This window comes from Pogona vitticeps, chromosome 2 (assembly GCF_051106095.1).
Source record: "Pogona vitticeps strain Pit_001003342236 chromosome 2, PviZW2.1, whole genome shotgun sequence".
Classification (NCBI taxonomy): domain Eukaryota; kingdom Metazoa; phylum Chordata; class Lepidosauria; order Squamata; family Agamidae; genus Pogona; species Pogona vitticeps.
The window spans coordinates 195,248,213-195,392,391 of record NC_135784.1 but is presented as its reverse complement, the minus strand read 5'-3'; the positions used below and the strand labels follow the sequence as shown (position 1 = coordinate 195,392,391).

Genomic DNA, 144,179 nt, shown 5'->3' with positions numbered 1-144,179 from the left:
TACTGTATGCCCAGCCTGAGAGAAACGGATGTCTACCCAGCTGTCTGCAGTACTTTTGCAGTAATGTGTTCAATGCTGAAAGGGAGACAGAAAGGAAGTACTTTTTATTTAAAGACATTTTAATTGAAATCCTATTGGCACTTACATGAGATTTGAGTAGCTTGCCCTGGCTACCTGCAGCTGGTTGATGAAGTGCTGGGGTACATTCTGGTTGAACGAATCAGGCACATAACCCGGCATGTGACCCAGACACTCCTTGACACCTTTCAATTAGCCAGGGCAAGTTACTCAAACCTTATGCAAACACCACCATGCAAGCACCAATAATAGTTAAATTTTATTGCTTGGAATCCATAATCTAATGCCACCTAAGGCCAATGATGGCATCAGCAATGGAGAACGTGACAGGAGCAACTCAGTTCTGAGGCTGGCAACAAGTCCGGCATGCAGGAAGTTGCAGTTTCAGTCCCTGACAGCCACACTTAAAAAGCTGCTGGAAAAAGGAGTTTGCAGGAACAAATACCCCACTAAAAACAGTAAACAAAATCAATACCAAAAACACATTCAAAGCAATAAGTCACATGCCCATTGGTCCATTCAAAATCCCAACCCAGGCAACCAATCAATAAGGGAAAGCTTGCCTGAAGGTCTTTGCCTGCTTATGAAAGGACAGCAAATCTGAGGCAAGTCTGGCTTCCAGTAGGAGGGAGTTCCAAAGGCCGGGGGCATTTTGAAACACAGCTGAATGTTTGATAGTGCAGGGATGGTGTTAAAATACTGGTATGTGTTTCAAACACTTAGGTATTTTTAATTGGCTCCTTATGCTATCTTTTTCATGGCAAGCACAAGAAAAAATGCCCAAAAAGAGGCAGAGAGAGAGAGAGAGACCCCCAAAAGGGTCAAAGGTTGCATTGTGTTACCGTGCCCATCCTTATTGGATTACAGTGGTGCCTCGCTTAACGATGTTAATTAGTTCCCAAAAAAAATCGCTATGGGAAAAAATTGCTAAGCGAAACACCATTTCCCATAGGATTGCATTGAAAACCGGTTAATCCGTTCCAATGGGAACGGATTACCGTCCTTAAGCGAAAATCCCCATAGGAAACATCGCTAAGCGAAACAATGTTTCCCCCATTGGAATGCATTGAAGCCTATTCAATGCATTCCAATGGTTTTGCGATGTCCGTTTTCGCTATTTTTAAAGTGTCTTAAAATGTTCAAAAACTGTTTTAAATGTCTGGGATCATTAGTGCACCTTGTAAAACCTTTGCAAACTTAATTTGGCTTTGTTCTGACTCTGCGTTAATTTTTGGTGAATTTCCCCCCCCATTGGAATGCATTGAACTGTAGGTTTGACAGCTGTAGCTACCTATCCTGAGCTATATAGGTTGAGTGTCTTCATGTGAATGTGTGACAGATGACTGACTCTTTTGTGTATGCTTTGATTGGATAGGTCGAAGCAACACTAAGAACCATCTTTCTCCAGTCTTCTCATTTTCTCATTTCTTCTATTTATTTATTTTAAATGTCTGATGCTGGCCTTCATTTGCAGAACTTTTTTTTTTCTTACAGTGGGCTCCTTAGTATGTTTCAGAGTTGGTGCCCATGCAGCACTCAAATTTGGGCTAGGCATCGGGCAAGCTAGACTACTGACTGCAGACATGATGAGAATATCTTTGAAATTCCAAAACCCTGTTTTCTCCCCTCCTTTTACTTACTACTCTTTTACTGTCTGCGGCACCGCAAGAGGACCACAGTCCTAGGAAAGGTGGGAAAAAGCCAGGTCTAGCCCACTGCTGCCTGGACCAATGTACAGTCATTTTAAACACAAAGACGCCATATTGGACTCTGTGTAATTATGTGAAACAGAAACACAAAGAGGGCATATGACATTATATTATAATCTCAATCATATTGAGAAAACATTCTGGATGTTCTTTAGGAATTCCATTCGGGATGTTCTCATCCATGTGTTGGTAAAATAAAAAAGTGAGAAGCTGAAGAATGGGGGTAGCAAAATTTCTTGGAGGAGGTATAATGATGGGTTGTTTCCTGCATGGTTGGTCAACCATGTTGAGGAGAAACCCTGCTTGCCTTCATCCTAGCTGGTTTCTTTTTTAGCCAGGGCACTTTTCCTGGTAGTTATCACTCTTGGCGTAGTGAATCTTTGTGTTGCTTGTGTTCCATCTCTGCTCAATAAAGCACTTTGTGTTGCAATTCAAAGCTTGCCTCCTGGAACATGCTGATCCTTAGCAACAGAAGAGGAAGATCCCCCTCCACCTGCCTGAGAACTGGCCCTTCCCTTCCAGGTGCAGTCAGGGGAAATTTACCTTTCTGGGGAGCCAGCCAAGCTTTGGGCAAGGTTATGTTTAGGCTATACCCACAGACTGAAGTGAAATACTGGTAGCAGCTTTGCATGCATGCTGAATGTCCCCCACATTCCCAAAAATGATGGTTAAACATAATGTTCCACACCACATGCCATAGATATTTTTCCAGTTTGCATTCTCCCCCTCCCTAAATCCAGAAACATACAAAGACATACGCAAACCTGAGAATCAATAGATTCAGGGCACCTCCAGACCAGGTCAGGGTGGGTTGTTGTCTATTTGTACAACAAATATTGAGATGCAGGTTGGTGGGATGGTACTCACAAAGCCCTAATCCACCAGTTGTAGAGCTGATCCCTCTCCTCCATCAACTTCCTTCTCATTTTTGCTGCTTGTTTCCTGTCAAGGCCTCTGGGAACCTTTTAGCAAGAATACCGTATTTTTCGCACCATAAGACGCACTTTCCCCCCAAAAAAAAACATTGGGGGAAAAGTGTATGCGTCTTATGGAGCGAAATTCCCAGATTATTTTTTCCTGTTTTCTTCGCCTAAAAATTTGGTGCGTCTTATGGAGAGGTGCGTCTTATGGAACGAAAAATACGGGTAAATCTAGAAGGCTGATATTGGGCAATTCAAACTTTATTCTTAGATTTCAAAGTCTTGCGAGATGAAATGCTGTTAAACTGAAAACAGAAGCGGAATGATTTCAGATTAGGACGTGAGACCTGCATGGGAAGTATCTTTCTGAAGCTGTATGAGACATTCTTCCATCTGATATTTTGCTGGGATTATCAGATAAATTCATTGGGAGAACACAGGCCTCAGTCCTGGGGTCTCTTCCCCTCATAATCTAATCTAAAAAAAGAAAGGAAGAAAAGGAAAGAAAAGGAAACACAGGATGATAAAAGTAAGGCTGTTTTCCTTCGAAACCTAATACCGTAGGTTTTCTTTTTTCCTTCTTGGGATGATGGCAGGGAAATACCGTTAGAATAGCTGAGCTCCAGAACCTTCAGAACGAAGAAGCCCTGGGACAGGTTTCCACTGGTGAAGCACAAACCAATGTCTTCTCACCTGACCTGCAAAATTAGCTGTAGTTGGCAAAGTCCATGGGAAAGGCCATTTTTGCTTCTCTGAGCCGCTAGCTATAGCTTTAGCCTGTGAGCAACTACAACATTAGTACATACTCCGATGGCCTATCTTTTCCACCTGTTTGTTCTTTGCTATCTCATCATTCTTTTCCTTTCTCTTCCTGCGTTTCTCGACATTTCCTCTTTGTGTTTGCTTTTTCTCCATTCTGAATAGATCAGATTTCACCCTGTCTGTTTGTCTGCCTGCCTATAGGCCGTGTTGTGTGTTTAGTCATTTAGTCGTGTCCGACTCTTCGTGACCCCATGGACCAGAGCACGCCAGGCCCTCCTGTCTTCTACTGCCTCCCGGAGTTGTGTCAGGTTCATGTTGGTTGCTTCGCAGACACTGTCCAGCCATCTCATCCTCGGTCGTCCCCTTCTCCTCTTGCCATCACACCTTCCTAACATCAAGGTTTTTTCCAAGGACTCTTTTCTTCTCATGAGATGGCCAAAGTACTGGAGCCTCAGCTTCAGGATCTGTCCTTCAAGTGAGCATTCAGGGTTGATTTCCTTTAGAACTGATAGGTTTGTTCTCCTTGCAGTCCAGGGGATTCTCAAGAGCCTCCTCCAGCACCACAATTCAAAGGCATCAATTCTTCGGCGGTCTGCTTTCTTTATGGTCCAGCTCTCACTTCCATACATCACGACAGGAAAAACCATAGCTTTGACTATTCGGACTTTTGTTGGCAAGGTGATGTCTCTGCTTTTCAAGATGCTGTCAAGATTAGTCATCGCTTTCCTCCCGAGAAGAAGGCGCCTTTTAATTTCAGGGCTGCTGTCTCCATCTGCAGTGATCATGGAGCCCAGGAAGATAAAATTTGACACTGCCTCCATATCTTCCCCTTCTATTTCCCAGGAGGTGAGGGGACCAGTGGCCATGATCTTAGTTTTTTTGATGTTGAGTTTCAGACCGTTTTTTGCACTCTCCTCTTTCACTCTCATTACAAGGTTCTTTAATTCCTCCTCACTTTCTGCCATCAGAGTGGTATCATCTGCATATCGGAGGTTGTTGATATTTCTTCCGGCAATCTTAATTCCGGCTTGGGTTTCTTCCAGTCCAGCCTTCCGCATGATGTATTCTGCATATAAGTTAAATAAGCTGGGGGACAATATACAGCCTTGCCGTACTCCTTTCCCAATTTTGAACCACTCAGTTGTTCCATGACCAGTTCTAACTGTTGCTTCCTGTCCCACATATAGGTTTCTCAGGAGACAGATAAAGTGATCAGGCACTCCCATTTCTTTAAGAACTTGCCATAGTTTGCTGTGGTCCACACAGTCAAAGGCTTTCGCATAGTCAATGAAGCAGAAGTAGATATTTTTCTGGAACTCTCTGGCTTTCTCCATAATCCAGCGCAAGTTAGCAATTTGGTCTCGAGTTCCTCTGCCTCTTCGGAATCCAGCTTGTACTTCTGGGAGTTCTCGGTCCACATACTGCTGAAGCCTACCTTGTAGGATTTTCAGCATAACCTTGCTAGCGTGCGAAATGAGTGCAATTGTACGGTAGTTGGAGCATTCTTTGGCACTGCCTTTCTTTGGGATTGGGATGTAGACTGATCTTTTCCAATCCTCTGGCCACTGTTGAGTTTTCCAAACTTGCTGGCATATTGAATGTAGCACCTTAACAGCATCATCTTTCAAGATTTTAAATAGTTCAACTGGAATGCCATCACCTCCACTGGCCTTGTTGTTAGCCAGGCTTTCTAAGGCCCACTTGACTTCGCTCTCCAGGATGTCTGGCTCAAGGTCAGCAACTACATTGTCTGGGTTGTCCGGGATATCCAAATCTTTCTGATATAATTCCTCTGTGTATTCTTGCCACCTCGTCTTGACGTCTTCTGCTTCTGTTAGGTCCTTCCCATTTTTGTCTTTTATCATGTTCATGGATTGCTGCCTTGTCGTGGCGAAGGGGCTTGAGTAACTCAGAGAAGCTATGGGCTATGCCGTGCAGGGACACCCAAGACGGACAGGACATAGTGGAGAGTTCCGACTAAACGCAATCCACCTGGAGTAGGAAATGGCAAGCCACTCCAGTATCTTTGCCAAGAACGCCCCATGATCAGAAACAAAAGGCCTATAGGCCAGTCCTCATTAATTTTGATATTTTCCCATTTGTTCTGTTTTCATGTGTTTTCCATGCCAATTTTGCTCAGACTCTCATGCAGCCCATTTGTATTCCTTACATCATCTCCGCTTTAAGAAACTATCTTCCCAGACATGTTATTTGTGGGAAGAGCCCTACAGTGTCAGAATTCTTCCAAAATATGGAAGGAGCAACGTTTCCATGAGCATTGGCAAAATACTGAAAATCTGTGATGTTCCTCATGCATGGCCAGATCTACCCTGTAGAATTAGGGGCATCTGATCATATTGGGCAGCAGCCTGGAAGCATCCACCTATTTTTACCTATTCTGTCATCTACCCTTCTTTGAAAGAGGATAGTGTCCTCTTTTGCTATTCCCGGTCCCCCCAACCCAACCATCCAGAAGTCATCAAAGGACTCTCACAAGCCTTTGCTTTTCCACATTCATGCTTTTGTTACCCAAGACTATGCTCTTCTGTATATTTGCATGCTGCTGGTTTTGCAAGGGCAAATTTCACTGATCTCATATTAGGCCTTTTTCTTTTCCTACTGCCACCCCTTTCTCAGTAATAGTGTCTCTTATGGTCAGTTCTGTCTTCTCATTATATATGCATGGTAGGGTAGCCTCAGTTTGCTTGCTTTTTGCTCCAGTGAGAGTTCAGGCTGGCCTTGACTGCACACCCACTTCTCTGCCTTTCTGGTGGTCTGTGGTTTTAAGCTCTCCAAAAAATACCATATTTCAAATTAGTTGATTCCCTCCCCCCTCCCTGTCTTTCTTCCCTATTTTTCTTTTATATAGTGCAGATGATTTTGATCATGGTTTCCAGTGATCATTTTTGCTAAAAAAAAAAAAAAAAAAAAAAAAAAAATCAGAAGGGGAAGGTGCATCTTTTGGAAAACATACACGCAAGATGTTTGTAAAACTTTGGTCCAATATAGCTTTTCTTTGTCAGGCTGCCTACCCCAAAGAAAGGGTTTTGGAAATTGGAAGACAGCTTTCTAGTCTATATTCTGTGGAGCAAGCATGGCAACATTGGTTTACGTGAGAGGTTAAAGTTGTGGGTGTTTCTCCGTTGTATGTGTTGCACTTACTCACACTTTTGCTTCACCTTTTCATTAAGTCCCAAAAGAGCCTTTCAAAATATTTTTGCTGAGAGGGACTGCAGCCACATTCCAGCTGTTCTTGCTTCTGTGCTCCTCCAGCAACCATAGTACAGAACATCTGTTGATTTTCTGGGATCCTATTGCACTGGATAATTCTATATGAAAGACATTGCTGTTGGAATTATGTGCAGTGTATGTATACGTACACTTCCATTTTTAAAAGCCAGGAAATGTAATTCTTCCAAAAACCTCCCATTTTTGAATGTGGGATATTGTGCTTCTGTATCCATGATCCAAAACACCAGGACGTAGATCCAGATTGCCAGCAGGAGAAAAGATGACAAGCTTTACATGGCAAAGGGCAGCCTGAATGTTGACAGCACCAATGGCAGCAGCCAAGATGGTCTACAGCAGTGGTCCCCAACCTTAGACCTCCTAATGTTTTTGGACTACAACTCCCAGAAGCCTTCGCTGCCACCTCTGCTGGCCAGGATTCCGGGCTGGGTGTCATGATTAGAAGCAAATTTACACAGCCTATTTTAATGGACTCAGACTGATAATTGAAAGCGAAGACCAACGTCTAGCTGAAATGCATTAACAAATACTTTCTTATCATATGGTTATTGAAGACTTTGTACTCTTTAGCTTTTTGATACCATATAAAAGCATGCCATCCTAGGTTAAGATCATAATTCCCCGCCAATTTAAGCAGTCTCTCATTATCCAGAATAATCCATTCCTTAATCCATACCAGTACACAAGCCCTATAATAAATTTTCCAGTCTGGAAGACCAAAGCTGGCCCTTTGTTTAGAGTCTTCATTTTGATCCTTGGTTTTTTCCCCTGCCAATCATTTTCATTATTTTTCTATTGAACTCCTGTAGAAGTGTTTGCTGTAACAACATTGGTATTAGTCATTTGCCTAATCTTCCGAATTGATAAAAGCAAACTTGCATTATGAAAATTGTTATGAAAAATCAGAAAAACAATCCTTCTGCAGTTTGCATCGTGATAGTGCAACTTGTCCCCACCTGGGTAATTAGCCAGGTAAAGTTTTCTCAGTGTTGTCAGTAACATTTAAAGCAGGTGGGGCAAGAAAATAAAACAGCCAGTGGAGTTCCATAGTGATTAGAGATGGGCACGAACTGCCATTTTGGTGGCTTGTATCAGTCCATTTATTGGCCAAAGAGGTGTTTGGCGCTTCAAAGCCCTGCCTCCACAGTGGGGTGGTCACTCAGAGGCAGCAGCCTGGTTTCCCTGAGCTGCCTCCTCTGGTCGCACTTCCACTCAGTATATAGCATGAGACATGCTGCCCTTTCCCATGTTTACACATCTCCCAACTTCTCTCCTGTGATGATATGGGGAAAATAATGCACCAAGGGAATTCAGGGCGGGGCAGGCCATTCAGCATGGTTAGCTTCAAGAAGCCATCAGCAGTTCCATCGTATTGTATTTCTGATTCAGGAAGAAGCGTGACAATGCAGATACAGGAGTGAAACTTGCATGCATTTCCCCCTTATCACTCCTACCGAGAAGTCTATTCCCATGAAAAAGTTGCAGACACGAAGCGTGATCCACAGAGTTCAGTTCTACAATCTCAGCAACCAGGAATAGAGACGGGGTGGCATTCATCCACAGGTGGGCATAATGAGGGTCTCACCCTTCCGCTGCTGCTGCGGGTTCTGTGCTCCCTTCCTATTGCTCCGAAGCTTACAGTCGATTAGCCACTCCTGGCAGGAGGTAGGATGACGAGCCTTCCTGCCAGGTCAAAGAGTGGCTTGCTGACTGCAAGCTCCGGAGCAATAGGAAGGGAGTCCAGCAGAAGGACACTTCTGCCCCGTGAAGAGATTTCTGCCAGCATAGGAGGATTCTGCCAATTCCTAACCCTGTCCCACAGCCTGCGTATCTTTGAGTTAGGATCATAATGTACAGATGCAGTCCCAAATCCATGCAGATCTTCTCAACACCAGGGAAACCATTTTGTGTTCTCTGGGCCTTTTTTAAATTATTTTTTTTATTTATTTGATTTATATCCCGCCCATCTGGTCTGGTCGACCACTCTGGGCGGCTTCCAATAAGGTTCCAATACCTTACTGCCAGGTACATTAAAATATAAGAGTGCAGGGTGAAGGATTGCATTACATTATCTGTGTGGCATGCACTTCTCGTGTGTCACTTAGAAAAACAGTAACCAGAGCATTCAGCTCATTTGCATCGATCAAATCCTGCCTTTCAGTCAATAAATGATTCATTTCTGACCACTGTCAGAGTGGGCCAGATGATAACCATATTCCGTAAATCTTCTGTTGGCAGAATTACCGTTGTTTCAAGATTCGTCCACCATGTCTGGTGTTCAGGGAAATATTTTGCTTTTCCCCAAAATCTTGTACATCACTGTCTCAGGAATTCTTTATTTCTTGGTCATCATCGCTAATGGGTTTATTGCTGCTGTGAATCTTGCCAGCTGGATGAAAGGCAGACGCCTGATGCCCAATGATGAAATTGTTACCAGTCTGGGGATATCCAATTTTTGCTTCTCTACCACAGTAATGATGGATTATTTCATCTCGTTTGTCTGGAGTGAATTCTACAGGAATGCCTACAGTGTGCAAAATTTAACACTTACCTTTGACATTGCCACAGGTTTCTTAAGCTCCTGGCTGACTGCCTGGCTCTGTGTATTCTACTGCATGAAGATCGTCAACTTCAAGCAGCCACTTTTACTTAAAGTGAAACTGAACTTTCCAAAACTCGTACGTTGGTTTCTTCTTGCCTCCATGATTGCTTCTGTGGTGACTACTTTCTTTGCCTTCCGGACTTTTAAGAGAGTTCCACTAAGTATTCAGGCCAATGATTGGAACAATCAAACTATTAGCTTTCACACTAATGTCAACCTTACAAGCAACTATCAGAAGCCCTCAAAGGTACTGGTACTAATGAGATTGCCTTTCAAACTTCTCATAATGATTTTGGGTTGTGCAGTTCCTCTGGTGCTGTCCATGTCCTCGTTGGTTCTAGTTCTCAACTCTCTTTTCAGGCATGCTCAAAATCTGGAAAAGCATTCATCTGTTTTCTATAATCCTCACCTGGAGGCTCATCTAAAGGCAGCCAGAGCAGTGCTTTCCCTTCTTCTAAGTAATGTTTGCTTTTTTGCTGTTGTGGTAATAGTTAGAACTCAAGTATTTCCCAACTGGACTTACCAACATTTTTTGTGTCTGATATTTCAGTTTGTCGCCATTGCAGCACATGCTTCTGTCCTGATTCTAAGTAGTCCAAAACTGAAGTCAGCAGCCTTACAATTTCTGCCCTGTGTGCAACAGTATTCTGAAACAGAAATTATTCTACAATGATCTGCGTGGGGCAGAGATTAACACTTTGATTATTCCTTGGAAATTAATTTCCTGGTCAAAGGCTCTTCATCAGTAATGACCCTTAACCGTTCCATTTTTCACACAAAGACACAGACACAAAAAAACAGCTCTACAAGAGAAGCTACTGCAAATGTAGATTTCTTAAAGGATCTTCTGAAAGGAAGTAGCTTTTTAAAGGAATTCTGTAAAGCTTGAGTCTCCTTCACAACCAACCAGGATCAACAGGAAGAAATCATACCTTATCTGTTCCAGGCCATAGACTGGGAATCACCTGAGATTGCCCAAATGACTTTACATTGCTTTTAAATACATCTTTTCTTTTTCAATAATCTGAGAAGAATATATGTGAATGAGAAATATATACAGTGGTGCCTCATTTAACAAGCGCCTCGGTTAACGACGAATCCGCATAGCGATGGATTTTTTGCGGAACGGATTATCGTCGCTATGTGGGGCACCACTGTACAAGCTATTTTGGGAAATAAAAACTGATGGGGTGCAATACTGACAGTCAATTTGTCACGAAAAATGATCTGTTGTGTAAAGTGTTAATCTGGACAGAAGATACAGTAAAATCAAAGATATACAGTGACTCTAAATATAAAGAAGAGATCTAGCTATGCTGAGAAAAAACTGTTGAAAGCAATGGGGTATAAGTTAATAGTGAGCAAAGTTTTCTCTAACTCAAGTCCCATTGTTTTCAGTGGTTCTGATCTAAGTATGGGTAACTCCCGGTCCACCAGTGTCTGTCTGGACTTTCAAAAGGTTTCCATTTAATGGAATGATGATTCACAAATGCTAAAGGAAATTTTTATAAGGATACTGTGGTGACCTACTCCATCTGCACCTGTCCTTTCTGTCAGACCAGATCTTCTGAGTTAGCCTCTTTTGTCCTATAAATCCTGAGTAGAAACCTTAGGTAAAGGTAAAGGTTCCCCTTGACAATTTTTGTCCAGTCATGTTCGACTCTAGGGGGCGGTGCTCATCCCCGTTTCCAAGCCACAGAGCCAGCGTTTTGTCCGAAGACAATCTTATGTGGTCACATGGCCAGTGCGACTTAGACACGGAATGCCCACCAAGGTGGTCCCTATTTATCTACTCGCATTTACATGCTTTCGAACCACTAGGTTTGCGGGAGCTGGGACAAGCGACGGGAGCTCAGGCCTTCACGAGGTTCTCACTCTTCTTCCTTCTTTGCTGCCACCAGGTATTGCTGTCTCAATACCATTCATTCAAGGAGACATGTGTGCTTTGGAAACTTAACTCACTTATTTGATCAGGGAGGTTAACATCTGATTAATATACAGTAGGTAAATCACAGGTTGCTAATCACTTGAATCTGAATCAGTTTTACTTTAACTTTAAAGCTCTACCAACTCTCTATTCCATTCAGCGTCCTCACAGATCTCTAGCTCACTCTTAGTTCACTCTTAAGTTTCACACAGTCTCTCACTACCAGAATCTCTCTCACTAACAGAATCTCTCTTCATACTCCATATACCCATCTTTATATCCAAACCCCTCCCCCCTTGGCACCGCCTTCCGTCCACTCATTGGCTCCTTCTCCACTGCTCAGGTGTAATGGACAGGTGAGGGCAGGGCTGTTCGCTACATACCTCCCCCCTTAAAAAGTTGTTTCATAGGGTAAAAGCTATAGTGCTTTACTCTCATTAACAACGAGGAGCTTTATAGTAGTAAATCATCCATTACAGAACACTGCAATCAAAACTTACCACCTTTGAACATAAGTAATAATTCAACAACTTTTTTTTGCATGCTATACATTACCTTTGTAATTCCGTTACTAGATCAACTACATTACTCACCACTTCAATCACCTATACATGTGCTTACTTAACAACATGACATAACACTTAAAATACTTACATACTTTTTTTATATAACACACAGCATACAACATTTAACGAGGTGCAATTAAACATTCCATAGCATTTGCCATTTTACCAAAGTCCTTTTATTTCTTATTCAGTCTTCAGGTCATCTTGAAAGGGCATCTGTAGCACCATTATGAGTCCTTTTAATTACACGTACCTCGAAATCAAAGTCCTGAAGAATCAAGGCCCATCTCATCAATTTGCTGTTGTTTGCTTTTATGGTTCTCAACCATAATAATGGGGAATGGTCAGTACACAGAACGAAATGTCTACCCCATATATATGGCTTGAGTTTCTGAAGAGAATACACAATTGCAAGACACTCTTTTTCAATGGTACAAAGATGTCTTTCGCCCCCCCCTGTAGCTTTTTGCTCAGGTACGCCACGGGATGAAGTTCTCAATCGTTGTCCTTCTGGCTCAGCACGGCTCCTAACGTTATGTTGGATGCATCGGTGAAGATGGTGAACTCGCGCTGGAAATCTGGAGTTCTTAAGACTGGTCTGATCTTTTTCTTGCTGGTGGGTTTAGGCCAGTTGCTAATAGCTTCAATTTTGGCTTCTAGGGGTTTAATTCTCCCTCCCCCTACTATATGGCCTAAATATTTCAATTCGGGGCTACCCAGCTGGCATTTGCTAGCTTTCACTGTTAGCCCTGCTGCTTTCACTCTCTGCAGCACTGTTTCCAGGTGATACAGGTGATCTTTCCATGTATGACTAAAGATCCCTATATCATTGATGTAAGCCACTGTGAAGTTGCTAAGCCCTTGCAGCATTTGGTCCATGAGTCTCTGAAATGTCGCTGGTGAGTTTCTCAGTCCAAAACTCAGGACACAGAACTCATATAATCCAAAAGGGCTACAGAATGCTGTCTTTTCCTGATCGTTGGGGTCTAGCCCCACTTGCCAAAACCCTTTCGTTAGATCTAGGCAGGATATGAATTGACATCTCCCTATGGTCTCTATTAGGTTGTCTAATCTGGGCATCGGATATGCATCCGGCTTGGTTACATGATTCAGCTTCCTATAGTCTACGCAAAATCGGATGCTGCCATCCGGCTTGTCTACAAGCACTATAGGAGCAGCCCATGGACTGGATGAAGGAACAATGATGTTCTCCTTCAGCATTTTGTCCAGCTCCTTGCAAACCTTAGTGACATATGGCCCAGTAACTCTACAGTATAAGGAGTAACCGCTTGTGAGGGTGCATCCCCAGTATCAATTTTGTGCACCACTCCCTTGGATAACCCTGGTTTGCTGGAGAAGACCTGTTGGTATTTCATTACCAAGGCCCTCACTTCGTTTTGTTGCTCAGGGGAAAGTAAAGGACTAACTCTGACATCTTCAGGGTTAAATTTGGCTTTCTCCCTCCCTTCCCAATATGGTAAATTATGTTTTTCATTGTCTGCTTCTTTCATTGCAAACCGAACAGTGTTTTCCTTCCTATAGTAAGGCTTGATCATGTTTATATGGACCACTCTCCTGCCTGGTTCTCCATCCTCCTTGATGACATAATTAATTTCATTCATTTTGGAAATTACCCTGAATGGTCCTGCCCAATTTAGTTGTAATTTATTCCCTTTGAGAGGTCTCAGCATTAGCATCTCATCTCCGGGATTTAAAGTTCTTTCACTGGCTTTATCATACCAGACTTTTTGTTTCTTTTGCTGCCCCTGTAAATTTATAGCAGCCAGCTCTAAATTTTTCTTTAGAGTGTTCATTAGGTGGTCTAAATATAAAATCACATTTTTAGGATCAGATCCTTCTATTTTCTCCCAACTTTGTTTGAGCAAGTCAAGGGGTCCCCTTACTTTTCTCCCAAACAATAACTCAAAAGGACTGAACCCAGTGCTTTCTTGGGGTACAGACCTATAAGCATATAGTATAAGTTGTAATTTCTGATCCCAATTGTAGGGATTCTCTGCAGAGTATGCCCTAATCATACGCATGAGGGTTCCATTGAATTTCTCCGCAAGGCCATTAGTTTGCGGGTAATAGGGTGTGGAAGTTACATGCTTAATTCCACAAAATTGCCACAATCTTTGCATGAGCTTAGATGTAAAAGATGATCCCAAGTCTGTAACTATTTCAGTCGCGAACCCCATATGGCTCATATAACTAAGCAAGGCATCAGCCACAGTATGAGTTTCAATATTTCTCAGAGGGACGGCCTCAGGGTACCGTGTGACATAATCAATAATTGTTAAAATAAATCGGTTCCCCCTCTGGGTAACTCTGGGCAATGGTCCTACGATGTCCAGACCAACGCGTTGGAACGGGGTAGAAATAATTGGTAAAGGGCATAGCTTTGCTTTAGTCTTATCGTTGCTATTCCCTTGCCTTTGAAACACATCACACTTCTGACAAAATTCTTTTATCTGCGTCCCCATTTCAGGCCAGTGAAAATTCTGGGATATTCTTTGTTTAGTTCTGGTAATGCCTTAATGAGCAGAAAAGATGTCTGAGTGCCTCCTTTCCATTATTTTCTGTCGATATTTTAAAGGAACCACTAATTGCTTCTGAAGATTTTCCCCTCCCTTCCTGGGATTCACTAAGATCTTCTTGCATAATAGGTCCTTCTCTATAAGGTACCTTTCAGGTCTTTCAGGGGCTAATGGTTCTTCAGTAACTTTTTCAAAGCAGCGTTGCAGCGTGGAATCTGCTTTTTGTTCCTGTGTAAATGTATTGTTTTGGGGATTTCTAATTTGTATTAACTCAGCTGGGTCATCATTGTCTCTCATTATCTCCACAGGAATTTCATCTTTTTCCTCAGCTGTCCTTTCATTTTCCTTCTGGGACCGAGTTGGCACTAAAACTCTCTTCACATGCTCAGCGAGGTCAATCCCAATTAAAACCGCCGCTGGCAATTGCACAGCTATTCTTGATCTCCATTTCCCTTCCCAACCTTGATATCTGATGGGTATTTCAGCTACTGGCAGAATAACAGCTGCTTCTCCAATCCCCTTAACTGTCATGCTTTCCCCTTTCAAAATGCATTCCTGAGGGACTATGTCAGGATGGTATAAGGTTACTTGAGAGCATGAGTCCTTCAGAGCCATAAATTTAATGTTATTAACAAAAATATTATCATCAGAAGTTTTAAAGAGTTCTTGGTTCGTTTTAATCAAATAACAATGCAGAATTTCAGCCTCTGGAAGTTGATCTGGTTCTCTGTTCTCAGCTTTTGTAGGGAGATTAGCCTGGGTTGTCATGGCTCCCAGTTCCTTCCTCTTGGTGGTAACTTGGTCCTGCTGTAAACAGTATACAGCCTTAGGGTTAGGCAAATTTCCCTTTTGTGGCCCAACTTCTCTGTTCTTACTACACTGGGCTGAGAAGTGGCCCTTCTCCCCACAATGAAGGCAAGTTAGAAAGTTCATTTGATCATTACTAGAGCCTTTAACTCCCTTTCCTTCCCAATCCTTGTTTCTGATCTGGTTATGATCTGAGGGCTTGCCTACAAAATGGCCCCCAACCGTCTGTTGGGTCTTAAACTGCCCTCTGGGATTTCTTTTCGTGTCCTCCCAAGATTTCGTTCCAACTTTCACCTCAGAAAAGTTTGGATTTCGAATGTGTGAAATAAAATCAGCGGCTTCTCCCGACTCTCGAAGATTTCTGGGTTTTTTATCCCTCACTAGGTACCTCAGTTCTCCAGGTAGAAGTGAATAGAACTGCTCAAGTCCTAAGATGTTTTTAATATCCTGTACAATCTCAACTCCCTCCTGTTGAAGCCATTTGTCAAGATATCTGGTCAAGTTTGCCCCCAACTGAGAGTAGGAATCTTCAGGTTTCTTTGTCAGAGCCCTGAACTTCTGTCTCAAATGCTCAGCATTGATGCCATATCGAGCGAAAACTAACTTTTTATATTCATCAAAATCTTTTATTAATTCCACTGGCATTTCTGCATAAATGTCAGATAAGCCGCCACTAATTTGAGACCTCATCACCATCATGTGTTCAGATCCCCTTACTTCAAATCCTCACACGCGTGCTCAAACATAATCATAAAAGACTCAGGGTCATCACCCTTCCTAAATACTGGGAATCTTCTAAGGTCTGCCTTGGACAGATGTCTCTCATCTGAATTAGGCCGGCCATTGTTGTTGTTATTATTATTAGCTTGAGCTGCCAGCTCCAACCTCTTAATTTCAAATGACATTCTCTCCTTCTCTAAGGCAATCATTTCTTTTTCCTTTTCTAAGGCAATTTTTTCTTTTTCTAGTTCTAAATTCCTATCCATTTCTCTCTGTCTAATTTCTAGCTGTCTTTCTTCAGATCTGGCCTTATTTTCTAGCTCCATTTGTTTCAACCTGAGTTCCTGTACTTGCTCCAATTTCCAGTTTCTGAATTCTATAGAGTCCTCCCCCCTTGAGGTCTCCATTTCTTTCTCTGAGGTAATTTCTTCCTCAGTTTTTTCCCTTTCTTGATCTGAGCCAACTGCCATCTCAGCAGGCACTTCTGCTGCCTTTTTACCCCGTGTGGAAGGCATGTTTAGTTATTTAGGCTTCCTCTCCAATTTACAAGCCCCAAATTTAAAACATACACTTTTTTTCCTTTCAGTGAGAGAGTCTGTGCTATAAAGTTGCTTCCCCAGCAATCATCCACTGGTAAGATACTGTGTTTAGGCCTCTGACTCCCAGCCAGGCCTTTCACAAGGGACAAAGTTTCTCTCCCTGCCTCAGGCACCAAATAACCAGAAATATCAGCTTTAACTCTTCCCAGTTTTTTGCTGATTTGAGTCAACTCAGCTTGTCTGCCCTTGGTCTCCACTTTGTCCCCTCAGAACTCTATCCTTTGAGCTCAGGACAAGCTAGCCAACTGGTCCCAGTTTCTGCTTGAGGTAAACTCCCTCCAGAAATGGTTTCCTCAGAGCCTGTCCCTATCTTAGTCCCCCAATCTGAGTTTAGAAGCCTTCCCACTAAACTTTTTCCCCTTGAAAAAGTCCTAGGAAGTTTACCCACTCCTTTCACTCAGATTCCCTGGCTAAAATATATTTTCATGCTCTAGGAACCTTTCTGTTCTAAGGCATTACTGGATCAAATAGTATCCCGCCGCTGGTCACCACTTAATGTGGCGATCTCCTCTGAAGCCCCTATTCCCCCAGGCCTTCATGAGGTTCTCGCTCTTCTTCCTTCTTCGCTGTAACCAGATATTGCTGTCCCAATACCATTCACTCAAGAAGACATGTGTACTTTTGAAACTTAACTCATTTATTTGATCAGGGAGGTTAACATCTGATTAATATACAGTAGGTAAATCACAGGTTGCTAATCACTTGAATCTGAATCAGTTTTACTTTAACTTTAAAGCTCTATCAACTCTCAGTTCCATTCAGCGTCCTCACAGATCTCTAGCTCTCTCTTAGTTCACTCTTAAGTTTCACACAGTCTCTCACTACCAGAATCTCTCTCACTAACAGAATCTCTCTTCATACTCCATACACCCGTGTTTATATCCAAACCCCTCCTCCCTTGGCACCGCCTTCCGTCCACTCATTGGCTCCTTCTCCACTGCTCAGCTGTAACGGACAGGTGAGGGCAGGGCTGTTCGCTACAGTATGGACTTTCAAAAAGGTTTCCATTTAATGGAATAATGACTCACAATTTTTGTCCAGTCGTGTTTGACTCTAGGGGGTGGTGCTCATCCCCGTTTCCAAGCCATAGAGCCAGCATTTTGTCTGAAGACAATCTTCCATGGTATCTACTCGCATTTACATGCTTTCAAACTGCTAGGTTGGGGGGAGCTGGGACAAGCGATGGGAGCTCACTCCGTCACGTGGATTCGATATTACGACTGCTGATCTTCTGACCCTGCAGCACAGGCTTCTGCGGTTTAGCACACAGCACCACCACGTCCCTAGTAGAGAATTGTTTTGTATCTGGAGGCAAGAAGATTGTCTCGGACCAAGAAATATAATGGCCTGTGTGGTGCCAGATAAAGTATAACCATCATTAGCTGCCGAGTGAGAGCTACATAGTACCCCAGAAAAATACTGGAAAAAGAAAACAGCAGTAAAAGTGTTCCAAAAAGAGACCTGAATAACTCAGCAATAGAAATCAGTCCCTTTTATTAAGAAAGTACATATTTGTGCCACCCCAAAGAACTAAAAAGCCAGTAATGGAGGAAACTGATCCTCAAGAGGTTGAGGGGAATAGGAATGCAAATGGAGACCCTCAAATACCTGAGGAACCTGTGGTGATTGCCTCAGAGAGAGACAATATTCAAAGCTCCCAAGATTTTTTAAAAAAATATAAGTTGGAACGAGAATACAAACTCAGGGAACTAGAAATTAAAGAAAGAGAGAAAGCTTAGGATGTAGAGCTCAAGGAACTGGAAATTAGAGAGAAAGCCAAAACTGAAGAGAAATCAAGGAAATTTGAGGCCAGACAAAGAGAATTTGAGCAAGAAAACAGAAAAAGGGAAATGCAGTTTCAAATAGAGATGAAAAAATTGGAATTAGCTGCTCAAAACAACAACAACAACAACAACAACTCTAGTGAGGGAAATCTCTCAAAAATTGATCTAAAGAAATTTCCCCAATATGGGAAAGGAGATTGCCCTGAATATTTCCTCATTTCATTTCTGTGGAGCGAGCATGGCAACATTGGTTTACGTGAGAGGTTAAAGCTGTGGGTGATTCTCCATTGTATGTGTTGCACTTACTCACACTTTTGCTTCACCTTTTCATTAAGTCCCAAAAGAGACTTTCAAAATATTTTTGCTCAGAGGGACTGCAGCCACATTCCAGCTGTTCTTGTTTCTGTGCTCCTCCAGCAACCATAGTACAGAACATCTGTTCATTTTCTGGGATCCTATTGCACTGGATAATTCTATATGAAAGACATTGCTGTTGGAATTATGTGCAGTGTATGTATACGTACACTTCCATTTTTAAAAGCCAGGAAAGGTAATTCTTCCAAAAACCTCCCATTTATGAATGTGGGATATTGTGCTTCTGTATCCATGATCCAAGACACCAGGACGTAGATCCAGATTGCCAGCAGGAGAAAAGATGACAAGCTTTACATGGCAAAGGGCAGCCTGAATGTTGACAGTACCAATGGCAGCAGCCAAGATGGTCTACAGCAGTGGTCCCCAACCTTAGACCTCCTAATGTTTTTGGACTACAACTCTCAGAAACCTTCGCTGCCACCTCTGCTTGCCAGGATTCCGGGCTGGGTGTCACCATTAGAAGCATTTGCACAGCCTACTTTAATGGACTCAGTAAGACTGATGATTACAAGCGATGACCTACGTCCAGCTGAAATGCATTAACAAATAATTTGTTATCATATGGTTATTGAAGACTTTCTACTCTTTAGCTTTTTGATACCATATAAAAGCATGCCATCCTAGTTGAAGATCATTTCTCACCAATTTAAGCAGTCTCTCATTATCCAGAGTAATCCATTCCTTAATCCATACCAGTACACAAGCCCTATAATAAATTTTCCAGTCTAGAAGACCAAAGCTGACCCGTCTTCATTTTGATCCTTGGGTTTTTTCCCCTGCCAATCATTTTCATTATTGTTCTATTGAACTCCTGTAGAAGTGTTTGCTGTAACAACATTGGTATTAGTCATTTGCCTAATCTTCCGAATTGATAAAAGCAAACGTGCATTATGAAAATTATTATGAAAAATCAGAAAAACAATCCTTCTGCAGTTTGCATCGTGATAGTGCAACTTGTCCCCACCTGGGTAATTAGCCAGGTAAAGTTTTCTCAGTGTTGTCAGTAACATTTGAAGCAGGTGGGGCAAGAAACTAAAACAGTCAGTGGAGTTCCATAGTGATTAGAGATGGGCACAAACTGCCATTTTGGTGGCTTGTATCAGTCCATTTATTGCCCAAACAGGTGTTTGGTGCTTCAAAGCCCTGCCTCCACAGTGGGGTGGTCACTCAGAGGCAACAGCCTAGTTTCCCTGAGCTGCCTCCTCTGGTAGCACTTCCACTCAGTATATAGCATGAGACATGTTGCCCTTTCCCATGTTTACACATCCCCCAACTTCTCTCCTGTGATGTTATGGGGATAATAATGCACCAAGGGAATTCAGGAAGGGGCAGGCCATTCAGCATGGTTAGCTTCAAGAAGCCATCAGCAGTACCATCGTATTGTATTTCTGATTCAGGAAGAAGTGTGACTATGCAGATACAGGAGTGAAACTTGCATACATTTCCCCCTTCTCACTCCTACCGAGAAGTCTATTCCCATGAAAAAGCTGCAGACAAGAAGCGTGATCCACAGAATTCAGTTCTACAATCTCAGCAACCAGGAATAGAGATGGGGGGGGTATTCATCCACAGGTGGGCATAATGAGGGTCTCACCCTTCCGCTGCTGCTGCGGGTTCTGTGCTCCCTTCCTATTGCTCCGGAGCTTGCGGTCAATTAGCCACTCCTGGCAGGAGGTAGGACGATGAGCCTTCCTGCCAGGTCAAAGAGTGGCTTGCTGACTGCAAGCTCCGGAGCAATAGGAAGGTAGTCCAGCAGAAGGACACTTCTGCCCCGTGAAGAGATTTCTGCCAGCATAGGAGGATTCTGCCAATTCCTAACCCTGTCCCACAGCCTGCGTATATTTGAGTTAGGATCATAAGGTACAGATGCAGTCCCAAATCCATGCAAATCTTCTCAACACCAGGGAAACCATTTTGTGTTCTCTGGGCCTTTTTTAATTATTTTTTTATTTATTTGATTTATATCCCGCCCATCTGGTCTGGTCGACCACTCTGGGCGGCTTCCAATAAGGTTCCAATACCTTACTGCCAGGTATAGTACATTAAAATATAAGAGTACAGGGTGAAGGATTGTATTACATTATCTGTGTGGCATGCACTTCTCGTGTGTCACTTAGAAAAACAGTAACCAGAGCATTCAGCTCATTTGCATCAATCAAATCCTGCCTTTCAGTCAATAAATGATTCATTTCTGACTACTGTCAGAGTGGGCCAGATGATAACCATATTCCGTAAATCTTCTGTTCGCAGAATTACCGTTGTTTCAAGATTCATCCACTATGTCTGGTGTTTGGAGAAATATTTTGCTTTTCCCCCAAATCTTGTACATCATTGTGTCAGGAATTCTTTATTTCTTGGTCATCATCGCTAATGGGTTCATAGCTGCTGTGAATCTTGCCAGTTGGATGAAAGGCAGACGCCTGATGCCCAATGATGAAATTGTTACCAGTCTGGGGATATCCAATTTTTGCTTCTCTACCACAGTAATTATGGATTATTTCATCTCGTTTGTCTGGAGTGAATTCTACAGGAATGCCTACAGTGTGCAAAATTTAACACTTACCTTTGACATTGCCACAGGTTTCTTAAGCTCCTGGCTGACTGCCTGGCTCTGTGTATTCTACTGCATGAAAATCGTCAACTTCAAGCAGCCACTTTTACTTAAAGTGAAACTGAACTTTCCAAAACTCGTACGTTGGTTTCTTCTTGCCTCCATGATTGCTTCTGTGGTGACTACTTTCGTTGCCTTCCGGACTTTTAAGAGAGTTCCACTAAGAATTCTGGCCAATGATTGGAACAATCAAACTATGAGCTTTCCCACTAATGTCAACCTTACAAGCAACTATCAGAAGCCCTCAAAGGTACTGGTACTAATGAGATTGCCTTTCAAACTTCTCATAATGATTTTGGGTTGTGCAGTTCCTCTGGTGCTGTCCATGTCCTCGTTGGTTCTAGTTCTCAACTCTCTTTTCAGGCATGCTCACAATCTGGAAAAGCATTCATCTGTTTTCCATAATCCTCACCTGGAGGCTCATCTAAAGGCAGCCAGAGCAGTGCTTTCCCTTCTTCTAAGTAATGTTTGCTTTTTTGCTGTTGTGGTAATAGTTAGAACTCAAGTATTTCCCAACTGGACTTACCAATATTTTCTCTGTCTGATATTTCAGTTTGTCGCCATTGCAGCACATGCTTCTGTCCTGATTCTAAGTAGTCCAAAACTGAAGTCAGCAGCCTTACAATTTCTGCCCTGTGTGCAACAGTATTCTGAAACAGAAATTATTCTACAATGATCCAATAATTTCAGGAAAATACAAGGGACAGCTTCTCCAAAATAGTTCCCTCAACGTAGAAGGACCTTCACTGTACTAAGTCTCAAAATATTTATTTTCTTCTTTGTGGCTAATATATAGAATAATTTTGGTTCACAGCAAAGTCTGGCTCCGTGTTTAACTTAAGGCTCTTCCAGGTGGACATTGGTTTTCTGTAATGTAGCTTTGTCACTGATTTTATCAGTATTTTTATTTACAATCTATTAAATATTCCTCTTGCTTTGGCTAGAGCCATGACAGCTTTTGTGATTCCCCCCATCCTTTTTGTCCTTCCTGAAGGCACTGCTCATTTTGAGTTTTGGTTTGTTCTGGAGTGGCGTGGGGCAGAGATTAACACTTTGATTATTCCTTGGAAATTAATTTCCTGGTCAAAGGCTCTTCATCAGTAATGACCCTTAACCGTTCCATTTTTCACACAAAGACACAGACACAAAAAAACAGCTCTACAAGAGAAGCTACTGCAAATGTACATTTCTTAAAGGATCTTCTGAAAGGAAGTAGCTTTTTAAAGGAATTCTGTAAAGCTTGAGTCTCCTTCACAACCAACCAGGATCAACAGGAAGAAATCATACCTTATCTGTTCCAGGCCATAGACTGGGAATCACCTGAGATCGCCCAAATGACTTTACATTGCTTTTAAATACATCTTTTCTTTTTCAATAATCTGAGAAGAATATATGTGAATGAGAAATATATACAGTGGTGCCTCGTTTAACAAGCGCCTCGGTTAACGACGAATCCACATAGCGACGGATTTTTTGCGGAATGGATTATCGTCGCTATGTGGGGCACCACTGTACAAGCTACTTTGGGAAATAAAAACTGATGGGGTGCAATACTGACAGTCAATTTGTCACGAAAAATGATCTGTTGTGTAAAGTGTTAATCTGGACAGAAGATACAGTAAAATCAAAGATATACAGTGACTCTAAATATAAAGAAGAGATCTAGCTATGCTGAGAAAAAACTGTTGAAAGCAATGGGGTATAAGTTAATAGTGAGCAAAGTTTTCTCTAACTCAAGTCCCATTGTTTTCAGTGGTTCTGATCTAAGTATGGGTAACTCCCGGTCCACCAGTGTCTGTCTGGACTTTCAAAAGGTTTCCATTTAATGGAATGATGATTCACAAATGCTAAAGGAAATTTTTATAAGGATACTGTGGTGACCTACTCCATCTGCACCTGTCCTTTCTGTCAGACCAGATCTTCTGAGTTAGCCTCTTTTGTCCTATAAATCCTGAGTAGAAGCCTTAGGTAAAGGTAAAGGTTCCCCTTGACAATTTTTGTCCAGTCATGTTCGACTCTAGGGGGCGGTGCTCATCCCCGTTTCCAAGCCATAGAGCCAGCGTTTTGTCCGAAGACAATCTTATGTGGTCACATGGCCAGTGCGACTTAGACACGGAACGCCCACCAAGGTGGTCCCTATTTATCTACTCGCATTTACATGCTTTCGAACCACTAGGTTTGCGGGAGCTGGGACAAACGACGGGAGCTCAGGCCTTCACGAGGTTCTCACTCTTCTTCCTTCTTTGCTGCCACCAGGTATTGCTGTCTCAATACCATTCACTCAAGGAGACATGTGTGCTTTGGAAACTTAACTCACTTATTTGATCAGGGAGGTTAACATCTGATTAATATACAGTAGGTAAATCACAGGTTGCTAATCACTTGAATCTGAATCAGTTTTACTTTAACTTTAAAGCTCTACCAACTCTCTGTTCCATTCAGCGTCCTCACAGATCTCTAGCTCACTCTTAGTTCACTCTTAAGTTTCACACAGTCTCTCATTACCAGAATCTCTCTCACTCACAGAATCTCTCTTCATACTCCATATACCCGTCTTTATATCCAAACCCCTCCCCCCTTGGCACCGCCTTCCGTCCACTCATTGGCTCCTTCTCCACTGCTCAGGTGTAATGGACAGGTGAGGGCAGGGCTGTTCGCTACATACCTCCCCCCTTAAAAAGTTGTTTCATAGGGTAAAAGCTATAGTGCTTTACTCTCATTAACAACGAGGAGCTTTATAGTAGTAAATCATCCATTACAGAACACTGCAATCAAAACTTACCACCTTTGAACATAAGTAATAATTCAACAACTTTTTTTTGCATGCTATACATTACCTTTGTAATTCCGTTACTAGATCAACTACATTACTCACCACTTCAATCACCTATACATGTGCTTACTTAACAACATGACATAACACTTAAAATACTTACATACTTTTTTTATATAACACACAGCATACAACATTTAACGAGGTGCAATTAAACATTCCATAGCATTTGCCATTTTACCAAAGTCCTTTTATTTCTTATTCAGTCTTCAGGTCATCTTGAAAGGGCATCTGTAGCACCATTATGAGTCCTTTTAATTACACGTACCTCGAAATCAAAGTCCTGAAGAATCAAGGCCCATCTCATCAATTTGCTGTTGTTTGCTTTTATGGTTCTCAACCATAATAATGGGGAATGGTCAGTACACAGAACGAAATGTCTACCCCATATATATGGCTTGAGTTTCTGAAGAGAATACACAATTGCAAGACACTCTTTTTCAATGGTAAAAAGATGTCTTTCACCCCCCTGTAGCTTTTTGCTCAGGTACGCCACGGGATGAAGTTCTCAATCGTTGTCCTTCTGGCTCAGCACGGCTCCTAACCCTATATTGGATGCATCGGTGAAGGTGGTGAACTCGCGCTGGAAATCTGGAGTTCTTAAGACTGGGTTGGTCATCAGCTCCCCCTTCAGCTTCGTGAACGCCTCCTCGCAGCTGCTGGTCCACTGGATACTTTCTGCATTCTTCTTGTGTGTTAGGTCAGATAAAGGAGCGGCTGTTTCACTAAATCTGGGTATAAAACGTCTGCAATAGCTGACTAACCCTAGAAAAGATCTGATCTTTTTCTTGCTGGTGGGTTTAGGCCAGTTGCTAATAGCTTCAATTTTGGCTTCTAGGGGTTTAATTCTCCCTCCCCCTACTATATGGCCTAAATATTTCAATTCGGGGCTACCCAGCTGGCATTTGCTAGCTTTCACTGTTAGCCCTGCTGCTTTCACTCTCTGCAGCACTGTTTCCAGGTGATACAGGTGATCTTTCCATGTATGACTAAAGATCCCTATATCATCGATGTAAGCCATTGTGAAGTTGCTAAGCCCTTGCAGCATTTGGTCCATGAGTCTCTGAAATGTCGCTGGTGAGTTTCTCAGTCCAAAACTCAGGACACAGAACTCATATAATCCAAAAGGGCTACAGAATGCTGTCTTTTCCTGATCGTTGGGGTCTAGCCCCACTTGCCAAAACCCTTTCGTTAGATCTAGGCAGGATATGAATTGACATCTCCCTATGGTCTCTATTAGGTTGTCTAATCTGGGCATCGGATATGCATCCGGCTTGGTTACATGATTCAGCTTCCTATAGTCTACGCAAAATCGGATGCTGCCATCCGGCTTGTCTACAAGCACTATAGGAGCAGCCCATGGACTGGATGAAGGAACAATGATGTTCTCCTTCAGCATTTCGTCCAGCTCCTTGCAAACCTTAGTGACATATGGCCCAGTAACTCTATAAGGAGTAACCGCTTGTGGGGGTGCATCCCCAGTATCAATTTTGTGCACCACTCCCTTGGATAACCCTGGTTTGCTGGAGAAGACCTGTTGGTATTTCATTACCAAGGCCCTCCCTCACTTCGTTTTGTTGCTCAGGGGAAAGTAAAGGACTAACTCTGACATCTTCAGGGTTAGATTTGGCTTTCTCCCTCCCTTCCCAATATGGTAAATTATGTTTTTCATTGTCTGCTTCTTTCATTGCAAACCGAACAATGTTTTCCTTCCTATAGTAAGGCTTGATCATGTTTATATGGACCACTCTCCTGCCTGGTTCTCCGTCCTCCTTGATGACATAATTAATTTCATTCATTTTGGAAATTACCCTGAATGGTCCTGTCCAATTTAGTTGTAATTTATTCCCTTTGAGAGGTCTCAGCATTAGCACCTCATCTCCGGGATTGAAAGTTCTTTCGCTGGCTTTATCATACCAGACTTTTTGTTTCTTTTGCTGCCCCTGTAAATTTATAGCAGTCAGCTCTAAATTTTTCTTTAGAGTGTTCATTAGGTGGTCTAAATATGAAATCACATTTTCAGGATCAGATCCTTCTATTTTCTCCCAACTTTGTTTAAGTCAAGGGGTCCCCTCACTTTTCTCCCAAACAATAACTCAAAAGGACTGAACCCAGTGCTTTTTTGGGGTACAGGCCTATAAGCATATAGTAGAAGTTGTAATTTCTGATCCCAATTGTAGGGATTCTCTGCAGAGTATGCCCTAATCATACGCATGAGGGTTCCATTGAATTTCTCCGCAAGGCCATTAGTTTGCGGGTAATAGGGTGTGGAAGATACATGCTTAATTCCACAAAATTGCCACAATCTTTGCATGAGCTTAGATGTAAAAGATGATCCCAAGTCTGTAACTATTTCAGTCGCGAACCCCATACGGCTCATATAACTAAGCAAGGCATCAGCCACAGTATTAGTTTCAATATTTCTCAGAGGGACGGCCTCAGGGTACCGTGTGACATAATCAATAATTGTTAAAATAAATCGGTTCCCCCTCTGGGTAACTCTGGGCAATGGTCCTATGATGTCCAGACCAACGCGTTGGAACGGGGTAGAAATAATTGGTAAAGGGCATAGCTTTGCTTTAGGCTTATCGTTGCTATTCCCTTGCCTTTGAAACACATCACACTTCTGACAAATTTCTTTTATTTGCTTCCCCATTTCAGGCCAGTGAAAATTCTGGGATATTCTTTGTTTAGTTCTGGTAATGCCTAAATGAGCAGAAAAGATATCTGAGTGCCTCCTTTCCATTATTTTCTTTCGATATTTTAAAGGAACCACTAATTGCTTCTGAAGATTTTCCCCTCCCTTCCTGGGATTCACTAAGATCTTCTTGCATAATAGGTCCTTCTCTATAAGGTACCTTTCAGGTCTTTCAGGGGTTAATGGTTCTTCAGTAACTTTTTCAAAGCAGCGTTGCAGCATGGAATCTGCTTTTTGTTCCTGTGTAAATGTATTGTTTTGGGGATTTCTAATTTGTATTAACTCAGCTGGGTCATCATTGTCTCTCATTGTCTCCACAGGAATTTCATCTTTTTCCTCAGCTGTCCTTTCATTTTCCTTCTGGGACCGAGTTGGCACTAAAACTCTCTTCACATGCTCAGCGAGGTCAATCCCAATTAAAACCGCCGCTGGCAATTGCGCAGCTCTTCCTGATCTCCATTTCCCTTCCCAACCTTGATATCTGATGGGTATTTCAGCTACTGGCAGAATAACAGCTGCTTCTCCAATCCCCTTAACTGTCATGCTTTCCCCTTTCAAAATGCATTCCTGAGGGACTATGTCAGGATGGCATAAGGTTACTTGAGAGCATGAGTCCTTCAGAGCTATAAATTTAATGTTATTAACAAAAATATCATCATCAGAAGTTTTAAAGAGTTCTTGGTTCGTTTTAATCAAATAACAATGCAGAATTTCAGCCTCTGGAAGTTGATCTGGTTCTCTGTTCTCAGCTTTTGTAGGGAGATTAGCCTGGGTTGTCATGGCTCCCAGTTCCTCCCTCTTGGTGGTAACTTGGTCCTGCTGTAAACAGTATACAGCCTTAGGGTTAGGCAAATTTCCCTTTTGTGGCCCAACTTCTCTGTTCTTACTACACTGGGCTGAGAAGTGGCCCTTCTCCCCACAATGAAGGCAAGTTAGAAAGTTCATTTGATCATTACTAGAGCCTTTAACTCCCTTTCCTTCCCAATCCTTGTTTCTGATCTGGTTATGATCTGAGGGCTTGCCTACAAAATGGCCCCCAACCGTCTGTTGGTTCTTAAACTGCCCTCTGGGATTTCTTTTCGTGTCCTCCCAAGATTTCGTTCCAACTTTCACCTCAGAAAAGTTTGGATTTCGAATGTGTGAAATAAAATCAGCGGCTCCTCCCGCCTCTCGAAGATTTCTGGGTTTTTTATCCCTCACTAGGTACCTCAGTTCTCCAGGTAGAAGTGAATAGAACTGCTCAAGTCCTAAGATGTTTTTAATATCCTGTACAATCTCAACTCCCTCCTGTTGAAGCCATTTGTCAAGATATCTGGTCAAGTTTGCCCCCAACTGAGAGTAGGAATCTTCAGGTTTCTTTGTCAGAGCCCTGAACTTCTGTCTCAAATGCTCAGCATTGATGCCATATCGAGCGAAAACTAACTTTTTATATTCATCAAAATCTTTTATTAATTCCACTGGCATTTCTGCATAAATGTCAGCTAAGCCGCCACTAATTTGAGACCTCATCACCATCATGCGTTCAGATCCCCTTACTTCAAATCCTCACACGCGCGCTCAAACATAATCATAAAAGACTCAGGGTCATCACCCTTCCTAAATACTGGGAATCTTTTAAGGTCTGCCTTGGACAGATGTCTCTCATCTGAATTAGGCCGGCCATTGTTGTTGTTATTATTACAGTATTAGCTTGAGCTGCCAGCTCCAACCTCTTAATTTCAAATGACATTCTCTCCTTCTCTAAGGCAATCATTTCTTTTTCCTTTTCTAAGGCAATTTTTTCTGTTTCTAGTTCTAAATTCCTATCCATTTCTCTCTGTCTAATTTCTAGCTGTCTTTCTTCAGATCTGGCCTTATTTTCTAGCTCCATTTGTTTCAACCTGAGTTCCTGTACTTGCTCCAATTTCCAGTTTCTGAATTCTATAGAGTCCTCCCCCCTTGAGGTCTCCATTTCTTTCTCTGAGGTAATTTCTTCCTCAGTTTTTTCCCTTTCTTGATCTGAGCCAACTGCCATCTCAGCAGGCACTTCTGCTGCCTTTTTACCCCGTGTGGAAGGCATGTTTAGTTATTTAGGCTTCCTCTCCAATTTACAAGCCCCAAATTTAAAACATACACTTTTTTCCCTTTCAGTGAGAGAGTCTGTGCTATAAAGTTGCTTCCCCAGCAATCATCCACTGGTAAGATACTGTGTTTAGGCCTCTGGCTCCCAGCCAGGCCTTTCACAAGGGACAAAGTTTCTCTCCCTGCCTCAGGCACCAAATAACTAGAAATATCAGCTTTAACTCTTCCCAGTTTTTTTGCTGATTTGAGTCAACTCAGCTTGTCTGCCCTTGGTCTCCACTTTGCCCCTCAGAACTCTATCCTTTGAGCTCAGGACAAGCTAGCCAACTGGTCCCAGTTTCTGCTTGAGGTAAACTCCCTCCAGAAATGGTTTCCTCAGAGCCTGTCCCTATCTTAGTCCCCCAATCTGAGTTTAGAAGCCTTCCCACTGAACTTTTTCCCCTTGAAAAAGTCCTAGGAAGTTTACCCACTCCTTTCACTCAGATTCCCTGGCTAAAATATATTTTCATGCTCTAGGAACCTTTCTGTTCTAAGGCATTACTGGATCAAATAGTATCCCACCGCTGGTCACCACTTAATGTGGCAATCTCCTCTGAAGCCCCTATTCCCCCAGGCCTTCACGAGGTTCTCGCTCTTCTTCCTTCTTCGCTGTCACCAGGTATTGCTGTCCCAATACCATTCACTCAAGAAGACATGTGTACTTTTGAAACTTAACTCATTTATTTGATCAGGGAAGTTAACATCTGATTAATATACAGTAGGTAAATCACAGGTTGCTAATCACTTGAATCTGAATCAGTTTTACTTTAACTTTAAAGCTCTATCAACTCTCTGTTCCATTCAGCGTCCTCACAGATCTCTAGCTCTCTCTTAGTTCACTCTTAAGTTTCACACAGTCTCTCACTACCAGAATCTCTCTCACTCACAGAATCTCTCTTCATACTCCATATACCCGTGTTTATATCCAAACCCCTCCCCCCTTGGCACCGCCTTCCGTCCACTCATTGGCTCCTTCTCCACTGCTCAGCTGTAACGGACAGGTGAGGGCAGGGCTGTTCGCTACAGTATGTACTTTCAAAAAAGTTTCCATTTAATGGAATAATGACTCACAATTTTTGTCCAGTCGTGTTTGAGTCTAGGGGGTGGTGCTCATCCCCGTTTCCAAGCCATAGAGCCAGCATTTTGTCTGAAGACAATCTTCCATGGTATTTACTCGCATTTACATGCTTTCAAACTGCTAGGTTGGTGGGAGCTGGGACAAGCGATGGGAGCTCACTCTGTCACGTGGATTCGATATTACGACTGCTGATCTTCTGACCCTGCAGCACAGGCTTCTGCGGTTTAGCACACAGCACCACCACGTCCCTAGTAGAAGCCTTAGGTCTGAATAAATCTGAGGATATTTTGAAAAGCCTAAGATCAGTACAGAGCTGAAGGAGCTTTGAAATGCCTGAAGTGAAGAAGTAGTTAAGAAGAGAATTGTTTTGTGTCTGGAGGCAAGAAGATTGTCTCAGACCAAGAAATATAATGGCCTGTGTGGTGCCAGATAAAGTATAGCCATCATTAGCTGCCGAGTGAGAGCTACATAGTACCCCAGAAAAATACTGGAAAAAGAAAACAGCAGTAAAAGTGTTCCAAAAAGAGACCTGAATAACTGAGCAATAGAAATCAGTCCCTTTTATTAAGAAAGTATGTATTTATGCCACCCCAAAGAACTAAAAAGCCAGTAATGGAGGAAACTGATCCTCAAGAGGTTGGGGGAATAGGAATGCAAATGGAGACCCTCAAATACCTGAGGAACCTGTGGTGATTGCCTCAGAGAGAGACAATATTCAAAGCTCCCAAGATTTTGAAAAAATGTAAGTTGGAACGAGAATACAAACTCAGGGAACTAGAAATTAAAGAAAGAGAGAAAGCTTAGGATCTAGAGCTCAAGGAACTGGAAATTAGAGAGAAAGCCAAAACTGAAGAGAAATCAAGGGAATTTGAGGCCAGACAAAGAGAATTTGAGCAAGAAAACAGACAAAGGGAAATGCAGTTTCAAATAGAGATGAAAAAATTGGAATTAGCTGCTCAAACCAACAACAACAACAACAACAACAACAACAACAACAACAACAACAACAACAACAACAACAACAACAACAACAACAACAACAACTCTAGTGAGGGAAATCTCTCAAAAATTGATCTAAAGAAATTTCCCCAATATAGGAAAGGAGATTGCCCTGAATATTTCCTCATTTCATTTGAGAGTGTGTGCTGTTACTGTGAGATTTAGGATGATGAAAGAATTATAGTTTTGAGATCACAGATAAGTGGAGATTTATCTGAGCTTTATTCTCTGATGCCTCTGGAGCAGGCTAGAGATTTTGAGGCATATAGAAAAATAGTATATTCTAGATTTGGCATAAATGCAGAACACCTTAGAAGAAAATTTTGTTCTTTTTCCAAAAAACTTGAAGAATCTTAAGCCCAGTTGATTGCTAAATTGATTCAGTGTTTGGACAAATGAATGGAACAGGAAAATGTCACTTCTCTAGATCAAATGAAAAATGTGGTTGGTTTAGAACAATTTTATTCAGTGTTTCCAGAGGAATTGCATTATTTGGTCAAGGACAAAAATCCTAAAAATGTAATACACGTGTCTGTATATGCTGATTCCAATAGTGAGATTAAAGATCCTCGATTTTCTGAGGTAAAAATTGGTAGAAAAGTTTGGGATGACAGGAGGACAGGGCCCCCACCCTGTAGACATTACCTCAGAAGTACCCAAGCTACTGGAAGCCATTTTAGAGACAAACCCTCATCTCCAGAGCACAGTCACCTGAAACCTAATAGTTCTGAGGGAAAGGCTAACAAGGCCCTTTGTACAGAACCTAAAACTAGTAAACAGTGCTATGCTTGTGGCGAGAAAGGTCATTTTTGTGTCAATTGTGAGAGAAATAAGGGCAGGAATTTCAGTCAAAGCCTGAAGGTTATAAACCACCCAAACCAGTGTATTGTATTCAAAACAATAAGACAGCTAATGCAGCAGTTGAAGTCAGCAGTACAGCTGTTGCCATAGCAACACAGGTAACAGAACGGTCAGAGAGCCAAGATCTCTCTGAGGCCAGGGTTGTTCAGTCCTTTCTGATAGAATTGTAATCAAAATCTTCTACGTAGCTCAGGATATGTTATCTATGTTATAATAAGTATCTAGCAGTCAAAGATTCTTGTTCACAACTTACAGTATGTCACCCTGCTATAGTTCCAGCTGATCTGGTCATTATGGGAAACCCTAAGAATCCATCTTTTATCAAAGAACAAAAGGAAGAGTCTACCGTAAGTGAATGTTTTAGTCAGGCTAAGGAAGTTCCACTGACCCCAGAAAAGCCTGAAAGATATTGTGTAAGAGAAAGCCTATTATACATAGAGGTTCTAGTGAATCCTATTAGGGGAGGGGAAAGCATACAGCAACAGCTGGTAGTACCTTTTAAATATATAGAGAAAATTTTAGAAAAGGCCCATTTGGGGATCTCACGTACTAAGCAAAGAATTGCTTAGAACTTCTGTTGGCCTGGGATGGGGAAGCATGTTAAGCTATATTGCCAGAGCTGTGACACTTGCCAAAGACAGGGTACTGAGAATGACAAATTAAAGGACCCCTGGATTTACTCCATCAGAATGGGAAGAATATAAAGAGGATGACCCTGAGTCAGTTATCAAATATATCGATGAACTGATGAACTCTTTACAACAGTTGCTGGAAAGAGCAGCAGAGAACCTAAAGAGCACTCAGGAAAAGCAAAAACACTGGTACGACAGTAAGGCCAGGGAAAGAATATTTAATTCCAGAGAAGAAGTATTTACGCTGAGACCCATTAAAGGAAATTAATTACAACTAGCATGGTCAGGTCCATATAACAGAAAGGAAAATTTTGTTTTTTAGCACATCAAAGAGACTCCCAATGAAAAAACTGAATTGCAGTGTTGGAAAGGAAGGGGCGAACCACAGTATAACCCTGAGGAAGCTATCATTAGCCTTACTCTATCGCAAGAGCAACAAGAAGTTAGAACCTTACTTCTAAAATACAAAAAAGTCTTTTCTAATAAGCCTGGTGTGGCAAAGGGTGTGGTGCACAAAATAGATACTGGGGATGCACAACTCATAGCTGTCACTCCTTATTGGGTAACAGGGCCATATTTGCCAAAGTTCGTGGGGAGCTGGATGAAATGTTGAAGGCAAATATCATTCCTTCCTGTAGCCCTTGAGCAACCCCAATAGTGTTGGTGGATAAGCCAGATGGAAACATCCGCTTCTGCATAGACTATAGAAAATTAAATCACATCACTAAAACAGATGCTTACCCGATGCCTCATTTAGATGACCTTATAGAGACCATAAGAAAAGGTCAGTATGTTTCAAGTCTTGATCTGACTAAGGGGTTCTGGCATGTGCCCCTAGACCCCAAAGATCAAGAAAAAATGGCCTCCTGTAGCCCCCTAGACCTGTTCAAATTTCAGATCATGAGCTTTGGGTTGAAAAATGCCTCGGCGACCTTTCAGAGGCTAGTGAACAAAACCTTACAGGAGCTGAGGGAGGTCATATAATTGGTACACATTCCTGCATGAATCCAGCTTTGAGCAGTAAATCATGCCTCCATGTCTATCGCCCAGCTTCCCAAGGACAGACTTTTAATTAGACCAGTTACTTACAAGTAATGGAAAGCAGGTGGCCTCCCTTGTTTATCTATTCTTGCCTAGTAAGCAAAAACCTAATCATGCAGCAAAGATATACATAGATAGATAGATATATCTTAGCCAAAAACATAGCCATATTGCTTTTGTAACAGCTTTGCTGCATGATATATAAAATATGTATTAACTGAACCCCTTCAAGGGTTTTCTAGGCATAGAGTACTCAAAGTGGTCTACCAGTTCCTTCTTCTGGGGGGTGCCTTGGGACTGTGCACTTTGCTCAAGGCCACACAAGCTGCTTTCTCTCCCTGGAAGTACATTCGGGAATCGAACTTCCAACCTTTGGCTTCATAGCCTGATACCGAACTCAGTATATTTTTCCATTATTCACTTCAAGAGAATTAACTCACGTACTATACTGTACTGTACTTGTGAACATGATTGGGACTTCTAATGTGGCACAGATTTCAGCCTATGGGGTGAATCAGAATCAAATACTACAGATTTTCATTTTCATATTACTTTGACAACAGAAATTGTCATATATACAACAAAAGTTGTGCCTATTTCTTCTAAAAAGAATCCATAGCTTTTCATGAGCCAAAGAGTCATGACTGGTTTTCTTCTGAACATCCTTTGTAGTATAGTATTGAACTGTCAACAAATGATGCAGGTTTTGCATGTAGATGGAATTGTGGCCATAAAGATACCATTGTTTAAGCAGATAACATAATGCCAGACAGAGTGGGTGGGGTATTATTGAATAATGTTTTAAGTACGAAAGGCTGGTTTAAATCTGATTGGTTTATGGAAGCAGAGGAAAAAAGAATATAGGAGGAGAATGTGGCATAGCTATAATCTATACAGAACCTGAGCAAAAAACAAAGACACGACATAAGAGGAAACAGGGCCAGGGAGGGAAAAAAGGAAAACACTAGTTATTTCCCATGAAAACCGAAAGGCCTCCCCTCATACCAACTACTTTTGTTAAAGCTGGTTGGAATGGGCACTGGTGACCTCCAAGCAGAAGCGGAGCTTCCATCCAGTGTCTAAGAAATAAGCTCTGAGGGCACAAACAGGCACGCACAGAGTTACCAAGTCTTGGGGCAGTGACTGAAGTCTTTTGGCTTTGGTATCCTTCTTCAGGTGGGGAGTCAAACCTTCAGTTGAGCGACATTGATGGAAAAGCTAGTTTGAATTTATTTATTAATTTTTGCACTTTTTAAAAATTATAACATACAAACTCAAAAATATTAACAATCTAACATATAATCAACAAGACAAAAAGATAAAATATAAAAACTACTAAACAAACAACCAGGGAAAAACTACTAACCCAAACCATCCTTCCTACCCTTATGGATCAGAAGATTTCATCGTCATCTGGACCTCAAATGTCCTCAAGAGGATTCCGGTGGGCACTGACTTCGCTATACAGTGGTGCCTCGTAAGACAAACGCCTCGCAGGACAAAAAAACTCGTAAGACAAATGGTTTTGGCAATGGGGTTGATGACTCGCAAGACAAATGTTCCTATGGCCATGCTTCGCAAGACAAATGTTTTCCGTTTTTTGTTCCTGCCTCATGTTTGCTGATTTTTAAATGTTTTTCTGTGATGCTTAAAAAAGCTTTTTGATTGAATTTTTAAAAATCATCTGCACAAGGTGTATGGATTTAAAGATTTAATAAACCCTTTGTAAATGAAATTTGACTTTGTTCTGACTTTTTTTGCCCATAGGAACGTATTACAGTGGTGCCTCACTAGACTATGATAATCCGTTCCACTGAAATCGCTGTTTAGCGAAATCATTGTCTAGCGAAAAGTATTTCCCTATTGGAATGCATTGAAACCTGCTTAATGTGTTCCAATGGGGAAGAATCGTCGTTGTCTAGTGAAGAACGGCCATAGGAAAGCCGCTTTGCGGACCGCCAATCAGCTGTTTAAATAGCTGTCTTGCGAAGCTTAGGTCCCAAAAACACCCGTTTTGCGAGCGCGGAGGGAGCTGTCAACATCGTTGTTTAGCGAAAATTGGTTTGCGAAACAGGGACCAAACATTGTCCAGCAAAATTCCCCCATAGGAATCACTGTTTTGCGAATTGCTATAGCGATTGCAAAAAGTCAATGTCTAGTGAAAAAACTGTAATGCGGGGTAACTATCTAGCAAGGCACCACTGTAATTAGATTTCAATGCATTCCTATGGAAAAACGCATTTCGCAAAACAAATTTTTCGCAAGATAACATTAACCACGGAACGAATTAAATGTGTCTTGTGAGGCACCACTATATACTCAATTTCCCCCTAAGTTCCTGTCTTTTTCTGGGCCCAAATATATATCAGCTTCCAACTTTGCTTTACAAAATCTCTTGGTTGTTCTTCTAGCGCCTCTGAAAGCGTGTCTAGTTCTGCAACATCCAGTAGCTCCTTTAAAAGTTCTTCCATTGTTGGTGTTTCTTCATTCTTCCATTTTTGGGCCCAGAGTAACCTAGCTGCTGTAAATATATACAGTAGACTGTATTTTAAATTCTTATTAATTTCTGGCATTATATTCAATAATAACATTTCAGGTTTAAAATTTAATCTTTGTTGAACGGTTTCTTTTGCCATATTCCAAACCTGTATCCATTTTTTTTGCTTTTTCACATGACCACGTATGATGGTAAGTCCCTGGGTTTTCTTTTACACTTCCAACACAGGTTGCTGTTACCTTCTGATATTTTTGCCAATCTTACACGGGTGAAATGCCATCTATGAAACATTTTAAGAATATTTTCTTTAAGGTTCAATGGCTTAATCATTTCATGATTCTCTTTCCACATTTTTGTTTGAATTTATTTATCAAAGAGGCTTTAACGAGTGGGTTGGCCACCTTCCTCCACTTCCAGCTGGTGGCAGGACCCACAGGTTGATCGCAAAATTGCTTATCTGTGTTTTACACGTATAGGAGAGAGTAGTACAAGAAATCAGCACCATCTCCCGTATATTGTCACAGACATGCATGCTTGCACACACAGGTTATTTTTGCAATCGTAAAACAAGAGCCTGCCCTCATGACCTCATAAGGTCCAATCTGCTGGTCTCCGTTTGTGGCCCTGAAATCTCCGGGAATGGGAAAGGGCTGACGTGGCTACTCTACCTGTGGCTCATCTGGTGGCAATGTGCTGCTGAAAGTGCCCAAAGTCAGATGGGCGTCAAGGTGACAACTTGATGCAACTTGTTGTACGAAGGAAAAAGACGCATCTTCAGAGCCAAACTTTCTTCGCAGAGCAATGTGTTCTAATTCTAGATGACTGAGGTTCTGAGGATTTCTGGTTCATAGGCACGTTCCTATATTTCCTCACAAATCCAGTAGTTTGTTACAGAACACGACATTGAGCTTAGGGTGTTCAACCCAACCACACCACAATCAAAATCTTGGACTGACATATGAAACCTGTGAAGGAAAGGATCGTCAGCTTTAGAAAGCTCATTACTTTTGGCAACAGAAGGGCAAAGAATAAACACAGCGTAACTTAACTAGACAGATGGGTTATGCAGAGCATTTATGGAGCTTGCACAGAGACACTCAGTACCAGGGATGCTGGCACGTTTTTGTGTCTGAATCCCAAGCCCCAAGCCCGAGTCCCTATTAAAAACAAGCCTTTTTTGGGGGGGGGGGGAAGGGAGGAGTGGGAGGATTCCAAGTTGCAGGTTGTCATTGAAGAAACCTCAGTTGAGTCGCTGGTGTGACTTCAGTCGGACTTGACAGTGTTCCCACAACTTGAGTCCCCATCCTGGCTCAGCACCTTCTTGCACAGGCAGAAGCCCTGTTATTGTGAATGGGTGCACATCACTATTGTCGTTTGCTGAGGTTGGGCGGAGATTCAGAACAGCTGTTATTGGCAGAACTGTCAATGACTGTCATTGACTGTCAATGGAGCATATTATTATGATCCATTGACAGTCAACAGGTTACTGCCAGTGTATTCAGCAGATGCACTGCTCTCCCAAATGGATGTGTAGACAGACTGTTCCTCCTAGTGTATTGAAGAGGAATGGTTAATCTATTCCACTCTAGAATTCACAGTGTGCAGCTTCATGCAAGGAGGGGTGATCCCCAAGGCATGCTGCTGAATCCCCCCTTCCCCTATGTTAGGCAGCCACCTAAACGGTCAGCCATGTAAACCAGGCATGGCTGCCATGTGATTCACTGTCTTACCCTTGACTACAAAAGTATAAGGTGGGTGAGCATGACTATTGATAAGTGGGATGCAGGAAAGTGGTTTGTCTTCTTTCACATCACAATGAAGATAAACCTACATGTCAGGGTCATACACTGTGTTGTCAATCCATTTCCATTGTCCACCGGAGCCTTTCTTGGTTAGACCAATGAAGAAGTAGTTGACACCTTCTGTTCTCTCCTTTAGGAACATCTGAATAGAATCAAAGTGCAGGAGTAATAATTATTTCATGCCAGATGGATTACTATTATCCTTGCTCTTTTTTCTTTTTCTTTCTATCATTGTACTGTATGTTATTAACATGCTACCAGTGCTGGTGGATTTTGGAAAGTAGAGGAATAGTCTTGGTTCACACACATGACCAAAATATTCTTTTCATTCCCTCTTTTCAATGTCACACCATGAAAAATATTTACAAAATACAAAAGGAGTAAACAAAATGCTCTCATTATCCTCTTTTCCCAAAAATAATTAGTCACAAGTAATAACAGTACTCCTGTGTTGGCAGTAGGTCTTAAGAGAACTCCAGAAAGCAAACTGAAGCATTTTATTTGGGGGATGCAACATGGAATTGGGGGGATCTCTCTCCCTCTCCCTCTCCCTCTCCCTCTTCCTCTCCCTCTCCCTCTCCCTCTCCCTCTCCCTCTCTCTCTCTCTCACACACACACACACATTATCTACGTGCACTCTCAACTGCCAACTGAAAATACAGATGGTGTACTACAAATCATTACACTTCAGCCATTTTTATGGCCTTCAAGGTTAAACTCACACCAAACCTTCCCTTATTCTCTACCTCAGTGCCATGTGAAAAGCCTTGGTAAAAATCCATGCACACATATAATAAACATATGGCGCTCAATGATGTGCAGTAAGGAGATAGTTCATAACTTAGATGGATTTAAAACAATTAGAAGCCAAGAAGAGACGCTTAGACACAAGGTTTTGGGGTACAAATGAACAGGATAAAGAGAAGAGAGTCAGCTCTTTGATGTCAATCTGGATCAGACCCCCATGATTGATTGGTTTTTGAAAAACCTTATTTCCACAATTGACTAAATACTCCCTTTTCAAAAACAACGTAGCTTCTCACCAATTCTTCTCTGTTGTAGACGACTGCAAGAGAAGAGTTTAATGAGGCACAACTGTGCTGGCTCTCATCCCATGTTTTCTCTACCTCAGAAAAAGAGTAGCAGTTGCCCTCATACAGTTCCCATCCGAGACGGCAGGCTGTGGGGCAACAGAAGAAACAAGAGGCGGCCATATTTAGCGTACATAAAGAAACAGAACTCCCCATTCTCTTTGTGCTATTTTTGTTGCAGACTCACAGTTTTTGTGTCGGTAGACGACTGCGGGACCTTTCTGGAAGATCTGTGAAACTGAAGAAAAACCTGCGTTAATAGAGTCGAATAAATGTTTGAAACAGCGAGTGAGCACCGTGTGTATTTATTACCTTGTTGTGACTATGATTAGAGATGGGATCTTTGTCTTCGTATCCCTGGGGAGACAAATATGAATATTGCAGGCACAGGTGGCAGGGAAGTCCAATCCCTCCCCCCCCCGAACCAGTTGCCCACTTAGGGGTCACCACACGGTGCGCATGGCTATCAGCATCCCCATCACGCCAATCGCCAAAGCATCCCGGCTCGTGCTTCTCCGCCTCTCTGCGCTACTGACTACACAGCAGCTGAACGGGGAAACTTGTCATCATCCCCCCTCCTTGCCAGATTGGTCAGCAGTGCAGGGAGAGGGGAAGCGCCAGCTGGGCTACCTCCACAATTAGTGCATCAGGGATGCTGCTGGCCACACATGGTGCATTGTCACCCATAAGTGGATGGGCTAGTTCGGGGGGGGGAGCTGGACTTCCCCTTCCACCTGTGTCTGTGATATTCATATTCCTATCCCCAGGGATACAAATACAAATAACCCATCTCTAATTATGATATCAATTTAAAACACATGTTTAGAGCAATATATTTCATATGTGTTATTTTCAAGGGATATATTTTATGCTGGTCATGGTACTCCCGTATATTGCAGACAATGTTTTAGGTGAGAAAATGCAGAATTTGAGCAACACATTTAGGAAACTTGTGATATTCACAAAACCTCAGCTGAAACACACTGGCAGAAGCCTCTGCATGCTCCAAGTGTGGGGAAGTTTGCAATGGGGTTTACATTCATGTGCATATAAGGAATCACCTCTGTTCCCATACCTTCATTTTGTCTGCTTTTGTCTTAAGACTGCCTTGTGAGTAACATTTACTCATAGTGTAGGTGTAAAAGAGTTAGACTTCACTCCCTACACAGTCAGGCGTAGTAAGTAGTACAATAAAGGTTGCAGCAAAGGGTGTCACAAGGCACCGCGTGATTGTGCCATGGCTACAGCTGTCCGGTGGAAACCCTGAACACGTGGTTGCTGCTTGCACAATTGCCAGTTTTTAAGGAAGCAGGATGCCGCAGTCACCATGACCCCTGGCTTTTGTTATTTATTTATTTATTTATTTATTTGACGTATATAACACAAGCGCTACTCTGGGCAGTTGACAAATTAAAGCGTAAACCCCACATAAGTGTTTGTTGAGCAATTTGGGATGAAGAAAAGTAATTGGCATGGGTGTCGCTAACTACGCGGGTCCTTTATACCCTTCTCCCTTTGGCGAAGAGGCGCTACTTTCAAAGGGTAAAAGTAAGTGTAAACAAAGGAGGAAATAAGAAGTGCCAGCTCCTCTCCATTTGGGCAATTGTGCCTTGAAAATAAACATAAATACCTTGCCCCCTGCCCCGAGGTGTTGAAGACCAAAGATACCAGCACTTCTAGTGGGCATCTTCATTTCCCTGTTGTGACTGTACACGTCGTTTTGGTTTCAAAAACATGTTTCACTTGAGACCACTTGAGACAATGATAACAATAACTGGGTGCTACCAAGTCAATTCTGACGTAGGGCAACCCTTTTCGGGGTTTTCTAGGTAGAGAGTATTTAGAAGTGGTTTCCCATTCCCTTATTCTGGAGTTAAACTTGCACCTTAAGCCCATATTCACCCCTTGATGACCAATCACAAAACAAATAAAGATAATTTACAAGTAACAGGAGAAACGAAAACTTCTGGTATAACAGATACACTACTTTTACCAGTTAGAAGAACTCTTCTTTGAAATGTGAGTTGAACATCTTGTCTAGTTGGACTGTAGGAACTATGATCCATATCGTTCAGTCCATAGGAAATGTGTTCAGTATTTCACCCTAAACATCTTCAGAATGGCATCTAATTGAACCCAGGTTCCAGAAGGGAGTCAAATCAATTCCTTCACTAAAATACAAAGCTGTGGTTCTAATCTAGTACTGTTGATTCTACAGAGAAAAGAACATCAGACCAAGATCATTGCTAATCTTGTCATGTGAGATCCTTTAATATGTAATGCAAGTGGCTGAATATAGGATCTTCAGAGTATACTCTGTACCAGAGAATTGTGTTTTTCCTAAAAGTAAGTTCATTTTGACCAATGTTAACTAGGGCCATATAAAGCAACTAATTTATGAATAAGAATGGGCTGGATCTATATGTGAGAAGGAGAGAACATATGCATTAGATCCTTATATCTCACTTTGGAGTAATACTGTAGCTCCATTGCACACACTGTGATTTCAGTTTTCAAATATAATGTGGCTTCCAAATTGCTACCTATTATGGCTGTTTGGCCAAGATCCTGTCCAGAGATTGGCCACTAATGTAGAATAATCAATTACAAAAAATCATTTGATTAAGATGCACATTTTCTGACGAAAATATACAATTTAACTGGTGTTTAAACAACAAAAACTTAACCTGGGGTTTTTACAACAGCATTTATCCAGCGATAAATTAATCAGGTAGGGAAAATGTGTGTGTGTGTATCCCTGTTGTCAGACAATAGGATCATCCATTAACTACATAATTAAAAACCCTGCTATTCCTCCCATTCAAAGTAGGGGCAAAGGGGGAGGAGTCAATTCATGGGCAAGATTTCTCCCCTTTGTAGACTAAAACTCTAGCAAACAAAGTATTCCTGGGTGAGGATGATGACATCACTGCCAGGGAGAGATTAAAGAGACCCTGTTTCAGTCCTAGGGGGTCACCCATGTAGTATGCATCTCACCAACAATCATATTTACTGAGGAAGAGTTGGACAAACCCCAGGATTAAAACAGAGACTCCTTAATCAAGGGCAAGATGCTGCTGCTTCTGTCACCTGGGAGAAGGGGATCGGATTGCTGCTAATTAAAAAAGCTCCTGCCTTGATCTCAAGACTTGAGAGTACCTGTACTGAATTGTAAATATAATGTAAGGTAGATTTCAGCTGCAATTTAAACACCCTCTTTTCAATGTAAAGGTAATTACATTGTAAAGCTTTAGATTTTAAAGCTTACTAACAATTACCTTAATGTCTGACTGTTCTTCACTAACCTTCCAGTTGCTGATCCTGTTCGGCACAAATGGAACAGAAGGCCACACCGGCACAGTTGTGCAGGATCAACCACTGCAGCCCTTGTGCTAATGGTGATCACTGCTGGAAAACCACAACTTTGGTTGTGCTGGAAAAACACAAACTTTGGTTTGCCTAATCAGGTCAGATGCCTCTGTGTGGGAGCCCAGTTACAATCCATAACATGAGCAATTTGAAATAATCAGAACCTGGCCTCCATCTTTAATACCTGTCCAACAGAAAATCATGTTTTTGTTTTTAAAATCCTGAATTAAAAAAATTGTAATGATTTTTTATTTTTATTTTTAAAATCCTGAATTAAAAAATTGTAATGATTTTTTATTTTTTTAAAAAATCAACTGATGCTTTTGGAAACTGTACTGAACTTCGCCTGGTGGTTTCCAAGGAAAACATCTAGATGGAAGAAATGTAGAAAATGAATGATCTGAAATACAAAAGGCGAGGTTGTTCGCCAAAGACAGAGGATTGCACTGGGAAAAAAGAAATAAAATTCAGTGTGATACTCACAATAAAAAAGAAATAAGGAACTACTGATTAGCTTAATAATCAAGATTGCTGCAATTTGACTCAGGAGGTTCCAGTTCATATTAATCTTGCAGATCAGCTATAAACCTCTCCGTGTGAAATCTTCGGATAAGTCTTTGTGGCCGGTTGGATCTAAAATGTAAATAACAGCCAGCACAAATGTATAACACCCTCTTTCTATTAATAAACTTCCTCTAGTGAGGTAAACTCTTCAGTCCTGGGCAAATTATAATTATGGATTGTTATCTGTCTTTAGAACTAACAACAATAAGAAGGTTCTGTTCAGAGATGAAAATACTAAAACCTGGCCTGCAACTTTGCAATATGTAGCAGTTAATGGAATAATTTGGCCATGAGCTGCTTCCCACAAAAGTGAGTGAGCTGATTCTATCTATCTACTTTATTTTGAAGATGAAGCCTAAGTGAAGGTGCTAACTTTGATGTCAACAAGGCAGCACATCCACATTTGGTCAAACCCTAAACTTTCAAAGGAGCTGAGCCTATTTTGGAGATAGGGTCCTTCACCTTGTTCTTGTAACAAGATCCCATCTAACCCAGAGTGGGTGCACTGCACTACTGACATCAGAGCCACCACCTTCCATAGGTAAGTCCCACCCAGTCCTGTCAGGTTACAGCACATAGCTGCAGGTATGGATGTGTGAAATAGAGCCTCTGAAACAAGACAAATCTCTGCTTTCTTTTCTCCATTCATTGCAAAGCAAAGCAAAGCACCCTGAAGTACTCTCCCTCTCTAGTATATAAAGCAGATTAGCAAATTCATTAAAAAAGGGGTGGGGGTGGGGAAAACCTCCAGAGTGGAATTCTTGGCCATCTTAATCTTCTAAATTCAGGAGCTACTGCTATTCCCAGCAGAGAGAGGGCCATATTTAAACTGGTGGCCATTTTGCTTTTAAAAAATGGTAGAAGCTCCAAACAACAACAGGATTCAATACAAAATTATTCAGATTGAGCACGAAGCTTCTAAACACCCCAAGCCTTCTGGCCTGGGGTGGATTAACGTGTCAGTTTTGAGTCTCTACTTGGATATTTCAAATGAATGCACAAAGACATTTCTAAATGTTGGCAAGTTATGTACCATGTTTGCTTCTTACACTGAACCAAACCAGGCCAGGATAGGAAGCAGAGGGTTCTAGAATTCCTTTATAGTCCAAATTTGTAACATTTCCAAGCTCTAGATTGAATCCAGCCTCAGTTGGATTTTGCTCAAAGATGTTGCTTTGAATTTTGTTGGATTTCAATAATTATGGCTGACATTTCATGAAGGTACTCCAGGTGTAACCTCCTGGGCAAGCGCAGAAAAGAAGGACACTTACCAGAACTAAAACACATTCGTCTCTGCGTTGTCCTTCCTGGAAATCTGCCTATGAGCAGGGCAGAGTGCTGTTGTTTTTTAACTGCCCGACGCTTCACATTGCAACACCACTTCCTCCTTTCCATTGCTTTCCAGGCTGTGCTGACGTGGTGGTGTGCGACTTCTAAGTAGTCTATCTTAAGAAATACATATTCCAAACTTCCCCTTTTAGGACCGGATGCTCCCACTGTCTGCTACATGTACTTTTTTTCTTTATTCATATCAGAGTATTGCATAATTTAAAATTATGAAAGTATATGAAATGGCTGAGAGAACACTATTAAAGCAGCCTGCCTCTGGTTAAAAATAGTCTATCCTAACATTTTAATTTTAGTTTTAATTTACTTCTTTACTACAGTGCAACTTCTTTTTTGATCCCAGATGATATTTGCTAATATCTGTGGGGGAGAGGGAGGAATCTATTTCTCCAATTTTTGAAAATATACAGTGACTGAAATCCAGTAGTTAAGTCACAACTAGAGTAGGAAATTAGTGAGTCAACTCATCTGCATCCCTAATGGCAAGTCTGGCTTCCAGTAGGAGGGAGTTCCAAAGGCCGGGGGCATTTTGAGACACAGCTGAATGTTTGATAGTGCAGGGATGGTGTTAAAATACTGATATGTATTTCAAACACTTAGGTCTTTTTTAAATTGGCTCCTTATGCTATCTTTTTCATGGCAAGAACAAAAAAAATGCCCCAAAAGAGGCAGGGGGGGGGGAGAGAGAGAGAGACCCAAAAGGGTCAAAGGATGCATTGTGTTACTGTGCCCATCCTTATTCGATTATTACTTTCATTTTTCCCCCTAGCTCAAAGCTTAGGAAAGTTCCTTTTTTGTGCAGATGCTGGAAGATAGCTTTTTGGAGCACCAGCCTAGAATCCTGTCAGAAGGTCAAAATGGGGAGATTTAACAATCAGAGGGATTGGTGACAAGTGATACATTTATAGGCCACTAATAAAAATATATATTAAAAATCATATAAAATTCAGGCTTCTGTGGGTAAATCACATGATAAGAGGAATTGGTGACATCATTTTCAGGACAGCCAATCCTGAGGGTGCTGCTGCCCTGGGAACCCAACCCCATTCTTTGTCTCCTCACAGGGGCCCCACCTCTCTGCTGGCAGATAAAAGGGGCTTCCTGGGCAGGGCAGGAGACCAGAAGGGAGGCCAGTGGCCAGAGGGCAGCCGGGCAGAGAGAGCGGCAGTAGCGGCTGCAGGGGACCCAGCCCTTCTGCCCAAGGCAAGTTCTGGACTTGCTAAGTGGGCTTGCGAGTTAATAGCTCGAGGCTGGTGGAGATCTGTGGCTTGAAGCTGGCTGATGTTGGTGATGGACCGGGGGAAGTCGGTGGACATTGGCAGACAGAAGCTGATGGCATCTGCCAGTGGAAGCTGGCTGATGCCACAAGGTGGAGGCTGGCAGAGGTTGGCAGATGAAGCCGGGGCACGTTAGCCTCCTGAAACCAGCTGGTGGAAGCTTGGTGGATATCAGTGGATGGAAGCCCGTGCATGTGTGTGAATGGCTGGTGGAGTGAATGTGTGTGTGTGTGTTGGGGGGCTGACTGGCATGTGTGTGTGTGTGTGTGTGTGTGAGAGAGAGAGAGAAAGAGAGAGAGAGAATGTTTGTGTGAATGGGCTGGCTGGCATTCCATGGGGATGTCGCCGGGGTGTGTATGGGACCCAAGAATTCAGGAGCTGGCAGAGGCTGGCTTCAGAAGCGGCGTGGAAGAGATGAACGGGTGGATATTCCTGGTGGAAGCCAGTGGATGTTGGCAGGCAGAACTTCGCGATGAAATTGCCAGAACATTGGTCAGTGGATATTCCTGGGTTGAAGCCAGTTGACGGCAGTGGACGAGCTCGCCCCTTAGTGGTTGTTTTTCTCTCTCTTTCTCTTGCAGGGCCAGAAGCGTCCTCTTCCCCAGAGTGAGACAAGAGACCAGAAGGCAGGCATCCTGCTGGAGCTGAGCCGGGCTTTCTCCACTGAGGACTGGGATACCCATTTAGCCTCTTTTCAAAACCCAATAAAAGTATTTTTCTGGAATGGTTTTGAAGTGTTGTCTTGTTTGTCAGGGGCTTTCATGGGAGCATCTTCCCTATCCCCTCATTATATCTGAGGCCCAATGCCATGGGATGGCTCTCTGTGAGGTCATGGTGTGGGGCCTTGTGGTGTCACAAGAGGCGGGAGCCTCTTCAACAGTGGGAACGTAATGTGTCTGCAGGCGTGAAGGAGTGAGAAAGGTACCGTTGGTCCCCTATACGACTTCCTAAATATATTATGTGTCCAACACATGCAGGAAGCCAGTGAGCCCTGGTGCCATTCAGAGAGGGTTGGAGTTGTGTACCCAAACAATATGACCACCCCATTACAATAAACAAGACTCTTCCCTTCCACCACTGTTCCTGACATTTGTCTGCCTGGCCTGGAGATTCAGGGAAGCATAGCCACTTCCTGGCATTGTAGTTGATTCTCTGAAACCTGGCAAGCCTCATCTTCATCATCATCAACACCATGAGCACTCCATGGACAGCTCCCTGCAGAGTACAAGTGGGGAGAAAATATGCCACTTCAAAGAAGTTTACAGTCCAAACTCTCATGTCAGTACCACAACTGAGGAAATGGAGATGGGCAAGAATTTAGAGAAGACGATACATTAAAACAGATGTGGATCCATGCCTTGGATAGACTGCAAAAATACACTGGTACTGCAAAATCTGCTGCCTGAGGGAAGTGGCTGCCTCTGAGCACCTAGTGGTTCAGGTGTCTATGAATGTAGCAAATTTAACGTAACTATCATTATGGCATAGTGAATTCTGGTGGTAAAGAATCAACAAAGCAGGAGGGTTAAACATTGGAGGTCCAGCCATGGACCCACCCAGTGACCCAGTCTTCCTCTCCACTCAGCTGTCATGATTCTTTTTTTCCTCTTCTAGAATTCCCAACAATTCCGCATTCTCTTCTGTTTCTTTTCTCTCCCACCCTGTTTTTTCCCTTGTAGTTCTATTCTGGGGCTAATTCAGACTTTCACTCTGCTCACTCTTCTCCCAAAATGCTAGGCATTTTATCTCTTTCAACATTTTGAAGAGTTCTGTTGTAGTCATGTCTAGGATAGTGGTTTCTACTCCCCTAAGGATGATCAGGGGACTGGAAATGAAGCTCTATGAGGAAATACTGAAGAAGCTGAACATGTTTAGCCTTGAGAAAAGGGGAGAGAGGGGAGATGTGATAGAACTTTTCAAATACTTGGAAATCAGTGATGCAGAGGAGAGGCATGATCTGTTCTTGATCATCCCAGAGTGCAGGACATGTAATCATAGGCTCAAACTACAGGAAGCCGGATTCTTAACTGTTAGAGCAGTACAACAGTGGAACCAATTACCTTGATAGGTGGTGAGTGCTCCCATATTGGAGGCATTCAAGAGAAAATCGGACAACTGTGTGTCAGATCTGCTTTGATTTGGATTACATAATTGAGCAGGGGGTTGGATCCCATGGCCTTAGACACTCCTTCCAACTCAATTATTTTATGATTCTATGAATTCCACAATCACACGCATAATCTTTTGAGGTGACAGGGAGTACAACATCATTAATGTTTTACTCCAGAGGTGTTAACTCTAAATATGCCTATATTATTATTATATTGAGAGGCTTTGGGAATTTCAGTTCCTTATAGTATATTCTCCTACTTGTGTGAGTAGGTGTGTGAGTTCAGCTGGCTGTGACTTGATGTCAGCATTTTGGTAAGGAAGCAATTTGTATGGGTATGCATAACACACTATAGAAGTAATGTTTCTGATTCTGGAAGCACAGTAGAACCCCCATATCTGCAGGGGAATGGGTACATGCCCCCCTCACAGATGCTGAAAACTCTGGATAATCGTGAACACCATATCTAGCATGGTCAAAAAATAAAATAAAATCCAAGAATATGTATTTTCACCTGCATCACCAGAACCGGTCAACCAATGGACCCAGATACCATGCTATGTACTCTTTAACAACAATGGTCGTGGATGACTTCCATCAAGGTCCAGTCCAACAGTCAAGAGACCTCCAGAAGGTTTCACAAAGCAGTCCCCAAACAATAGCATCCAAAAACAACAGTTGCTTCCTGCACTGATTTCGCACAGGAACCAAACCTGTTGGGATCATAAAACCAATCCCCTATGTTAGGGGTCCCCAACCTTTTTCACCCCGCAGACTGACTGGGGAAGGCAGGGCACCCCCCCAAGCTTGTCGGCATGTATGAACGAGTGAGTGCGAATGAGCGTGCGTGCGAGCACAAACGGTGACACGGTGATTATGCACGCTCATTCACTTGTGCGCATGCACAAATGATGGCGCGGCGCTCACACTGTGCAGGGGTGAGTGTGTGCGTGGGGGGGAGGGAAGTCTGTCTCCATGACCCGGTTTGGCCCAGGCTACGGATCAGCACCGGGCCGCAAACCGGGGGTTGGGGACTTCTGCTCTACAGGTTTATTTGCAAAGATACACATAACAAAGAACATGCCTTTCTGTGGAGGGAAAAAGAGTAGAGAATCATGCATTTCTCTGAATGATTGCTATAGCCTGGAATGTGCATGGCTGTTCATATTTGACTGTTCGAAGGACGGGTCCGCACAGCATAGCTTGAATTGATTCCTCCCACCTCCAGTGCCATTCAGGACAATCTTTTAGCTGCATAGCCCACCAGCTTTCAAATTTGGTTTCACTGCAGGTTTGGAAGTAACTCCATATGAATGGAGGGCAGAGCAGCAGTGAGACGAATTTCAAAATATCCAGTGGTGTTTTATAGGTGAAACAATCCAGTGAGGGACTCAGCAGTAATCCCTCCCGTCAGTTAGCCAGATGCAACAGTTTAATAGGCACTTAATCAATACAGGGGTATGTACTTCTGCACTTTGATGAACACAGGCTGTTCTGAGATCAGAGATCATCCGCTGTCCTCTGTCTTCATCCAGTGCGGTGTGACAGTATTATGCATAGCAGTTGAACAGCCCAGAAACTGGGGGAAAGGGATTATAGGAGGGTTGAGGAAGACTCACCTGTGCATGAAACCAAAGGACTTTGCACTCTCATGGAACTAGATGCACTGGAACAACAGAAGGTGCCTGGCTTTTGGCAGCTGCCTGTTAAAAGAGGGTCACAGAGAAGGTGACAGGCCTTACCTTCCTGGTCTGTGATGTTTCTTGGTGACTCAGATTTTACAAGTACTTTATGTTGTGTGCTATCAAGTCATTTCTGACTTATGGCAATTCTTTCCAGGGTTTTCTAGGTAGAGTACTCAGAAGTGGTTTACCTTTCCATTCTTCTGGGAGCATCCCAGGGCTGTGCAGCTTGCCCAAGGTCACATAGGCTGGCTACACTCTCAGGAGGCGCAGTAGAGAATTGAACTCCCAACTTCTGACGCTGTAGCCGAAAACTTAACTCACTCACTTTAAAATAACCACAGCAATATTTTACTTAAAGTAACCTGGATGGAGGAGAGGAATAGACCAATAGGTAGCAGGAAGGCTTGTGTAGTCCCTGCCTCTTGACTTTTGCATGGACCTGATACCAGAGCAGAATCAAACTACAGTGGTGCCTCGACTTACAACCATAATCCGTTCCAGAAGATAGATGTAATTCAAAATGGTCGTAAGTCGAAGCACCATTTCCAATTGAAATGCATTGGAATGCAATTAATCCATTCCAGAAGAAAAAATACCCCCCCAAATAAAATAAAACACTGCAAGCCCCATAGGTACGTGCTGGGGCTGCAAAACAACAACAACAAAACCAAAAATAAGCAACAAAACAAAACCAATAGATCAGTGTACAGTATTTGGCATCACTAACCAATGAGGGACTGGATTCAAACGTGGGGTACAAATGACCAATAGAATTGTAGTACTTTTATGACTCTTTGTTTATATCATTATAAAACATATGTACACTGTGGGGCCTTCTCTGCTTTTAAGAGAAGTCCCAGCTGACCTTTTATTTGCTGCTGTTCAAATAAAATTGGGCCTTTAGTTCAGCTGTTGCGTCTGTGCCTGATTCCTTGCCAGAGAATCTTAGAACCCAGGTTTGGCCGATAACAGAACTACCTAGTGCACACTTTCTGGTTATCTCCCTCCTGCCCTTCAAGGAAACAGGTGTTTTTTTTTTCATCTACAAGGGAGGGCTAGTTGTAAGGATGCCTTTATCACACTTGCCCCCACAAAAAACAGATTCTCCACTAAAGTCTTGGGCCTGCTTTATCCTCAGTCTATTTCTGGGAACTATAAACATGCCCACAACATATATAATGAAAACTCTATCCATGATAGCCCTATTCAGACTTGGGGGGGGGGATACAGCATGGGTACACATGGCAGGGAAAGGAGAGATGATGCCCATCATGTGCCAACAGAATTTCATATGACTCATTTCTGCTGACATGGAAAAACCCCAATGGCAATGGAAAATTTCAGGATCAAAATCAGAATGAGCTATGTCTCATTTGGATTGCTGAAAGTAATCTGATAAGACCTGCAGGATACAGTGCGCTGGAGAACAACACAACTGCTGCCTTGATTCCTGCTCCAACACTTTTATCAGGATCTTGCGTCTTTTCTTTGATTCCTCCATTTCCTGTTTCACTCTTCCTTCTCAAACTTTCACGTTGGGTTCCCTTCTCTGTGACTTCCTTTCTTCTCTGTATACATCTTCTTGGCCAGTTTTCTCTCCCCATCCTCTTTGCTACATTTCCTCCATCTTGTCCAGCACTGTGAGGTGTAAAATGCTGGCATTTGAAATGGGGGAGGGAATAAACTGCCATTTGCAAATTGGGGGAAATGAAACCAATACTACAGAAAAAGGAAGTGCTAAAGTTGAAGGCAATTGACAGCGGGGGCCCCAATGAAAGCCAAAACCTCCCCTGCTGAGCCTCGTGGCGCAGTGGTTAAATCGCTGTACTGCAGCTAAAACTGTGCTCACGACCTGGGGTTCAAATTCCAGGTAGCCGGCTCAAGGTTGACTCAGCCTTCTATCCTTCCGAGGTCGGTAAAATGAGTACCCAGCTTGCTGGGGGGGCAATGTGTAGCCTGCATAATTAAACTGTAAACCGCCCAGAGAGTGCTTGAAGCACTATGGGGCGGTATATAAGCAGCACGCTTTGCTTTGCTTTGCTTTGCTTTGCTTTAGAGTGCCCACACTCTAGAGTTTTATTCCTTTTTTGATTTTTGGTAGCTACCTATCCTGAGCTATATAGGTTGAGTGTCTTCATGTGAATGTGTGACAGATGACTGACTCTTTTGTGTATCTTTGATTGGATAGGTCGAAGCAGCACTAAGAACCATCTTTCTCCAGTCTTCTCATTTTCTCATTTCTTCTATTTATTTACGGTATTTTAAATGTCTGATGCTGGCCTTTATTTACAGAACTTTTTTTCTTACAGTGGGCACCTTAGTATGTTTCAGAGTTGATGCCCATGCAGCACTCAAATTTGGGCTAGGCATCGGGCAAGCTAGGCTACTGACTGCAGACATGATGAGAATATCTTTGAAATTCCAAAACCATGTTTTCTCCCCTCCTTTTACTTACTTCTCTTTTACAGTCTGCGGCACCGCAAGAGGACCACAGTCCTAGGAAAGGTGGGAAAAAGCCAGGTCTAGCCCAATGCTGCCTGAACCAATGTACAGTCATTTTAAACAGAAAGACGCCATATTGGACTCTGTCTAATTATGTGAAACAGAAACACAAAGAGGACATATGACATTACATTATAATATCAGTCATACTGAGGAAACATTCTGGATGTTCTGTAGGAATTCCATTCGGGATGTTCTCATCCATGTGTTGGTAAAATAAAAAAGTGAGAAGCTGAAGAATGGGGGTAGCAAAATTTCTTGGAGGAGGTATAATGATGGGTTGTTTCCTGCATGGTTGGTCAACCATGTTGAGGAGAAACCCTGCTTGCCTTCATCCTAGCTGGTTTCTTTTTCAGCCAGGGCACTTTTCCTGGTAGTTATCACTCTTGGCGTAGTGAATCTTTGTCTTGCTTGTGTTCCATCTCTGCTCAATAAAGCACTTTGTGTTGCAAATCAAAGCTTGCCTCCTGGAACATGCTGATCCTTAACAACAGAAGAGGAAGATCCCCCTTCACCTGCCTGAGAACTGGCCCTTCCCTTCCAGGTGCAGTCAGGGGAAATTTACCTTTCTGGGGAGCCAGCCAAGCTTTGGGCAAGGTTATGTTTAGGCTATATCCACAGAGTGAAGTGAAATAAACTGGTAGCAGCTTTGCATGCATGCTGAATGTCCCCCACATTCCCAAAAATGATGGTTAAACATAATGTTCCACACCACATGCCATAGATATTTTTCCAGTTTGCATTCTCCCCCTGAGAATCAATAGATTCAGGGCACCTCCAGACCAGGTCAGAGTGGGTTGTTGTCTATTTGTACAACAACTATTGAGATGCAGGTTGGTGGGATGGTACTCACGAAGCCCTAATCCACCAGTTGTAGAGCTGATCCCTCTCCTCCGTCAACTTCCTTCTCATTTTTGCTGCTTGTCTCCTGTCAAGGCCTCTGGGAACCTTTTAGCAAGAATAAATCTAGAAGGCTGATATTGGGCAATTCAAACTTTATTCTTAGATTTCAAAGTCTTGCGAGATGAAATACTGTTAAATTGAAAACAGAAGCGGAATGATTTCAGATTAGGACGTGAGACCTGCATGGGAAGTATCTTTCTGAAGCTGTATGAGACATTCTTCCGTCTGATATTTTGTTGGGATTATCAGATAAATTCATTGGGAGAACACAGGCCTCAGTCCTGGGGTCTCTTCCCCTCATAATCTAATCTAAAAAAAGAAAGGAAGAAAAGGAAAGAAAAGGAAACACAGGATGATAAAACTAGGGCTCTTTTCCTTCCAAACCTAACACCGTAGGTTTTCTTTCTTCCTTCTTGGGATGATGGCAGGGAAATACCGTTAGAACAGCTGAGCTCCAGAACCTTCAGAACGAAGAAGCCCTGGGACAGGTTTCCACTGGTGAAGCACAAACCAATGTCTTCTCACCTGACCTGCAAAATTAGCTGTAGTTGGCAAAGTCCATGGGAAAGGCCTTTTTTGCTTCTCTGAGCCGCTAGCTATAGCTTTAGCCTGTGAGCAACTACAACATTAGTACATACTCCGATGGCCTATCTTTTCCACCTGTTTGTTCTTTGCTATCTCATCATTCTTTTCCTTTCTCTTCCTGCGTTTCTCGACATTTCCTCTTTGTGTTTGCTTTTTCTCCATTCTGAATAGATCATATTTCACCCTGTCTGTTTGTCTGCCTGCCTATAGGCCAGCCCTCATTAATTTTGATATTTTCCCATTTGTTCTTTTTTCATGTGTTTTCCATGCCAATTTTGCTCAGACTCTCATGCAGCCCATTTGTATTCCTTACATCATCTCCGCTTTAAGAAACAATCTTCCCAGACATGTAATTTGTGGAAAGAGCCCTACAGTGTTAGAATTCTTCCAAAATATGGAAGGAGCAACATTTCCATGAGCATTGGCAAAATACTGAAAATCTGTGATGTTCCTCATGCATGGCCAGATCTGCCCTGTAGAATTAGGGGCATCTGATCATATTGGGCAGCAGCCTGGAAGCATCCACCTATTTTTACCTATTCTGTCATCTACCCTTCTTTGAAAGAGGATAGTGTCCTCTTTTGCTATTCCCGGTCCCCCCAACCCAACCATCCAGAAGTCATCAAAGGACTCTCACAAGCCTTTGCTTTTCCACATTCATGCTTTTGTTACCCAAGACTATGCTCTTCTGTATATTTGCATGCTGCTGGTTTTGCAAGGGCAAATTTCACTGATCTCATATTAGGCCTTTTTCTTTTCCTACTGCCACCCCTTTCTCAGTAATAGTGTCTCTTCTGGTCAGTTCTGTCTTCTCATTATATATGCATGGTAGGGTAGCCTAAGTTTGCTTGCTTTTTGCTCCTATGAGAGTTCAGGCTGGCCTTGACTGCACACCCACTTCTCTGCCTTTCTGGTGGTCTGTGGTATCGGTTAAGCTCTCCAAAAATACCACATTTCAAATGAGTTGATTCCCTCCCCCCTCCCTGTCTTTCTTCCCTGTCTTTCTTTTGTATAGTGCAGATGATTTTGATCATGGTTTCCAGTGATCATTTTTGCTTAAAAAAAATCAGAAGGTGAAGGTGCATCTTTTGGAAAACATACACGCAAGATGTTTGTAAAACTTTGGTCCAATATAGCTTTTCTTTGTCAGGCTGCCTACCCCAAAGAAAGGGTTTTGGAAATTGGAAGACAGCTTTCTAGTCTATACTCTGTGGAGCAAGCATGGCAACATTGGTTTACGTGAGAGGTTAAAGCTGTAGGTGTTTCTCCATTGTATGTGTTGCACTTACTCACACTTTTGCTTCACCATTTCATTAAGTCCCAAAAGAGCCTTTCAAAATATTTTTGCTCAGAGGGACTGCAGCCACATTCCAGCTGTTCTTGCTTCTGTGCTCCTCCAACAACCATAGTACAGAACATCTGTTCATTTTCTGGGATCCTATTGCACTGGATAATTCTATATGAAAGACATTGCTGTTGGAATTATGTGCAGTGTATGTATACGTACACTTCCATTTTTAAAAGCCAGGAAATGTAATTCTTCCAAAAACCTCCCATTTTTGAATGTGGGATATTGTGCTTCTGTATCCATGATCCAAAACACCAGGACGTAGATCCAGATTGGCAGCAGGAGAAAAGATGACAAGCTTTACATGGCAAAGGGCAGCCTGAATGTTGACAGCACCAATGGCAGCAGCCAAGATGGTCTACAGCAGTGGTCCCCAACCTTAGACCTCCTAATGTTTTTGGACTACAACTCCCAGAAGCCTTCGCTGCCACCTCTGCTGGCCAGGATTCCGGGCTGGGTGTCATGATTAGAAGCAAATTTACACAGCCTATTTTAATGGACTCAGACTGATAATTGAAAGCGAAGACCAACGTCTAGCTGAAATGCATTAACAAATACTTTCTTATCATATGGTTATTGAAGACTTTGTACTCTTTAGCTTTTTGATACCATATAAAAGCATGCCATCCTAGGTTAAGATCATAATTCCCCGCCAATTTAAGCAGTCTCTCATTATCCAGAATAATCCATTCCTTAATCCATACCAGTACACAAGCCCTATAATAAATTTTCCAGTCTGGAAGACCAAAGCTGGCCCTTTGTTTAGAGTCTTCATTTTGATCCTTGGTTTTTTCCCCTGCCAATCATTTTCATTATTTTTCTATTGAACTCCTGTAGAAGTGTTTGCTGTAACAACATTGGTATTAGTCATTTGCCTAATCTTCCGAATTGATAAAAGCAAACTTGCATTATGAAAATTGTTATGAAAAATCAGAAAAACAATCCTTCTGCAGTTTGCATCGTGATAGTGCAACTTGTCCCCACCTGGGTAATTAGCCAGGTAAAGTTTTCTCAGTGTTGTCAGTAACATTTAAAGCAGGTGGGGCAAGAAAATAAAACAGCCAGTGGAGTTCCATAGTGATTAGAGATGGGCACGAACTGCCATTTTGGTGGCTTGTATCAGTCCATTTATTGGCCAAAGAGGTGTTTGGCGCTTCAAAGCCCTGCCTCCACAGTGGGGTGGTCACTCAGAGGCAGCAGCCTGGTTTCCCTGAGCTGCCTCCTCTGGTCGCACTTCCACTCAGTATATAGCATGAGACATGCTGCCCTTTCCCATGTTTACACATCTCCCAACTTCTCTTCTGTGATGATATGGGGAAAATAATGCACCAAGGGAATTCAGGACGGGGCAGGCCATTCAGCATGGTTAGCTTCAAGAAGCCATCAGCAGTTCCATCGTATTGTATTTCTGATTCAGGAAGAAGCGTGACAATGCAGATACAGGAGTGAAACTTGCATGCATTTCCCCCTTATCACTCCTACCGAGAAGTCTATTCCCATGAAAAAGTTGCAGACACGAAGCGTGATCCACAGAGTTCAGTTCTACAATCTCAGCAACCAGGAATAGAGACGGGGTGGCATTCATCCACAGGTGGGCATAATGAGGGTCTCACCCTTCCGCTGCTGCTGCGGGTTCTGTGCTCCCTTCCTATTGCTCCGAAGCTTACAGTCGATTAGCCACTCCTGGCAGGAGGTAGGATGACGAGCCTTCCTGCCAGGTCAAAGAGTGGCTTGCTGACTGCAAGCTCCGGAGCAATAGGAAGGGAGTCCAGCAGAAGGACACTTCTGCCCCATGAAGAGATTTCTGCCAGCATAGGAGGATTCTGCCAATTCCTAACCCTGTCCCACAGCCTGCGTATCTTTGAGTTAGGATCATAATGTACAGATGCAGTCCCAAATCCATGCAGATCTTCTCAACACCAGGGAAACCATTTTGTGTTCTCTGGGCCTTTTTTAAATTATTTTTTTTATTTATTTGATTTATATCCCGCCCATCTGGTCTGGTCGACCACTCTGGGCGGCTTCCAATAAGGTTCCAATACCTTACTGCCAGGTACATTAAAATATAAGAGTGCAGGGTGAAGGATTGCATTACATTATCTGTGTGGCATGCACTTCTCGTGTGTCACTTAGAAAAACAGTAACCAGAGCATTCAGCTCATTTGCATCGATCAAATCCTGCCTTTCAGTCAATAAATGATTCATTTCTGACCACTGTCAGAGTGGGCCAGATGATAACCATATTCCGTAAATCTTCTGTTGGCAGAATTACCGTTGTTTCAAGATTCGTCCACCATGTCTGGTGTTCAGGGAAATATTTTGCTTTTCCCCAAAATCTTGTACATCACTGTCTCAGGAATTCTTTATTTCTTGGTCATCATCGCTAATGGGTTTATTGCTGCTGTGAATCTTGCCAGCTGGATGAAAGGCAGACGCCTGATGCCCAATGATGAAATTGTTACCAGTCTGGGGATATCCAATTTTTGCTTCTCTACCACAGTAATGATGGATTATTTCATCTCGTTTGTCTGGAGTGAATTCTACAGGAATGCCTACAGTGTGCAAAATTTAACACTTACCTTTGACATTGCCACAGGTTTCTTAAGCTGCTGGCTGACTGCCTGGCTCTGTGTATTCTACTGCATGAAGATCGTCAACTTCAAGCAGCCACTTTTACTTAAAGTGAAACTGAACTTTCCAAAACTCGTACGTTGGTTTCTTCTTGCCTCCATGATTGCTTCTGTGGTGACTACTTTCTTTGCCTTCCGGACTTTTAAGAGAGTTCCACTAAGTATTCAGGCCAATGATTGGAACAATCAAACTATCAGCTTTCCCACTAATGTCAACCTTACAAGCAACTATCAGAAGCCCTCAAAGGTACTGGTACTAATGAGATTTCCTTTCAAACTTCTCATAATGATTTTGGGTTGTGCAGTTCCTCTGGTGCTGTCCATGTCCTCGTTGGTTCTAGTTCTCAACTCTCTTTTCAGGCATGCTCAAAATCTGGAAAAGCATTCATCTGTTTTCTATAATCCTCACCTGGAGGCTCATCTAAAGGCAGCCAGAGCAGTGCTTTCCCTTCTTCTAAGTAATGTTTGCTTTTTTGCTGTTGTGGTAATAGTTAGAACTCAAGTATTTCCCAACTGGACTTACCAACATTTTTTGTGTCTGATATTTCAGTTTGTTGCCATTGCAGCACATGCTTCTGTCCTGATTCTAAGTAGTCCAAAACTGAAGTCAGCAGCCTTACAATTTCTGCCCTGTGTGCAACAGTATTCTGAAACAGAAATTATTCTACAATGATCCAAAAATTTCAGGAAAATACAAGGGACAGCTTCTCCAAAATAGTTCCCTCAGCGTAGAAGGACCTTCACTGCACTAAGTCTCGAAATAGTTATTTTCTTTGTGGCTAATATATAGAATAATTTTGGTTCACAGCAAAGTCTGGCTGCATGTTTAACTTAAGGCTCTTCCAGGTGGACATTGGTTTTCTGTAATGCAGCTTCTTTGTCACAGATTTTATCAGAATTTTTATTTACCATCCATTAAATATTCCTCTTGCTTTGGCTAGAACCATGACAGCTTTTGTGATTCCCTCCCCCCCCTCGTTTTTGTCCTTCCTGAAGGCACTGCTCATTTTCAGTTTTGGTTTGTTCTGTAGTGGCGTGGGGCAGAGATTAGTAGGCATCCTTCAGTCTCGAAAGACTATGGTAACGTGCTCTGTATGGAGGACTTGGAACAGCGTCTAGTGTGGCTGAGGACGCCAATTTGAGAGTGACAATCTCTTCCACACTGAAGACAAATCCAATCTGTCCCCTGTCCAGCTCCCTGATTTTGCTGGTTTTGTGACTTCCTCTTTGCCTCGGCCTGCTGGACAAGGATCTCTTCAAATTGGGAGAGGCCGTGATGCAACGCCTGCCTCCAGGCTGAACGCTCAGCTGTCAGAGTTTCACATCTGTTGAGGTCTATTCCTAAGGCCTTCAGATCCCGCTTGCAGATATCCTTGTATCGCAGCTGTGGTCTCCCTCTGGGGCGATTAACCTGCACTAATTCTCCATACAGGAGATCCTTTGGAATCCAACCATCAGCCATTCTCACAACGTGCCCAAGCCAACGTAGACGTCGCTGTTTCAGTAATGTATGTATGCTGAAAATTCCAGCTTTTTCTAGGATTACTCTATTTGGAACTTTGTCCTGCCAGGTGATACCAAAAATCCGTCAGAGGCAACACATATGGAAGGTGTTCAGCTTCCTCTCCTGCCATTCACAAATGGTCCAGGACTCACTGCAGTACAAGAGTGTGCTCAGGACACAGGCTCTAACACTTTGATTATTCCTTGGAAATTAATTTCCTGGTCAAAGGTTCTTCATCAGTAATGACCCTTAACCGTTCCATTTTTCACACAAAGACACAGACACACACAAAAAACAGCTCTACAAGAGAAGCTACTGCAAATGTACATTTCTTATACATTTCTTAAAGGATCTTCTGAAAGGAAGTAGCTTTTTAAAGGAATTCTGTAAAGCTTGAGTCTCCTTCACAACCAACCAGGATCAACAGGAAGAAATCATACCTTATCTGTTCCAGGCCATAGACTGGGAATCACCTGAGATCGCCCAAATGACTTTACATTGCTTTTAAATACATCTTTTCTTTTTCAATGATCTGAGAAGAATATATGTGAATGACAAATATATACAGTGGTGCCTCGCTTACTGAGCACCTCGGTTAACGACGAATCCGCATAGCGACAGATTTTTTGTGATTGCATAATGATGTTTCTAATGGTAAAAATCACTTTGCGATGATCAGTAAGCTTTTTCGCTTACCGATTTTTGCATAGCGATGTTTTAAAAACAGCTGATTGGCAGTTCCAAAATGGCCACCAGAAAAATGGCCGCCCGCTATGTTTTCACACCGATTCTTCGCATACCGGGCAGTGAAAATGGCGGCCGTATGGAGGATTTTTGCATAACGGTGAGTTTTAAGCCCATAGGAATGCATTAAATGGGGTTTAATGCATTCCTATGAGCTTTTTCTTTTCACATAGCGACAAATCCGGATAGTGACAATTTTTCTGGAACGGATTATCGTCGCTATGCGGGGCACCACTGTACAAGCTACTTTGGGAAATAAAAACTGATGGGGTGCAATACTGACAGTCAATTTGTCACGAAAAATGATCTGTTGTGCAAAGTGTTAATCTGGACAGAAGATACGGTAAAATCAAAGATATACAGTGACTCTAAATATAAAGATCTAGCTATGCTGAGAAAAAACTATTGAAACCAATGGGGTATAAGTTAATAGTGAGCAAAGTTTTCTTTAACTCAAGTCCCATTGTTTTCAGTGGTTCTGCTCTAAGTATGGGTAACTCCGGGCCCACCAGTGTCTGTCTGGACTTTCAAAAAGGTTTCCATTTAATGGAATGATGACTCACAAATGCTAAAGGAATTTTTTATAAAGATACTGTGGTGACCTACTCCATCCGCGCCTGTCCTTTATGTCAGACCAGATCTTCTGAGTTAGCCTCTTTTGTCCTATAAATCCTCAGTAGAAGCCTTAGGTCTGAATAAATCTGAGGAAATTTTGAAAAGGCTAAGATCAGTACAGAGCTGAAGGAGCTTTGAAATGCCTGAAGTGAAGAAGTAGTTAAGTAGAGAATTGTTTTGTGTCTGGAGGCAAGAAGATTGTCTCAGACCAAGAAATATAAAGGCCTATGTGGTGCCAGATAAAGTATAGCCATCATTAGCTGCCGAGTGAGAGCTACATAGTACCCCAGAAAAATACTGGAAAAAGAAAACAGCAGTAAAAGTGTTCCAAAAAGAGGCCTGACTAACTCAGCAATAGAAACCAGTCCCTTTTATTAAGAAAGTACATACTAATGCCACCCCAAAGAACTAAAAAGCCAGTAATGGAGGAAACTGATCCTCAAGAGGTTGAGGGGAATAGGAATGGAAATGGAGACCCTCAAATACCTGAGGAACCTGTGGTGATTGCCTCAGAGAGAGACAATATTCAAAGCTCTCATGATTTTGAAAAAATGTAAGTTGGAACGAGAATACAAACCCAGGGAACTAGAAATTAAAGAAAGAAAGAAAGCTTAGGATCTAGAGCTCAAGGAACTGGAAATTAGAGAGAAAGCCAAAACTGAAGAGAAATCAAAGGAATTTGAGGCCAGACAAAGAGAATTTGAGCAAGAAAACAGACAAAGGGAAATGCAGTTTCAAATAGAGATGAAAAAATTGGAATTAGCTGCTCAAACCAACAACAACAACAACAACAACAACAACAACAACAACAACAACAACAACAACAACAACAACAACTCCTCTAGTGAGGGAAATCTCTCAAAAATTGATCTAAAGAAATTTCCCCAATATAGGAAAGGAGATTGCCCTGAATATTTCCTCATTTCATTTGAGAGTGTGTGCTGGAACTGTAAGATTAAGGATGATGAAAGGATTATAGTTTTGAGATCACAGATAATTGGAGATTTATCTGAGCTTTATTGTCAGATGCCTCTGGAGCAGGCTAGAGATTTTGAGGCATATAGAAAAATAGTATATTCTAGATTTGGCATAAATGCAGAACACCTTAGAAGAAAATTTTGTTCTTTTTCCAAAAAACTTGAAGAATCTTAAGAACAGTTGATTGCTAAATTGATTCAATGCTTGGGCAAATGAATGGAACAGGAAAATGTCACTTCTCTAGATCAAATGAAAAATGTGGTTGGTTTAGAACAATTTTATTCAGTGTTTCCAGGGGAATTGCGTTATTTGGTCAAGGACAAAAATCCTAAAAATGTAATACACGTGTCTGTATATGCTGATTCCAATAGTGAGATTAGAGATCCTCGATTTTCTGAGGTAAAAATTGGTAGAAAAATTTGGGACGACAGGAGGACAGGGCCCCCACCCTGTAGACATTACCTCAGAAGTACCCAAGCTACTGGAAGATGAGACAAACCCTCATCTCCAGAGTACAGTCACCTGAAACCTAATAGTTCTGAGGGAAAGGCTAACAAGGCCCTTTGTACTGAACCTAAAACTAGTAAACAGTACTATGCTTGTTGTGAGAAAGGTCATTTTTGTGTCAATTGTGAGAGAAATAAGGGCAAGAATTTCAGTCAAAGCCTGAAGGTTATAAACCACCAAAACCAGTGTATTGTATTCAAAACAATAAGACAGCTAATGCAGCAGTTGAAGTCAGCAGTAGAACTGTTGCCATAGCAACACAGGTAACAGAACGGTCAGAGAGCCAACATCTCTCTGAGGCCAGGGTTGTTCAGTCCTTTCTGATAGAATGTAATCAAAATCTTCTACGTAGCTCAGGATATGTTATCTATGTTATAATAACTATCTAGCAGTCAAAGATTCTTGTTCATAACTTACAGTATGTCACCCTTCTTTAGTTCCTAAGGAAAATATATTAGACCATGAAAATATTTATATTAAGTGAACTGGTTTAGAAATAGTGGTGCTGCTGATGGCTAAAATACCAGTGAGATATAAGGGATGGTCGGGAGTTTGGAAAGTGTCCATATCCAATCAAATTTCTGCCCCGTGTTTAATAGGTCTGGATTTAGCTGGGCATGTGCAGAGTGTTTTTGTGACAATTCGCTCTCAGGGAAGGCAACTTGAAGCCACTGAGGGAAATGATGGAAATCTTCCTGAAATAAGAGAAGTGAGAGAGACAGCTGATCTGGTCATTATGGGAAACCCTAAGAATCCATCTTTTATCAAAGAACAAAAGGAAGAGTCTACCGTAAGTGAATGTTTTAGTCAGGCTAAGGAAGTTCCACTGACCCCAGAAAAGCCTGAAAGATATTGTGTAAAAGAAAGCCTATTATACATAGAGGTTCTAGTGAATCCTATTAGGGGAGGGGAAAGCATACAGCAACAGCTGGTAGTACCTTTTAAATATAGAGAGAAAATTTTAGAAAAGGCGCCTAAAGATATATTTTCAGCCCATTTGGGGATCTCATGTACTAAGCAAAGAATTGCTTAGAACTTCTGTTGGCCTGGGATGGGGAAGCATGTTAAGCTATATTGCCAGAGCTGTGACACTTGCCAAAGACAAGGTACTGGGAATGACAAAACAAAGGCTAAGCTGTACCCATTGCCAGTAATCTCTACTCCTTTTCAACGAATAGGCCTATAGTGGGACCCCTACCCAAAGTTACCAAACGTGGGGATAGATTTATTTTATCATTTATTGATTATGCCACAAGGTATCCTGAAGCTGTATCTTGGCGAAATATAAAAACTGAAACAGTGGCAGATGCCCTAATTAATTAATTATATATGTCGTATGGGTTTCACGTTTGAGATAATTACAGATTTGGGGACTTTGTTCACTTCAAAATTAATGAAAAGATTCTGGCAAGTTTGCGGCATTACCCACATCACTTCAACCCCTTATCATCCCCAGACCAATGGTCTAGTTGATAAAGTTAATGGCACCTTAATGAGGATGATTTGAGTGTATACAGCTGAAAATCAAAATGTCTGGGACAATAAATTGCAGCCATTGTTATATGCTTACAGATCTATACCCCAGGAAAGTACAGGATTTAGCCCTTTTGAGCTATTATTTGGATGGAAAGCTAGAGGACCCCTGGATTTACTCCATCAGAATGGGAAAAATATAGAGAGGATGACCCTGAGTCAGTTATCAAATATATCGATGAACTGATGAACTCTTTACAACAGTTGCTGGAAACAGCAGCAGAGAACCAAAAGAGCACTCAGGAAAAGCAAAAACACTGGTACGACAGTAAGGCCAGGGAAAGAATATTTAATCCCAGAGAAGAAGTATTAACGCTGAGACCCATTACAGGAAATTAATTACAACTAACATGGTCAGGTCCATATAAAGTGATCTCTAAAATGAGTGATGTGAATTATGTACTTCAAGAAGAGGGAGAAGAGGGTAGAAGGATTGTATATGTGAATATGATCAAGCCATATTACAGAAAGGAAAATTTTGTTTTTTAGCACATCAGAGAGACTCCGAAAGAAAAAACTGAATTGCAGTGTTGGAAAGGAAGGGGTGAACCCCAGTATAACCCTGAGGAAGCTATCATTAGCCTTACTCTATCGCAAGAGCAACAAGAAGTTAGAACCTTACTTCTAAAATACAAAATAGTCTTTTCTAATAAGCCTGGTGTGGCAAAGGGTGTAGTGCACAAAATAGATACTGGGGATGCACAACTCATAGCTTTCACTCCTTATTGGGTAACGGGGCCATATTTGCCAAAGTTCGTGGGGAGCTGGATGAAATGTTGAAGGCAAATATCATTCCTTCCTGTAGCTCTTGAGCAACCCCAATAGTGTTGGTGGATAAGCCAGATGGAAGCATCCACTTCTGCATAGACTATAGAAAATTAAATCACATCACTAAAACAGATGCTTACCCGATGCCTCATTTAGATGACCTTATAGAGACCATAAGAAAAGGTCAGTATGTTTCAAGTCTTGATCTGACTAAGGGGTTCTGGCATGTGCCCCTAGACCCCAAAGATCAAGAAAAAATGGCCTTCTGTAGCCCCCTAGACCTGTTCGAATTTCAGATCATGAGCTTTGGGTTGAAAAATGCCCCAGCGACCTTTCAGAGGCTAGTGGACAAAACCTTACAGGAGCTGAGGGAGGTCATGGTAGCCTACATGGATGATATTGAGATTTATAGCCAGACCTGGGAAGAGCACAAAATCCACCTAGAAACTGTGCTACAGAGATTGCACAAGAGATTGTTTAATAGTTAAAGCAAGCAAATGCCAACTTGGGAGTTCAGAGTTAAAATATTTAGGCCACATAGTAGATGAAGGTGTAATCAAACCTCTTGAATCAAAAATAGAAGCTATTAATAATTGACCCACTCCAACATCCAAGAAAAATATAAGAGCTTTTCTAGGGTTAGCAGGCTACTGTCAATGTTTTGTGCCTAATTTCAGTAAGGTAGCTACCCTTTTGTCTAATCTAACCCACCATAGCCAAACTGAGAACATCCATTGGACGGCTGACTGTGAGGAAGCCTTTAGCAAGTTAAAGACAGCATTGACTTCTGGTCCAGTTCTGAGAGCACCAGACTTCCAACATGAATTTGTAATCTTCACAAATTCATCCAATGTTGCCTGGGAGCCATGCTAAGCCAAGCTGATGACAACGGAAATAATCATCCTGTGACTTACATCAGCAAGAAACTGCAGGCGGGCAAGAAGCATTTAGCCATGATTGAGGAGTGCATAGCCATAGTCTGGGCATTGCAAAAACTGAAAACTTATATTTGGGGGAGACATTTAGTGTTATGCACCAATCATTCCCCACTTTTGTAGCTAAGGACTATTCGGTCCAACAACAACAAACTGATGGGGTGAGCCCTACTCTTATAGGACTTTGATTTTGAGATTCGCAACGTGAAAGGGACCCAGAATGTGTTGGCTGATGTGCTGTCATGGAGGCCAAATGACTATTAAGTTAAAAAAAAAGGAGTTTGTAATGTTGTATTAAATGTTTTTTCGTGTACTAGTTATGAAATAAGATTAAAATGCAATGTTTGTTTGGATGTTGATGAATTGAGATGTGTATAATGATGGGAAATAATAATGGTGAGTAAACTTATTAATGTAGAGGTAATGTAATTTGTATTAATGTTGGTAACGCAAATGTTTATAATTGTATTGATTCTTTTAAATGTTTAAAGTGATAAGTTTGGTTTAGTAAACGTAGTAATAGAAAGAAAATTTTATTATAAGGTATGTATAAGTATATGGTAATTTAATGTGTTATATGTTGAAATATGTTGTATGATTTAGGACATAACTGGTAAGCATATTATTATGATTACAGTAAGTGTTTTTGTATGTGATTTGCCCTGTATGTTCCGTTGTTCATAAGGGTAAAGTGTAAGGTTTCCCCTCATGAAACAAACTTTTTCTTACAGGGGATGAATGTGCAACTATCAATGTCACTCATGTCACTCGTGTCCATGAACTGATTTGCATGAACCTATGAGAGGGCTGGAGAGGTGGAGACAGCAGCTACATGAGGCTTGGCTGGAGAAGGAGGAGTCAGATAGATAGGATTAGTCATTCAGAGACATAGAGCTGGTTAGGGAAATAGGTAGAGAGGGTGGTGATACTGCAAGTGAAAAGAACTATTTACTGAGGGAACTGTTGATGAATTGCTTATGTATACTGAATATCTGAAAAACATCTGTTATTACTCATTCTGTTTCACTTCACTAAATAAGTTCTGTTTCTGTTCACAAGCCAAGTGTTCTGACGTACGTTATTTATATTGTGGACTGAAGTAATCCACTGGTGGCAGCGAGAAGAGAATGCAACGTGTGCCTTTGTGAGAAAATAATAAACTGGGGGCATGTGGGTATTGCGACAAATTGGTGTCAGCTTGTGGGAAATGTAGCGTTAGCCCTTGGTTTGGTGAAACAAGCAGGGGCCACAAGGAAAACATCAAAGATGCATTTTTCTTGTTAATAATTCATCTTGTTAAATAAAATCATCCTGAGATTTTTCAAGGATCTGGCAAAAGGTAACAGCTGTGTGACAAACAAAACTGCCTGGGTTTTTGATAGTTAAGGTTTGGATAGGCGGAGAGGGGGCCCCCCGTCTAGCTCTCATCTGCCCGCCCGGTTATGCTGTCCAACACCAGGGTAGACTAGAGGGTCGGGGGGGGAGTCACCATTGTTTATAAAACCACCCTGGAGGTAGTTAGGCGCTCCTCGGTGATAAAACCAGGTCTTGAGGCTTTCCACGTGTGGATTGGGGCCAGGGACGGTATTGGGATCTTGCTGGGTTACCGTGCTCCCCGCGACCCAGCCACTTCCCTACTGGAGCTGGTGGACTTTGTCTCCGCGGCACTACTGGGTTCCCCGAGATTATTGGTCTTGGGGGACTTCAACGTGCATGCGGGGGCAGAGCCCGTTGGGCCAGCTCTTGAGTTCTTGGAGACCATGGCCTTCTTGAACATGTCCCAACATGTCAACGGCCCTACACATGTGGGCGGCCATAAATTAGACTTGGTTTTTTCCACCAACGGGAGTGAGAGTGGACCGATGGTGACTGACCTCAAGTCGGTCCCCTTGTCATGGTCGGATCACCACCTAATAAAATGCTCCCTCAAGATGGCTCTCCCCCCTCGCAGGGAGCAGGGATCTATTGTTATGGTCCTCCCTCGAAGGCTACTGGATCCGATTGGATTCCAGGATGCCATGACAGGGGTTACGGCTGACCTGGCTGGCGCTCCTGTCGAGGCTCTGGTTGACGGCTGGTTCACCGCCGTGGCTAGTGCCGTAGACACGATCGCACCTAAACGCCCTCTCCGCCACAGAGATCGCCCGGCGCCCTGGTTTAACCAGGATCTTCGGGTGTCGAAGTGGGTCAGGAGACGGCTAGAGCGCAAATGGAGAAAGGACCCGACAGTTTTCAATCGTATAGCTGTTAAGGTTGCGACTAACCTTTACCAGACTAAGGTAAAGGCTGCCAGCAGAACTTACCTCGCTAACCGGATAAGTGAGGCGTCCAACCAGCAGGTGGAATTATTCCGTATAGTACGTGACCTATCCGGAGTTGGCCCGGGTGATAGGCCTCCCCCTAGTTTTACCCCGGACCAATTTGCAGCATTTTAAAAATCTAAAGCGGAGGCCATCCGCCGGGACCTCGCCCCTTTTTTGAATACAGTGAGTCGAGTTGAGATGTCCAGCGCTCCGCCTTGCCCGGTGTCTTTTGACTCCTTTCAGCCCGTATCGCCCGACACTGTGGCCAGGACGCTTGATCGTTGTCGTGCCACCACCTCATCTTTGGACCCCTGCCTGGCCTGGCTAATCAAGGCAGCCAGGCCCTCAACAACGGAATGGGCTACTGTAATAATTAATGGGTCTTTCCTTGAGGGCAGATTTCCCTCTGTCCTCAAGGAAACACTCATTAGGCCCATAAGAAAGAAACCTAGCTTGGCGACGGACGAAATTGGCAATTACAGGCCCGTCGCCAATGTTTCTTTCTTAAGCAAGGTAGTCGAGAGGGTGGTGGCCGACCAGCTTCAGGCGTTCCTGGATGATACAGATGCCCTGGATCTGTTCCAATCGGGCTTCAGGCCGCGCCATGGAACAGAAACGGCATTGGTCGCCCTGTGTGATGACCTATTGAGGGAGGCTGACAGGGGCAAAGTGTCTCTGCTGGTCCTCCTCGATAGCTCAGCGGCCTTTGATACCATTGACCACGGTATCCTCCTGGGGAGGCTCGCCAAGTTGGGGATAGGTGGCCGAGCTTTGGCCTGGCTCCGTTCCTTCTTGGAGGACCGTCCCCAGAGAGTACAGCTTGGGGAGAATGTCTCGGCCCCGTGGAGCCTCAATTGCGGGGTCCCACAGGGGTCGATCATCTCCCCAATGCTGTTTAACATCTATATGAGGCCGCTGGGGGGGGGTGTCATCAGGAGATGTGGAGCACAGTGCCATCAATATGCGGATGACACACAGCTCTACATCTCCTTTTTTCCAACTGCAGGAGATGCCGTTCTGTCCCTTCGGCGTTGCCTGGAGACTGTATTGGAATGGATGCAGGAGAACGAGCTGAGGCTGAACCCGGACAAGACGGAGGTACTGAGGGTGGGCGCCCCCACACCTGGGGATATGGGAAACTCCCTCATTTTTTGGGGGGTGACTCTGCCCGCCAGGGATGGGGTCCGCAGCTTGGGGATCCATCTGGACCTGGCGCTCACTATGGAGACCCAGGTGGCGTCTGTAGTCCGTTCCGCTTTCTTCCATCTTAGGCGGATAGCCCAGCTGCGGCCCTACCTTGATGTGGGGTCTCTCACCACTCTGCTGCATGTGCTTGTAGTCTCAAGATTAGACCACTGTAATGCGCTCTACGTGGGGCTACCTTTGAGACTGCTGCGGAAACTACAGGTGGTGCAGAATGCGGCGGCCAGACTACTCAGTGGACTGAGAAGATACCAACATATCTCACCCACTCTGGCCGCATTGCATTGGCTGCCCATCCCATTCCGCATCAATTTCAAAGTGTTAATGCTTACCTATAAAGCCCTAAACGGTTTAGGACCTCGATACTTGGCGGAACGCCTTCTCCCACCAAGATCTACCCGTGTCACTCGCGCGAGCCAGGAGGTGAGGCTGAGGAGCCTAACGCCGAGAGAGGCCTGAAAGGAAAAGACCAGAAATCGGGCCTTCTCGGCGGTGGCTCCTCGCCTTTGGAACAACTTACCCCCTGAGATTCGCACGGCTCCCTCGCTGGGCATTTTTAAGAAACAACTAAAAACACTGATGTATAGGCAGGCCTTCCCAACAGAAAACCCTTGACGATTTTTTCTTCTATTTTGTTCTCTATCATTACTATGTTCTACCTGTAATGTTGTAAAAACTATATCTTTGTTTTTATTGTAAGCCGCCTAGAGTGGTTGAATACGATCAGATAGGCGGGATAGAACTAAAATAAATAAATAAATAAATAAATAAATAAATAAATAAATAAATAAATAAATAAATAAATAAATAAATAAATAAATAAATAAATAAATAAATAAATAAATAAATAAATAAATAAATAAATAAAATAAGTGTTTTGCGATCATCATCATCATCATTTGCCATCAAGTAAATTCTGACTTGCGATGACCCTTTTCAGGATGAAAGAGGTCCACAGGACTAATTCCTAGGTTTTTGCCTAACACATTAGGCAAAATGTGCCAGAGACAGATCCAATAGATATTTGTTTATTTTCAGCTGAAAATAGGCACCAACTTCACACACGGAAAACATGCAGAGAAGAAGCACGCCCCTGATACAAAAGCATACATTTTTATAAGGCATAACATGAAAGAGGGACCAAGAGGATTGGGAGGAGAAGTGGGAGGGGTTTCTATAATTGGTACACATTCCTGCATGAACCCAGCTTTGAGCAGTAAATCGTGCCTCCATTTCTATCGCCCAGCTTCCCAGGGACAGACTTTTAATTAGACCAGTTACTTATAAGTAATGGAATGCAGGTGGCCTCCCTTGTTTATCTATTCTTGCCTAGTAAGCAAAAACCTAATCATGCAGCAAAGACATAGATAGATAGATAGATATATCCTAGCCAAAAACATAGCTATATTGCTTTTGTAACAGCTTTGCTGCATGATATATAAAATATGTATTAACTGAACCCCTTCAAGGGTTTTCTAGGCATGCAGTACTCAGAAGTGGTCTACCAGTTCCTTCTTCTGGGGGGTGCCTTGGGACTGTGCACTTTGCTCAAGGCCACACAAGCTGCTTTCTCTCCCTGGAAGTACATTCGGGAATCGAACTTCCAACCTTTGACTTCATAGCCTGATACCGAACTCAGTATATTTTTCCATTATTCACTTCAAGAGAATTAACTCACGTACTATACTGTACTGTACTTGTGAACATGATTGGGACTTCTAATGTGGCACAGATTTCAGCCTATGGGGTGAATCAGAATCAAATACTACAGATTTTCATTTTCATATTACTTTGACAACAGAAATTGTCATATATACAACAAAAGTTGTGCCTATTTCTTCTAAAAGAACCCATAGCTTTTCATGAGCCAAAGAGTCATGACTGGTTTTCTTCTGAACATCCTTTGTAGCATAGTATTGAACTGCCAACAAATGATGCAGGTTTTGCATGTAGATGGAATCGTGGCCATAAAGATACCATTGTTTAAGCAGATAACTTAATGCCAGACAGAGTGGGTGGGGTATTATTGAATAATGTTTTAAGTATGAAAGGTTGGTTTATGGAAGTAGAGGAAAAAAGAATATAGGAGGAGAATGTGGCATAGCTATAATCTACGCAGAACCTGAGCAAAAAACAAAAACAGGTACTCACTTAGTAGCTCTTCCATTGTAATTCAATAATTCCAACAGCCTGAATTCTGTGCTTGGTGAGCAGTACATGTAAAGCTGCAACCTGTTTCAGAAGTTAGCCTCATTTCTGGGAGCTCTAAGTAGTAAGAAACATCTTGATCCCCTTGTTATTGGAAACGTCAGGATACTTGGGGGAGGGGGGAGCAGCATGTAGCCTCTGGGTAGCCCCTCCCAGACATTTTTGCTGTACCTCCACACCCCTTGCTCCCCCCATCCCATCTCGGCCTGTACATTTGTGCCTTCTAGAGAGTGCTGGGGCCATTTTGTCATGCTTGAGTCCTCCTCTGCATACCTGGGGCCCCATACCTCAATTTTAAATTGTTTTTAAGGTTGTATATTTGGCCACTAGAAAGCATTTAACAAAAATCAATTGTAGCAATACATACTGATTGCTTTAACTTAACCAACCAACCAACCAACCAACCAACCAACCAACCAACCAACCAACCAACCAACCAACCAACCAACATGCAACAGGGCCTTTTTAGTGCCAGCTCTTGGGAATGCAACCTTTGGATTGATTTGCCAATAAATCTACAAAATTGCCCTTGGCCCCAGTAAGGTCAACCACTTCTGCCACAAGGCACAGAATTTCTGGGGAAAGTCACTTTCTGGACTATAGGTCCCTGATCCCCTAGCCAGATGGCAGCAGAGGACCATTAGAAAAACAATAACCATCAGAAATTAACCTTCTCAGCTGATATTTCTCTGTGAGATTAATAGTGGCAAATTAAAACAAAGAGCACGATGTGTCTACAGAAAATTTGACTCTCTCCTTTTATTGTCAAATTATTTATTTGCATGTTCAGCTTTCATGGTGACTGCATTGCATTCAAATAATAACTTGATCCTATGTAATTATTTCAGGTCCTCATCCAAGAAAACGTACAAACAATAATTAGCAGGATAAGAAATTGTTTTCTTGGTGGAATATGGAAATAGTCCTTGTATGCCTGATAAATTCATAACATCTACATAGTCGCTAGGCGATGAGCAGATATTAAGTAGAGACTGATAAAAATGTTAGCAGACAAAAACTTTGAATAAAATTAGGCATAATCATTGTGAATTCTATCTTAGCAAAGAAGATGTCAATTGAAGGTGTATAATTTTTTTCCAGACATAACATTTCAGCCAACAGTTGAAGGAATAAATGCTTCACTTCATATTATAATGCTATACATATTTTTAAACTACAGTATGTACTAAACAAATTAACTAGAAATTTACATAACTGGACTCGTAATTTGAAGATAAGTTCCATCTCCCTTTTAACCCCCATTTTGCCCTATTCTCAGATGAAGAGTAGAATTGCATTCCTTTTCTCTAAGAATCAAAATTACCTATTTAGACACAGAGCTTGTGCATATCAGTAAACTAAAGGAAGAGTGCGTCTTCATCAGTGATATTTCTCCACCCTTTCACAATTGATTCCTGAACCACCACCACCCCCGAAAGGCAAATGACTTTCCAAAGATGGTGGGTGTGGGCTTCAGTTGGTCTGCAATGGGACTGACCTCCATTACTGGAGGCACCCTCTTATTGTTAATTAAGCATCCTTTCTGGGTGTCAAACACTGCAATGAGACTATTATATTTCATGCTTAAGTGACTGAAGCTATAATGCGGTACACACTCCTAATTAACATCCATTGAATCCATTAGGCTTATTCCTGAGTAGATTTCACTGTTTAAAACTTCTTTAAAAACCAAAAGAGCACTATCTCCATTTCCCCCCTAGTGCCCAGAGTTTAAACAGCTGTGTATTGATGGCACCATTTCAAAAAACAAAAATCAAACAAACTAACAAAAAGGTTGTAAGGCAAGGCAAGGAAACTTCAGCAATGACTGACAGTCTAAGTAAGTGGCCTACCATCTGGCTTCAGCAAACATTGATCATTGTGCAACAGGGAATCATTCATGCTGCAGGAAGACCTGCCAATCTCCTGAATGCATTCAGTGTGATCTAGCTCTTTTAAGGTGGATCTGGAGCTGTGTACACAGCTGGGGATTAGACACACATCTGAGTATGCGTTGAGATTGAAGTCATGTCAAGATATAAGCAATGTTCCATCCAGAATGGCAGTCTGTGATCTTAAGAAGCTTGCTAAGCCCAGTGCAACCTAGTTATCACACACAACTAGAGTTTGATTGAAACTACCTAGTTGGAAGTTTCGCTCATTTCAGGGGCATGTCTCAGCAAACATGGATCGCCACCATCCTCCTGAAATCGACAGGACAATTTATTTGTGATTAAAGTCCCATGCAGCTATTTGAAACACCTGTAGATCATAACACATATAGGCCCCTCTACAGATGTTCTTCTCTTTAAGTGGCCAGAAGGTGCACTGAAGGAATGAGGACCACCATCTGTGATCATAATCGAATGCCACTCTTCCCCTTTATAAATGCATTCTGTTGCTTCTGCCGAGACTCCCAATTAGACTAATGTTTGCTACCTTCTTCCCACAACACCTTACTTTCAAATAAGCCGAAGCTGCTCTTGATCAGAGCAGAGGGATGGAGCCTCACCAATGAAATTTTCTTCCAAGCTCTCCTCAATTTAGCAACCTGTACCGGTGTCTGACAACAACCCCCCTTGCTCCTCGGTTCATGGTTGTTGTAATCCAGCGTAATCAAAGACCAACAGGTTGGAGAAGGTGGTACCCACAGCTTCTCTTCCCATATCTGTACAGCAGGGGCAGCCAAAATGTAACCTGTGGGCCATTTGTCGCTGCCCAGCCCAGCTCAATTTGGAATGGTTTAAATATTTTTGCTCAAGAAATTCCTCTTGTGCCCTCAAAGGGGGGCATTTTTGCCAGGTTTCAACCTGCCATCACATCTCCCTTATAAACTTTTGGGGGAGCTGTGGGAGCACCAGTGCAGTTCTCCAAGGTCCAGGAGTTAACTGTGTGCAGCCCCTACACTTCCCAAGCTATAAGGACATTTGTTTCAGGAGTGAAGTTCACCCTGGCGTCTATGCCATCCTCCATCTCATCTCTAGTTGGCTTACTATCAACGGTTCTCCTTTTGTTTTCCCTTAAAGCTACCTAAAAAAAAATTACTTTTGGGGCCTACAACAAAATCCCCTAGCCCAGTGGTTCTCAACCTTGAGTAACCCAGGTGTTCTTGGACTGCAACTTCCAGAAGCCTTCACCATTAGCGGTGCTGACCGGGGTTTTTGGGAGTTGCAGTCCAATACCTGGGTTGCCCAAGGCTAGGAATCACTGCCCTAGCTATTAATTGCCAAGGCCATCCCAGTTGGGGATTCTAGGTGTTGTAGTCCAAAAAGTAACTTTATTGAGCTCTTCACACAGATGAGGATGGGGGTGAGATGCTCAGGACACCTACTTTTCTTGTTGTCCTGGTCTGTGTACGTTGCTAGTGGCGTACCTCTACAGAAGATGAGATGTGTGCTACTTCCTACAGCATGACTGTCCTTGAAATTCAAGGTGTCCAGACTCCTCACCAGCAGTGCTGGCTGGAATGCTCCAGCTCTGCATTTCATTCAGCTAATATTGAAAATATGGTTGGAAATAAATTCCCACCCACCTTGCCAAAGTGATTGAAGAAAAGCAAAAGTTGAAGAGTCAGTCCCAAAAGCTTAAGCGTATCACAGATCTCTTATAACTCTTTCTTTGTATGTGGGGCTCACAGGCCACCCTGGGAGATGCAGGGCAGCCAAGTAAAACCCAAAAGTATGACAAGCAGGACACGAAGTGGGAAGATGTCCTTTGTACCCACAGCTTCGGAGGTCAGCAGAGGTGTTGTTAGGTACTTAGCTTGTCGTTTTACCAAAGAATGGGAGATGTCCTTGCATGGTAGTGGTTCAGAGTCAATAATATCTCGAATAAAGCCTGTATCATTTCTTACCACCTCCTGGAGGAAAGGAAAGGAAACAAAAATTAAAGATATTTTTGTTTGTTAAAATGTTCAGGAGGCCATCCATCCCATGTCTTTAAGACGTCACATGTTATTTTTTCTTGAAGAAATCAGGGAGCAATGGATGTACAGTGGTGCCTCATTTTACGATTGCCCCACATTACAATGAATCCACTTTACGACTATTTTTTTGCGATCGCAAAACGATGGTCTAGATGGGGGAATTTTGCTTTGCAATGATTGGTTCCCTGATTCGGGAACCAATTCTTCGCAAAACGATGTTTTTCTAACAGCTGATCGACGGTTTTGAAATGGCCACTGAGTAATTAAAATGGCTCCCTGCTGTGTTTAGGGACAGATTCCTCGCTATACAGGCAGCGAAAATGGCCGCCGTATGGAGGATCTTCGCTGGACGGTGAGTTTTTACCCCATTGGAACGCATTGACCGGGTTTCAATGCATTTCAATGGGTTTTTTTATTTCGCTTTACGATGTTTTCGCTTAACGGCAATTTTCCTGGAATGGATTATCGTCGTTAAGCGAGGCACCACTGTAGTTTAAAAGACTTAAGGTGACATGACCACTTTTTGGGGTAAGCTTGATTGGCCTTATAAGGTTTTACTAGGTTTGGTATGCCATTTGGTGGGATCCTTGTATCCAAAGGGCGTATGGACCTGAAGCAACCCTATTTGCACCGCTGTCAATTTGCCAATTTTGTGAAGTGGCTTAAAAAGAGAGCCAATTCAGGATACTGGCAAATTAAACACTTTCTATGTTTTGTGGAGGGGTCAGTAAAGTGTTTTTTTAAAGTGTGTTAGGGCAGTGCCTATGTGCTGCATCATTCTTTAAAAAAAAACAAAAACAAAAGCCAAATGGAAAACTTCCTGGAAGCAGTAGGAAACAGGTGGGTCAACAAGGGGAATTTTTGTTTGCTTTTCTCTTAAGAGATCTGGTTGAGAGTCAGTCAAGAAAAGCAAACAAAAATCCCTCACCACACTTTTTTTTAAAAAACCTACTTCCTTGGCCCCTCCACAAAGCTGAGGAACTGATTAATTTGTCAATATCCTGAACTGGCTCTCTTCTTAAGCCACTTCAGGATATTGGCAATTCAAACAAGGCAGCTCACTTTTTGTTTCCCACAATTGCACATGGGGGCAAAGAAAACAAACCAGAGCGGTCTTACACACACCGAAAAAGTAGAAGCCCCTGACAGGGGCCAAAAAAATGCAGATAGGATCACTCTGAGGGTGAGCTTGTATGCTCCAGCAAAGATGTTGTCTGAGCGCTGTCTTTAGGAGTGAACCAGCCTATCCCTGAAGTGGACCAAGCAGTGGGCTTGCAGTCATCCTGCTAGATGTAACTGCTGAAGAAACAGATTCCAGAAACTCCTTCACTCGGAAAATCAGAAAAAAAAAATCTCCTCTCCTAGTCTTCTTATTTGGCAAAAGGCTGCGGAACTGATTTTTCAGCTGATTAGATTAGGTTTATATCAAACCTGCAGAGCCTGCTTACATCAATTGTTTTAATTATTACAATCTGATCCACCTCCTTGCACGTCTTCTCTGCTTTCTTGATGGTATCGTTGTCCCATTCCACCAGGTTAATAGCCATCATTCCTTCCATTGCACTGCGGGGGAGAAATGGAGCCGTTAAAGGACTGGACTACACGGTGGGAGTTCAAATTCTATGCTAAAACTTTGGGATAGTCACACACTCTCAGCCTGACAGGGTTATTATGAAGATCAATTGTAGAGAAATACCATCTGTACCATCTTGAGCTCGTTAAATATTGTGGGAAGTTTTAGTGGGTAGTTTTAGTCCAAAGTTCCATCTTGTGGCTATTAAGGGATACAGCAGTGGTGTTTAGCATAATCAAGCTATTGTAGTATAAAGATGCATTGTTCTATGATTTTCTCTCTGCGCATGTGTGGAATGTGTAGACAAGATAAGTTTCTCGATGCCTCTTTGGCTAAAATCTTATCTTTATGCTAAAAAAATGCTAATTATGGTACTTAATAAAAAGACATGCCTCCGGAGAAGAAGGTAGACATTTTAGAGACATTTTGGAGACATTTTTACAGGCAGACATCTTCTTCACCGGTGATATGCTTCATAACTAAAGACTGTAGTCTGTCTTCATTTATCAGAGATCTCTCCCTGGTTTTCATTAAACTGCTGCTTGGACTGGCTTCCAAGCAGGGTTCCCTGGGGATTTTCCCCACAAAATATAAGAAGCCAACCAGCCAACAAGAGATGGGCATGAATTGCTAAACCAGTGGTTCATTCCAGTTTGTTTATCAGCTGAACAGGAGTTTAGCCATTCCCAGCCCCATCTTCCCTGCCATGCCTCCTCAGGATGCTGCCTCTGATTGGGTGCCTGCCAGAGAAGATGGGGCTGAGAAGCGCCAAACACCTGTTCTGCTGATAAACAAAACAGCACCTATCGCTACAGCCAAGAAGGTAATCAATGACCAAATATGCAGAGATGGGACACGGGGAAAAAATTGAAATGTCTCGCAGTTATTGCACTTGATGGAGATAAGCATGTTAAGAGTGAACAGAAATGTATCTTTCATAGCTCCATCCTCTCCCCAGTCTTTCCTGACCTTGGGTCCCCAGGGGCAGTTAGAGATTACATCCCCAACCATCTCTGGCCAACCCAATCGATGGCTGTGTGCGATGGTCATTGTAGCCTAACAACATCTGGTGGACCCAAGGTGTGATTTCAGTTTTGAACAGACACATTTGAGTTTTGGGATGCATGTTTTGTGAATGTGTACTGAGATTCCTTCCATCACCTTTTAGAGCACCCGTCTCTCTTCCCCAGTTAGTCTTCTTGCAGCTCAGTTATCAGCCAGAGGCTACTCAACTCCTTCCCTACCAGGCTCCAGTGAAGCACTTTGCCCTTGGGCTCCAGCCGAACAACACTCACTCTGACGCTTCTTGTCCAAGCTCATTGGCCACGTGTTGAATGTCTGGGTATCCCATGCAGCTGGAGATGTTGTTGCGCGGATAATAGAAAAGGAAAGCCAGGCACATTTCATTCAGAGTACTTGGCCCTCCCTGGGACAAAGAGAAAGAACAGCAGAACTCGGATCTGAGAAGCATGGGAGAAGAATGCATTGCAGCATGCTTACCACCAGTCCCTGCTATAACAAGAAAACTAGGTAAGATATTAGGCACCAGTGTGGCAGTTGTGCTTCTTGCTACACAGAAATGTTAGTTCAAACCAGTACCTCAACCCTGTATTATAGATATAAATTTAACAGTCTCATTCATTCATTCATTCATTCATTCATTCATTCATTCATTCATTCATTCATTCATGTTATATGCCACAATGGGGACAAAGGGTTTTTTAATATACAGTCGTGCCCCGCTTAATGATTACCCCACATTACGACAAATCCGCTTTATGACAATGTTTTTGTGATCGCAATTGCGATCGCAAAACGATAGTCTAAATGGGGGAATTTCGCTTAGCGATGATCGGTTCCCTGCTTCGGAAACCAATTTTCGCTTTCCGATGATCAAAAACAGCTGACCGTCGGGTTTTCAAAATGGTCACCGGGTGCTTAAAATGGCTCCCCGCTGTGCTTAGGGACGGATTCCTCACTATACAGGCACCAAAAATGGCCACCGTATGGAGGATCTTCTCTGGACGGTGAGTTTTTAGCCCATTGGAACGCATTGAACGGTTTTCAATGTGTTTCAATGGGTTTTTTAATTTCGCTTTACGACATTTTCGCTTAACAGAGATTTTCCTGGAATGGATTATCGTCATTAAGCGAGGCACCACTGTAGTTAAGAAAAACAATAGAAAATTAAAATTCATTAAAGTTACAAACATTTCAATAGAATGAAATTCATTGGCCCCTGCCCTCTTGCCTAAAATGGTGTAACTTTTGGAGGCAAATTTCCTTAAATTAGGAAACCACTGTAAACATCTGTTGCACACTGAGTTGTGCACTTGACTCTGGGTGCAGCTGGTAACATCAACAGTGATTTTTTTTAAAACTTGGGACCATTTGCCTGCAAAAGTTACTCCATTTACGTAGCTATGCAAAAGGAACCCAGCCATTCTGTTACTAGAATACAACAGAAATTAAAGGACTTTACCAGCGCCTTGCTCACTGTTTGTGGACTAGAATGTATTACAATACAAGCATTGTGTCTAATAACAGGTAATGGACTCAGAGTGGGACAGAGAAAAACCTGGGACTTTGCTTGGTCCCTGGTGCACAACACTGGAAAGTAGAGGCCTCCTATTTTGAAAACACAAATGAAAGCTAATATTCAGCTCAAGCTACTGATGAAGAAAGGTCTGCTACTAGTGCTAAGACATAAATTCAAATAAGCGGGTCTGTTCACCAAATGTCACATGCACAAATCCATGTCCCAGGCATTTCTAGGCACACTCTGCCCTTTATCTCACCTCTCTTCCCTCTTATCCTTCCCCTGCAGCGTTTAATTACTGTACTCTCCAAGGCATAACAACAGAAAACAGCAGTTTGTGAGGGGCAGTAAATATTAAAGAGAATGTCCATTCCCTTACAATTAACTTATGCAAAGGTAAAGGTTCCCCTTGACATTTAATTCAGTCATGTCCGACTCTAGGGCATGGTGCTCATTCCCATCTCCAAGCCGTAGAGCCAGCGTTTGTCTGTAGACAGTTTCTGTGGTCACATGGCCAGCATGACTAGATACGGAACGCCATTGCCTTCCCACCACGGTGGTACCTATTTATCTACTCGCATTTATATGCTTTCAAACTGCTAAGCTGGCAGGAGATGGGACAAGCAACAGGAGCTCACTGCGTTGCATGGATTCCATCTTACAACTGCTGGTCTTCTGAACTTGCAGTACAGAGGCTTCTGCGGTTTGACCTGCAGCACCACCTCGTCCCAACAATTAACTTACCAACCCTCTAATAAAACGATTTTGTAATGTTTTCTAAGGAACAGTATCTCCACAACCAGACTTCTAAATTATGAAGAAAAAACTTCATGGTGCACAGGTTAAACTGCTGTACTGCAGCCAAAACTGTGCTCACGGGTAGAGATGAGGAATATAAAAATGGATTGGTTTTTCTGACAAATATAGCTGATTTGTTAAATATTCATTGATCTGTATTTGTGGGTTCCAGAGACCCCCACGAATATGAAGGGATGAATATTTACCTGTTTTTATTTGTCCTTCGTATAAAAAAGTAAACAAAAAACCCACCATTCTGCCTACCGGCTGCCGATCAGCTGATCGGTGGCAGAAAGGCAGACACCACCCTACACAGCCACCCAATACCACAGCCTATTCCACCCCTTTCCTTTCCCTACCTTAGGCCCCACACCACCCCCACTGACACCTTCTTACCTTAATTGCTGCTGCCGAGGTCTTAAGGGAATCCAGCCTGCCCTTTGCAAAGATGGCAGCTGCAGCTTCCCTACCCTAAATGAAGCCACAGCCGCCATCTTTGCAAAGGGCAGCCAGTCTCCCTTTTTACACACTGTGGCTGCGAAGGCCTGATGGAGACCTGGCAGCCGCTATTAAGGTAAGGGCGTGTCAGTGGGAGTGGGGTGCAAGCTAAGGTAGGGAAAGGAAGTGGGTGTGGGGGTAGACTGTTGGGGTGGCTGCCTATTGGCTTCTGATCAGCTGATCAGTAGCCAGTAGACACAATGGGCTTCTGTGCCGTGTAGTAAACTCTCCTGGGGTGACCCAATTGTGGGTGAATAACTCAGATGTCCAATATCCAATCTTCACCAGACGTGTTGGGGAAAGACATAGGAAGCTCCATTGTGATTCTGGCGTCTCTAAGTACCTGGGGGTCCTCTTTGTGACTAGATAACTTGGGGGTCCGTGATCCAATGTTCATCAAACTTTCAGGAGTTATAGAAAGGTGTCTGAGGAAACTTTCCTGCAAATATGGTGTTTCTAGGTCATCGGGGGGGGCAGTGTTATAGCCATTTAAAGTGCAGATGAATTGACGGATTGATTCATCAAAGAATATTCATATATTTGTATTTGTTGATCCGTTAACCTTGATGAATAACGGATCAAAACGAATCATAATTTTTTTATTTGTCCCAATCTCTACTCATGAGTAACGACCCAGGGATTCAATCCCAAGTAGCTGGGTCAAGGCTGACTCAGCCTTTCATCCTTCTGAGGTTGGTAAAATGAGTACCCAGCTGGGGGGGGGAGTTAATTTGTAGTCTGCGTAATTAACTTGCAAACTGCCCAGAGAGTGTTTTGAGTGCTATGGGGTGGTATATAAACAGCACTCTTTGCTTTTTTGATTTAACCCATGTTTATCTTCCAATGATTAATCATAAAACAAAGCTTGTTAACAAACAAAGCATGCTAAATGCGAGATACATATGTGAGGGTGTTCACTTCCTATAACAAAGAGACATGTTTTAACACTTGATAAAGAATCTTCTGCAAAACAGCATAATAAATATATGTCTGCTTTGACCATTAGTGACCTTGCAATTTTACACAATACGAACAGGAATTCTTTATTGCTTCATAGCCAATCAGGCTGTACACATGAGCAAAGATCAAACAAGTATTAAAAATAGTATTTGGCATCTAATATAATACATATAAAAATCAGAAAAACATATAATAGTAAAACAATAATAATGAAATTATAAAATAAAATAAGCAGTTACTGTGTAAACGTTCAACAGTCGTTACACAATGATTCATTAAGCAGTATAAAAATCCCATACAAAGTCTTGCCCGATTGAAGTGTGGGTGTGATTCTGGGTTCTCAAAGGATCTACAGGCCATAAGGCTTTGATTACAGCCCTGGAGGAGGAGGGAGAGCCAGTTAAGTTAAGCAGAAAGAGGCTCATCTTTAGACAGTTGATATTATGCGATGAACTGGCCATAACAACTAGACAGCTGCTATCTGCAGTATTGTAAGGACTGCACACATTAATGAAACCATTTAGTTTAAGGAATTCATGCAATGCAAAGGAATAACCAGACATGATCTTCAAAAGCCATCTCCCCATCCCCTTGGCTTTCACTTTAAACACTTACAAAGGTGAGCTCTGTCCGATCTAGAGTTTGATACTGACATTCAAGCAAGAATTCATCTCCCTGCAAAATAAACAAAGACTGAGGTCAAACATCTGAGGACCACAGGGGGGAAAAAGGTTTGTTGTCTACAGTGGGGTCTTGACTTAAGAACGGCTCGAGTTAAGAACATTTTGACTTAAGAACCACTCTCATAGGAAAATATTGACTTGACTTACATACTTAGATTTGAGTTAAGAACTGAAAAAAACCACGTGGGAGGCAGGGAAAGTGCAAAATTTGAACTTCCAGTTAACTGTTGGCCAGTGAAAAGGGTGCCTGTCTGCTTCCTCACTCCTCCCAGCGTTTAGAGAGTGGATTGGGAGACAGTCTTCAGACTGCCTGGACTGTATTTTCCCTGCTTTCACTGAACCTTTCTTGACCTAAGAAAAAAAGAAACAAAATATCCCCCTCTAGTGGTCAAAGGCAGAATAGCAGCTTCCCATTAGTTTCTACGGACGGAAAAGAGCAGATACGGATCAAATGGTTTTCAATGCATTCCTATGGGAAATGCCGATTTGACCTGAGAACTTTTTGACTTGAGAACCGCCTTCCAATACGGATTAAGTTCTCAAGTCAAGACCCCACTGTACTGGCCTTGACTCAAGAGGACACCCTTCAGAAACATAATAATAACCGTCATGTGCTGTCAAGTCAATTGTGACTTATGGCGACCCTTTTCAAGGTTTCTTAGGTAGAGAATACTGAGAACTGGTTTCCCATTTCCTTCTTCTGGGTGCATTTCTGCAACTCTGTGGTATGGCCATGACTACACAGACTGGCTTTTCTCCCAGAAGACAGAGTGAGGGATCGAGATCCCAATCTTTGGCCCTGCAGTCCGCTACTAAACCACCAAGATGTCTAGTCAAGCCCTGCAAAAACGTACTGGTTTCATAACGACAGTCTCCTTCAAGTTTCTTGCCTCCTGGAGATTGAAGTCATACTTGTTGTCTTCACAGAGAATTGTTACCTGCTGTCCGTTCCTGAGAGTTAGAAACAAAGAGGTTGGAGAGTCAGACATGCTTCTGAAACTAAGAGGGGTCAGGAACACATTTCTTATCCAGGGCTTGGAAAAGTTACTTCTTTGCTGTACAAGTCAGCCAGGAATTGGGTAAGTTTCAAAGCTCTGCAGAAACAGAAGGTAACGCTCTATGAAAGTATAGCATGGAACTTCCCCTGTTTATCAAAAGTGAAAAGTTGAATAAGATCACTATTGCTATAACGAAATAACAATTTTGGATCTATTCCAGTTTGCCCATAGAACCAACAAAAAGCTTTGTGGCGGAATCCCCCTGGACAATTTCCTTTGGACCACCTGAGCATGTTCTATGCCATCGCTATAGGCAACTTCCCTTGGCTTTCTGGCAAGCTTTAGCACTGTTTAGTGAATATGGGGGTTGGGAGGGTTGGACCGTAACTCCCAGAACCCTTCCTCCAGCAAGGCCAGTGGAGTTGTAGTTTGATACATCTAACTTCTCCAAGGTCTCATCTTGCCATTTCTCCATTTACTCTCTGCCTAGTCCTTTGCACCCCTTTGAATAGAGTAACTTGGCTTCACCTCGGACAGGAAATGGAAATGACATTGACTGGAGTAGAGTACAATTTTAAAAGCAAAAGGAGGTCACGGAAGACTATTACTTTTGCCCACAGCTGACCTCCTTGGATATAATATTCTCAACAAGGAAGTAATCCAGACAGCATGAAAAGCTGCAAGGAGAAAGGTCTCTGTCCTTGTCGTTTCTTTGTTTTTAAAATCAGACACCCCCCTCGCTTATTCTAAAAGGACCACTGTTATAGCACTGTCATGGCTAGCGTGGCCCATTAGTATTCAGCAATCCTTCTTACCTGTACAGGACACCTCTGAGCCCCCTTCCAGCCAAGTGAGTGTGCAGCAAGTACCCGAAAACATGCATGTCAGGCACTGGAGCACCATTGATCTGCAAGTCAAAAGGGAGAAAACCTCCAGGCTTTGGGGCTTAATAACCATCTCTCCTGCTTTCAGCAAACACATGCCTTCTCAGAAGTACAACCAGCTGCCCCCCCCCAGAACAAACTAGACCCTACAGCTCCACATTTTCCAGCTCATTTGTATGAAACCCCTTGAACATCTCGTCATCTGGTATTGGTTGAGTGTTTTGGGTGTTGTAGCGAAAAGCCCCGCCCTCACCTGTCCGTCACAGTTGAACAGGGGAGAAGGAGTCAATGAGAGGAAGGAATGCGGAGCTAAGGGGGGAGGGGGCTAGATATAAAGGCTGGTGGATGGAGTCTGAGAGAGAGATTCTGGTAGAGAGAGACTGTGGGAAACTTAAATGTGAACTAAGAGTGAGTTAGAGATCTGTAAGAACGCTGAACGGAACTGAGAGTTAATGGAGTTTTAAAGTTTAAGTAGAATTGATTCAAATACTGTACAAGTGATTAGCAACCTGTGATTTACCTATCGAATATTAATCATATACAGTGGTGCCTCGCTTAGTGATGTTAATGCATGCAGAAAAAAATTGGTGCTAAGCGATAACATCGCTAAGCAAAATAAAAAAGCCCATAGAAATGCACTGAAACCCCTTCAATGCATTCCTATGGGCTTAAAATTCACCTTTAAGCGAAGATCCTCCATAGCGCTGCCATTTTCGGTGCCTCTAAAGCGAGGAACCTGTCCCTAAACACAACGAGTGGCCATTTTGTTTACCCGGAGGCCATTTTGAAACCGCCAATCAGCTGGCCGAAAATGGGCGCTTTGCGATGATCACTTCCCTGTGATCATCACAAAGCAAAAATAGCCCATAGGGACCATCGCAAAGCGATCGCTTTTGCGATGGCAAAAAGTCCATCGCAAAGTGATTTCTTCGCTAAGCGGAGCGATCGCTATGTGAGGCACCACTGTATTAACTTCCCTGATATAATAAATGACTTAAGTTTTAAAAGCACACATGTCTCCATGATTAAATGGCATTAGAGCAGTAATACCTGGTGGCAGCGACGAAGGAAAAAGAGTGAGAACCTCATGAAGGCCTGGGGGAATAGGGGCTTCAGAGGAAATCGCCACAGGTGTCCTGAAGCATTTGGGTAGTTTGCCTTTAGAGCTGATTTGGGACGCACTCCTCAGAAGGAAGCACTGCAGCCTGGCCTTCAACTGCCTAGGCTGACTCACCAGTTTGTTAGATGATAAAAGAGGCCAGTAGGGCGTCACCCAACTGTAGAAGCATCACTTCAGGCCGTTCTCTTTCTCTGAGAAAGCAGACACAGACTGGAAAGTAGTTTCTTCACAATTAGAAGGTGATAAAATGTTGTGGTCGCTTTTTTCACAGTTGCTTTATTTGTACTTTGAGCATGTAAACAAAGGCCGGTGTTTACACCCTGATGACAGTCACCAAACAAATGTGGGATCATCTATGAGTTGTGAAGCGGTGGAGCAGTGTTGGAAGATAATCAGACGCCCTTGACTGATGAGGAAAACTCTGCTTATAGTTGCTAAATTGCCATCCGACCAGTTATCTATGTATAAGGATCATGCAAGACTCCAAAACTTACCTCCTCAAAGTGGCTGGTATTGCAGACTCCATAGGACATGAAAGAATCTGTTCCAGGTGGTATGAAATGGATAGGAAAGATGAAGACTCCTGTTTGTAGTATACCCATGTCATGTGGACGCAGCTCTGGGGTGTAGTAGAGTCGTAGCCCTGAGTTGTCAATTAAGCCTTAGAAAAGAAAAACCTAAACTGAGCAGCTGGTTTTGCATATATCTCCATGTAGGAAGCTTCCAGTAATCAATGTAACAATATATATAAACCTGAATATTCGGCATAGCAGATCCTGAGACAACCAACCAGGTACACATCACCTTCAGGTCCTGCTCCCAAGCTTCTAGAGTCTGGTAGCTGCATTTGGATGAGACAGACCCTAAACACTGCAATGTCAATTAAGGAGTAAGGCCCATGAAAAGGTCTCATGTCAGTGTATATCGGTCCAGAAAGACTTTTTCCCTGTTCTTTTCCTTGTTGACACATTGGGTAAAGGTGGCTAGAGCCTACTGGGCCTGATGTAGTGAAGAGAAGGAATCCAGGGAAGCCAACAAGGTTCGGCCTGCTGTCCATTCGGCTCCCTTGCAAATACCTGAAGTACAAATAGGATCTCTGCCTAAATTGAGCTTGCATACTGTCAGAGGCAGTTGTTTAGGCACTGAAAAAGCAAAGCTGCTGGTCTGACCAAGCAGAAGATTTTCCCTCCTCTTTCTTTAATCGACTACGGATATCACAGTAGATGGCCAAATTACTAGAGGCAATCCTGGGCCTTGCTCAGCTGTAAAATACCCACACCTATCTATTTTGGAGAGCATCACACCTGTCCAGCTAATATATAATATTGATTTTCCATTAAGTCTATTCCAACTTATGGTGACCCCTTCCTGGGCTTGCAAAGTACAGAGTAGCAGAAGAGGTTTACCATTCCCCTTTTCTGAGGGTTCTTTTGGACTGTGCAACTTGCCCAAGGCTACATAGGTTGGCTGTTCTCCAAGGAGGCACAGTAGGGATTCAAACTCTGGCTCCTCGGTCAGGTACCTCACTCACTGAGCCACCCAGCCAAGATTTCATACTCTGAATGTTTTAAGCATGTGGAGCTACCACATGTACTTAAGGTGGCTCCATTGGCAACAGATGAGAGGCTGGAGATAAAGAGAGGGAAGCAATTGTAGCAACAGATTCACCAGTTTTATAATTCACTTTATTTTATTTGAGTTCTGGAGAAGCCGAAAAAGACCAAGGGCCACACTGTCATCTTTATTATTGGACCACTTTTGACATGGATCTTTGGAAAGAATAGTGAATGCCCACCTCAATTCACCATCTCCTCAGCAAGCTTTCTAGAAACCAACCATTGCATTCCCTGATCGTGGTAACCAATGGATGTCTGCAATTTGATCTTGAACATCAGGCTCCATATAAGGTAAACGCCTTCGTTGCAACACCACGAGCATCACTTTGCTTGCATGGAAAATTAGAGCAACAGTCCTATAATTATTATATTCGATGACATCTCCATTTTTTGGATTGGAATGCATGTTGAATGTTTCCAGTCTGTAGGCCATTGTTTTCTTTTCCATATTTGTTGGTATTTTCTTCTGAGGATTTTGACAGATTCTGTGTCTGGGGCTTGAAATAGTTCTATCAGTATGCCAACTACTCCTGATTTACTTTTCCCCATTGCTTTTAGAACAGCTTCCACTTCACTTTCTAGAAGTGCAGGTTCTTCATCATAGGATTCCTATGATGCTCAACAGTATGCATCTATATATACGGAACAGCTTAATCACAAGATAAGATAGGGATGTGAGAAGCAATCACATATTTCCTTGTTCTTGGCATGTTTCTGTGTCTAGCAATACTAAGGCTCCAAACAGACATTTCCCTGCACTAACAGGTTTTCCTCCCCTTCACAGATTGCTGCCTTGTTGTGGTGAAGGGGCTTGAGTAATTCAGAAAAGCTATGGGCTATGCCATGCAGGGCCACCCAAGACGGACAGGTCAAAGTGGAGAGTTCCAACTAAACGCAATCCACCTGGAGTAGGAACTGGCAAGCCACTTCAGTATCTTTGCCAAGAAAACTCCATGGACAGAAACAAAAGGCTAAATTAAAAGATGTGATGCTGGAAGATGAGTCCCTCAGGTCGGAAGGCGTCCAACATGTTACTGAGGAAGAGCAGAGGATAAGTACAAGTAGCTCCATAGCTAATGAAATGGTTTGGCCAAAGCTGAAAGAACGCTCTGCTGTGGATGCTCCTGGAAGTGAAAGGAGAGTCTGATGCCACAAAGAAAAATACTGTTTAGGAACCTGGAATGTAAGATTTATGAACCTTGGTAAGCTGGATGTGGTCAAACAGGAGATGGGAAGAATCAACATTGACATCCTGGGCATCAGTGAACTAAAATGGATGGGAATGGGCGAATTCAGCTCAGACAATTATCATATCTACTATTGTGGGCAAGAATCCCATAGAAGAAATGGAGTAGCCCTCATAGTCAACAGAAGATTGAGAAAAGATGTACTGGGATACAATCTCAAAAATGAAAGAATGATTTCAATACAAATCCAAGGCAGACCTTTCAACATCACACTAATTCATGCACCAACCACCCATGCTGAAGAGGCCGAAATTGACCGATCCTATGAAGACTTACAACACCTTCTAGAACTGTCACTAGAGAAAGATGTTCTTGTCATTATAGGGGAATGGAATGCTAAAGTAGGGAGTCAAGAGATAAAAGGAACAACAGGTAAGTTTGGCCTTGGAGTTCAAAACGAAGCAGGGCAAAGGCTAATAGAGTTTTGTCAGGAGAATAAGCTGGTCATCACAAACACTTTTCCAACAACACAAAAGGCGACTCTATACATGGAAATCACCAGATGGGCAATACCGAAATCAGATTGATTATATTTTCTGCAGACAAAGATGGAGAAGTTCTATACAGTGAGCAAAAATGAGACCTGGAGCTGATTGTGGCTCTCATCATCAGCATCTTACAGCAAATTCAAGCTTAAACTGAAGAAACTAGGAAAAACCACTGGGCTAGTCAGATATAATCTAAACCAAATCCCTTATGAATACACAGTGGAAGTGAAGAACAGATTTAAGGAACTAATTTGGTGGACAGAATGCCTGAAGAACTATGAATGGAGGCTCGTAACATTGTACAGGAGGCAGCAACAAAAACATCCCAAAGAAAAGGAAATCCAAGAAAGCAAAGTGGCTGTCCAACGAGGCCTTACAAATAGCAGAGAAGAGAAGGGAAACAAAATGCAAGGGAGATAGGGAAAGTTACAGAAAATTGAACACTGACTTCCAAAGATTAGCAAGGAGAGACAAGAGGGCCTTCTTAAATGAACAATGCAAAGAAATAGAGGAAAATAATAGAAAGGGAAAAACCAGAGATCTGTTCAAAAAATTTTGGACATATTAAAGGAACCTTTTGTGCAAAGATGGAGACGATAAAGGACAAAAATGGTTGGGACTTCACAGAAGCAGAAGACATCAAGAAGAGGTGGCAAGAAAACACAGAGGAATTATACCAGAAAGATATGGATGTCCTGGACAACCCAGATAGTGTGGCTGCTGACCTTGAATCAGACATCCTGGAGAATGAAGTCAAGTGGGCCTTAGAAGGCATGGCTAATAAAAAGGCCAGTGGAGGTGATGGCATTCTAGTGGAACTATTTAAAATCTTAAAAGATGACGCTCTTAAAGTACTACACTCAATATGCCAGTGAGTTTGGAAAACTCAGCAGTGGCCAGAGGATTGGAAAAGATAATCTACATCTGGATTTTGAAGGGACAGAAGAACTAGAGACCAAATTGCTAACAAGCGCTGGATTATGGAGAAAGCCAGAGGGTTCCAGAAAAATATCTACTTCTGCTTCATTGACTATGCAAAAGCCTTTGACTGTGTGGACCACAGCAAACTATGGCAAGTTCTTAAAGAAATGGGAGTGCCTGACCACCTTATCTACCTCCTGAGAAACCTATATGTGGGACAGGAAGCAATAGTTAGAACAGGATATGGAACAACTGATTGGTTCAAAATTGGGAAAGGAGTACGACAAGGCTGTATATTGTCCTCCAGCTTATTTAACTTATATGCAGAATGCATCATGCAAAAGGCTGGACTAGATGAATCCCAAGCCAGAATTAAGAATGCCGGAAGAAATATCAACAACCTCATATATGCAAATGATACCACTGTGATGGCAGAAAGTGAGGAGGACTTAAAGAACCTCTTAGTGAGGGTGAAAGAGGAGAGCGGAAAAAATGGTCTGAAGCTCAACATCAAAAAAACTAAGATCCTGGCCACTGGACCCATCATCTCCTGACAGCAGCCACAAAATTAAAAGACGCCTACTTCTTGGGAGGAAAGCGATGACAAACCTAGACAGCATCTTAAAAAGCAGAGACATCAGCTTGCCGACAAAGGTCCGCACAATCAAAGCTATGGTTTTTCCAGTAGCGATGTATGGAAGTGAGAGCTGGACCATAAAGAAGGCTGACTGCCAAAGAATTAATGTTTTTGAATTGTGGTGCTGGAGGAAATTCTTGAGAGTCCCCTGAACTGCAAGGAGCATCAAGCCTATCCATTCTGAAGAAAATCAACCCTGAGTGCTCAATGAAGCTGAGGCTCCAATACTTTGGCCATCTCATGAGAAGAGAAGACTTGTGAAGGCAAGAGGAGAAGGGGACGACAGAGGATGGGATGGTTGGACAGTGCCATCGAAGCTACCAACATGAATTTGACCAAACTCAGGGAGGCAGCGGAAGACAGGATGGCCTGGCCTGCTCTGGTCCATTGGGTTATGAAGAGTCAGACATGACTAAACGACTAAACAACAAAATAGGTTTCCCTGGTTTCCCATGAAAATGAAACTCTTCTTCATCTTCTTCTTTTTTATTTTTGTTCCTTGTTCTGTACAAGAAACTGCCAATTCTGTGCAGCTTAATACCATTCTCAGTGATTCCTGTTAGGAAAGATGTTGTTCTGCACAAAAGTTGTAATCACCCTGATCAGACTGAAATTTCTTTTAGCAAAAATAATCAGAAAACATCTGACAAACTCTATGAGGTTCCTCATAAGATTTCTGAGAAGCAAAAGCTCATGCAGAGTAATATCACTGCAAAGTGGGTTTTTCATCTTGTTCTCTTCATCATCTCTCCACAAGTGACCAGCAGCAAGGTTCAAATCCTTAAGGGCTGTTCATGAACCCCAGAGAACAGAAGACATTCAATGAGGGGAGTATGTGATTGCTCTCAGTGGCCTCTCAGCACTTAATGTCACTGTTGGTCATCCCCTGAGATGCCCAGTGAGAACCACATTAAAATCATTGTTTGTGCCCTTGCTTCCATTAGGCAGCTGACACGTCCATTTAATGAGAGACAAGAATCATTACAAAAACCTTCCACATTCAGAAGTTGGCCCTTGTATGACACTGTGCTCCTCACAGGACAGTCACACTGCGATTGCTTGGCCTCTCTCACTTCTGCCTACAGAATGTTAACAGGAACTTTAGAACTTGTAGTTCTTAACAGCAGATCATGTGGGGAGCTGTATGTCTCTCACGTACAACCCTGAGCACTCCTATCTCTCATTCTCTCAGTTCCACTTAGATACATAAATACAAGGAAATAAGTTCACAGAAGCCATCTCAAGCACTTCCTGTAATTAAGCTTCCCTCCTTTCTTCCCACCCCATCGCAGGACTTAAAAGGGCAAGCTGATCTCTGGACCTTCATAAAATGTTCCTATTTCCAATCTTCGACTCAATATATGTGCCCCGATTGCTGCCCTTCCCCACCCCCATCTTTCCTCATGTAATTCACAGGTATTTTTACTCACCTGGAATTAAATCAAAATTGCTGAAGTGAACTTCTAACCGGATCCACTGGGGATCCAATGGAGTTCCAATGGAGATTCCTGTTTCATTAGGGAACATGTAGCTCTACATAGGAAAATGGGAGGAAGAGAGATAGAGGAAAGAAAGTACACAGTTCAAAGCCCACCTGACAGTTGTGTTCCTTGCTTTGCTTGGGAGAATATATAAAATCTCAAGCTATATATAGGCTGCATTTCCCAGAATCTCCAGTCAGCAACTACATGCTGTGGCTATGTAGGCTGGGGAATTCTGGGAGATGTAGTCCCAAAAGTTACATTTCCCAGCTTTGAACACTGGCTTGTTTGGCTTCAGACCTGAGTGTTGCACAGATTCTGATTATAAATTAAATTCATGAAGACTGGAACTCTATTCCTAATTGTCTGTGAGTAAACCTCACTAAACTCAGTCGTGCTTCCTTCTTGGTAGACCCGTAGAGAAGTGCAGTGAACAGTGATTAATAGCCTTATAGAATAACTTTTCATTTCAGTAAGAAATGCCCACTGTATAGTGAATTATGCCCTGCAAAGGGTGAGAAAGCACATAAAGAATGGTTGATATTTAAAAGCCTCTAACCTCTTTTCTTCGGCTCCAGGGAAACAAATCCCTCCTTCATGAATAGAAATCGTTATGAATTAAAAGCAGAACAGTGCTCTTCCAGAGATTGGAATTCAGCACAGCGTTCTTCCCCGCTTTCGAAAATTTCACATACTCACCCCTCCTCCTACAGCCCAGCCCACCACAACCTGGGAACACAGGGCGAAAGCAGGATCAGCTCCATAGCAGTCACTGACACCACTTGGCAGTGCGCTGGCATTGCCACAGGCATAGACCAGAATGTGATGCACCAGGCTTATGTTCCGTGGTGTAATTTGGGGCTCAAACTAGGGAACGAGAAAAGACAGAAGGAAAAACCCATTAGCAACTAATGGAAAACAGGCAGACTTTTCTTATCTCTAAATGTTAATATATTGCAGAATAGCATCCCTGACTCACAACTTGTATGAGATTATTAATTAAGTAACCAATCAGAAGCTAAAAATTAGACTTCAAATTATGTTGCATTATATATAAAGATCTTGAGCTATGATGGACCACCATCCTTGCACTTTCTGTTCTAAGACAGTTCTCATGGCCAAAGGACAAATTCTAGAAAATCTCTTTCCAGTGCCTTCAATCATTCTCTCCCTGGGCAACATTAATCCCTTTATGCTCATGTCTCCATAATAAGAAAGAGAAATATCACTCATATGGCTCCTTTTCCCCCCACATATAAATGCGTCTTTTTCTAGACACAAGATCTTTTTGTCATGTAGTGAAGTCCTCAGAATGCCCCTCAGGACTTCCCTCTTGTCGTGCAGGTAAACAACACACTATGCATTGCAGAACAGCCTGCCAGTTTATATCTGTGAAGATTTTCAGTCATCCAGGTGAGATTATCTGGAAGCTGAGTCATGGCGACTGGACTTCTTTCTTATTAAGTTGAAACGTTTCGCTACTCATCCAAGTAGGTTCTTCGGTTTGAGCCAGCTTGTTACATCATTATTGTTGTTGTTATCTGCCATCATGTCACTTCTGATATACAGCAATCCTGACTGGGTCTTCAAAGGATATGAGATGTTCAAACAGTAGTTGACCATTGCCTCCACCACCCTGGGATTTTATGTAACTAAGAAAGGATTTGAACCCAGGTTTCCTGAGTCCTCGCCTAATGTATATTATCTGCTACAACACATTGGCTGTGGCAAGTCTTATTTAAAATTGTGTGAAGTGTGAACCCACCTCTTTTGGAAACTCATGCTATGAGGGGCCAAAGACACTAAAAGTTTGTTTGGAGCCCTGGGATGTTTCTTCTCACTGCCCTCTTGAATTCTGATGCTATTATTTTCCCTCAGTTGATATATTCTGCTTGTAGTGTCAGAATATGGAGAGACAAAATGGTTTCCTATAGGCAAAGGTATCAGAAAAGGGTACATTTTACTCCCTTATCTGTTAATCTGCATGCAGAACACACCATACGGAAAGCCGGATAAGATTCAGATAAGAGAGGAGTGAAAATTAGTGGAAGAAACATCAGTAACTGAATATATACAGCTAATGCCATTTACTGACAGAAGACAGCAATGGCTTGAAATGCCTTTTAGTGAAAGAAGAAAGAGCCAAAGCAGCAATGCAGTTGAACATTAAGGAGACAAATTCATAACTACAGAAGGATTACACAGTTTTAATACTGACAATGAAGAAATTGAAATTGTTAAAGATTTTGTATACTTTGGTTCAATCATCAATCCCAATGGAGACTGCCGCCAAGAAAACTGAAGGAAACTGAGATTAGGAAGGGCAGCAGTGAAATAATTAGAAAAGATCATCAAGTGTAAGGATGTGTCACTGGAGAACCAAGATCAAGATAGTCCACACCACTCTGTTTGTGATCACAATGTATGAGTGTGAAAGCTGGAGAGTTAAGATAGCTGACAGGGGGAAAAATGATTTGATTGAAATGTGGTGCTGGAGGAGAGCATTGTGGATACTCTGGACTGCTAGAAAGCCAGCCAAGCAATTCCTAGATCAAATCAAGCCTAGACTTTCTCTGGAGACAAAAACAATAAAACTGAGGCTATCCTCCTTTGGGACCATCATGAGAAGGCAAGAATCTATAGAAAAGACAATAATGCTAGGAAAGGCTGAAGGTAGCAGGAAAAGAAGATCAAATATGAGATAGATTGACTCCCTCCAGGAGTTTGAGTTTACAAGAGTTGAACAGGGCAGGTGAGGACAGGACATTTTAGAGGTCTCTCATCCATAGGATCATCATATATTGGAAGTGACCTGATGGCATGTAACAACAAGCATTTATGTGGATGAATGCAATGCCTTGGGAAATTGTTTTCATGGCATCTCCTAAAATAGGCCTATTGTGAGCTTTAGAACGATGAATGCAGACTTCACTGCTTCCTTCCTACAATTACCTTGTAGATGTGATGTTTTGTCTTGACAATGGGCAGTGGGATGAAAGTGCAGGCATAAGTAGTGTCATCCACTGGAACAGGGAACTGGAAGTCGAAAACAAAACATGCACTGAATATTGGATAAGGTTGCCACATCCTGATCCTGGTGGATCCATGACTCAAGGGATTTGGGGAGACAGTTTTCATGCACATGGCTTTATTCCTTAGGATGTTTTCAAGGCGAGTCACATCTTTGAAAAATTAAGATGGAAGAGACTTCCACGACAACCATGGCAAATGAATGAATGAAATCTATCAGGAAATGTCCTGTTCTTTGGTGTTCTACAAGGTTGATCAGGTTTGTTCTTAGGTTAGGTACTCACATCATTTAGCTTGAGATCGTACACATGATAGACCCTAGGGGGTTGCAGTTCCTCTTCAGTTGACTGCAGCATCAAGAAGAGAGATTTGTGGACTATTCTTCCTTTGAAGAAGTCGATTGTGTCATTTGTGCCATAAGCGGCAAGCACTCGCAATGTGTCCCCCTGTATAGGAAGACGTTAAAAGGAAAAGTTCTCTGTGCTATCACATTCTCACACATGTTTGGATACTGGCAAACTGGCAAGTTTTTGTGGTTTTTTTAAAATGAAAATTTCTCTCATTTTCCACAGTCTTTACACCATTCTTTATCGAGACTGGTTTACAAGGTTAAAACATACATAAAATCATGGACAAATTGTAAAGGAACGATCAATGATGCTCATCAACGTTTCAAATACTTTTGAAATCTGGATGGTTTTGTCTGACACCAAAAGGCAAAACACACCAGCACCCATCAAGCATTCCAAGAAACATGTTCCATGCATGGGCTGCCAAAACCTGGAATGCTCTCTCTAGGTGTCACTTGCTTCCCTTTTGACAGAGGCAATGCATGGAGAATGAGGAATCAGCACATGTCCAAAGAGCATAGATGAGCTGATATGAGAGGAGTTGGATGGGATTGTTTAGGAGAGGTTTAAAATGAGGTGGTTTACATTTTGTTGGTTCTAAATCTCTTTTAATAATAAGCTTAGAATTGCAGAGCTGGAAGGAACCTTATTGATCATCAAGTCCAGCCCCTCTCAAGGAGGCATAGGGGGGAATCGAACTCCCAGCCTCTGGCTCTGCAGCCAGATGCCCAAACCACTGAGCTATCCACGCTGTCTAACATTCTTAACACACTGTTATTGATTTGTTTGATATTTGAATAATTCATTGTTTGTAGCTTTAATATATTTTTTTTAATTTTATAAGCTGCCTTGGTTCTTTTCTTAGGAGAAACGCAGAGCAAAAATATTTAAAATAAAATAAAATAAATGAGCTTCTTTGGGCAACATACATTTGAAGAATAAAAAAGGCTTATGAAACCTGAAATAAATGCAGCAAGCATAAGACAGCATTGAAGAAACAGACTCGCCAAAGTTCGAAGCCAGAGGCCCAGTTAGTAAAGAATTTTATGAAAAGTTTTCTCAAAACATTATTTAAAACTCTGGGAAAATTATAAGCAGGTATTAAAAGAATATTAACATACCCGGTGGGAAAACATTCCGTAATTTCTTATTTATTTATCCATTTGACTTGTATGCACTCTGCAAGAGTGGGTGGGTGTTCTAAACAAACAAACAAAAAACGCAACCCTTTGCCTTGTGGACCCACTCTCCACATATCAGTTTGAATGTCACTTACATTTTGTAATTTAAAAAAATAATATTAATATTTCATATATCATAGTATATTTAATTGTACAGCTCTAATTGTGAGACAGATTGGGGTCCAATGGCTGGCTAAATCCAAAATAACAAGAAAGAACTTTAAAGGCCCCTTGATTTAGTGGAAGAGCTAACCATACTTTTAGTCTCTCCCATGATTTTTTAAAAATGTTGATGAAAAATCATACTGAAGTCTGTTGTATTGTGAGCCACAACATTAGCTTGATTGAACCCTCCTCAGAATTTTAAGAGCTACCATCTTAATTACCGTGATGTCCAGATCATTTTGGTCGCATGTCCGGAAATATCTCTGGAATGCCATGGTGGTGGATGTTGCATCTTGTGTCAGTGACAGCAACTCGTAGTCTTGGCTTTCATCTTCCAGGACAGTTTCTTCATTCACACCATGCCAGTCCTTGGTGAGACAGAAAAAGCTAAGTTGCAAAGCCCAGGGAACCAAAAGAATCAATGTGCTGTGATGGGTTTCAGTCAAAGACACTTAGATTCAAATTCTACCTAATGGTGGATCTCCTTGGTTGGAGGACTCAACAGGTTGAAAAATCCATAATGTTGCATTTTCTGGTATAATATGATCCCTGTATTTTTAGCATGGTTAAGAGATGAGTATGGCCCCAGCTATAAACTGAGCTGGTGTTTATTAGGCACATATATCATGAACCAAACAGGGGGACTTACCCAAAACATTTGCCAGAAGGGGATCTCTGTGGCTCTGGACATGAACTCTCTATGGTGTACGCAGCAGAAGAGAATACAATACTTTAGAAAGAACCCTACTGGTGGTTTGTATAAGGTTTGCATAAGTTGCATTTTGGCTAATTGATGTTGTACCAGTGCACATCGTCAGATTCACAATGAATCACATGACCAAGATGCACCCTGTCTCCTCATCAATTAGCTGTAATTTGCTATAGAAAGTTACACAAACTTTACTTGAACACTAATACGTTTCTGGCTAATTGCATCCATATTCGTGTGTCATTTCAAAGTGGAAATTGTCCCCTTTCTGTACATTCTAATATGTGCGGAGCTGAATAACCTTTAAAGGATCAGCTTATCTCTTCAACTTACCGAGAAATAGATATTGCCATCCGGAAGGACTCCACCAATTACAAAATCGGCCCCAGTTATCTTTTTGTTATGGGTGAAGCCAAAAGCCACCCACCCAGTAGACGGGGCTTGAAGTTCAAATGTCATCATTGCATCTTCATCGTCATGGTCCCATCGGAGATAGATTTCATGTCTAGGGTCTAGAAATACAGAGAAACGCAATAGAGGAATTGTGTAGTGCCCAGAGCAAAGGCACAAGGTTGAGATGAAAAACAGCAGGTATTTCATCCTTGATTGCCTCTTTGTTGTAGGACCCAAGTGCGCCTGCATCCTGCCTCTTACACCCTCCAACAGGGTTCTTTCTAACCCTTTGGTATGAAAGAGGAGCAGTTTATATGGGGGCTGGCTGGGGCTGGTGCCAGGGAGGAAGGGCACTGATTTTGGTGCTTCAATATCAGATGTTGAAGGGCTGGATAAATCTGCCACTTTACATAAGAAGATGGCATCCTTCCCAAAAGGAATTTTGCCTGCTTTTTTTGGGCAAGAGATTCTTCTTTGTCCAAGTGTTGTAAAAATCTTTAATGGCACTTCTGCGAGTATATTTCACAGTGGAAATCTCCACCAATGAGAACATGGAGGGGTGCATTTTACCAAGTGTGTCAATATTTTTCTCTCTGCTGTTTGTTGACTTTTAAAAAAAAGAATATCAATGATGATGATGCTGACCACGGCAACAACAGCAACAATAATAAATATACGTTTTAATGAAAAACTTAAGTATCTGTAAAATATTGGCGCAGTGTGTGTGTTGTTCCTGATATTGCTGTTTTTTGTAACTCTGAAGGTGTGATTTCTGAGATGAATAATAATACATTTTTGGTTAACACTTTATCTGTTATATACCAGTCAATTTTTTTATAATTTTGATTGACTGTGCCTGTTATTTAACAGCAAACAAACAAAGAAACAAACAATTCATTTATTCTGAGGGTACCTTGGGACTTTGCAGCTTGCCCAAGTCCACGCAGGCTGACTCTACAGAAAAGGAGAGTGTTAATCATTCTGGTTTTTTGACCTGGTTCTTCCATATCTAGCCCAGGGCTCTTAAGATCTGCTGGGCCTCACAGAGATCCCTGCAATATGGTTCTCTCTGCCCAGGATGGTTTTCTGTTTCTCTTCCTAAGTTTCCTATTCAGTGAGAACAATTTCCTAAAACATGGGCTGGGGATTTTTGTTTAGGATGTGAAGGGTGAGGTGGAGCACTACCTAAAAATGCAGCTGTTCCCAGAGATGAACACTGGGTTGGAGGGGACATGGGTCTCAGTAGCCTGTTGGTTTGAGCCAGTGAGTGACATGGGCTCCTGATCTGTCATTGTTTAACTTCCATCCTGTCCAATTACATAAAACCCACTAAGCTGCCCCACAACCCATGTCTCTCCTGCATGGGAGGTGTGCTTGTTCACTTCCTCCTTCTAAACAGATCCATCAGAGCCAGAAGACGCTAATCTGCTAGAAAGGGAGAAAACCGAGTTGAGAACACTTAATCTGTGTCTTTAGAAAGGGATTTCAGTGACTCATATCGTCATATTAATCTTGGATTTTCATTTCCTTAGATGACATCTCTGCAATTTGAGTACATGGATTTGGCCTTCTGTTCTGTTCTTGCAGTGTCAGCTTCATCAATGAACATTCTGTTGTTTGCTCACAGTAATGTCAGAGTTGCTCTGGCAAGTCGGAAGTCTTTTGGCAAGTATCTCCTTGCGTGTTGGAATTTAAGACTATGCACACTGTTATGGAGGAGAGATATAAATCAGTCAAACCCAACAAAATATCAAATACAACTGATTTGATGGATTCAAAGCATAGGTGCTTCATGATCAGAGCAGAAGGGCGGCCCCAGTCTATGAACTAAACTTTATAAATATACAGTATAATTACAAAATCACTGTAGCACAACAAACCCCTCAAGGAAATTGGAAACATGCTTCATTTTTAAACGAAGAAATGAAATATTCAGGGAAATTCTCTGGAACACCCCGAAACAATTTCCCCTCTGTGCTTTGTATAAGACAGGATCTATTTTGCATGGGAAGCTGACAGATCTGTATTTAAGAGGTTTCAAGCATATCACTAGAAATGGAAAGTGTGACTACACAATTGTTTGAAAGCATGAACCATGAAGAAGTGGACACTTGAAATAAATAGGATTGGTTGTAGACCAGTTAGTGCTAACCTATGTTTCCTGCTGTGTAGCTAGCCAGTATTGTGTAGTGGATGGACCAGGATTCAGGAGGCCAGGGTTCGAATCCCTGCTCAGCCATGGAAGATCACTGAGGGTGCAGAACTGTCAAAACAACTCCTTAAATGCCTCACTTATCTTGAAAGCCCTATTAGGGGTGCCATAAGTCAGTTCTACGGACATGGCACTGTGGGTTAAACCACAGAAGCCTCTGTGCTGCAAGGTTGGAAGACCAGCTGTCGTAAGATCGAATCTACGTGATGGAGTGAGCTCCTGTCGCTTGTCCCAGCTCCTGCCAGCCTAGCAGTTCAAAAGCATGCAAATGCAACTAGATAAATAGGTACCACCACAGTGGGAAACTAACAGCGTTCCCTGTCTAGTCATGCTGGCCACGTGACCATGGAAACTCTTCAAACGCTGGCTCTACGGCTTGGAAATGGGGATGAGCATCACCCCCTAGAGCTGGACACAACTGGACTAAATGTTAAGGGGAACCTTTACTTTTGCCTATAAGTCAGTTCTGGCTTGATGGCACATAACAACATAAAATTGAATAAAAGTGCTCAAAGAACTATAGGCAATCTTTCTACACCTTTTTTGAAGACTAATAGATTACATAACCATGTTTGTTTGTTTACTTGTTTATTTGTGTCTGTCTGTCTGCTTTTTTTCTGTTCAAGTGGAGTAAAGTCCATTAGAAGACAAGCTTCTACTTTGTGATTGGGTGTTGGAAAAGGAGAATATTGAAAGTCTACAGGCAGAGCCGCTTTGAGTAAAGATAAGAATAACGAGGTTCCTGGGAAAGAAGAAACCTGAATGTCTTTCTTCATCTCCGTCCTTTAATAGGATCTGAGAGGTTTCCAGGAAGAACAACATGTCAATGTGACAGCAAGGAGAGATAAGGATGCATTAATGGAGATAAAAGAATAAATAGGCACTTGTAGAATACTTAAGATCTGGCACAGAATGAAGAAAGACAGAGAGAATTAAGTCCGTGTGTGTGACAATGAATATATTGAGAACTCATGCCGCTAAAAGTGTGGGGTGGGGAAGGAGGAGTAGGACATGTGCACTGGTCCAGATGGGGTGAGGCCAGTGGTTGTGACTAATGGGCTGCTTTAATCAGGCCATTGTCACTGGGAGTGAAATGAGAGGAAATGATGCTGGGAGAGGCAGGCAAGCAGACAAAAATCTGGAATAGAACGGAAAGGAGGAAAGTACTGTATTCCAGACGTTCCTAAACTGTCCATTGCTTTGGTGGATCTCAAGGCGTGTGTTTTTTGAGGGAGGGAATGTCAAAAAGAAAGGAGTTATTTCATTCTTACATGCCATGCAAGCATTGACCTAACACAGAGCCAGAGTGGATAAGCCAGTTAGTGTGTCATTAGAAGGAAAGCTTAAGAGGTAAAACATGGAGCGTAACACCCCATAGATGTAACACACTATGCAATCACAGGTTTGCAATTGCATGAGCTGAAGAACTCTCTATTGAAGCAGTGGGGCTTCTACATGCACAAAGCATGTAAAAAATACATTTTCCCCTTGTGCAAATGCTGAGAAAAAACAGCTGCACATGGAACTGATTGTTGGCAACAATAGCAAAGGAATTTACGTGGCCTTTATGTTGGTATTTTGTCTTCTTTCATTTGGTCCAGTCTTTCCTTGCTGTATCAAGGTGTACTTAGGTAGGTGGATAATTTAAAAATATTGAACAATACAGTGGACCCTCTACTTAAGGAATTAATCCGTATTGGAACGGTGGCTGCAAGTCGAAAAGTCTGTAAGCCGAATCTCCATTGACCTACAATGCACTGAAAACCGATTAATCCCATAACCAGTGGTTTTTATTCTATTTTTATTCCATTTTGGGTTTTTTCTGGTCTGTAAGTCGATTCTCCGGCTGCAGGTTGAATCTAAATTTTGCAGCCAGAGAAGTCTGTAACTCGAAAAGTCTGTAAGTCGAGCCGTCTGTAAGTCGAGGGTCCACTGTACAACCACCACATTAAATAATCCCAGGGATACAAACCAATCTGTATAAATGGTTAAAATTGCAAAATATCACTGGATATTAAAACAAATAGATTCTAAAAGGGCCTGCTGAAATAAAATTGCTTTCAGATTCTGTCTAGAAAGAGGAAGCAAAAGGGTCTGGCATACATCTTGTGGAAGTGACTTAAGCATGAATGGCTAAGGTCAAATCTGGTTCAAGGAAGGTTAAAAGGTTAGAGCAAAAATGGATGTTATGGAGATTTCTAGTCAGCCCAAGATTGGAATAAAACCTTTAACTAATTAAACTGTCTGAGTATCAACGCCGGAGCTCCTTTCACCTTCCAGAGGTTTCGTATAAACTTGTTTTCTTTGGTGAGCTTGATCTTCAGGACCTAAGCACTGGATTCCTCTGAAGTCTGATACCACAAGCCCAAAAGGCGACCTCCATCACCTCTCTCCGACATTAACATGTTTTCAACTCTCAATAGAGTTTGTCTTTCACTGGAATATTTTAAATAAAGGTTGGATGGCTATCGTTTTAGTGATGCCAATTTCCGGCTTTGGCAGAGGCCTGGACTTTATGACCTTCAGAGTCCCTTCCAAATCTACAAGTCCATGATTCTACGACCTCTAATGTTTGTTTCTGCTCTCATTTGGCGCACCACGGGAACTGGATAAGAAGCTTTCCCTCTGAGAAGGAATAAGTCCAAATAAAGAAATTTTAATTAACCAGAAAGACCACTCTTCCCTATGCATTATGTATAGGCTGATGGTTCACCAAGAAACCCACTGGGCAGAACTGGGAGAACTGACATCTCTTGCAACTCCCAACCCAATAATGTAATACAAACATCTCTATCAAAGACTCTTAGAGCTCCTTGCCAGTAGGGGGCAGTGCTGTATAAATGCTAGACATATAAATACTATGGTTGCTCTCAATGTGATTTTCTTTCCTAAAAGAAACTAAGTGCGGGAAGAGATCTGCATGATACTGTCTAGCCTGGCTGGATGCAGCTGTCCATGGTTTCAGATATATGCCAAGCCAGCTCCATAAGATTGTTCCTTATGCAATTGACAAAATAGTTTGGGGCTCAATTCATGTTTAGTGCAACTGAGCAGTCAGTCGTAGCAGGATGCACCGTTTCTCACATCTTGTGGCCAACCTTTACAATGAAGTGTTATTATACCTTGTCCCTTTGTTGATATACAAGTGCCCAGTTCGACAGTCTGGTTTAATCACTTGATTAGTTGCAAGTGAATGTATAAACTGCACCTACCTGAAATTCTTCATTGGGGACAGTATGGTGTTACTGTTGATCAGTGGTTCTCAACCTTGGTTCTCCAAATGTTCTTGGACTAAAATTCCCAGAAGCCTTCACTACTAGTTGTGCTGCCCCGGATTTTTGGCAGGCCAGGAACATCTGGGGACTCAAGGCTGGGAACCACTGTTGAAGATCAATGATGGCTTCTTCACTCATGCATCTGACGGAGCCCTTTGAATTGCTAGGATACATGCACCAGTCTACATGGATGGCTTTTTCATTCTCCCCTGACTCCTTTGGGTAGAAATAGACTTTGTAGATAGATTGTGAGTAGAAGAAGAATATCTGAAACCTCTTTCAAGAAATTTGCCATTCATGATAGAAGCTGAAGCTCTTCTTTTTCCAAGCTTCATTTTCCTTTTGGGACAGAAAAGTGTGTGTGTGTGACTTAAATGCCCTTTTCCAGTAAAACAGCATTGCTGTTTCTACTGAAATGCTCCTATCCCAGCTGAGTCAATATCCATGCTTGAGCTGCCTTCAATTTCCTTTTTTTTGGCCACATGATTTCCTGTTTCCACACCTATGGTGTGTGTGTGTGCGCGCGAGCATGTGTGCATGTGTGTGCATGTCCAAGCGCACATTATCTACTTAATTAATTACTTATGTGCTATCAAGTTGGAACTGACTTATAGCAGCCCTAATAGGGTTTTTGGGGTAAGTGAGCTATTTAAGGCATGGTATTGCCAGGTCCACACACCCACTGAGTTCCTGTGGCTGAGTGGGGATTCAAACCCAGCCTCCTGAGTCCTAGTCCATCATTCTATCCACTATATCACACTGGGCACCATTATCTACTTAGTGGACATCCAAAATGTCATGTTTAGAGATAGCTCAGTCAAAGACATGTCTTCTTTGGTGGCGCAAAACCTCAATGGAATGCCATGTGCTTCTTGTTCTATTGTTCTGTTTAGGTATGTACTTTCTCTTGTACTCTCTCTTTCCCCTCTGTTTTCCTGTTCTCTGCCATTCATTCTCCTCACTTCTCGTGCCCTGCCAGTCCATCTCTCCATTCTCCGCTTCCATCTGGAAATAAAGTGAAGTAGCTCCCAATGGTGTAGCCCAGTTTGTATCGAGCATGACTCAGTTGTAAGTCATTGGTACCAAAAAACCCAGGGATCTTTTAAAAAACAACAACAGAGGGAGCTTCTGGTACTTAGTTTCTGGATACAAACATTTAATTCAGTGAACCCTCTTTGAGAAATATCCTTTATTTGAATTTGCAATATCTCCTTTGATTCCAAAGCTATCTTGATAATTACTTTCTGCTCTGTTTATTCATTTTCTAAACATTCTTATAGGCTCTGCTGTTCATCCTTCTCCAGACATGGTGGTCAGGGAAGGACAGACAGTGACCTTGACCTGTTCCCAAGCAAAGACCACTTATTTCAACAGGTACTGGTACAAGCAAGCAAGAGAGAAGGAGGCACGGCGTCAGCTCGTGATTTTTACCTCAGAAGGCTCTGGATCAGATCCTCCTGTAGAGAAGGAATTTCTTGGCCACTTCAAGAGCCCAGGAATGAAAGATTACAAACTGAACCTAATCTTGGAGAAGGCGAGGCTGGAAGACACTGGCACCTCCTTCTGGGCTAAGAGTGATTACACAGTGAGGCAGTTGCTGAGAGAGCCAAACATAAACGATGGCTGAATGAGACCGTCTGTAGCTTTGACACCAAAACAGCCAGAAATGCTTGGGCTCCTGGACATAAAATCCAAATGGCACCCATCCCTAACAGTTAGTAAGAATGAGAAACAGGAGGAGGGGAGGGGAGGAACATTTTACTTGTGCCATGAATGATATCCCAGAATCAGCTGCGTCCTCTTGTCCTATGGGGTGGAGGACTCGGAAGACTTTTATGGAGATCTGTCTACAAATCTTCATTCATCCGTACTGGACTATCATTAAATACATAGGAATAATTCACACTTCTCTCTGATTCTGCTTTTAGCTTGTTTGCCCCAGCAGCCTGCCTCTAATTTCCTCCCGTGTTCTGTCAACTTCCTGTTGTCAAACCTGTGTTTGTCGCATTTGCTGCCTGAATGTCAAGGATGTTGCTGCATCTGGAGTTGATTCAGCCAGACAAATGTATGACTGCCCCAATGACTTCCCATTTGCTTATGGCTTTATTATTCTCATCGGGTAAGTGATTGTTCCAATTTGTGCACTTCTACATTTGCAGGCTTGAGTTTAACTTATCACCCCAGCCTAAAATATGGACCCAGTCTTAGTCTGCTAATTGTATGTCTGGACAGATACATCTTTTTAAAGGGAGTTGAATGTGATATAATAAAACTACATCTATTCCTATTTTGTATATATTAATTCTATTCTTTGTAAGGGAGCAATTACATTCCTGCAAAACCTGGAAAGATCCACAAAGACCTTTATAAGAAAGTAGGAGAAGCATTATTATTGTGACCCATTCCAGGCCAGTACTTGACTCAAGTGTGAGTCACAAAGATCAACAGATTAAACAACAGCTATGTGATCTCAGGAGTGTCTGTCTGTCTGTCTGTCTCTCTCTGTGATATTTAGTTAAAAATACTTCTTAATTAATTTCAACTCAGTTTTGACGAAAGCTCTGTATTTATGCTTCTGACCTTTCTCCTCTAACAATATATATTGAACAATAAGATTTTCAAAATTTATAAGAACTACATGCATTCTTTCTGATTCTTGCCTATATTTTCCGCATTTCTGTGAAAATTTGTTTCTGTGCCATTGGTTTTATGTGCAGTATTATGCTATTGCTATTTGTGTTGCAATTTAGTGTTTATCTTTTGATACCTATATTCTAAGTGCTTGGAAACTGCCTAAAATTGTGGTCTGGCACTATGGGGCAGTATATAAAGTAAATAATTAAATTAATTAATTTAATAAGTAAGAAAGTAAGTAAATAAGTTCTGAGATCAGAACATCTTTATGTCTCTTTGATCAGATTAAAATTTCAGCTCTTTCATCCCTGTTTTCATTCATACAGGTTTTGCTCTTGAACAGTCTTTGTATGTGATCACCAAGGAAGCACAGCCTGTGAATCTGAATTGTTCCCAAGTAGGTACTCAGTATAGTTACATGTACTGGTACAAGCAAGCAAGAGAGAAGGATGCACGGCTTCAGCTGGTGATTTTTACTTCAGAAGGCTTTGGAGCAGATCCTCCCGTAGAGAAGGAATTTCTTGGCCACTTCAAGAGCCCAGGAATGAAAAATTACAAATTGAACCTAATCTTGGAGAAGGCGAGACTGGAAGACACTGGCACCTACTTCTGTGCAAAGCAAGATTACACAGTGAGGCAGCTGCTGCGAGGGCCAAACATAAATCTCTAAAAAAAGGTCAGAGCCGAATGCACAGATCTTTTGCGGTCTGGGGAGGAATATCAGACTTCTTGGTGAACAACAAGATACATAGGTCACCAGGAGGTTCTCCTGCACAAGCCCCATCAAAGTAACCTGGAGAACAGTAAGGCAACTTTTGAGGAAGCCTAACATGTAGGTCGGCTTCCTCAAAAGGAAGTGCATGTCTAAATGGCTCTTAAGTAGGGCAGCCAAGGAAGAAAACATTAATTGTGCTCTTTTCCCAATAATTAACAGGTGGCACAGTCAGTCGTCTAGTTGGGGGGGGCACAGGGGCCTCTGCCCCAGGAGCAAGGAGGGGCTTGGTGGCCTGAGGTGGTCTCTTCTCATCTCTTTCTCTCTTTTTCCTCACTACCCCCCTCCTGTGGCCACTGCCCCTTCCGCCCTCCCATTTGCAGCCCTGCTTTTGCCCTTCACAGGAAGGGGGGCATGGTGGTCACTGGTGCCGCCCTGACCCCCATTCCATCTCTGGGGGAGCAGCTGGAGAGGTGTGGGGTTTCTGGGTGTCTCAGCTCCAGCAAGGAACTTAGTCAAGCTCTGCTTGGACCTGTCAGGGGTCTTCAGGTTTGGGGGATCACTTCCAGTTATACCCCAGTCCATGCCTCCCGGCTCTGGAGGGTGGGATTGGGGCCAGGGCCAGCACAGCTGTGCCAGTAGAACCCTACCCAGTAGGGTGAAGGGTTGCCATTCCTGGTTCCAAGCCAGATGCTTTAGCTCTCACCTCTGCAGCCAGTCTGGCGTGGTCACCCTGCAGAACAGTGGCCTCCATCCCACCTGGCACCATCTCTGCTTCACTTTGGAGCCAGAAGCGGAGAGCCTGGGTGGCAAAACCGAGCCTAGTGGGGAAGGCGCTGAAGACAGCTGAGGCAAGAAGCCACAAAGGCAGGCAAGCAGGACAGATGAATGGATGGACACCCCCGCCAGCAGCACCTCCATCCCGCCCAGCCAGGCACACCTCGATGGAGCAGGCATCCATTTAGTAGCCCTCCTTCCTGGTGTAACCCCTTCTCAAGTGGATCTGCTTCACGGGGCCTCTGCCCCCTATCCTTGAGTTGCCTCGGGTGCTGGCTACCCACGCCATGCAATTGGGCATAGCCAAGGGTAAAGATTTCAGGAGCTAGTCAAGTTGAAGTTAATAACTCTTTGGAAGCATACACAAACACAGGTGTCCTTATATTGAGATGGATCACCATATGGGTAAACCCAGAGTTGTCTGTGTTGATGACCACTGGCTGCCCAAGGCCTGAAACCCTGTGCCCTCTGCACTCTTCCCCATTTCAATGGCATTTGTGCGAGAGGATGTGACTGGCAGCCCTTCCATTCCTTTGTAATCTCTGGAACATGATGGCGACTGCATATGTCTAGTCTGCATAATCATATGGGGTATGACTACACAGCAAGAGAAATGTGAATTCACTCACTGTGAATTTGCACTGGGGAATTTGGGTTTCCCTGGGTCTGTTCACGTTAACTGGCCACATAGACAGGAGGAAATTGGTTAAACAGCCTTCTTTGCAGCTTGGTCACATAGCTCTTTTGTGGCCCTAAAGGAAGTATGGTTACAGGAAAACTACCTTCATAAACTGTAAAAAGTGCTGAGTGACAATGTCCTGTTCTTGTTTCTTCCTCTCATTCTTTGTTCTCACATTCTCTCTCTCTCTCTTCCTTGTTTGCTTGCTTCCAGTTTCTAGGTGCCCTAGCACAACAGCACTGGCACCAAGCTGTTGAAAAAAGAAAAATATTTGCAAAGATCCAGCTTTCCTGGGCTGGAGCCTCATCCTTCTCCAGCAGCTGCTATACCATTCTGTGAACCACAGCACATATTTTTTTTCTGCACAGATTCAAGCAATCACATCTGTGCGAATCGACCTGCTGTGGAAAAAAAAAATAGAAGCCCAGAGGGTATGGATTTTCCAAGGGAAAATTCTGAGTTGATTTACATTTGCTTTTACATCATGTGACAATGAAAAAAAAAAGTGAATTAGACTGTCCTAATCCTGTAGCATTTTCCACATTTTTTTTCAATTTGATTGCAACCTTACTTATTTTCTCTCTTGCCTTTCTTCTAGCAGATGAACTTAAGGGAGCATGTGAAGGATTTTAAAACACATATTATGACAATAAATGGTTTAAAATATAATAAACCAAAAGGCTTGTTTCCCACTGTTTTGTAGATTTAACATTACTACCAGCAGACAGATAGAGGAGAAAAGAGAGGAGTCAAAATCCTAATAGATCAGAAACATCTTGCTTAGAGACGGGCATGAATCAGAAAAATTGTGATTTGTTTTGTTTTGATTCATTAAGGTTGATTAATTTATGATTTTTTCCCCTGAAGAATCAATGAAACAATTTAATTCTTTTTTTTTTTACTATTTAATTCTGTTAAATCCAAGCACCTAGAGACTCCTGACTCTCCTCTACAAGCCCTGCAAGACTGTTGCAGTTTGAGTTTTAGACGTTCAACCTATACACACACAAGGAGGGCCTCCCCAGGACAGTTCCCCCCAGGCACCTAGAGACACCAAAATCACAGAGAAGCTTCTCCTGACTCCCCCCAAATTTGGTGTTGGGTTTCAAAAATCCAAGTTATACACCCACAAAGTGAGCCCCCCAGGAAAATGCACGTTAGCAGCTGGCTTGGGGAAACCCAATCTTCATCAAACTTGGAGAGATTGTAGAGGGGAGTCATGGGAAGCTTCTTTATGATTTTGATGTCTCTACATCAGTGATCCCAAACCTTGGGCCTAGAGATGTTCTTGAACTACAACTCCCAGAAGCCTTCACCACCACCTCTGCTGGCCAGGATTTCTGGGAGTGGAAGTCCAAGAACATCTGGAGGCCCAAGGTTGGGGACCACTGCTCTAGATGCTTGGGGTGGCATTTTATAGCAAATAAAAAAATCACTTAAAAATCACTGATTCGTATTTTTGGGGGGGCATTGAGTCATATGATTACAAATCAACGAATTAGTGATTTTTGAATGAATTTGGTGATTCATTTTTTTTAACTCATGCCCATCTCTAACCTTGCTTCTCTGCAGCATAAATTCAATCTTCTACTGCTGCTGCTGCTACATTGAGAAACTCAGTGGGCATTGCAGGGAGACATTTACATGCCTATTAGATTTCAGAACAGATTTTTCTCAGTAGGGGGCAGTGTTGTTTAAACAGCAGCCCTAATCATCTTCTCTGAAACAGAACAGAGCCGCTTTGGGCTTGCATTTATTTGTGCCAAAATGAAACTCTCTAGAACAGCAAGAAAAAGCCTATCTTGCCTCAGAAGGCAATTGTATATTTCTGAGTATTGCCATGTGTTTTGGGAAAGTACAAAAAATTCACAAGAAACCCGAGACCTGTTCGAAAAATGCACAGAACCAAAAGAAAAGTATGTTTGAAAAACGTGTCCAAACATGCTTGGATCGGTGGTGAAATGGTGTTTAAATGTGTTTCTATTATGCTGTCAGGTGCCATTTGCTTTCCCATTTCTCAAAAAGCAGCTCCAATAATTACTTTGGGATACTTTCAGAAATAAATTGATTTTAAACTAAGATTTTTTTTTTGTGAAAGTGATATGAAATAAAGGGCCTGAAGACTGTGCTGACTTGTGATACAAAACACTCTCTCGCCCTCTCTGCTGTATTGTTGCTAGCTACAACATTCACCACAAAGCAGGAGGCAAAGCAGAAGTCTCCTCTTGAACTGGGCTACAATCCAGCTTTGCTTTTGAGAGCGACCACCTTCTCCAAGACCACAGAAGTTCCTAGAAACTTGCAGTTACACCACAAAAGGATTGATGTTATCAGTCATTAGGTGTCAACCAAAATGTAATGTACTGTAGCTGTACAAATATGGTTACTGGAGAAGGAAAAAAATTACTCTGTAATTACAAGAATTACAGAGTTCTAACTCTTGTCCTCTGAAAATGCCGGCCACAGAGACTGGCAAACGTTAGAAAGAAAAAGCTCCAGAAGATGGCCAAACAGCCTGAAAAACCTACAACAACCATCGGATCCCGGCTGTGAAAGCCTTTGAGAATACAATTACAGGTTACTTCACTCTACTAAAATTTTCTTGAGGATTTTCCAAATGAGTGTGTATACTGCCATTCCCCACACTCCATTTTTTTTACTGATCACATCGGATTTCCCCCTTCGATATCAAAGCTATTTGTTCATTCGTTCATTCAAATTTCTATACTGCACCATTTAGTAGCATGCCATTACTCTGGGCAGTTTCCAATGAAAGGATAAACATAACAAAACAACCAGCATAGATACATAGAAAGCACCAACCATAGTGGTCATGTACAAACACAAATGTAAAAATAAGTACATTGCAAAATCTTCTCTGAACAGTAAGCTTTCTGAATGTTAGGAGGGTAAGGGCTCGATGCACCTTCACAGGTGGGGCATTCCACAGAGAGGCAGCCACCACTGAGAAGGCCCTGCTCCTGGTTGAAAACTTCCTGGCCTCCCTTGGGGTGGCCACATGTAACACTGGGAAGTACAAGCAGTAGGGGTGGTAGATCTTAGGGAGAAGCACTCCAACATGTACCGAGATCCCAAACCATTCAGGTCAGCATAAGTCCTTTGAATCTGGCATGGAAGCGTACAGGCAATCAGTGCAGGTGAGGCAGGACCAGGGATATATAATCATATCTGGAGGTCCTTGAGACCAGCCTGGCCCCTGCATTTTGCACCAGTTGCAGCTTCCGTATCGCGTTCAAAGGCAGCCCCACATAGAGGCACAAGGAGGAAGGAGACCAGGCAAGCTGGGTGGGGAGAATAGCCGGCCTTGTGCCAGCAGCCTCAGGATGCTGCCCATCACCACTATTTCTGACACCAAGCCGCAGAGCAAAAAAGCCCTCCTCTTCCCATCTTGGTATTCTCTGTCCAACCCTTCCTATCTTCTCCTTCGGCCTTCTCATCTATCTCCCCTGCAATTTCATCTTCCTTGGCTTTGTGGATGCAGGAAGGGTGGCGAGTTAAGAAATTTCCCTGTGAGCATCAAGTGGGTGTGAGGTCTCTCTCTCTCTCTCTCTCTCTCTCTCTCTCTCTGTGGTGTGTGTCAAGTGAGAGATAATAAATCTATTTCACAGTGTAGGAATTACGCATCAAATAGCAAGAAATGAAATGTTAAAATGAAGTGGAATGTCCCCCCTGGTTTATGTACCACAACAGTATGAATGTATTGTTAAACTAGGGGGATGTTTGCCTCTTGTGACTGAACCATGAGTTGAAAAATTGCAGACCTGGCCACGGCTGAGATCTGTCACTCCATCAAAAGGGCTGAGTCCTGAAGCACACCCAAGCAATGTTCCTCCCATCTTGCTTTGTGCTATATCTCTCCCCGCAAGACAAATTCCATGACAAGTTTCTTCCTGATAGCCTCTCAGTTTACTTTTATGTTTTAAGTTTTTTTTGTGATGTTTCCAAAAACTTTCTGTGAGGGATTCTTCAGAATCTTAGCATTTCAAATTTCATTACAGGGAACTTGAATTGTAGCATTCGTAGGTTATTTGGGGCTTTGTTTAAATATCAACCAGAGGGCACTCCAATTGGCCATAGAGAGAACCAACCATAATGGAATTTTCACTACCATAAAATATGCTGCTGAGGAAAAAAAAACATTCTCTCAATAACAAATACTGATTTTTTGAGTAAAACCAAAAACCAAAATAGTTCCTGATGAAAAAATGAGCAATTTGAAGCGCTTCAATTTTACCCAGATTTATCAGTCTTCCACTGTCTATTGATAGCATTCACCATACAAATGAAGATTTGCTTGTGAGCTTTCGTCCACATACCCGTCTTCCCATACTTACCCCTTCCAAGTGTCCAGACACATTAGTGAACAGTGAAAATACATGATAACTGTGCATAGCATTCAACAAATGTGCCTTATCTGAACAAACTAGTATATTCTTCCAGCCTACAGCCTTCCAGTCTCTGACACTTTTTCATTCAGCATCTCCTTTTTTTCTCCCTTATTCAGGGTGGGCTGGTGCATCAACCTTCCTGCTGATGCTGCCTTGTGTGCTGCATCACAAGGCAGCATCAGCAGGAAGGCAGAGCAAGATGGATGTACAAGAGACACCTCGCAGCAAGCCCCTTGCTCTGACAGTGGTTAGTAGCAAAAGAGGGGCTCTAAGGAGGAATTTAAGGTAATTTTATCTGGACCCCTGAAGCAGACATTTTGTAACATGCTTGGGGCATGCATGCCTTCTGCTTAGAATACCATTTCAGAGACATTTCAGAGGGAAAAAGGAGACCCAGATAAAATGAGAGCAAATTTTCTAAAACCTGCACTGCTATCAGGAGGAAACATGGGGAAGAAAAGGAACTAAAAACAGCCAGAATCACAGGAAAAGATTAATGATGGTTGCTTCTTGTGTTCTGTGTGTTTTATGATTAATGTGTGATCATATACCTCTCCTCTGCACCTGTTGTTGGATCCAGATCCAAGAAATGACTGCAATATTTTCCATTGTATATTTTTCCCTTCGTTGAAGTCCTTGGGATGGACATAAAAGCAGCCATATCTCCAACAAGTTCTCCTAGTTGTCTGGCCAGAACAAAGAAATCATGAAGTTTATTTTACTCGTGGCCTTCTTGGGAGCCGCTGGTAGGTCCACAAGTTTTCTTACAATTCCTTTCTAGACAGGTTGCTGAGATGCCTCACAATTTGAAGGCCCTTTTGCTCTGAGAAGGCAGCATTTTTGTCAATGTGCTTAATGTGATTTTTAAAGTATTATATGCATGCACGCTGCTGAATTTGAGGGGATTTTGTAATTGTGATGGACTGATGTATTTGACTGAACTGGATTTTGTAAATTGGGAGGGAGGGAGAGTAAAAGGGAACCCAAAGGTTTGATTACTCTTGATAAGCAGGAGAACATTAAGAATGTTTAAGAAGGAGTCTGGTCTGTAAAGAAGAAGAAGAAGAAGAAGAAGAAGAAGAAGAAGAAGTAGTAGTAGTAGTAGTAGTAGTAGTAGTAGTAGTAGTAGTAGTAGTAGTAGTAGTAGTAGTAGTAGTAGTAATAATAATAATAATAATAATAATAATAATAATAATAATAATAATAATAATAATAATAATAATAATAATAATAATAATAATAATAATAATAATAATAATAATAATAATAATAGGATACAAATAGTCCCCATGGAGAGCTTCAGCTCACCTTTCAGTTCTGATGCTTTTTGAGCAGGGATGGGCAAACCTCAGACCCATCCCTGGACCTTGGAGGGCAGCACCGAAAAATTCCATCTTGTGTCCTCCACTGGCCGGGGCATGGTGAATGAGGGTGCTGGCACGTTGAAAATATATTAAAATGCCCCTTATATTAAAATGTCCCTTATTTCCTAGTGAGTGTGAAGCGAATTTGTGCCAAGTTAGGTTTTTTTTTTTTCAAAAATGTGGAGTGTGGCATCCCCCCGGGGGGGGCAGAGTTGCTGGGGACTATCTGACGCCAAACTCCACCCCCCCCTTTTTAAAGGTGTAGACCTTATTTCACAGTGCCAAACCAAATGATGTGTCTCCTCTAAGCAAACCAAATGCTTAGAGGAGACACAGGTGTCAGATTCTATCTGTGCCCCATATTGCCAAACTTCCAAATAGAGCAAGGAGAAGGGTCTGCAATGGAGGGGCGGGGGTGAATAAAAAAAGGTGGGGAGCTAAACAGGAAGAGGAACCAGAAGAGAAGCTGTGGGCATGGCCAGCTAGCGTTTTCTAGAAGATAGGTTCAAGGGAGGACTTTCTATGCATTATCAACTTGCATTCTTGTCAACATATGAAAATTAATTCTTTTTTAATGTTTTTGTAAGCCACCCTTGAGAATGGGTGATGGTCGGATTCCAAAAGATGTCCTGTATGGAGAATTAGTGCAGGGAAACTGCCCCAGAGGGAGACCACAGCTGTGATACAAGGATATCTGCAAGCGGGATCTGAAGACCTTAGGAGTGGACCTCAACAGATGGGAAACCTTGACATCTGAGTGTTCAGCCTGGAGGCAGGTGGTGCATCATGGCCTCTCCCATTTTGAAGAGACCCTTGTCCAGCAGGCTGAGGCAAAGAGGCAGTCCCCAAAGCAGCAAAATCAGGGAGCTGGACAGGGGACAGATTGGATTTGTCTTCAGTGTGGAAGGGATTGTCACTCTCAACTTAGCCTTCTCAGCCACACTAGACACTGTTCCAAGTCCTCCATACAGAGCACGTTACCATAGTCTCTCGGGACTGAAGGATGCCTAATCAAGCCACCCTGAAATCCAGGAGAGGTGGGGTAATATGTAACTTTTAAAAATAAAACAATTAGAACAGCCAGCATAGAATAGTTCAGGTATATTTCCTGATCTGTCTGCATAAAGTCCTTTGACTCTGGTTGAGTATCTTTGGTTTATTAGAGAATAAGTTTTGAACTTGTGCCTAACCTCAGCATGATTCAAAGTAGGTCATAGTTTTCCTGAAGCCTCATGTCAAAGGTGATGTGGGTTCACAAAAGGACTCCCAGTTCTAAACCTGTCTTGCAGTGCCTGAAATATGGATTCCTCTATGATTCACCCCCTCTCTCCCCAGTGGCCTTCCCCATTGATGACAATGATGATGACAAGATCGTTGGCGGATACACCTGTGCAAAGAATTCCATCCCATATCAAGTCTCTCTGAATTCAGGATACCACTTCTGTGGTGGATCCCTCATCAACAGCCAGTGGGTTGTGTCAGCTGCTCACTGCTACAAGTCGTAAGTGGGAAATATTTCTGTCATTCTGCTCCCTGTAGCTTTATGACTCTGCAAGGTCAGTGAATATCCATGGTGAACAGGTGTTAAGTGTCGCTCAGTCACCAAATGGAGAATGGGAGATCATGGCTTGCACAAGCAACTTAATCCCATGTTCCGACTCTGGTGGGATTTTCCACTCAGTAGGAGCCAAACAGGATGCACAGAATGTCAAATTATTTATGCTTCTCTAATGTCTAAAAGGAGCTAGAAATTAATTTACAATGGAATGAATATTTGTTAGTGTTTAAGCGCTTTGGTCAGTGGTTACTCCCAACAACAGCGCCATTGGTGAGAACGGTTTTGGAAATGTAGGGTGTTGGAAAGTGTCAGATGGTACAGGGCACGCTCAGTAAGATCTTTTTCTCTTCTTTCTACCCAGGCGTATCCAAGTGAGACTTGGAGAACACAGTTTGGACTCAAATGATGGCTCGGAGCAATACATCTCCTCATCCAAAATCATCCGTCACCCTAATTTCAACTCCAATACGTTGAACAATGACATCATGCTCATCAAGCTGTCTTCAGCAGCCACCCTCAACAAAAATGTCCAGGCTATCTCTCTGCCCTCTAGCTGTGTTAGTGCTGGGACACAGTGTCTGGTCTCTGGTTGGGGCAACACCCTCAGCAGTGGCAGTGAGTATGCTATGTGCTTTTTCTCCAGGTATGATATCAACAGGCAGGTTCAGTGACAGGTCCACTGAGTACACATGAAGGTGACGGAAAGGCTAATATAATAACAACATGATTGACGAGCAACAGTCTGTAGGCTCTTTTTCTACTCTGTAATACATTCCAGTTCCCTGGAAGTTGAGCCATGGCAACTGGACTTCTTTCTTGTGAGTTGCCATGATTCAACTTCTAGATGACCTCACCCAGATGACTGAGAATCTTCACAGATATACTCCAGTTCACTGAAATTGTATTCATTTATTATGATCAGTTGACCTCCACCTTTCAGGATAACAAAATCTTTCAGAGTAGCTTATACTGTAAGTACAATGGAAAATAATTAATAAAACAAAATATTTAATCAAACATAATAAAAGACCCTCCCAGAGCATACATGGTTATAGACAGCCCAATCTGAGATAGATTAAAGCCTCCTTCTGGGACGTGACATATGCAGCTGTTGTGTTAATGACACTCAGAGAGAGCAGTCAGTCCATCTAGAGCAGACTATAAGAAACTCATTGTCCATTCATTAGGGGCTTCCAATAAATCTAGTAAAGTAACTTGATAAGCCAGGATTCAGCAAGCCTGTAGGCTACCTGTGGCCCTTATACTTTTATTTGTAGCCCCTGCCATTAAATCTGCCCCAGAGTGTGAAAATAATAGCCAAATCCTGTTCCTTAGCATAGTGAGTTGCAACTAGAGTAGGCCCATTGAATCAGTGGAGATTTGGTGAATCAGTTCCTCTTATAAGTTTCATTGATTCAATGGGCTTGCTCTTATTGTGACTTACTACCCTTAGCAACAGGATTTCATCCAATGTATGATATAGAATGCTATTATTATGTGTGTGTCTGTGTTAACGCTAACCAAGTGGGCAATAACCTTAAATGTTTTACCCCCTCAATATTAGCACACAAACACTGCAGAACTGACATAGTGAAGAGACTTATTTGTTTTGCCCAACTGTTAAGTGTGTGTTTGCACGTGTGTGAGAAGGGTATTATTAGTCATTATTGCAGATCCTATTAGTGGTAATGTGGGCTGTATATTGGTGGTGTGTTGGTGGTATTAGTGGTGGTGATGGTTGATTTAGTTGCCCTGGGGAGGAAGGGCATTGAGGGACTACACACTGTTTTAAGAGATATTTGCCAGAGTCCTCTTGGTGTTCGTGTAAAATTTGTGTAACCTGCTGCATCTAACTGCAGCTTACTGACAAGGTACAACAGTCTTAGTTGCATGTCCAATGAAGCCGTGGAGATGAAGCCTAGTACTTTGCCAATTAGTTACAATTGACTGTGGCATGTTATTTAAACCTTATGTGAACATCAATTGGGTCTGGCCAGAGAGAGGGAGAAAGCGCCAACAGCCAAAAAAATAAGGAAAACAATAAAAAGCCCAAACAAGATACTGGCAGTGTCTGAAACATTAGCCATGAGTAAAAAGCAGTGGCCAACGCACATGGTCTAATGTTTTCCAGATTGCGTTTGGGTTAATTCTTTTTTTTAGTATTTCTTCCTTAATATTCCAAGATCTGCCACTGCCAAGTTAGCCATCGAACTTACAGAGATGAAGACCTTGAGGTTCTGAAAAGCCTTGGAACTGCTCTGCATTGTGGCCCGAACAAGGCTCAGTGGTGCGGAAGGAGGCTCTGACACCCTCTTGCCCCTTGGAGAATGACCAAGGTTTGGTGGCCACTGACTGCAGTGGGGAATGAGGTGGCTCTTGCAGAGTCTTAATGGTAGCGGTTACAAACTTATCCATGTCGATACCTTGGGAGTTTCAGAGTGGTGCCCATTTCAACCTTCCTTGTCCCTGGAAAGTTGTTTTAAGGCAAAGCATTGCTTTCCTTTAACCCCCTATAAAGCGAAAACCACCAGGGGCGACATATTACCTTTCTTGTCAGTTCTTTTCTTCAAATCACTCCCACCCGGACTGTCTCCTTTTTGTTTTTAAAAAGGGACATTAAGACTAGATATCTTTGCCTAAAGTAACAGTTTGTTATGGAAGCATAGTTAGGGAAAGCAAAAACATTTCTAATTTTCAGAAGGAAGGGGATGGCTCCCATTTTCTTTTGTTGCATAAAAAAAACTCTAAATAAAGCGGTGTAGTCCTCACACAATACAAAATGAAATAAAATTGTATTTATTGTAGTACATTGACCTACGCTCGTCTTCATCAGGCGGTGCCCCAATATAAAGTGTGGTTAGTACTTCTTCTTTTTTTCCCCCTGTTTCTTACAGCTAAGTACCCTGACCTCCTCCAGTGCCTGAGGGCTCCAGTACTTTCCTCCAGTCAGTGCAGTGCAGCTTATCCGGGGCAAATCACCAGTAATATGATCTGCGTGGGATACCTGGAAGGGGGCAAAGACTCCTGCCAGGTAAGTCTTTCTCAGTTACTCCGCAGTATAAGGGTATTGGAGTCGAGTGTCGCAGAAGTCCCCTCTGCAGATGCCTCAGTTGCTTAAGAAAGGCCATGGCTTGGAATCTGTAAAAGACCTGAAGGAATGCCTGCCAGAATGGAAATCTATGGGATCGTGGGCTATTCTGTTACTTCCCAGGTGGAGGGGTGTCCTGAGAAGGATGTGAGACAGTGAGCATTTCATGATGAAAATTATGTGTATCAGCAGAGGAAAACACATTTTAATGACCTTTCGGGGACAAGGGGAAAAAAGTATTCTTCTGTTTTATTTTATTTTTTTAGAAAATGGACACACCTCTGTATTTGCATTTAACTTAAAATTACAAACTGAATTATTTGTTAAAAAGGGGCTGGATCACGGCTAAAAGGAGCCAGAAACCCAGGAAGGTTTCTCAAAAGTCAGAAAGTGGGGCTCATGCTGGAAAGTCTAGGAACTGATTTGGGCTGTTCGAAACATGGGAAAGAAATGCCCCGGCAGCCTGGAGATACTCCTTGGGCCGTCGTTATCACTTGAGGCACAGAATGCCTGGGATCATCTTCAATTGGTCTCTCATTTTGGCACATGGACAACTTGGCTGCAGTAGTTCATGCGCTGGTAACTTCCAGGTTACACTACTGTGATGCACTTTAGTTAGTGCTGCCCTTGAAGATGATGTGGATACTGTGTAAAAGATTTGAAGGTATGCATGTCAGGACGGCAATTTGTAGGACCATGGGCTATTTCCCAGGTGGAGGGGCATTCTGAGAAGCGCGTGAGACAGAGAGCATGGAATGAAGTCCTTGAATACAACAGGGATGCTGCAACTAATGCAATGTGCAGTAGCTGGAACAATTTCTAGAGCCAGTTCTGAATTGCACTGACGGCCAATATACTTCTGCTCCCAGGTGGCTTGTTGATGATAACCTATGAAGTCCTAAATGGCTTGGGTCCTGGATTCTTGACGGGTTGCCTCTCGATATGCACCTGCCTGATCACTACAATCTAATGACAGTCTCCTTCTCTGTGTCCCGTGGAGAACAATCCACTAAGTGGAGACATAGGGGAAGGCTTTGTGAGGTGTAGCACCCCAGTTATGGCATGGTCCTCTCTTATAGGTTTGATTGACTCTGACACTAACTTTATTTCAGTGCCAAATTACAACATGGTTGTTCACCAAGCCCTTTGGAAATTAAGCATTTTAATACATTGTGGAGACTTCTTTATTGTTGCTGGGTTTTATGTATGTAATTTTTAATGTTTTTAAATGGTTTTGAAGTATATCAATTGTTTTAAATATTTTTATTATTTTACTCCACCCTAAGATGTTATGACATAGGGCAGAATATAAATACCCAAAATAAATAAGTAAAGTTTTGAGGAGATTTTTTTAAAAGAAAGACAGAGATTATTTTTGGTTCTGGAGGCCACAAAAGCAGATGCCACATGATTCTTACTTTTGAATTCATGAAAAGGCCCATGCTCAATTCTTCTGCCCTACTAATGTCTATTATCAAAAAGGGTTTTATGATATTTCAAAAATTTATAAAATTACAGAGTATAAGGTGCTTTATACTTCTGCTGTAACAGGACAACTGAAATAAATCTGGACATGGCACCTGTCAACCATTTTTGATCCTTTCACCTTCTCTGTGTTATCAACCCAATAATCTTCAGGTTTACCTCTTTGCTGAGCTGTTAGGAAGTTTATTAGATATGGGATCTTTGTATTCGCATTCCTGGGGAAACAAATACAATATCAGCACCATAGGTACCATGGAAACCAAGTCCCTCCCCCCTGAATTGGCTGATCCACTTACTGCTAGCTTTATGGCGTGTGGGGCCATCATCATTCACTCCATGCCAATCCAGGAAGTAGCCTGGCTGGCACTTCCCTGCCTCTGCGCACAGCCAACCGCTCAACAGCTGAACGAGGAGACTCATCATCCCACCTCCTTGCCAGAGTGGTCGGCTGTGCCGGGAGGTGGAAAAGTGCCAGCCAGGCTGCTTCCTGGATTGGCACATTGTGAACAACAATGGATGCGTGCAACAGGTTAGTGGGCCATCTGTTTCAGGAGAGGGGAGGAACCGGGCTTCCATGGCACCTGTGGTGCCAATATTTGTATTCATATCCCCAGGGATACGAATATCCAATGACTAGAGAAAATCCTTCACCAGTTCTCCAATCCTTGGTGCACCTTTGGCTACAGTTATCCAAGCTAGAGTTCCTTAATTACAGCTCAGTAATTTCATTTGAAGGCTCGCAAAAATTATATGAATAGTGTCCAGCTATGGGAATGTGTTTAAGTCAGATTAATTCTGTATTTTGTGGACACACAATGTCTGGAAATGGTGGCTTGTTTGCTCCCAAGGTAAAGGATAGTACAGAGAAACACCATTACCTTAACTGTATTGCTTTCTGAATACATTTCCCTTGCACTGTTTTTCAGGGAGACTCTGGTGGACCGGTGGTCTGCAATGGGGAACTCCAGGGGATTGTCTCCTGGGGCAAGGGTTGTGCTCTGAAGGGCTCTCCTGGCGTCTACACCAAAGTTTGCAACTACGTCTCCTGGATTCAAAGCACCATCAGATCCAACTGATCAAAGATCCCAGCTGAGAAGACTTTTCTTCCTCTTCTTCCTCTTACGTCACAGTGTAGTAAATCTGCATACTAGTAAATTCAAAATCAGGGACTGAATATGCAACAGCCCCCCCCCCAAGTTGAATAACTTTCAAATAAAGGTTCAATAAGCTTCCAGAAAACAAAAAGTCGGATGACTATTTTCTTTGTGTTTATTCTACGGATGGGAATTGTCTTCACGGCTCTACTATGATGCCCAATGCTTCTTCAGAGTTTTCTTCTGTTTCTGTGATCAACTCTTGTACCTGAAGGGTTGGCAAAGTATACATCTCTTACCTCACCATCAGTACCAGTTGCAGAGCCCTAAGAACTGGCTGCTATAGTTTGCTAATTCTTTCTTCACATAACTTCTTTTTTTCCCCTAACAAAATGCCACAGAAGCATCCCCCCCACAACTTCCAGTACGTTTTTATGCTTTCAGTATGTATCTGAGCAATGCATTATTGGATTCCCACCACAGAGCAATGGGCTGCCTGAAACACTGTAGGTTGAAGATAAATTCAAAGTGCTGCACTTGACTTTCCACATCCAAGTTCATTAATTAATATCATGAATGTATGAGGAAGCCACATACAGTACTCACATACATACCCCCTTGGAGTGATTCCTGACAGAGGCAGTACGCAGATTAATCTGTGTCACCTTACATACCATAATCAAGGGAAGAAAAGTGGCATTTTTGTATGAAGGAAGGACCTTATGTTTGCTCTAACAGATCTATTAACTGTTCTGTAGCGGTGCAGACATTAACATTTTGTCCAGCGTGGAAATCGTATGGATGGAATCCACTTAGGAACCATGGGGTGTAACCTTGCCGGTGGTATATGAGCTGGAGATCACCCCACTGAAACCAGCACTGCTTTTGCATGCACAAGGGAAATGCCTCTTTGCACAAATGCTAAAGAAAGAGTGAACATGTGAAAAACATCATTGCACACACAGTAAAAACAAAGGGGATTGTGCCCTAGATTATTGTGAGTTTCAGTGCTAATGACGGTGAGCTTTCCAAATGCTAAACCACTGAAGGAAAGAAACCCCGAAGGAATGTTCTGTTTCTGTGTATTTGGAGTCTGGAGAGGGAATCAGAAAGCTCCATGATATATGAGACATGGGTTTCAATTTGGCTTTGGAATCCCAGCTCGTTTTCTCCCTTCTAATGAATCTAGTACATTAAAATGCACATGTGGTGAAGAATAAGATCAATAAAGAGCTCCTGGCAGGTGGGCAACAGGCCCCTTTCACAAATATGGTGGTTTCCCCACTGAGGGTCGAAGAAAACCCTAGGTGAATGTAGGCTCATTCATCACTTGCCATGCCCCAAGAGAGGTTCAGTTAATGATGCCATTCCAGCACAGCTTTGCTTGGTCCATTATGCTTTCGTTGAGAATGCAGTGGGTTTGGTGGGATCGCGTGAAACAGGAGCCTTAATGGCAAAATATGATCTCCAATCAGCTGATGCACCCCAAAGATTTCTATGAAAGATTACAACCAAGTCATGCCTTAGCAATGTGCAGCATCTTGCACAGCCTTCGAAACTTTTAGCACATTCTCAAAATGAGTGCTAAAGGATAAGGCAGGAAACGCTTGTGTGATACATTATCTTGGTGATTTTTTTCCATAGCTGGTCCACTGAAGTCCTCTGCATGTGTGGAAAGACTGTGGGCTTTTGAAGACATGGTGGAGGAATTAAGTATCCCGTTGGCAGAAGATAAAACACAGGGTGTATCTAAGGATTAAACTGAACAGTGCATCTGACATTTCTATGCCAACAGAAAAGATAGCCAATCTAAAAGTTTCAATATGAAAGCTCATAATTAAGGGGGGGGGGGAAATGACCCTGAAGGAATGGCAGTCACTTCTCAGAGCATCTCAATTTTGCAGGCCAGGTGATATCTCCAGGGACAGCATTTAGTGCTTGCCTTGTGAGAGCTACAGCTGGGATTAAGGCACAGTACCATCACATTCAGATTACGAAGGGGATATGGGTTGATTTAAAGATGCGGGACAATTTCTTGACTTTTTTTTCAATGGGATCACACTGTAGCAGACTTCACTTGAAGTGCGTGAGACATTATAAGGCCAATTGAATGCAACCAGGGGCATCAGGTTTAAGGTATTCTTGCAAGGGTAGTAGTGTGCACAGTGGTGGCTCCAGCTTGAAGGCAGGTTTGCAAGGCCCTTGCATTCCTGGATTCCCCCCCCCCCCAATAGTGGTGTTAGTTTGTATGAGGAGCAATTTGCTTAGCACCCGTAGGGTCAGATTCATGCATGACATCAATGCAGTGGTCAGGGTCATCAAGAAACAAACATCACCCACTGAGTGGGTGACGAGACTAGGTTAGGCATAAGTTCAAAAATTATTCTCTTATAGGCCAAAGATAGTCAATTGGGATCAAGTGGCCTTAGGCAAACAGATCAGGAAACACGCCCAGACTATCTTTTGCTGGCCATTTTATTTCTTTAGTTATTTTTAGTTACATATTGCCCTGGATTTCAAGGTTGCTTACAATCACATAAAAACAAGAATTAATTGTAATAGGTTGACAAGAAGAGGATGTTGCTTCTGTAAGCAGGTTGATAATACTTAGAAAGTTCTCTCTTGAAGCAATCACACAGAAAGAGCTAGCTGCCTCCCTCCCAAAGCTTCCCTTCTGGCTTCTCTCTCTCTCTCTCTCTGGCCCTCCACCTTTTTAAAGTCACACCCTCACCCTCCATTACAGGCACCTCTCCTTGCTATATTTGGAAGTCTGTAAATATATTGCACGGAGGGAATTGGGCACCTGCGTCTCCTCCAAGCATTTAGTATGGCACTTCGAAATAAGGGCTACACCTCTACAAGAAGGGTAGTCAAGAGGCAACCCCCAGCCCTCTACCCCACCCCACACTTTTTTTGAAATAAATCATGTCACAAATTCTCTTTGGATTGCTGACAGCAGCAAGCTGCAGATTCAACAGAAATATCAAAAAGGATTTTTTGACTGTGAGAAGGAATTCAGGTTAGTTTGGGAAACTTCATTATCATAGATCAGATCCCACCTTAACTATTCTTAATGTTCAGCTACTTCTGAAGAGTAATCAAATGTTTTGGGTCTATTTACGCTCCCTCTCTCCATATTTACAAAATCCAGTTCAGCCAAATACACAATTAGATAATCCTCTCAAATTCAGCAATGTATGTGCATTTCATGCTGTATTCACGGAGAATCGGGGCCTTCAAATTCTGAGGCATCTCAGCAACTTTATGTCCAGAAAGGAACTGTAAGAAAACATTCAGACTTAGAAGCAGCTCCTAAGAAGCTGTGAGTAAAATGAACTTCATGGTGTCTTCGTTCTGATCTGAGAACTGGAATGAACATCCCCTGCAATCGGCTTTTATCTCCATCCCAAGGACTTCCCTAAAGGGAAAAATACACAACAGAAAATGTTTCAACCATTACTTGGATCTGGATCCAACAACAGGTGCAGAGGAAAGGTACATGATCACACATTAATTATAAAACACACAGAACACAAGAAGCAACCAGCATTAATCTTTTCTTGCAATTCCTGCTATTTTCAGTTCCTTTCCTTCCCCACGTTTCCTCCTGATAACAATGCAGGCTTTAGAAAATGTGCTCTCATTTTATCTGGGTCTCCTTCTTCCCTCAGCAATGTGTCTGAAATGGTATTCTAAGTAGAAGGCATGCATGCCCCAAACATGTTACAAAATGTCTGCTTCAGGGGTCCAGATAAAATTACCTTAAATTCCTCCTCAGAGCCCCTCTTTTGCTACTAACCACTGTCAGAGCAAGGGGCTTGCTGCGAGGTGTCTCTTGTACATCCATCTTGCTCTGCCTTCCTGCTGATGCTGCCTTGTGATGCAGCACACAAGACAGCATCAGCAGGAAGGTTGATGCACCAGCCCACCCTGAATAAGGGAGAAAAAAAAGAGATGCTGAATGAAAAAGTGTCAGAGGCAGGAAGGCTGTAGGCTGGAAGAAAATACTAGTTTGTTCATATGAGGCACATTTGTTCAATGCTATGCACACTTATCATGTATTGTCACTGTTCACTAATGTGTAGGACACTTGGAAGGGGGCTTTAGAAAATTTGCTCTCATTTTATCTGGGTCTCCTTCTTCCCTCAGAAATGTGTCTGTAATGGTATTCTAAGTAGAAGGGATGCATGTCCCAAACATGTTACAAAATGTCTGCTTCAGCCTACCTGAAAAAAAATCCCCATTTCCTCCTTAGTGTCCCTATTTTGCTACAAAGCCCTGGCTTGACTCATGGTCAAAATCCATGCAGCTGCCTTCACTTGCCTTTGCTGTTGTGCTGTGTGCCAATCTTCCCTGTCTTTTAATCTGTTCTCAATTTTATTCTTTACACTTTCATCCATTTCTTCCTTCGTTGAGTTCCAAGTGGTATAGCCGCCCCTAATTTTTTTAATGCACCTAATCATTATTTGAAGTGAGTTCTGATATGTGTTACTGTCAGTCTTAACCAAGGGCGCTTTGTGAGTTTTGCAGCTATTATGCAATTATTACACTTTCAGGAAGGGCTTTCACATGATGCACACCCTGGTGCAGTTATAGAAAGTGGTGCCATCTTTAAACTTCACCAGGGCTTCTGGCCCACTGCTGGATGGCTTCTCCGATACTGACAGCACCTGGTTCGGGCTTAATATACAGCAAAAATGAAGCCAGTGTTGCTTCCCCCCAGGCAGGAGAAGTGTCATGCCTGGCCTGTGCCATGTAGGCTTTTTGACCACCTCAGTGCTGCCTAGCTGACCATGTTGTTTTTGTTGAGGAGTGGGCAGGTCCAGCAGCTCTTTCCTCTCCAGGCCAGGGACTGCTCCACAATCTGCTTTAATACAAGGAATTGCATTAAAGCAGGATGTGTGAAATGAGCAGTTCCATGCCTGTTTTCAGGTAAAACATGAGGGAGGGGGAAAACGTACCTTACTGAGAATTGTCTGAAATATGTAGTTCCTGCCAGGATGACACTCCACGATAATGACAAAATCTTAACAAAAAAAGTGTTTCCTTCTTTTCTACATGTCCCTAGCATCTCAGTCTCATTGATTGCTCCTCCCACCAAAGCTTGAGTGCTGGAGTGAGACTACTCTTTTACAGAGCTCCACATCAAGACTTGGGTGCAACAGAGGCCATGCAGTGGGGAGTGCTGGGTGTCTCTGTTGGCGTTCAGCTTTTGGCAGGTAAGAGACTCACATGCAGAGAGGGTCGAAAGATAACAGTGGGGCAGAGAGCATTGCATTGGTGGGAAGAAAACCTGGAAAGAAATAGATTAAGGGTTGTCAGAGGTGCAAGCTTCACCAATATATATATATATATATATATATATATATATATATATATATATATATATATTTCTGATATAGTGTAAGTAGATAGTAGAAAGAATAGATCAAATGTTGTGAAGAACAGCAATAAACTCAGCGGCATCTTGTTGCTGTTACATGCTGTCAAGGCACTTCCCGCCTATGGTGACTCCATGAACTAGTGGCCACCAAAACATCTCATCATTAACAGCTTTGCACTGAAATATAAGCGCTAGTCTTTAAGGTGCCACATATTTTTGTCTTTTTTGTTTTGTTTTGCTTTGCTTCTTTCGGTTTTCCCTGATATGTTTGCACAGACCAACACGGCTTTTAAAACTACAGCTTTGCTCTGGTCTTGCAAGGCTCTCAAGGCTGCCGCTTCTTCTTTTGTTCATACAATCCATCTTCTTCATTTCCTGCCGCCTTCAACTTTTCCTACCGTTCATGCTTTTTTTCCAAAGCATCATGTTTTCTCCTGATGTGCCCAAAGTAGGAGAGCCTCAGCTTAGTCCTTTTGAGTTCTCGAGAGAAGTCAGGCTTGATTTGAACTAGCACCATTTTATGTGTCTTTGTGGTGATAGCAGACATAGAGTCCATTTGGGATGTGTCAGCTGTCCCTGACTTTCCTCACATTTCTAGTCTTCACAGGTCTCTGTCGCGGGGTGGTGGTGACACAGAAGGAACCGTTCAAAATCATCTGGGCGGGGTCCCAGACAAGTATTGACTGCGAACACAACGACAACACCTACTTCACTGTCCTTTGGTATCGACAGCAAAGTGAGCAGACAGATATGCAGCTCATCGGCTCCTCTGTACATGGAACTGATGCAAAAATGGAAGTGCCGTCCTACAGTATAAAGAGGCCAAGCGTGACACAAGCTTCCCTGTTGGTCCCTCTAGGAAAGCCTGGAGACTCGGCGGTCTATTTCTGTGCAGTCAGTACAGGCACAGCGAGAGCTCCCAGCTTCCCAGCTGCACATGAACGCTGTAACAACACCGCCTTGGTCCCCCACAGGAGCGACAACATGCACACAAAGGAACACCCAATCATCTGGAGGGTAATGGTTCAAAGGAAACTGAAAAGTACAGCAGCCACTGCTTTTGAAAACTGCTGTGTCACCCACAGCTATTTCCAATCACATATTCCAATTTTTTAAAAATGCTAAACATTTCAAACAAAAAGTGCTACAATTTCTATCCTTAGATATTGTTTCATTACAGTTGCTAAGTCCTAGCCCCTCAGATCTGATTTGAATTCTATGTACAAATATAGATTATAAATGGGCAACCTCTTGAAGTTTCCGGTTTTAAATATCTAAGTATGGCCCTTCAATCCACTGGGGACAGAAATGCTCATATACAATAGGCAGCTACTCAAGGGGAAAAAACAGCAAATGCCATTTTAAGGTTCTACCATTCCAAAGGTGGCCAATATATTCCAGCAGCCCAAAAGCTCTTTCAGGCAAAGATGACCAGCCAGATGCTTTTTACAGAACTTTTATGAGGCCTCCAGCCAGCAGCTTTGAATGCTAGAGCAGGTTCAGTCTAAATTCCTTAGAGTAATTCTTGAAGTTCCAAGATGAGAAACAAATGCACAAATTCGTCTAGAGACAGGCTCACTAACAATGGTAGCCAAAATTACACTAGCCTCCCATCAGTACTGGCTTAAAATAAAATTTCAATTTCAGGGATTAACCCATCTAGTTTGAGAGGACAATTTTCAATCAAAGTGGTTAAAAGCGGTCCTAAATAAATTGCAAGTTATGGGCTTCTCTCCTCAAGCAATATTGAGCATGAAATGGGATGAAGCGAAATCAGCCCTTAAACATAGATTAATGGACATGGAGAGACAGGTAGATCTTAGTAGATGCCCCAATTTTAGTGACAGACACGCACAAATATTGCGAGCTCCCCATGGCCTATCTATCACAGCTTGAGACGCATACATTTAGGAAAGCCTTTACTCTGGATAGATGTGAGGCTTTTCCTTCTGTGATGTTGGAAGGCAGATTTAAGAAGATCCTGAGGGAACAGAGACTCTGCCCTTGTGGCTCTGACGAGATAGAATCTATCGAGCATATGACGCTCTGATGTAATAGGCACAATAAGATCCGAGGAAAATACAGAGATGCCTCGACTTACGAATTTAATCTGTAACCGAATGGTGTTCGTAAATCAAAATGTTGTAAATCAAAGCACCATTTCTCATTGAAATGCATAGGAATGAGATTAATCCGTTCCAGCATTTAAAAAAAAATCCCCCCCAAAATAATAAATTAAAACACTGCAAGCTCCTGGGGCTGCAAAAAACAAAACAAATAAACACAAACATAACACCATGAGCCCAATCCCGCCCTTCAAAAGCCACCCAAAACAGTTTTTAAGAATGCAAAAAGCAGCACCTTACCTCACCACAAAGCCTTCTCTGAAGCCTCCTGGCCATGCTCAGCCTCCCAGGCTCCACCGCTGCTGAGACCACCATCGGCAGGAGGCCTCCGGGAATCCTCCTTGGCTTCCACAGCCACTGCCCGGGTTCCTCGCCTCCTGGCCTGGATCTGCCTCCCGACGTTGGGTCCATCCACGCTGCTCGCTTCCTGGCCGGGCTCTGCCTCCCGGAGCCTGGCCGGGAAGCGAGCAGCATGTACGGACCCAGCGCTGGGAGGCAGGAACCCGAGAAATTCAAATGGCCTCCCAGCCAGGCTCAAGCCTCCTGACGCTGGGCCACTCCCCTCGCCGCATCCCTTTCCAAACCATTGGGGTGAAAGAGCTACAAAGAAGCAACCTCTTCACCACCAACTGTTAGTATATTTGAATTTCCTGCCCCTTTTGCCTGCCTTTTTCTGTTCGTAAATCACAGCTCCATTTGCAAGTCAAAGCAACATTTTGCGAACGGAGCTGTTCGTAAGTCAAAATGCTCACAGGTCAAGGCGTTCGTAAGTCAAGGCACCACTGTATATTACACCTCTCCTAAAAGATATGGTAGGTCAATCGGATTTGGACTCCTGTAACCAATTGCTAATTGATCAAAATCGAACTACTACGGAACCATTAGCGAAATTTTGGGCGGCATTGTTGTTTTAGATATTTTGTTTTTTATTTGTCCGGTTTGGCTTTTTGCAGTATATGACAGTCCTTGAAGTTTTGTATTCAATTTTGTCTTATGTATGGCTTGATGCTGTAGCAATAAAGTATGCATGTATTCTATGTACAAAGATTTTTAGTTCACATACATAGACACATATATGCCTCCCCATTAATGACTGCATTGCCTACCAGTTGCTTTGTTCGTGTGTCAGGCATCAACTATAAAATCTGACCAAAACAATCAGAGAAAGTCTAATTGAAAAATTTTTTGCAACCTTGAGAGGTGGAGCTCCTGAGCGTGTCGGAGGAAATTCCCACCAGTCCAAGCCAGCACAGCTGATGGCTGAGGATGATGAGAATTGTTGTGGAACAACACCTGGAGGGTCACATTTCACATCCTTGCTCTAGACTTTAATGTGCGATTGGCTTTCCAATGAACGAAACTTTAGATCACACACCCAGTGTAGTGCAGTAGATAGAATGATGGACTAGGACTCTGGCGACCAGGGTTTGAATCCCTGCTCAGCCATGAAAACTCACTGAGGGAGTGGAACTAATAAAACCATCCCTTAAATATCGCACCTTGAAAGGCCTGTTAGGGTTGCTATAAGTTGGTTCCAAGTTGATGGCACATAACAAGAACAAACTTTAAAATATTGGAAAGCCAGACTCGTATTATACTGAAACAAAGAGATTCTCCTATTCCCTGAGAGGTCTGATCTGTGGTTATACTGGTACCTTAGTTACATCCTAACTGGATTACTGTAACACACTTTATGTGGACTGCCTTTGGAATGTTTACAGAAGCTTCAGCAGATTCAAAATGCTTTAGCCAGATTGTTAACTGGGGCTGGTTGCAAGAATCACATAATTGTATTGATTGACTGACTGATTGACTGATAGATAGATAGATAGATAGATAGATAGATAGATAGATAGATAGATAGATAGATAGATAGATAGATAGATAGATAGATAGATAGATTGATGAATTTAATATCCCGCCTATCTGGTCTTGCAACCACTCTAGGCGGCTTCCAAATAAATATAACACAAAAATTATTACATTAAATGACAAGTTCTACAAGATGGGAGAAAATAAAAATTAAATAAAGAAAAAATAAATAAAGAAAAAAGATCAATTATTGACTGGAGGGAAGGCCTGAATAAACATTCATATTTTTAATTGGTTTTTAAAGATACCCAGCGTAGTGGGCGCATGAATCTCCAGAGGAAGATTTTTCCAGAGGCAAGGAGCTACCACCAAGAAGGCCCGGTTTCTTGTTTTTTCCTTCCGGGCCTCTCTCGGTGTCAGGCTCCTCAGCCTCACCTCTTGACTCATACGGGTGATACGGGTAGACTTTGGTGGGAGTAGGCATTCCACCAAATATCGAGGCCCTAAACCGTTTAGGGCCTTATAAGTGAGCATTAAAACTTTGAAATCAGTGTGGAACTGAATGGGCAGCCAATGCAATGCAGCCAGAATAGGAGAAATACGATGGTGTTTTCTCGCTCCACTGAGGAGTCTGGCCGCCGCATTCTACACCACTTGGAGTTTCTGCATCAATCTCAAAGGCAGCCCCACGTAGAGCTCATTACAGTGGTCTAATCTTGAGATTACGAGTACATGCACCAAGGTAGTGAGCGCCCCCAGATCGAGATAGGGTCACAGCCAGGCTATCCACCAAAGATGGAAAAAGGCGGTGCAACCACCGCCACCTGCGTTTCCATGGTCCAGATGGATCCCCAAGCTGTGAACCCCACTCTTTGCGGCAAGGGTCACCCCCCAAACGAGAGTCACCCAAGCCGCTGATAGTGGGGGCACCCACCCTCAGCACCTCCGTCTTGTCTGGGTTCAACCTCAGCCCATTGTCCTGCATCCATTGTAGTACGGCCCCCAGGCAGCACTGGAGGGACAGAACGGCATCTCCAGGTGAAAAGGAGATGTAGAGCTGAGTGTCATCAGCATATTGATGACACGATGTCCCACACCCCCTGATGACCCCACCCAGCAGCCTCATATAGATATTAAACAGCATTGGGGAGATGATTGAGCCCTGCGGAACCACACAACTGAGGGTCCACAGGGCCAATAACTTCTCCCCAAGCTGTACTCTCTGAGGATGCTCCCCGAGGAAGGACCATAGCCATGCAAGCGTATGGCCACCAATTCCCAGCCTGGAGTGCCTCCCCAGGAGGATACCGTGGTCAATGGTATCAAAAGCCACCGAGATGTCGAGAAGGACCAATAGAGATGTTTTACCCCTGTCAGCCTCCCTGAGCAGGTCATCATACAGGGCGACCAATGCCATCTCTGCACCGTGGCGCGGCCTGAAGCCCGACTGAAACGGATCTAGGGCATCAGTTTCATCCAAATGAGCTTGAAGCTGGTCAGCCACCACCCTCTCGACCACTTTGCTAATGAAAGAAATGTTGGCAACGGGCCTATAATTGCCAATTTCATCCGCCGCCAAATTAGGTTTCTTTCTTATGGGCCTAATGAGTGTCTCCTTGAGGGCACGAGGAACCAGTGGCCCAGTCTGTTGTTATTGGCCTGGCTGCTTTGATTAGCCAGGCCGGTCGAGGGAGGAGGTGGTGGCAGGACAGCGATCAAGCGCTTTGTCCACAGTATCTATCTATCTATCTATCTATCTATCTATCTATCTATCTATCTATCTATCTATCTATCTATCTATCTATCTATCTATCTATCTATCTATCTATCTATCTATCTATCTATCTATCTATCTATCTATCTATCTATCTATCTATCTATCTATTTCTCTCTCTCAGATGCACACGCAGCATGTTTTTTTCCTGTTTTCTCTAAGTCTGTCCTAATTTCACATTAAAAATATTTTTATTTGTTTTTTAACAATTGCCTCACCAATACCAACAGCATTGCAGACTATTATTATATCCACACGGCAAGTATGTGTGCACATTGGGGTGTGCATGAAAGAACATGATGCAGTGCAATGAGTTCCTCAAATAAATCCATTATATTGTAGCAGTATATCTGAACGTCACCAATGTGTACAAAATTCCCTGACAACTCCTTTCATATGAACACAGAAAGAACACAGGCCATGGCTGGATGGCCAGTTTCATTTACCAAAAATTAAAAAAAAACCAACAAAAAACAAAAAAAACTACCTGCAAGGAAATTTCTTACTCATAGTACTTGTGCTATCAATTTTACAGCTGTTGTTACTTTTTCCAGCCCCCGTTTTACCCTCCAAAAATAAACTAGCACTATGGGTCTCAGGCTTAACAACAGTTCAGAATCCTTCAGTGGAACCTATTCTCATCTTCCTGCCAAGAGCTGGTTTGCAAAATCCTCAGCTTGAAACATAGCAGAAGCTGCACCAAAGTCCAGCCTAGCTAAACACCACAGATGCTCTCGTAGCCCTCTGTTTTCTGGATATGAATTCAGATGCATGACACTTTTGTACTCAGTAAAGCATCATGAGATCAAACAGCAAAGCTCAGAAAAAATACACTATGAACAATGATGTTACCTTGATAAGATACACATTTAACTTTCCCAAAGTACTGAAGTTAATATTGTATGTCAAGTTTTGAGGTGTAAAGAATATTTACTTGGGATGCTGCATCATCATTCCTTTGCAGGTCTCGCAGCCAGCCATTGCTGCCCACTAAGTAATCTTTTGCTTTTAATTCAACTAGAAAGCAAATCTCATGTGGTTACTCTGGAATGTTAACAGCACTCTGGGACTACTCCAGGAAGCACACTTTGCCAAAAAGCATATTGGGGTCCATTGTCTGTTGTACTTTGTATTTGTCGTACTTTGGGGGAACCTATAGAACCATAGTGCCATAGTTTATAAACTCCTCCCAATCCTATCAGGAATAAGGCATGCAAAGGAGGGAACATCCAGGTGCCTTGTCTCTAGAAGGAAGAAATAACAAGTAACCCATATGCCTTTATTTATACTTCCTCACTGTGTGTTTTCTGTGCTATCAGGTTGGAACTGACTTATAGCAACCCTGGTAGGGCTTTCAAGGTAAGTGAGATATTTAAGGAATGGTTTTATCAGTTCCATTGCCCCCAGAGAGTTTCAATGGCCAAGTGGGGATTTGAACCCTCTTCTTCAGAGTCCTAATCTGCCTCTCTAGCCACTACATGACACTGAGAATCTCCATCTCCTCACTAGGGGGAGTCTTTGAGCCAGTATAATTCTGAAGGGAGCAGGCATGCGGCAGGCGCCACCAGAATAAAAACAAGCATTTTGAAGAAAAAAAGTCAGAGATGAAGGCTCAGATTGCATGGTGTGTGGCTGTTTCTCTCCTGACTGCAGGTGGGTTTTTAGCTGAGACAGGAGCTCTCAGTGAAGACATACTAATCATTTTCCTATAGAATTAAATTGTTCCTCCATTTCATGTGAATGGGCAGAAGCGATGTGGAGGGAAGGAAGAGGATAAGATGGCAGAGCTCTGGAAGCAGTCGTGTCTTTATCTAAGAGACAAGAGAGAGGCTTTTTAATCTTTCAGGGAAGCAAGACAAGAAGGCAACAACCAGCCCTTCTTTTCTCAGGAGACCTTTTGTCCCCTCGTGTCTTCACCCAAGCTAGGCTACGGGAGCATCAACTCAAGACATGACACAGGATGCAATCAGGAGCAAGAAACCAGTGCTTGTCTCCTGCTGCTCTGGTAATATGGCAACCCTAGAAACTGAGGGACATCCTGCTCAGACATACTGAAGCATGCTCAGTTCTACACAAAATATAGGTATTATTCTCATTATGTGCCATGAAATAACTTCTAATGTATGGTGATCCTTAACAAGACTTCTCAGGTAAGTGGGATATTTAAGGGGTAGCTTTTACCAATGGCACCCCTTCCATGGGCTTCCATCATCAAGAGGATACTGAGCCCAGCTCTCCTGAGTTCTAGACCAGCACTGCGCTGGTTGCTCATTGTATTATTAGCCTTTCTAATTTCATTCTAACAATTTTTTGTACTAATACTGCTTTTGACCTATCTATAAAGATTTAATTGTGAGGGAGCATGTCTCCTGATATACAGATTATTCTTTCCCCTCCCCCCAACTCTGTAAGGAATTGTTTTATAGATCCTACGTGCAAAACTATGCATTTTTGATAGGTCTGGAGAGCAAATATGCTAAAAAAAGGAGAAAAGCTGGTAAGATTATCTAAGCAAATTCTTTATTAAAGCATCTTTCCCCCCCCCCCTCTGCCCTAAAGGTTCCACAGAAGCCAAGATCCACCAGCCACGGAGTCTGATTGTGGAAAAGGGAAAGAACGTTCAGCTGGAGTGCAGACAACTCCACCAACATGATGCCATGTATTGGTATCAACAGGCGAAGGGGATGGGGCTCCAGCTTCTCTATTATTCCAGAACATCTCTTTCTGGCTCTGAGGTGAAAGAAACCACTTCTAACAGATTCACGGCTCATCGACTGGAGAAAGAAAGATTTCAGTTAAACATTTCCTCTGTTGAGATGAAGGATTCAGCCACATATTTCTGTGCTAGCAGCTCACACAGTATTAAAAAGTCTTTTCTTTGGTATACAATAACTATCTGCCCTGCCTGCATAGTGTTTCAGAGAGAGAGTGCCAAGGGTCCTTATTTGTACTGTTGCTGAAACTGCTGTTGCTTTTCCTCACAAACAAATATAGTGGAGGAGGAGGTAGAACTTGGAATGGCACAGTGACTTAACCATGCAAGTACTCCTCCTGTAAGTAGAGCCAGATACAGTGGGGTCTTGACTTGAGAACGTAATCCGTATTGGAAGGCGGTTCTCAAGTCAAAAAGTCTGTAGGTCACGTCTCCATTGACCTACAGTGCATTGAAAACCGATTAATCCCGTAACAGGCCGTTTTTGTTCCATTTTGGTTTTTTTCTGGTCTGTAAGTCAAATCTCAGTCTGCAAGTCAAACCTAAATTTTGCGGCCAGAGAAGTCTGTAACTCAAAAAGTCTGTAAGTCAAGCCGTCTGTAAGTCAAGGGTCCACTGTACCTAAAGCACTGAGGTATCCACCTAGCTGACCTGTATTTATGGTAGTCAAAAATATGGGCTTCTGGCTAGTTAGGATAAGATTAGCAGTCCTTTATCCTATCATTATTTCTAGGGGCAATTCTTAATATAGCGAACAATAAATTTCCTTTTTTGCCTAATGTTACCCTGTAAACCAGTGTTTTCCATTTAGCAGACACAAGTGCAGCATAAGGCCACTTTGTCAGCAAAATAGCAAAAAAAAGTGACAAATTCCAGATCTCTTATCAAATTCCTTATTATTTGCAACTTAGTTTTTTTAATTGGCTATAAATGACACACACAAAAAAATCCGAGGTGAGGGCACAATAATGCCCAATCAATAATGTAAGGTCGGGCCACAGACAAACAGAGAGCAATGACTACAATTTGTGTCTGGAAGTTTGGTAAGTCATTGGAAGAAAGCAGCCTGTACTTGCAATTAATTTTTAGGCCAAATACAAAAAAAATAAGCCATGTTAATTTATCTCTATTTTGCAAAATGTCAGTCTGATGATGGAGAGTAAGTAAGTAAGTAAGTAAGTAAGTAAGTAAGTAAGTAAGTAAGTAAGTAAGTAAGTAAGTAAGTAAGTAAGTAAGTAAGTAAGTAAGTAAGTAAGTAAGTAAGTAAGTAAATTGAGATTACTTTGGTATTTAACTAATTCCACATATTAAGATTGAAGTAGGTAGCATCACAGGGGCGTGGTGGCGCTGTAGGCTAAACTGCAGAAGCCTGTGCTGCAGGGTCAGAAGACCAGCAGTCGTAAGATTGAATCCATGCAATGGAGTGAGCTCCCGTCGCTTGTCCCAGCTCCCGCCAACCTAGCAGTTCGAAAGCATGCAAATGCAAGTAGATCAATAGGGACCACCTCGGTGGGAAGGTAACAGCGTTCCATGTCTAAGTCGCACTGGCCATGTGACCACGGAAGATTGTCTTCGGACAAAACGCTGGCTTGGAAACGGGGATGAGCATCACCCCCTAGAGTCGAACACGACTAGACAAAAATTGTCAAGGGGAACATTTACCTTTTTGCATCATTAGTAGGCATCCTTCAGTCTCGAAAGACTATGGTAGCGTGCTCTGTATGGAGGACTTGGAACAGCGTCTAGAGTGGCTGAGGAGGCCAATTCGAGAGTGACAATCCCTTCCACACTGGAGACAAATCCAATCTGTCCCCTGTCCAGCTCCCTGGTTTTGCTTCCTTTGTGACTTCCTCTTTGCCTCAGCCTGCTGGACAAGGGTCTCTTCAAATTGGGAGAGGCCGTGATGTACTGCCTGCCTCCAGGCTGAACGATCAGATGTCAGAGTTTCCCATCTGTTTGCATCACCTTTTTGCATCACAGATGTAACTAAAACAAAAGTCTATGCAACAATTTCTTTGTTTTATGCGGTCACATAGCAGTGATTTTTTTTCTTAAATGGCCAAATTTCAGAGATGTTTTAGTTTGTTAATACCAGGAGTCAGTTTTTAATCTCATCCTTAGAAATATCTCTCTTCTGTCATGTAGGAGCAAGATATAGGAAAGTTCATGGCTTGGCTTCAACTGCTACAACTGAACTTCAATCAGAGGCAGCTTATGCTAGACAGGACCTATCAGTCTTCTTCACCACTGCAGTCAACATGCCTTGTCAGCTGCAGTGGTGAAGCTGACATCCCCCCCCCCCCCCGCTTGTGCTGTGTTTGTGACGTCAGCATTGAGACCGGTGTAGTGGCCCCAGAGAAGGAAGTGCAGCAGGATGAAGCCCTGTCAAGTGTGTCAGATGGAACACAGCCGGCGGCAGAGATGCAGTTCCTGTGGTGTTTGACCGTTTGCTTTTGGGAAATAGGTACACTTTCGATCAAATTCCCCCTTACCCTCTGCTTGTCTGAAATTAACCACAACATACCGTACTCTGCTTGCCTCTTTCCCTTTCAGGAAGCTCCAACGCAGAGATCAAGCAACCGTGGAGTCTGGTGCTGGAAGTGGGCAAACCTGCCTGGCTGGAGTGCAGACAAACATTTCAGCACACCAGTATGCTCTGGTACCAGCAAAAGGCCGGGAAGGGCCTACAGTTCCTTTACAGATTCTATAATAAACGTGAACAAGAGAAAGGCAATGTTCCAAATCGATTTACAGCTGGTCAACCCCAGGCAGACTGCTCTAACCTGAATATTTCATCCGTGAAGCAAGAGGATTCGGCGGTGTATTACTGCGCAAGCAGTTTAGACACAGCACTTCAAAGTAACCCCTTCCTTGTACAAAAACATTTTATACATTATGTGGAAGTGAGGAGACGTCTAAAAGTTCCTAACCAGGCATCAAACCTATTATATTTCTGTGAGGCATAACTGGAAGGGGAGAATCAATAGGGAAGCAAGGAGGTACAGTATATGATATCCCCATCAGTTACTGGTGTTCTCCTTTGTTGACCTTTTTCAGCCATTCTCAACAGGAGGCCATGTGTTTGGTTCCCTGGGGTGCCCTGGTGCATTCAAAGGGGGCCACAGACTGGAACCAATTCTTCACACACCACCTCATAAGGTTCCTTGTGCAACTTGTACAATTCTGATTTGGCTTATATTTCTTTCATATTATGTTTATAGCTGTGTGGGGGGGGGGGGGGGAGAAGTTCAGAATGGCTGTTTTAAATAGCCCTTACCCATAGCTGAGCTGTCTTTTTGGAAGTGAGGATACTCTAAGACTGGGGGAATGTTTGCCTTCAACCTGCTGTTCCTCCTGAGGAACTCCATTTTGTAACTACTTTTGAAGAAGAGAGCCTGACTTGTCCTACATGGTCTTGTGGATTTTTCTATTTCTTCTCACCCACAAGCTCTGTATTGCCTAGCCTGCCTATGAAATTTTAGTGGCCTCATAAAGTCATATGTCATCATTACTTTTGATTTTGTAGAAGGACATATGGCTGTTAGCTTTTTTTTTCTTCAGACAAAAAACGTCTTTAGAGTTGCCCAGTCACCTTCATGGGCAGTTGAGGAAGATTTTTAAGAAGGACTGTTAGGAAGTAAGCTTCTCTCTCTCTCTCTCTCTCTCTCTCTCTCTCTCTCTCTCTCTCTCTCTCTCTCTCTCTCTCTCTCTCTCTCTCTCTGTGTGTGTGTGTGTGTGTGTGTGTGTGTGTGTGTGTGTGTGTGTGTGTGTGTGTGTGTGTGTGTGTGTGTGTGTGTGTGTGTGTGTGTGTGTGTGTGTGTGTAAAACCTCCACCAATTTGAGAGCTGAAATCTAACCTGTACAAGTGCCTTGAGAGACAGACATAAAAATCATTTGGCTACATCCATTCATGTCTACCAGCCCCCAGGTAGAAACTTCCAGCATCGATGAGTATCATTTCCTCAGCTGTGGTAATTGTATAATAGATCCTCCTGACATGGGAAATATATCTATTTTTGGGCAATTACTACCAGAAATCCATATCAGCTGTGGGATTCTGGAAGTTGCAGTTCAACAACAACTGTGCATGATTATTTTTGAATAATAATTGGACATGATAGAATGACAAGATTAGCATACTGGTCATTATGCAAAAAAAATAACTTGCCAGCCTCCAAAAACCTATGGAAGGTGTCAGAAGATGACGACAATGACAACAAACAACAACAACAACAACAAACCACACACAAAAATGGCAATATTGGGAACAGCATATAGTGAGCCAATATTTAACAGAAGCTTCAGTTTTTGCTTAAAACTTGTATCTGTTATATAATACCAGTCAATGTTTTTATAATTTTGATTGACTGGGTCTGATATTTTTGAATATTAACAGTAATTCCAGTCTTTGCTTTCCCTACTACATTCCTGCAGGTCATAGGTGGCTATTTGCAAAGGTGAAAAAAACATGCTATTTACACAACTATGATTTAAAATATGACAATTAGAACTGGAAGGCACAGCTGCTTGAGTCAACAGTAGCATATACCCCTAAATGATGATGCTTTGGTGATGGAAATGCCCATTTTTCTGAGCCAAGCTATCTATACAGTAGGAGACCCAAGTTATTAGGATCTTAAGCTAACACAGGGCACAACAGCATAGGAAAAACATAGTTTGCTTCAAGGTTTTTCGAAGCAGGTCTCAGGTAGTTTCCTCTGGTAAAATAGCTGCAATCACCCACACTGATAAGATTAATGATCCCTTTACAAGAGTGTGACCAGCTCCGGTTCCCTTCTCTCACTTTTCAGGGTTTGTTCTCCATAGATGGGCACTGTTCATTTCTAACAATTTATTTATTTATTTATTTATTTATTTATTTATTTATTTATTTATTTATTTATTTATTTATTTGCCGCCCATACTACCCAAAGGTCTCTGGGCGGCTTACAGCAATTTTGACAACTTGTTTTATTGAACATTAGGAACAAACTCAGCCTCTTGCTTCAGAGGTGTCTTGTCAACTGCTTTATCATCCAACCACAACAAACCCCTTTCAACAGGTCGAGGTGTCAAACATTCTCACCCTCACCCATGCACCCCCTTTCCTCTTCATGCCTTTCCCTTCCTCTTTTGTCCTCTTCCCCCCTTACCCGCACGCCCAAACAATTGCCCTCTGCCTGCCACCCATAACTAACCTGGTTTTGACAAGTGGCAGTGGTGGAGGATGGGGGGGGAGTCTCCTTCTAGCTGTGAGATTCCCTGCCATGGAGGCTCCCAAGTGGCCTTGTCAGGCAAACCAACCATAGGCAGTTTTGCTCCGTCCAGGAAGACAAACAAAATGGTGGAGCTGAATCCCCCAGTTGGGATTGTGCACTGGGTCTCCTGCCGGCTGTTGCCTGGCACTGCCTGCTCTGCTCTCAGTCACATTGCTAGGCGAAACAGAATGTCCCACAGGCCCCTACTCCCAACCACCAATTGAATCACTAACATTATGCTGCCCTTTCATGACCCTGGTCCCTGTTGGCAGAGACAGCAGCCTCACTTGGCTTGATGGTAGGGCTGGCTGTGTAGACCTCTTCTTGTGGCCTCTCAGGGAGACTCACCTGGACCAGGTGACGCCTCAGTCTGACTGACTCCTTGTCTCAGCTTGCCAGCACAATGAGGTTATTCCCAGTGATGTCATTCAAGACAAGAAGAGTATCTTATGACAACATCTGTGACATCACAATATGTTTGTATTTACCCTAAACCATCCCTGTGCCTAAATTCCAGCAGCTAGGCAACCATCAGCCTGACTCTCCTGGAACTGTGACGGCGACCCCTGTACTTCAAGTGGTTTGAGACTGAAAGCAGAACAATTGCAGCCTTCTCCCCAGCTATGACTCCTGAAAAAAACAATCATCATCCGCCCTGCCTCCAGCCACTATAAACTGGACAGGACCGTCTGATGCTTGGTCCCAAAAGAAGCATGTCCAGAAAGGTGTCCCTTGAAAAGACTTCCTAATAGCTTCTGGGGAAGGCTTGGTCTCCTTTAGAACTGTGTGGGAACTGATTAGGATTCACCAGTCCTGACAGGAAGGGCACTTTGGGGCCTCCTCCTCCTCGGACATCATCATGTCCTCTTCTTCCTAATTCTTTGTAACCTTCCCAGGAGCCTTGGAGGAATCCAGTGGCTTTTAAGAACATGAGCTCTGCTGGATCAAAGGGAAGGTCTATCGGTTGGTCAACAAGATGCCTCCATGGGATGCCGCTAAATGGGACATGAGCACAACAGCATCATGAGGATCCCAGATCCCGTCATGGTGGGAGGCTAGAAACAGTTTCTGAAGTGCTTTGTATGAGTTGCCCAGGATGTTTTGTCTTTAGCAGAGGGCCACAAGAGGCAAACTGACAGGAATCACCTGATTGATTTTTAAAAATAAAGGCATTGCCTGCTCTTGTATTTCTCTTGTTTTGCCAATTCATGGATGGCATACAGTCAACAGCTGGAAGCTATGAACGATGTAGGGTTAGAAGCAGTTACAGTACAACATCACGGCAAATAGCGTAGAAGTTCAACATACAATTCTGTCCTTTTATTACATCACATTGTAAGTATGGATCTTCTCTCAAATTATTTGCTAGAGGATCAGAGGTGAGAGCAGCCCAGATAGGCAAAGGGGCAACGATGCTTCGTCCATGCTGTGCTGTAAACAAGTGAGGGTCCCAGAGTGTTTGTATTAGAGCCTGATGCGTGTTGAGCTAGAGTTAAAATAAACAAAGAAGAAGCCCCTATGCCCATTTCCCCACATTTTCCCTTGTGAAACACCCTCCAGGATTAGATTTACCAAACTCGTCCTATGTAAGGGAGGAAGTTAGAAAACCGCAGTTCCATCCCAGATTTTCTGCTGTGCATTCTCAATTCAGATAAAAGATGCAAGCAGAGACCATCTGCTTTTAGTAAGTGAAGGACAAAGAGATAGAGTTGTACCATCCACGAATACTGATGGGCGGGACGGGGGGCTAAATCCTCCACCGTTTGTTTCTGGGAGGAGAAGACTATTGAAACCAGACATAGGCCATTCTTCTCTGCAGTTAGATCTCCTTTGGGAGGTGTGAAGAGGGAGACCAGGGACAAGAGGTCTTCCTGGGAGTGCCGTCTCTCCCCAGGACACCCAAAGGGACTCAGACTACTCCACCGCCTACCCTGCCCAGAAAGAAAGACCAGGGTATAGACACCCAGGAATTGGAAGAGAGCGTCAGGAGGGAAAACAGGATATCTCGAGCAATGGACACCTGGGACCTAGAGAAGGGGATAAAGGGGTTAAGCGTGGCTACCCAGACAGGGCTCGATGTGGCGGGAAAAGAGGAGAGGGGGTGGGCTATGGTGGAGGCAGGAACAGGGGATACAAATATGACCAGGGATAATATACCGGGAGGCTGGGAGACTGTTTGGATGCAGGATCCCTGGACAGGGAAATGGGAACAAGTTTGGATGCCCAAACATGAGGCGGAGAACCGGAGAAGAAAGGGGTTGCCTCAAGGACCATCGTACTGGGGTGAATTGGAGACCCGGGAGTGGAGGAGACGCCTGAGGGAGGCGAAAGAGGCCATTGCCAGAGAGAACAAAGCACATCGGGCATGGCATCTGGAGGAGTTACGGAAGATGGGGGGTTTTCTGGACCTTCGGGCGCCCAACAGGGAGAGGGATCCCCATTATGTGGATGGACGGGGGATGAAGAAACCCTCCCGCTTCTGTGTCCGGAAGATCCAGAGGTTGAGACCCTAGACCCAGAAAGGGTAATAGCTGGACCATGGGACATGAAGTCTGTAAACCCCTTTGAAACTAATCTGTGGTCAACCTTGCCCGAGGTGTTGCTCGAACAAGAGGTGTTTCCAAGAAAACATGTTGTTAAAGAGACCTTTGGGTAGCGTGGGCGGCATATATATTAAATAAATAAAGACCCATTGTCTGATGTAATGAATAGAACAAATTCATTTGAAAGCAAAGAGACTCATGGTTTATTAAAAGAGGAGGAAGCCCACCTTCATGAACCTTCACAGGAGGTCAGAATGAGAAACCCCATGTTATGGACGGGGACGGGAATGACCCTTTGGCGAAACTGTGACCTTTCAACATGCAGGTTTCCAATTCATGACACTTCCGTGACAGCATACCATTTCTCCAGAGGGTACCATCCAAGTTCAGGCATGACAGAAATCGAAAGATGCAAGGGACTGCAGGCTCCTTGACCTTGCCAGGCCTCCTACCTCTTCTTCAATTTCACCTCCGTGATGTTTTGGAAATCGTGCTCAACTGGAATAAATGGCTTCTACCTGGGACACTGGAACATTCCAGTTTAAGGCACTTCCTTCCCAGCACACTGTCACGCCAATGGCTCCATCAAGAGGCTGTAATTTCATGAACTAAAAGAAAGAAAGAGTATCAGCAAGAAGATTTGATTGTACAGTAGCCTGTACATGTCATTCACATATATACATCATCATGGCTCTTAGCAATGTAGAAAGCATGGTGTGTTGGTCTCCCATCACAATAAATCACAAAGAGAATTTGTCATGATCACCTATGTTTGATGAAGGTTGCCATCTAATGCTAAGTCTCCCTTGCCAAAGTCAAGGCCAAGATGATGGGGAATGGATGGATAGATGGATGGAGAAATAGACTAACAGGGATAAGGAACTTGTGAAGATGGCTTGTCCATCAGAAACATGAATGGGTCCATGTCTTTCCTTCCTGCCTTAGCTCTTCCTGGTTGCCCTGGTTGATCTTGGGTAATGACATCATCTGACATCATCATGTTCTATGGCGGTTATGCTCCCTGCCCCTGCCCCCAGGTTACCATAGGAACAGCCATAAACAATTCTGCATCGTCACCATTCCACTGCCTACTCCGTACCGGACGCTTCATCGGTTAGGAGTGTTGGAAGTGGTATCCTGTGTTTAGGAAAATACACTTTCCCAATCAGCTTCTTCACCATGGCAGGTAGGTCATGATGTCATTTCAAGGTTCAAATGGATCTTTTATTTTATTTTCTTTCTAGGTTTTCCCAAGACGCTCCCAGAAAAGCCAATCATGAAGCTATGGATGCTTAGCTGGGAAAAGCAAAGGGCCTTAGGTGAGATTAGACTAGGTAGAACACATGAAAGTGGAGGTGGAAACACAGGGGGATGATTTGGCAGGAAGGGAAAGGACTTTACAGCTGCACAGGCACAAGGCACAAGCCAGCCACTTCAGTTACATGGGGACTTCCCAGTCATGCTAATGGGGTTTAGGTGGGCCAAGCCTAAGGCCTGTTACCTGACCCTCCATGGGACTTGGGTTTGAGCCAGAAGGCCCTGGGCAAGGGACTGAAAGAAAGTAACACCTCTGAAAAGGGGGAGGGGGAGGAGAGGCACCGCTTCCCGGTCAGGCCTGCCTACAGGGAGGTCTACATGCTCTGTGCAGGTCCCTGAGCTTCGTTCTGGGAGAGGGAAGGGGACGAAGAGGCCTCTGAAGGTCCTAAGGGGAGTCCTGACCCCCTTAAAAGGTCTGACCCATGGCTTAGGGCTCCATCAGGTCAGTGCTTGCCTCTGCACCAAATCTTCAGAATAATCTTGACTTTGGAGGACTCTTCATCTGGCAGACGATTGCACAATTCGCCTAAGTCCAACCGAAACAAGCAAACCAAAATAAGCCCTTGTCGATTATTTTGGTTTGCTTGTTTCGGTTGGACTTAGGCGTTGGCTCTTAACGGACACTCAGCCTCCCAGCTCAAGCCAACTGCCCTCCATTCTAGAATCCCTTTCGGACCCAAACACTCTCGGAATTCCGGGGTTTCCGAGGCAACAGCAGCCAGCCTGCTCCTACGCTCCTGGTCCCAAACGTTCCCCGTTCCCTGCAGCTTAACTTTAAGCCAACCCCTCAGAACTATTTCCCCCAAAAGCTGTGTTTGGCAGTGCAAATTCTCTGTAGGCTGATCTGGGACTGAGCAGCTTCAAGCACCATTGAGGGCTAGCCTGGTCTGTTGGTCCTTGAGGGCATCTGATTCCTTTTAGAAGCAAACCCCTCCCACACCCCCACCTGGAGGGCTGGAGCTCAATGGGAGAGCTCTGTGGGAAGAAGAAGGTCCCGACTCCAGGGGACCTTTTTTCTTTTATTATAGGGGACGGGACAGAAGGTTATTAAACCTCAGATAATCAGGTCCTACAGAGAATATAGTAATGGAAAATTTTAAAAATTTAATTTTTAAAAAAAAACCTCCATAAATGTAGACACTGCTACAGGTTGAGGTGGAGAAAGGGAAGAGTTCTCCTTTGTTTTTGTTTGTTTGTTTGTTTGTTTTTTGAGAGAGGTTGCAGAATAAGAGGAAAAACAAAAAGGCAGCAGGAATTCAGAGAGGCTGCAAGAG

General features: G+C 42.8%; 4 protein-coding genes and 2 long non-coding RNA genes across 7 annotated transcripts; 4 read left to right on the top strand and 2 right to left on the bottom strand.

Annotated features, from left to right (window-relative positions):
- The first annotated feature begins 12,493 nt into the window (after positions 1-12,493).
- On the top strand, positions 12,494-22,214 carry LOC144586480 (taste receptor type 2 member 41-like). Its single transcript, XM_078384779.1, has one exon. The coding sequence runs from the start codon at positions 20,915-20,917 to the stop codon at positions 21,920-21,922; it is 1,008 nt and encodes a 335-aa protein (XP_078240905.1). The 5' UTR covers positions 12,494-20,914; the 3' UTR covers positions 21,923-22,214.
- Positions 22,215-34,707: 12,493 nt separating this feature from the next.
- On the bottom strand, positions 34,708-44,223 carry LOC144586479 (uncharacterized). Its single transcript, XR_013541325.1, has 6 exons — positions 44,083-44,223; positions 42,731-42,880; positions 39,066-39,116; positions 38,831-38,967; positions 37,817-37,929; positions 34,708-36,950 (listed from the first exon to the last, which is right to left on the bottom strand). It is a non-coding gene; the product is annotated as an uncharacterized LOC144586479 (long non-coding RNA).
- Positions 44,224-56,521: 12,298 nt separating this feature from the next.
- On the top strand, positions 56,522-60,356 carry LOC144586478 (taste receptor type 2 member 41-like). Its single transcript, XM_078384778.1, has one exon. It carries the CDS (start codon positions 56,864-56,866, stop codon positions 57,869-57,871), a length of 1,008 nt encoding a protein of 335 aa, XP_078240904.1. The 5' UTR covers positions 56,522-56,863; the 3' UTR covers positions 57,872-60,356.
- Positions 60,357-68,021: 7,665 nt separating this feature from the next.
- On the top strand, positions 68,022-134,584 carry LOC144586477 (uncharacterized). The gene is made up of 2 exons (XR_013541324.1): positions 68,022-69,160; positions 134,212-134,584. It is a non-coding gene; the product is annotated as an uncharacterized LOC144586477 (long non-coding RNA).
- Positions 73,807-96,967, bottom strand: LOC110070532 (putative DBH-like monooxygenase protein 2). Its single transcript, XM_072987098.2, has 13 exons — positions 96,633-96,967; positions 95,812-95,958; positions 94,179-94,340; positions 93,817-93,900; positions 91,564-91,731; positions 90,814-90,916; positions 84,969-85,135; positions 83,286-83,377; positions 82,327-82,423; positions 81,405-81,464; positions 77,290-77,420; positions 75,870-75,984; positions 73,807-74,355 (listed from the first exon to the last, which is right to left on the bottom strand). Exons 1-13 carry the CDS (start codon positions 96,939-96,941, stop codon positions 74,128-74,130), a joined length of 1,863 nt encoding a protein of 620 aa, XP_072843199.2. The 5' UTR covers positions 96,942-96,967; the 3' UTR covers positions 73,807-74,127.
- LOC110070534 (trypsin I-P38) lies at positions 95,849-120,130 on the top strand. Of its 2 annotated transcripts, XM_078384777.1 has the most exons (7): positions 95,849-104,298; positions 105,140-105,489; positions 112,024-112,136; positions 114,090-114,255; positions 114,674-114,927; positions 117,207-117,343; positions 119,812-120,130. In XM_078384777.1, the coding sequence occupies exons 3-7, from the start codon at positions 112,097-112,099 to the stop codon at positions 119,959-119,961; spliced, it is 747 nt and encodes a 248-aa protein (XP_078240903.1). In that variant the 5' UTR covers positions 95,849-104,298; positions 105,140-105,489; positions 112,024-112,096; the 3' UTR covers positions 119,962-120,130. The 2 variants fall into 2 exon arrangements, with proteins under 2 accessions (XP_078240903.1, XP_072847941.2); XM_072991840.2 differs by lacking the exons at positions 95,849-104,298; positions 105,140-105,489; positions 112,024-112,136 and having other exon boundaries at positions 112,178-114,255.
- Positions 134,585-144,179: the final 9,595 nt, after the last annotated feature.

Excerpts from the sequence above, each read along its gene's own strand:
- LOC110070534 (XM_072991840.2), top strand. The coding sequence starts at position 113,987 with ATGTCAAAGGTGATGTGGGTTCACAAAAGGACTCCCAGTTCTAAACCT. Across the intron at positions 114,256-114,673 it reads GCTGCTCACTGCTACAAGTC|GCGTATCCAAGTGAGACTTG; the intron begins GTAAGTGGGAAA and ends CTTTCTACCCAG. Across the intron at positions 114,928-117,206 it reads CAACACCCTCAGCAGTGGCA|CTAAGTACCCTGACCTCCTC; the intron begins GTGAGTATGCTA and ends TGTTTCTTACAG.
- LOC144586478 (XM_078384778.1), top strand. The coding sequence starts at position 56,864 with ATGTCTGGTGTTCAGGGAAATATTTTGCTTTTCCCCAAAATCTTGTAC.
- LOC110070532 (XM_072987098.2), bottom strand. The coding sequence starts at position 96,941 with ATGCAGGCGCACTTGGGTCCTACAACAAAGAGGCAATCAAGGATGAAA. Across the intron at positions 93,901-94,178 it reads ACGATCTCAAGCTAAATGAT|TTCCCTGTTCCAGTGGATGA; the intron begins GTGAGTACCTAA and ends TTCGACTTCCAG. Across the intron at positions 90,917-91,563 it reads GCTGGGCTGTAGGAGGAGGG|AGCTACATGTTCCCTAATGA; the intron begins GTGAGTATGTGA and ends TTTCCTATGTAG.
- LOC144586480 (XM_078384779.1), top strand. The coding sequence starts at position 20,915 with ATGTCTGGTGTTTGGAGAAATATTTTGCTTTTCCCCCAAATCTTGTAC.